We start from the raw sequence: 104,088 nt of genomic DNA, 5'->3' as shown, positions 1-104,088 counted from the left end.
TTTTTGTCTTTTTATTTTCTATTCCTTTCTTATTCCCAAATTATTGTTACCAATCAAACACTACAATAAGTCATAATAATTATTCCTGTTCTATTCCTTTTGTCATACCAAACTAAGTAATAACTATTCTATTCTATTCCCACCTCATTCTATTCTCACATAATAACTATTCTATTCCATTCCTGTCTATTCTGTCAACCAAACGTACCATAAGGGCGTTAGCCTAGGCTTTAATATGCACTGTTATAAGGAAAAGTTGGAGATTACTGAAATTGAAATGAATTGTCAAAGTGTAGTGGGTTGGGTTAAAAGTAAAACATTCTTTGGTGCACTCGGAAATATTGTGGAGGATTGTGTCCTTCTAATCAGTGTCGGCTCAAGGGTAAAACCATCAAAACGGTAGTTTTAGATCTTAAATTTTTAGTAAGCCTTCTAATTTTATAATAATAATATAATTAATTATATTAAAATATATAAAAATTAAGATAATTATTAAAATATTTACCTATCTCTGTGGACTAATAAATATTTATTTTCTCTCCTTTTTATATCTTTATTTATTTTCAACTATTTAGCCCATTTTTTATATAAAAGTCGAGATAATTAATAAAACAATATATTTTCTTACTTTTTTAATTATGTGTTTAATAAATCTAAATTTTTTATCACTTTCTAATTTTTACCATAATATAATTATCAATAATTTCTCTTATTTTCAATCAAGTAATGGTAATATATATTTAATGGTCTTTAATAGCTTTTTTTTCTCAACTATTTCTTCTATTTGCAATCAATTAATAATAATATGTATTTAATGATATGCAACATCTATTTTTTTCTTATATATAAAATTAATTATTTTTTATTCAATTTATAATATCCATTTGAATTCTTCTTCCTCATTTGCTCTATATTCTTTTACCTTCAATTTTCGTCCAAAAAATACGAAATCTGTTATATTATTATTTTTATAAAGTTGTGAGTCTCATTTACTATTTGCAATAATCATTAAACAATTAGGTATTATTATTTTAGTCTTTGCAAACTTTTTTACTTTAATTTAGAATTTATATTATATTATCTTTATTTTACGTTATAGTTGATTTATTAAATTATAAATTTAATTAAAATTTTAATATTTTTTTAATTTTAATAAAAAAAATTTCATTTGAATATTTAACTTTAAGCCTGCAAGACTATTGAGTCGCCCTTGCTTCTAATGGGGCATGCTAGCTGCAACTTTATTAGTTATTGTCCAAGAGCATGCAATAAGGTGGCTCATATGGTGGTAGGCCTAGCAATTCGTGTTAACGTGTCAGACACGTTTAGACACGAAACACGTTAAGACAAAACACGAACACGACACGTTTAATATTCGCGTCTTAAATTTAAAACACGTACACGTATACATTTAACACACATGTAACATGACACGACATGATTAACACGTTTATTAAATATGTCAATATACAACATGACACGATTAATAACACGTTTAGCACGATTAAATAAAAATATTTACAATTAAATATAATTTTATTATTTAAATTTAAATTAAACATAATAAAATACAAACTAATGAAGATGAAGAATAAACTGAAAACAAAAGCTTTATCAAAACAAGAAGCAAAAAGATTTACTTCAAATGCATCAAATGGGTACTCCAAAAGTGGCTAAAGCATCAATATTTTAACAAAATAGAATAAACCGTTGCATGCATAAGAACAAGCATTCCCTATACAGATCCCATAAACAAACTTGCCCATTCCAAAAGTAAATGTAATCTCAATATTTCAAATGGCCAAAACCATTCAACAACCAAAAGTCGCAGCTCCTGATAGAGAGTCGCAGCCGCACTTAGCATCACAGCCCGGTCCTCCTTCCAGAATGTCCACCTTACGTCTCACTCCAACCTCACCCTATGATATCCCTCCCCTGACTCTCCAAGAAAGCCCACCCAGAAAACCAACAAAATTCATATATAAGGGGCAACTACCCAGGAACTAATAAACTGCTAAATGACATTTTTCTAAAGACTCCCAATCTAAAGCTGTTGAAGAAACCCGCTCAACACTCCCAATTTAAAGCTGCTGAAGTGAAAGGGGAAAAAGAAATTGAAGAAGAGAAGAAAGATCTGGTGAAGACAAAAAGATCTTGTGACTGGTGTTTGGTGGTGGTGCCGTGGTGCGCCGTGCATTAGCCGTTGCCTCATCCAAAATAATAACCAAAGGTGAAAAATTAGGGTTGAGTTACTTGAATATGTATAATTACATTAATATTTTTTATAAAATTAAAAAAAATTAAAATAATTATTTAAAATTATTTATATAAGATTAAAATAGTCTTTAATTATTAATGTTTAACAGGTTAACAAACATGTTACGTGTACACGTTTAAACAAGATAACACGATTAAATAAACATATTTAAAAGTATTTATCGTGTCTGACACGTTAAGGTACAAAAATTTTCGTGTCTTAACGTGTCAGACACGTTTAGACACGAAACACGTTAAGAGTAAACTCATAACCTATTTAACTCGTGTCTTCTCGTATCGTGTTAATTTATTGTATTTAAAATTATCAAGTCTATATGGTGGTACAGACGACGAAAAGTATGAGTAAATATATTAATTTATGGAGAATCAATGCTGGTTTGCCTAGGCATATTCAATTAGTGATTGATTAAGAGCTTAAAGACTCTAGTTGATTATGTTAGGTAGTAGAATATGGATGTAAATGTCCCAATAATTATATGACAGTAAACGTATTCTATTTTCTTTATTTATGGTTTTTATCTCATTGGGTTTTCTATAAAAAGGGTTTTAATGAGGCTCTTACGGACTTAAGATGAGTTGATTACGATAAGTGGATATTGATCTATACATTATGGTCTCAAAAAGTAAAAAAATAAAAATTGATTAAATATAATAAAATAAAAAAAATTTATTTAAATTATTTAAAATAATTAAACAAAATTTTTAAAGTATTATGTCGTGTTTTTACCTCATCCTCTCCAAAAACGGTGAAAATAATGCGGAAGTTGTTGAAAGTACAATAAACTAAGCAGGAAGAAATTATAAAGTAAAGAGAGTGGGATAAAGAAATGGTAATTGTGATCTAATTGCTAATTAAGAAATAACAGATGGTTTCGATGGTAATTGTTGAGAATAAAGTTGGACCGAATGCATAGGCCAAACGACCTGCGAATAAAAAGGGGAAAGATATCAAAGGAAGCTCCAGTTGAATTTCTCCTGTGCTCAAATCAATAACTGAATTAGCACAGAAACAAAAAAAAGACCATGGCATACTCCGATGCTTAAGTCAGTAGCTGAATGATGAAAAAGAAAAGATGGCGAGGGAGGAAGTAGTTATCTTAGGCCGTTCGAGAACCTTTGCGTGCTAATGTCACTATCCTAGCGGTTGGTGTCAATCCTCCCATAAGTTATTGATTTGCCAATTTGTCGACTGATTTGGGCTCCAGAGTTCTCACCATTGGAGATTAAGCCTCTTGAACTCTATATATATATTGGGCCTCGAGGCCAATGCATAGCCACAATTCTCTCAGAAATCTTAGGCCATCACCATCACAAACAAAAACACATGTCATAAATTGTGGTCAAAGAATAGAACAAATTGTGATCCAACGGACGAGAACAATGAATGGTACCTATTTATGCCAAAAATAGGAGACTGACTATCCGTTGGGAGTTGGGACTACCAACCATTAAGATTGGAGTCATGCGTTTCGCCAAACAATGCCCTGACAAATGTATTATACTATCTACAGTACTAATAGAAAACTAAAAGGAGAAGTTCAGGCATTATTAGCATAAAAAGAAAAGGGGATTCACCGGTTCAGGCATCGTTTTCATTCCAAAATTTCATGATTGTAAAGATAAAGCAGCCGAGTCCTTGCTGACTCAACATGAGTGAAAGCTTGCGTGTCATTTTCTTGTAGGGTTACTTTCATAAGTTATGAAGTCTCCAATGCCATATATCTGTCCCGATTCCTTTTCTTTTCTTTTTCTGCAGGAGATTTGTTGTGGTTTGTTTGGACCATCCGTGATGAGAGAAGGTGAGTAAATGCTTTTTAATTCTTTGGTACGTAAGTAACATGAATAAATTGCTTTGGTCTAAAGAAAGTATACTTGAGAATTGACATATGACAAAAGCTTCTTTTCAATTGTAATCCATGAGAATTTTGAAAGAGAGATGGTAGCTGGATTTAGGTTGGCCTTCCTAAAGAAGCAAGTATATAAATTAAGGTTCCTTTGAGATTCTAGAAGAATCAAAGCATTCACAGTCAAAGTTTCCTTTTTTGTTGTTACTTTGGCCGAAGATTGAGTTGAGTTGGTTTCTATGTGATCCCCTTGGACTGTTCAATGTCTGCTTTTGTTTTGGTTATGACTTATGATCTCACAAGCTCTATCAATGTAATCACTATCCATTGGGATGTCTCTACGGGGACATGTTAGTTTCATATAACGCAATCATCCATGTAGCATTAAGAAAACTCGATTAAAAAAAATAAGAATACAATGATTATATACATGCATACGCAAAAGTAACATGAATTTTTTTAATAGTTTTCTTTTGTGTACGTGTTGAATTTTAATGAACATCACTTTTGAAATATTAAATAAATAAAGCCAAATGTAATAAAAGATTCCTAACTTTTTATTGGCATATACTTTTGTTTTTTTTTTTAATAAAATTTCTTTTCAACCGACACAGTCCCGTTAGTTGTTTGTTAAAGAAACCAAGTTTGGTCTATGAAGCAAATAAATGCGGTAACGCTCGAATGCTCTGGACCGTCAGAAGGCAACAACTTTTTAAACATCGCAAAGTCGCTAAAATATGAATCAATCTCGATAAAAGCCATAAAGCTAAGTATCAAAAGAACCTTTCCTTATTATCAATCAATCAATCTTTACTTAAATAAATTCTATCATCACTAGGTACTAATGTATCGTACAAATGTAAAGTCGAACCTATGGTAAAAATGCTAATCAATTAAATTGATCAATACTTTGAATTAAAACTTGTTACCACATTGTATATCACAATAGAGAACTTTGTATTTGGTGAAAGCAAATGTAGGCCGATTTTAATATAAATAAACGCATAACATTTTTGTTGTGGAAGTTGGACAAATTACTCCTCTTATCAATTTACGTCCCAGACACAGTTTAGCATGGTCTAGTACAAGACATATGGGTCCAAAAATCTAGAAAGAGTTTGGCCTTTTAATAAATAAATCAATTAATCATTAATCGCATTAAAAAACCTAACCATTTTTTTTTATCAATACATGGGTACGCAGGTAGGCTGTTCCACGTATCCGCCATGTAGCATTGCCCCACTCACTTAGATGCCACGAGCGTAACCACACCAGATGTCCGCGGCGCAGTTGGAACTATAACTGACCAAAGCTTTCAAAAAAAAAAAGAAGAAAAAGCCTAGCTTTGCCAAGCCTTAAGGCTCCCTAATGAATGCTCTCTCCCTTGTGACTGCCCTCCACTCCAGTCCGGAGAACCAGAGCCTGCCCCAATAAATTGTAAAGTTCGTACACTTTATAGTCGAAATGACAAACCTGTCCCCTTTGCGGGACAAGCCTTCAACACATGCTCTGAGGAAACCCGGTTGTGTCACCCACAAGCAGTTCAAAAGTACAAGAATGCCCGAACAAAAACGGAGGGTTTTAAGGTAATTTCAGTTACAACCAGTGTCGGTTACCTGTTTTATGTCCACAAACCGGGTTTTAAACAATTTCGCTGAAAATTTACCAAATTTCCTGGTGCGCTTTATCTGGCGGGTACGGAAAAAAAACCTTCAAATTATAAAAAAAGACAACAAAAATAGAAAAGCTAGAGAGAAAAAACCAAAAGGAAAAAGAAATAAAAAAAAAAGAACAAGAAAAATCAAACAACCAAAAAAGCCCCCTAACCCAGGTCGTACGGCATTAGAGAGAGAAAGAGAGAGAGAGAGAGAGAGAGAGAGGAGTAGAGAGAGAAAAAACAAAAGCTCAATTACAGTGAAAGAATCTCTATCTCTCTTCTTCTTCTTCTTCCTTCTTACTCTTCTTAGCAAAGTTCCACTATCGATCGAGCTCTCTGCGATCATTCTAGAACATTCCAAAATTCTCCGTAGAACCTTCCAATTTTTTTCTTCTCCCTTTTTTTTGATTTTTTTTTCTGTAGAGCCGGTAAGGCACTACTGTACAGAAAACCCCCCAGAAGAAGAACCCCGTTTTGATGGAGTTGTACGGTCGCAACCCGGGGCGGAATGGGTCGCAGTCGGGTCACCAGCCCGAGTGGAGCCCCGCCGGTCCTGAAACCGGCCTCGAAGGTATTTTCCATTCATTTCAATATTTTTCCGGTTTTCTACTCGCATTGTAACGATGTTGTTTGGTAAAGCTTATTTCTATTTGTGGTTTTAGGGTTTTTATAATGTGGGGAGTGAATTAGGGTTTTTATTAGTATTTCTTTGGTGTAATGCAGAATCGATGTGGCAATTGTCGTTGAGGGGCACCGAATCCTACCCGGAACGGCCTGGGGTACCCGACTGTGTTTACTACATGCGAACCGGGTTCTGTGGATACGGGAATAGGTGCCGTTACAATCACCCTCGCAACCGCGCTGCGGTAAATTTCTCGTTCATTTCTTAAATGAAGTTGGGTTTTTCTTTTGTTTATTTGGTTTTGTTTGCAATGTGTGGTTCTGCGTTGAAATGATATTGATTAATATGAAATGGAATGAAGAATATTTATTGATGTTGTCGAATTTGACTGTTACTGGTGACAGCGGTGTGTAACTAGATCAACAATGAAAGTAGAAAATGCACTAGGAACATTGAACTTATCACAGTACAATTTGATGCGTCGCTAAGTGTATAACCAAAGCAACCTTTCCTTGTTGTAATATATATATTTGTACTGCAACAATGAAAGAAAACTCTTATGTGGTAGTTATCAAATGCAGTCAGTAGTTTCTCCTGATAATTGCATTTATATATTTATTGCTTACAACTTGTAGGGGCTGCGATGGACACCACTTGTTTAATGTCATTTTTCCATCCAAATAGAAACGGAATACTGGAATTTGAAAGTTATGCTGACATCCTGTGTTCTGGATTTAGATGATTTAAATGACCTGCAACTTAAGTTTATGTAGTCATATTTCTTCAGCATCTTCCTAACACTGGTCATTGGCTTGGCCCTTGTCTTGCACGCTAATATTTTTTATCAAATTGTCAGATGTCTGGGCAAGTCGGTTTCTTTTTTGTTTAATATGTTTTATCCGTAATATTTTGTTAATCTGTGGTTCAGTGAAGCAAATAAAGAGGATAATATACTATTGAATTCTGCTTCCTGTTGACCCATCTCAACTTAAAGCTAAACCTCAGGTTTTCTTTTATTTGTTGCACAGGCATGAGAATTCCATGATTCAAATTATTGTTTTTATGGTTCATTTCTACTTGTTACAAATTAATGGAGGGATAGTTCTTGATAGAAAAGAACAATATTAGAGTAAATACTTACCTCCTCTCATTAGTCTGTGGTTTTAAACAGAGATAAATTTTTTCTTATACTCAGCTTTATGCCTTTTGTGAGAGTTCAGTCACTCATATTGATTTGGTTTTGATGCCATTTAGGTTGAGGCCGCTGTAAGAGCTACAGGGGAGTACCCTGAACGACCAGGGGAACCCGCATGTCAGGTAAAAGATAAATTTATTTATTAATTCATGTAAAATTGTTTTCAACAAGCCAACTCCATTGCTAATTAATGCTGCAGAGACCTTTTTTTTTTTTTTTCATATTTTTTAACTTGTGCCTTTTCTTCTTCTTTTTTTTTTTTGGGTGTATATATGCAGTTTTATTTGAAAACTGGGACCTGTAAATTTGGTGCATCCTGTAAGTTCCACCATCCAAAACATGGAGGCGGATCCTTCAGCCATGTTCCATTGAATATATATGGATACCCATTACGACCGGTTTGGATGATCTCTTTTCTTATTATTTTTTCCTCCTCAATTTGTATTTATCTATGTTGACGATTTCTGAAACATCCACACCCCTATTTTGTGTTCATTTATTAATAGGGTGAGAAAGAATGCTCCTACTATTTGAAAACGGGGCAATGCAAATTTGGTATTACTTGTAAATTCCATCATCCTCAACCAGCTGGCACATCAATGCCAGCATCTGCACCTCAGTTTTATCAGCCGGTGCAGTCTCCTTCAGTCCCTATGCCTGAACAGTATGGGGGGGCATCCACCAGTGTGAGAGTGGCAAGGCCTCCACTATTACCTGGTTCATATGTTCAAGGGGCTTATGGTCCTGTACTGTTTTCCCCAGGAGTGGTTCCTATTCCGGGTTGGAGTCACTACTCGGTAGGATGATGAGCATAATTGCATTAAGATAATGCCAAAAGTATATGGGATTCCTGAAGCTGTTTTTGGCTTGTCTTGGTGCAGGCGCCTGTAAGCCCAGTACTCTCTCCTGGTGCACAACCTGCTGTTGGAGCAACTTCTCTCTATGGACTAACGCAGCTATCTTCTTCAACACCTTCACTTGCAGGACCTTATTCCTCCGTGCCTTCTTCTACTGGCCCTGCAAGCAGTAACCAGAAGGAGCAAACATTTCCGGAGAGACCTGGTGAACCTGAATGCCAATACTATTTGAGGACTGGTGACTGTAAATTTGGATCATCTTGTAGGTATCATCATCCTAGAGACAGGGTTGTGCCACGAACAAATTGTGTCCTCAGCCCAATGGGACTTCCTTTACGTCCAGTATGTGATCATTCTCAGTCTCTGTTTATTTTATCCTTTATCTTGTGTTCTTCTGTTCAAGATGACATTCTGTTATGATAACTTTTGTAGAGATCTTGGTTTCAAAATCGTGCATTATAAAGTAATTTTGGTTAGGTTAATATGTTTTAATTTGACTTCAATTGCCCTATAAGTCTAAAATTCCTATTTTTTAATTTATCTGCTATGTGGTTAGAAGATTTTGTTCCTTAGAGGGGAAAAAGAGAAATAAAGTAACAGCCTTTTTGGCACTTTCTTTCCCTCTTAATTAATGTTTACTTTTTCATTTTGAGGAACTGTTTCTAAAATATAGACTAGGTAGGCTTCATTTGTAAGACTTTATTGCTCAACTGTAGGATTGGGAGGGCTTTGGTATTGGTCATCATTAATGGATTTGAGATTTCTTAATGCACATTTGACAGCTTTATAGCTTAGATCCTGCCAAGCCTATAATGTTGAAGGTTTTTTGCTCGCTTCAGAACTGGGGAATGAAATTGTTGCCTACTAATGGTTTAGGTTGGTCAGAGCTCCATACTGAATATTGGGATCAGAACTGAATAGTTTGAGGAAAATGTATTGGTTATGACTTTCCATTTGGTGTTAGTAAGTGCAATGATTGATGATATTAAATTTGGTATCTAGTGAAGTTGTGTGACAGAGCACTTTAGTCAAGGCTTCTCTAGGTTTGTGGTCAGAAGAGAGAATAATTAGAAAGATTTGGCAAATTTGCAGTGGAGAGGAGGATATTGTTTTGTATTTGATTGAGAGGTTTATTCAAAATGCAAACTAACTCCTCCAAAGTTTCCCTTCAAAAAAAAAAAAACTCCTCCAAAGTTTAATATGTCTTGAAGCACACATAGTGAAGGTTTTTGTTTCCTCTTATTTTTTTATTTTTAATATGTTTTTGTTTAGAACACTTGCTTCTGATCCAATAGCCATCTTTAACTTTACGTACTGGGGGCCTTAATTGCAGCCGTCTTAATCCAGTGCTGGCTTTGATCTGCCCTCCTCTCTTACTCTTGTCAACTTTACCTGATTGAGTAACATGCATGTATGCTCCTGTGTGTGTTTAATCTGGTTTGTATCTTTCTTCTTTACGTTGCTTGTAATGTGTTTTTGGTTAGGTAGGAATGATCAAGATATACTGCATGATCAGATGTGCATAGCAAATTCTCTGCAAATCTAGAATGGAGTGATCGTAATTCATCAACTTGTTTTATCTTTTATTAGTAAGAAATGCTTTGATCTTTTATTTTTGCAGGTAACAAATGTCATATCTAGTCAATTGAAAAGGTTTTATATTTTGGTGCAAACAAATGTGGCTCTTATTGAATTGCAATCAATTCTAGCATGATAATATACGTAACAGACTTCATTTCAAGTGGTTTTTTTTTTCCTGGATATAGAGCTATAAGAATGCTCTACATAATCAACGTTTGCAAGTTCTCCCTGTAGTTATTGCATCTCCGTAATTTGAGAAGGACCATGACCTTAGTGATTATATATCTTGTAAATTTTACTGTAGCAATTATGTACCATCTTATGCTTTAGTAACTCTACTTTGTAATGCAGGGAATGAGGTTTTTGGCATAGAATCATTTGCTTCTTAAATTGCCTTCATGTTGTAGTCCATTGCAGCTGTTCAAATTATCTTGTGGACTTTTGGATAGCCATAGTGAAGCTTTGTTAATTTTCGTTTTTGCTATTATCTCATTAACTGTTATAGCAGGGAAAGGTGATAGTTTCAAAGGTTGGTTAGATACACTTTTTTCATGACTTCACAATGCCTATTCTCTGTATGTCTCATGTGTGGGTCAGGAAAGGATATTTATCATCTGTGACTGCTTATTGTGGGAAATATTTTCAGTTCAGAGTTAGATATTTTCCAACTTTTATTTTTTCTTCCTTGTCTGTTCTTCTTTAGCATTGCTCTCTTGAACAGCTAGTGTATTACTTTGACAGTTCACTGATGTTGAGATGTATCGATGCTAACACTTTATACTTTCTTTCTTAAAATAGTTTTAATGTGTTTTTTATTTCCTCTAAACAGGGGGTGCAGCCTTGTTCTTTTTACTTGCAGAATGGGCACTGCAAGTTTGGGTCCACATGCAAATTTGATCATCCGATGGGAACGATGAGATATAGTCCTTCAGCATCATCTCTCATTGATATGCCGGTCGCTCCCTATCCAGTTGGGTCTTTGCTGGCTACATTGGCCCCTTCTTCCTCTTCTTCTGAATTGCGACCTGAGCTGATTTCAGGGTCTAAAAAGGATTCTTATTTGAGCAGAATTCCTTCTTCTGCAAGCACATCTAGTAGTTCAGTTGGTTTGATTTTTTCGCAGACAGGTTCTGTTCCCCTTTCAGATTTGCAGCTTTCAAGTCAGAGTTCTGTTCCTTTAAGCAGTAGCAGAAGCACAAGACAGGGTGGTGAGGTTCGTCGCTCGAATTGATGTAAAGTGCTAGAGCCATTCTTCATAATCTTGCAGATGTGGTTTCACCAACCATGATATGTTTTCTGTTAATAGATCTCAGTAAATTATAGTCAATTGTGAAAAGTTACATTTCTCAGCATCAAGGGTTCTCAACCAATCTGCCTTACCTCACAATAGGACTGATTGTAACTTATGCCTAGCTTGTCTTTTTATTACCGTCAATATTATCTGCAATAAGCTTTTGTAGCAAACAGAGTATGAAGTATGAACTACTACCTTCTCTTCCAAATAATCACAACAGAAAGCTATTGTATCAGGTTAACCTGTGACTGTCCATTCAACTTGATGTTTTGTATACTCATCAATTTGCAATGAAGACTTGAAGAGGATTGCCAGTTCCTTGTATACTAGTTAAATGTTCTCCATGCCTTTTATTACTTGATTTTACAGAGTACCTGCTATTTATTTTCCCTCCTTGCCCCCCTCTTTTTTTTTTCTCCTTCCTCCTCTTTAGGCCGCTCTCCTTGGTGAATTTGAGGGCAAAAGAGTTTACCAAAGCCGTCTCCGGACATCAAATGCAGCAAAGCCAAAAGCTTTTCGCGTTGGCGAAGGCACGTGGCAAAATTTCACACGCCGCTTTAACCTCTTTTTGCGTACACGTTAAAAGCCTAAAGAGCCCTTTCTCTATTCACGTCGACGTGACCCCAGAATCCGAATCTGCGCCATCCTCGTCAGAATGGAACCACTTTTCTAGGACTTTATTTTTTGTCTAATTTTCTTCATTTCTCTATTTTCATTCAGCAACAAGTTAACCAATTACCCCTTGAAGTCTGTCACGGACCCAAAATCCAAAAGATTTTCTTACTGTGCAGCTGAAGGGAGGGGGTGTTTGCAATAAGTCCACTGAGCCAATTCTTTATGGTTGCAGCAGCTTGCTCAAGCCACCTTCGATCATTTGCTGATATGTGAATTTACTTTGGGTCATTCTGGTTTATGTTGACATATACTGCGTATAACCAGTGTGGCTACCATGGAGATAATATTTTACTTACAATTCTTGGATGATACAACATTTTTACATCTTATGATTGTTAAGAAAAGTCATGTAGTCCTATTATATCATGTGATGAAATTTAAAATTTTTTCAACTAATAAGATTCATTTTTGGTTTTTTTAATATAAAAGATCCTAACTAGAGGAAGAAGATTGCTTTACTTTAGAATTTTTAACATCGAAAATCATAAAGACATCAAGCTTTAGAATTGAAATTCTCTTGTACACTATATTTGGGTTGTAGCAAATCATAAGTTACTCAATTGCATAGTTTTCCACACGAATGGCGATTCCAAATAACTCTATTGGAGAATTGGGCCACTTATACTTGTAAGGCTTAGGATGAAAGGCTTTCGGTTTTCTCCGCTCTGACGGGTGCCGAAACAGCCAACAAAAGGGGAAAGGAAGATGAATCGCGATATCAAGAGAAAGAGGACAATTTTCGATTTCCTGGGTTCAGGGGTGGCTAGCTGACATCCAAGCTGTTGGGCTTGGTCCACTTGTCTCTTCTCTTCTCTGGTTTACATTCAGGGGCTATTTGATGCGAGGGAAGTAACTAACATTTCTTTTAATATGAATAGTAAAATTACATTGTAATGTTTGATCGCATAAAAATTAACGAGATAGAAGAAAGAATCACATTTCCTTTGAAAACCAATGCAATGTTACTTTCCCACATTCGGGGAAGTAACTAAATTTTTTTAGACTAAAAACCTTCTTTCCTTCCTTCATTTTCTCTTACCTTTTTCTCTCACCAATTAACTGTTACTCAACCCCTATGTCTCTAAAACCCAGATTTAGGTGACCAATCGCCATCGATCATGACTAAGATTGTTAACTAATTTAATTACTATTCTAGATCAACTTAATTAATTAAAATAGCTAATATATTGCTTTAATTAATTAATTAATTATAAATGATTTTAAATTAACTAATTTAATTGTAATAAGTATGTAAGCATATCAAATTTGCATTTTCATACATAAGGGGTGATTTTGGAAATAAACATCACATTCCTACTAAAGTACTTAGGTGGCACTTGTTGTTTTATAATGTAATGTGATTATAAATAATATCATTACAAGTATGTGATTGCAAACAATATGATTGCAGGGAAGATAACATTGCAATATTTGGTATACAAGTAAAGTAATGATAAATAGAAAAAATAATATTATAACATTTGATTTACAAGTATTTTGTTGAGAATGTAATGTCAATTTTCAAAATTATCTCTATGTATTAAAATACAAGTTTAATATATTTGTTAATTTTTGCATAATATCATTTCTTAAATATATTCTTAATGTCATATATTTTATTTTTATTTTTATTATAATTTTATATACTTTATTTTCTTAATAAATTTTTTTATATTATATATTTTATTTTAATTTTTTTTCTTTTAAAAAAACAAAAGTCAAAGTTGAAAGATAAAAATTTCTTTAACAACATTACGGGGCAATCACATTACATCCATTGATTGTAAAGTGATTGCATTGCAATCTCACATTTTAGTGATTCGTTGGAAAACAAATACTTTAATATAATTTAATTGGATACATTGTAGGGAATATGCTTTTACTTTTCTCATACCAAACGCTACTTTATAAACTAAATACTGTAATGTTTTTCTCAACAATCACATTACATTGTAAGGCATCAAATGCTATCCAAGTGTTTATGAGTTGTATTGGAATGTCTCAAATGCAATATAAGAGGCAATCCTAACCTGGGTTAACACAACTTTTATTTTAATTATAAAACTACCTTTATTTGAATGAACTACTTTCAATTAAATATTTGAAGTTTTAAACTTTTTTGCAATTAAGTCCAACTTAATTTTCTCATTAGATTCTCAATTTGTCATTCTTAATATGTATGTTCCATTAGATTCTTAACATGTTGACAATAAATATAAATTATAATCCTAAGTTTACTAAGATTAGAAGAATCAAATTCTTTTGAATTTATCATCAATTCCAAATTGATTAATTCATATGTATAGGTCAAGATTGACATTTAGTAATGTATCATGACTACCAACATATTAATAAAATTCATAGTGATTTGGCTCAAACCTTCAACGCATAATCTAGTCATGTAATTAATATCATTTCATCAACTACTATCCCGACAAGACATAGTGTATAATTTAGTGCTTACTTTATATTGTTTTTACCATATTCGCTCTTAGGGCTAGTAAATAACTTTTAAATAAGATTTGTAAAACCCTTTATCTGAATCCTTATTTTGCCTTGACTAAGGATTCTCTTGAGTTATTAAATGTTAAGATGCAATACATATTCCGTTTAGTATCACTTAAGGTGACAAATCTTTTGTTGATCATTCATTTTCCTTTATATGCTTTATGGTATGCCCATTACCTATCCTATTAAGCATCTTTGTTTATGACCACTTAAGGACCGTATTATATATAAAACACTTCACATATAAGTAACTTAACAAGCTCAAATATGAGAATCACGTATATAATTGTCACATGAGAAAATTTATTTCCATAGACACGAAAGTGAATACTAAATAAAATTCTTATAGTGAGTCATATTAAGTGAACTTGTTTATATAACAAGTTTTCTCATATTAGTTCAAATATTCACATGCTTCAATCTATAAGATCATATCATAGACTATGCTATTATCTCTGGAGCTATACGTTTGCAATAATAAAAAAGTGAGATGGCATTTAAGTCATTTACGGTGTTCACCATTCATTTTGGGTCTATTGTAAAATTTCATATGTCGGTTGATCCACTGTTTATTTATTGTATTGAGATATGAGAAATTGAATTGAAATTGAAAGCAACATATTATTTTTTAACCAAAGTTTGTTTTTCAAAAAATAAAGCAAACTGAATAATACAAAATCAACTTGGTTAAGTTAGATTAATCATTCCACACAAACAAACAAAAAAAAAAAACACAAATAATTAATTACGTGTGGATGATTTTGATGTGGTTGGTTCATTATGAAACCATCGCTTTTAATAGTAAATAATAATATGGTTCCTGTCATGTATTAACCACACCTTGGTGGGATAGACTATAGAGGAAGCATATAGAATTTACTTGTACTCATAGGTTCATGTGGGTGAGAAATGAGAATCCTATATTGGACCAAACTTTCAGCAGTTTTTTGTACTTAAAAAAAGGAAGAAGATAGAATTAATTGAAAACCAATAAAATCGACTTGGATTACTCCAGATTCGATGAACAAATTTGGATGGGACACGCATTCTTTGTATAATTCAAGCTTATTTCATCTCTAATCAAATCACTTTTAGGCTCGAGCATGCGCAACAATCTTGGTCTCACAAGGACAAGTTAAAAGTGATGTGTTTTCCTGTTGTGATGAAAAAGCTTGTTTCCCTGTTTGCTTGACTTATGGCTAAAAGCCCATAAAGTCTTATGTTTCACTTTACTTTGCTCTAAGTTTCACTTGTGTTACCAAACAGAAAAAAAAGGGAAACACAGTTTCTCTTGTTGGCTGCAACTATCATTACTGGTTTTTGATAAAGGGATAGCTTTTACAACAAATTTGCAACTTCCAGTTGATGGACATCGTTTTACACTGTATGGGGGTCAATGCTTTGATTGGAAGAGTAACGTACATTCTCACATTCTTACTTTCTTGTTAGAGAATGGTTGCCAGTTTCTGTAAAAAGTCAAGAATGAGTTGTCAGGGTTTTGTTCATTAATCCCTCTCAGAAGCCTTGAATGTGAAGAAATGGGGCTGAGGGAGGTATTGGGATGAACCAGCCCACGTGTAAGCCAACTTAGCCAAACCATAGCTCAATGATTCGAAAGTAACCCTCCCAATGGCAAAGAACAATAAATGCAAATAGGCAATTAGTGGTTTAGGGAAAGAAAAATTTCAGGGTCATTCCTATATGTTTGTTTAGGCAAGGAGAATGAATGATTATGGTATGATCATAGTTAAGAACATGCACCCACACGAACAAGATCAGCCACCCTTAATTTAGCAGCAGCATTATCATATTTTTGGAGCAATGAACCCCCATGGAGACTGGAGAAGGAGTGGGCTCACATGTTTTTTGCAACTATAATTGTAGCCACCTCCTTTGCTTTGCTCACCTGCTCTAATGATTCAAAACTGCTTTCCCCTTCACCTGTGTTTACTACTAAGAAAAGAAGAGGGACAAAAGACATTCCCTTTTGGCTTTTGGTACCAATGTCTGGGCTATTCTCCCAATTGCCTGATGTCTAAGGGGGAGGGGGAACAGATTTTTAAATTTTGATTTCTAAAACGATTTTGAACCCCACTGTAGGATCATCTATCTGTCCAAAGCACAGAGATGTTGATATCTGCATTCTTACATTTATTTACTATAAATTTGAGAAGGAGACATCATTTAATAACAACAACAACATGAACTGCAAGTGAGATGATCTGATTTAAAACTCATCAACCCTTTTGATTTTCTTTTGGGATGCTTCCGCCCTTGGATTTTGCATATAAGTTTATTATATGCAAAGCCAAAAGTAGAGGAAGTGATAAGCTAAACTCTGAGTGGCTACACCAATATTTCATGTATTATGCCACCTTTGTTGAGGCAAGTCTCATGATTAATTCTTCAGGTGGCCGTCTAATAATTTGTTTTCCAAATATTATTCAAAATAATAATAATAAATAAATAAAACAATATTTTAAGCTTTCTGTTGTGGATGCTCATTGCCATAACACCTGGTTCAAACATATACAATCTAAAGCTTGTCTCAAAAGTGATGGTATAAAAAAAATGAAGATAACTTTTGTCATAAGAGACCTACAACCTCTTCATGATGTGCCTATCTAATAGATAATATAGACAATTTAACGAAAAACCATTTATAAATTTCAAGCTTTTTGCCCCCAATCCAAAAAAAATTGGCCTTCATGGGATCTGAGTAGAGTCAGTAGACTCATAACAGAGAGGAGGAAAGCATAAAAAAGTTTTTCAAGCCAGCCAAGGAGGAAAGAAAAAAAAAAGAAAAAGAGGCAAATGATCAAATCATCTTAGCATTTTTTATCAACAAACTTTGTGGCTAATTAAATGTAATGACTACAACCAACCACTGAGTCTAGCCACACACAAAAAAGCATAAATTGATGGGATCATTATTACCACTTGATCGATGCAATCTTAGGTCATAATTAATCCAACAGCCTGCCGCACCAAAGAGTACATATACTAACCAATAAATTTATGGTGTATGTTTGAGTGATTAGGTAAAGTGGAGCTTGACATAATAAACCGACAAATTCACATATCTAGATACTAGATGGAGATTTTTGTAACTTAAATGATTGCATCTGTACACTTTTTTCCCAACTAGTGTTTAAATTTGTCACATTTAACCTTGTAAAGAGTGGTATCCTCTATTTTTAAGGTGAAAAAATGTTTGCCCAAAAGCAAGGGTACAAAACTACAAATGTTTGCACTAAAGTTTGTGTAGGCAGAAGGAATGACATCAACTTCGGAGAAATTCAGAAAAGTGTAGCAACTGTTAAGGTACTGTCCTAGTGATTGTGGCACGGAAATGTCCACAATTGAAGGGCTAGGCTTCTGGCAAAATTTTAAAGTCGACTTGAGTGATGTCCTATACGGATAGTGGTACTAATTATAGCATATAATCCAACTCATCCTCTTAATTTCCTACTTTAGTGAGACTTTACACATAATATAGAGTTAAATTAAGCCAGTGTTTATGTGGGTAGCTTTCACTAGCCATGATTACATCCCCAAAAAGCACTGCAACCCTTCAGGAATCCTGCAATTTTCTTCATAAACAAAACCCATGTAAAAAAGGCCACTCTCACTACCTTTCACCGAAAAGTGCAAGCACACCAACACGTTCTTGACTTTAGAATAGGCACATTATGTTACATACACTCATTAAAGTATATTTCAAAGTCATCACTACCCTTTAATCCTGCATGAGTTCATGTGCCTTTTACCTCACTCCAAGCCTTTCTCTTTCCACATAGAGATCTTTAGGAGAAGAAAGAGAGATTGGTGTCCTTAAACAACCTGTCAGCAGCAGAACCTTGAACTGTTGAACTGACAAATAGATTCTCGGGCTGCTAAGAAAATACAAACAGTTCGGATTCTTGAAAGACTGAAACTTCTTGGAGGGGTTGCTGGTCCGGAAAGGGAGTACTCAGGCTGAAATCTGACGTTTGCCAGCTTTGTGAGGAGATGGGTGTTGTTACTGTTGCAGAATTGAAACCAAGTATATCTGGGAAGAGATCTTTTCGTCCAAGTTCCAGTATAAGGCATGCTACTGAGTGGTAATTTTCTTCTTCTTTGCCGTTGTCTATGAAAAAACTAGCTCTGTTGAACAGTGGTTTTAAGGTTACTTTCACACGTAAATATCATAGTTTGTTTCTATTTCTGGACAATGGATAAAACAAAACTTTGCTATTAGATTTTGATTAGGTAAATTTTTTTTTTAAATGTTTTGTAAACATTGCAACATTTATTTATTCTAAGCTTCTAAGACATGAAGCTTCGAAAATCTCTTTTTTTTTTTTGAAAGGCAGCTTCGAAAATCTTATCTTTCTTTTTCTTGTTTTAGGGATCAAAATTCAATAGTATTTTTGATTGAGATATTTGGAGCTTTGCTTTTACTTGCCAGACAGTTTCTGAAGCCTGAGTAATTGACTCGGAATTTGAAATTAATTTCGAGGGCGATGTTTTCCAACTTCATTCTTCATTCTGACAACAGTAATAACAACAACAGAATTAAGTGTTATGCACTATTTCCTGGGTTCATAAGTTATGCAATCTCCTTTTTACATAATTCTCCAATTGGCTGGAGAAGGAACTGTTATGAGAAAAGTAGGTGCATTTCCTAGGCTTTGAGCTTTCCTTTAAAGTTTGACATCAGGGCATTTTGGTAGATTCCCCACCCATTTCATAGGGCTCGGCTTCAGCCTGTTAGCAGTCTCATCTCATCTGAGGCCCCCTTTTGTAAAATAAAATTAGACAGCAGCACTTGCTGATACCCCTGGAATACAGTCAGCGTCGAGTGTGACAGATCAACCCCTTTGAGCTGTGATCTTGACCTTGGGAAGCCTTCCATCCAAAGTGACAGCACCACGAGGCTCGGCTGCCGGATGGGGATGTATTATTGTTATCCTACACAATCAACAAAATGAACTGCTAAATTCTCTCACGCTGCCAATCAATAATTCTTGTTAATTTACCCTCTAAAGGCCCTCAAACATTGTACGAGAAAGTCGTACAACAGTTGTTGTGCCTGACAAACCTTCTTGCTTCTCACACAATGCAACAAAAACACACACAGCTATCCAATAAATCTATGGGGCCCGTATGGGATCCCATGTATCTGTGCAAGTCAGTAAAATAGCTGAATTGTTTTCCATTTCCAAAACTAAAACCAGTTTCAGCAGTATATGCTTCAAATTTTTTACCTTTTTATAACAATTTGACCTTATTGCTTACGCTGATGTTTGAGCAACGACACCACTCATGCTATAATTATTAAGTTGTCAGTTTCTATCTGGGCCCTGCATGTCGAACCACGAAATCAAGATTGATTCTGTCCATAGATTTAGAGTGTTCAATGAATATAAAATGAACTTACAATTGACTGAACCATTGGGGAATTTATGGGTTCAAGCATGGGAATGCAGGTCCATGGCAGAAGGAACAATATGATATCTAAATTATTGGCACTAACGAACTTGTATGAGTGCATTCATCTCTCTCGTTTTGCTTCCAGGTTTTTAGTTTCTTTGCAGCATCATTTAATTGAACCTTAGTTATCTATCTTGCAGGCCTATTTCTGATGTTTCTAGTGATCTTACGATTGAGGTAGGAGCATCAAGCTTTGCACTTCACAAGGTAAGTTGAATCTGCTTTGGCATTTTTTAGCAGCAGACATGTAATTATTATAGTGCCTGCAGTTGCACTCACTACATTATTGCAGAGAGAAAAAATGTCCCTGTGTGAAAAACCTGTGCTTTTATGATTTCAAGTTTGCATTCAGAACATGTGTATAAAATATATGCTTCCCTTGAACCACAGAAAACCGGGGGAATCCTTTTTGAGATTGTTCAAATTTCAAAATTAATAATGTTATGCATCTACTTAAGCTATTGCTCTAACATATAGATCCAACACCTAAAATGAAACTGTGAATAGCATTTATTCTTTCATGTTTTCTAATGTATACATATGGTATCTGAAAAATCTTTACCTTGTAACCAAGAAACTGGGTGCACCAGTATCGTAGAAGCATTAGTCATGCGGTTGCAATTTTTCTTTTCAGTTCCCTCTAGTTTCTCGGAGTGGAAGAATCCGGAAGCTGTTGATTGATGCAAAAGATGCAAAAATTTCACGCGTAAATATCTCTTCTGTTCCGGGTGGACCAGAGGCATTTGAGCTAGCTGCAAAGTTCTGCTATGGAATAAATGTTGAGATTACTCTATCAAACGTTGCAATGTTAAGATGTGCATCACATTTCCTGGAAATGACAGAAGAGTTTGCAGAGAAGAATCTTGAAGCTCGTACAGAAGCTTATTTGAAGGACATGGTACTCCCAAATATCTCAAGCTCAATATCTGTTCTTCACCGTTGTGAAAGCCTCTTGCCTATATCTGAAGAGATCAACCTGGTTAACAGACTTATCAATGCAATTGCGAATAATGCATGCAAAGAGCAGCTCACTTCTGGCTTATTGAAACTTGATCACAACTATCCATCAAAAGCTATGCCAAACATGGAACCAGAAACACCGTCCGACTGGTGGGGAAAGTCTCTGGCAGTTCTTAATCTTGATTTCTTCCAACGAGTTTTATCGGCTGTAAAGTCAAAGGGTCTAAAACAGGACATGATCAGCAAAATTTTGATAAATTATACCCATAATTCTCTTCAAGGTCTGGTTGTCAGGGACCCTCACTTGGTAAAGGGAAGCCTATTGGATTTGGAGCTGCAAAAGAAACAAAGGGTAATTGTTGAAGCCATGGTTAGCTTACTGCCAACTCAATCAAGGAAGAGCTCAGTTCCCATGGCGTTTCTCTCCAGTTTATTGAAAGCTGCAATAGCCTCATCAGCATCCACTTCTTGCAGATCTGATTTGGAGAGGCGGATTGGTCTGCAACTAGACCAAGCAATTCTTGAAGACATCTTAATACCAGCCAATTCACATGGAAACAATCATACAACCATGTATGATACAGAGTCAATCCTGAGGATCTTCTCCATTTTTCTAAACTTGGATGAGGATGATGATGAGGATAATCCCTTGAGGGATGAAAGTGAAATGGCATATGATTTTGACAGCCCCGGATCTCCCAAACAAAGTTCAATCCTCAAAGTATCTAAGTTACTGGACACTTATCTTGCAGAAGTTGCACTAGACCCAAACTTGTTGCCATCAAAATTCATAGCACTAGCAGAACTGCTTCCAGACCATGCTCGCATTGTTAGCGATGGATTATACAGAGCTGTTGATATCTTCCTCAAAGTGAGGATCTCACACGAAAGCACTAAGTAGTTCCACAGCTAAGTTATCTTTAGGTATTTCATAATTCCCTTTCCAGGTTCTTAATTAGAAACATTTTCTGCTTCTGTTTACAGGTTCATCCGAACATAAAGGATTCTGAACGCTACAGACTATGCAAGACCATAGACTGTCAGAAACTATCTCAAGAAGCCTGTAGCCATGCAGCACAGAACGAAAGGTTACCAGTGCAGATGGCCGTCCAAGTGTTATATTTTGAGCAAATCAGGCTTCGGAATGCAATGAGTGGAGGCCACAATCAGTTCTTCTTTGGTGCAATCAACGGTCAGTTCCCTCAACGTTCAAGCAGCGGTGCAGGAAGTGGAGCCATCTCACCAAGAGACAACTATGCATCAGTGAGAAGAGAGAACCGAGAACTGAAGCTTGAAGTTGCAAGAATGAGAATGAGGCTAACCGACTTAGAGAAGGACCATGTTTCCATGAAACAAGAGTTGGTTAGGACTCATCCTGCTAACAAATTATTCAAATCATTCACCAAGAAATTAAGTAAGCTCAACTCCCTATTCAGGATCAACAATCTGAAGCCTATAGGAGGTAAAGCCAATTCAGAATCTCGATTCTTGTTCCAAAGGCGAAGGCGTCACTCGGTATCGTGACTATTGTAACAGGTGTGAATAACTGAAGAGTGTATAGTAATATGTGTAGTGTGAGAGTTGTGGTCTAATGGCAGAGTTGATAGCTACTAGCTTCTATTTTTCCTTTTGTTTTTTTGGAGTGTTGGATTCTGGGGTTGCTTTTTTTAGTGAGATGATTGCCTTCACATTTTGAAAGAGTCTTGAGGGAACGACATACTCACTCAAAACTTGTAGACTTAATGCTAGCTGTTTGCTACATGTGTGACTGAGAATCTGTAGATGAATGAGCAGACACACAAGCCTTTTAAGCTATCATACTTTTTCACTTGCACAAACAAACATTCTTGCCTCTTTTTCGTACATTTTCTCCGGATCTACAAACCTTTATCTAAATTCACCTTGGAAATGTTTGTTAAAAATTCAAAGATAAAATGATACTGTTTTTTTATTTCATGTGTAATGTTAATATGATATTTTTACATGTTTAATGATGACATGATATACTGATAATATGATTTTATGATATTTTTATTTTCCAGATCAATACCTTATGACATAAAAAATTATAAATGATATTTTGATTACTAATAATTTGATATCTATTAATCTTGATAATATATTTGATTTAAAATAAAAATATAAAAATTTGATTTAATTTAATAAAAACATATATATTTTTTGATTTATTTATTTACCATGCCGATAAATATAAAAATAAAGAAACAAAAACATTAAGACTTGTGAAAACGCTGCGTTTCGTAACTAAAACCCTTTCATCGAAGCGTCACCGTCATCGCTTCCTCTTAGAGGTTTGACCGCGCGAGTTCTGGACTCCACCTTTCCTCTTCCCCAAACGTTGTGTCTCTTCTCTCTTCAATCTTCGGATCCAAACGCCGGGCATTGAGAACAAAGATTGAGATGCGCGCATCATTTTCTCAGTTGGGCAACGTCTTGCCCATCCCTAAGCTTTTCCGGTACTTGTATTCGGCCTTTGCATTTCCTTTTTCTCCCCTTAGGGTTTCCGAGTCTTCAAATTTTAGATCTTTTAACATGCAATTACCTCTTCTAATTTCATATGCTCTACTCTTTTGATATTTGAAAGGAAATTGGAGCAAGAAATGGAAACTGTAATCAAAGTATTACAACCTGGACCTTTGGGAATCATCGAGCACAAATTCTCCGCCGACGAAATTTGCGAGGCAAACGCCACGGTTCGTAGAGCCGTCGAGAATTGGCGGAGGAATGCAATTGTAGAGCAAAGAAACAGCGTTTTGAAAGTTTATTTTCACAGGTGAACAATTATTATGCCGCCGTATTGTTTTCAATAGATGATTGATGGAAGGAATTTTTGTAAATCAGTGAAAGTAAAAACTTTTCTCGGCGCTTCATCAAAGTACTTGTAGATTAGCTCTTTCATTTCTTTCTTCTTAGAGCTGATTGGTGTTGTTTTGGTATGTAAACTTTGCTATCAGTTCTGAATAAAGTTTTGGACTTTCCTTTTAATGCCTTCCAGATGTGATACAAGACAAAATTCTCGGGAACATTGTAATTAAAATAGTAAAACAGAATGTACAAAACCAAGTGAATTGTTGTTAGTTCTAAATCATTCTTCAAAACCTATGATTATGAGTGATCATGGCAAGATGAATTTCTATCTCTATGTCTCCTATAGGTGTGGTGTCACTGGTGTGCTTTTCTTGACATGCATTAGATGTTTTCAGCTTTTTACCTCTTAACTTGGTTTACTAGTCCGTAATGTGGATGCTTTAATGGTCTTTCACTAACGAAGTCCCTAGTTTCTATTGAGACTGAACAATTAGTTACATGATAATTGATGTGGTTCAGGTTTTGCTTATTAATGACCTAAAACTCATTGCTATTAAGTGTTTGATTGTATGGCATCGGTATACTGTGAAAGAACTGATGAACCGAAAAGATAAGAGGTACCTTGCTTTGAAGGAAAATACAAATGACTTGATGGGCTTGCAGCTGGCTTCTATCCAAAGGATTTCAAACAATTTATGTCTTCTGACTGAAACGGGAAGAATGCTTATGCTATTGTGTAGTTATCTTCTTTGAATTGATTCCAGAAGGCATCCAGTGTCTGCTTAACTTCTGTTCTACCTTAATCCTCATAGAATTCTTGGCCTTACAAACATTGAGAAAACTGCCCTGACATGGATATCTGCCTAGAGGCCCTAGATTCTCTAAAGCTAGTTGCTGTTTGTAATAGCTGATCCTGTATTTTGTGTGCAAGTTCCCATGGTATCTATTGGGCTATCATGTTGATGTTCAAGCCATTAAATGGTGCAAGTAAATTCAAAGCATAGGCAAGGGATAGTACATGAGGAAGTTAAATACATATTGCTATATAAGCAACCCTGCCTTCCCTGTTCCCAAGAAAGTTTACAAGGTAAGGAGGCTCTTCAGTCTCTGGAGTATCTAAAACTGTTAATTGGTACTCATTTTAGTTCCAAAAAGAAAAATTAAGGTAGAGTTATCCTTTTTTTAAAAAAAAATTTGTTTTGCAACCTGGCATCGGAGCTGAGTTGAGAAACTACGTCTGTTTCGTATTCATATTGCTCCTGCCTTTGTGAGCAATGGATGTAGTTGATGATCCACATGGAGGTTCATAACCTGAGGAGCACCTCCAATGAGCTGTTGCACTATGAACACAGCAGGTACACTGGGCTGATACCCCAACTGCTCTTGTGCCTTGTCAATTTGCCGCATGTTCCGAATATGGTAGAGTTCATATTTAGTGCGATTTGCCCCAAGGTCAATTTTGAGTCTTTTGATGGTATCGTACATGCAACTACTGCTGTTTTTGAAGATCTCAAATGGTTTCAGAAAAGAGGTAAATCAGGAAATATGTGGTGCTATGAAGTTCCTAGGGAGACTTCAAATGCTTGGCTCTGATGAACCTAACCCTATCAGCCATGATGGCTAGCACTCCTTTATAAAGTGGGGAATAGAAGAATATTTACAAATCAAAATGAGTTGGCAAAACCAATTTCAACTTGTGCTTGAAGCTGAGATTAAATTGCTTTTGTGAATTAGAGCTCTGGTTGATCTCCACCAGAACGCAGGACATTATTGCTTCGTGGACGTGTGGTTGGCTTAATATTAATTAATGTTGTAAAGTTCAAAACTAAATAGTAAAAACAAATATACTAATGTCGAATTTGTGACTTGTAATATAGCTAGAAAGGCACTAGATAAAGCAAAGCTTTTGTTTTGAGGCCAGGGCTAGTGGCCTTTCCAATGTGGCAGACAAGGCAACGACATGGAAAAAAATGGGCTATATAAGCCGTAAGCTCAGAAGGTATCTTCATAGGTTCTGCTCTTTGTAAAATTCAGATGCTAAAGCTTTGCCCTTCAAAGCTAACAAGTAAAATCGATAGATCAAAACATATGACAAAGGGCTTATGTATCTTGGTGCTTTCCCAGATTTAAGATTGAGAAAAATTCTCCGCAACAAAGTAGCTAGTTAAAAGCATGAACAGAAGCTGCAACTCCGGCAGAACTCATCTTTTCGGATCTAAATTATCCTCCAAATATGTAACCAGACTGATTATGATCTGAAAAAGATGGATTTTGATTTCCAATGATTCCCCTTGATGCACACGTGGCTCCATTCGTTTTCAGACACCTCTCATGTTTGGATTATGTTTTCGTCTACTATCAGATCACATGGTTCGATTGCTATATTCCATACTGTCTTGTTCAATGCCTCATCTCAACTCTGAACTAACATAGGTGTCTGATGCAAAGAATGCCTTGCTTTGTCAATTGATGTCGCCGTGCAAACTCTGTCCAGGGAAATTTTTGATTGGAGGAAAATCTTGACGAACAGCTTTGCATTGAAAGATACGGCTTGATTTAGAAGCATTTGTTTGGATTCTCCAACACTTGTTTGTCAACTTTAAAGGACAAAAGTTGCATTAACATCAGCATCAAGTTGTAGATGACTGAGCTGTTTCCGAACCCGACATGACTTATTAAATTATTTTTCTAATCTATGCAGCCCCTTTAAGGTGGTCATTAGTTTACTAAGTAATACTATTTAGGTCTTTTTAATCATTATGACCAGTATATGGAATTAAAAGTAGGCAGTCAAGGACATGTACGTCCATGGAGGAATTTGGTGATGGTGCTTAGCCGAGGAAAGACTAAACTCTCCCTATTCACGACCGAGACTGGCCGGCTAGTCGGAATTCGGAAGTTAGCCTGGTCTGAATTCTGCTAATGACCAAGAGGCAAATCAATGTGGTTTGACTATTAAGTTCAGTGAAATTAGGAAATATTAGGGCTGCTGCTGGTTTATGAAAATGATACAGGAACGGACCGCCCTGCTTTGAGAGGAAAACAAAGTGACAGAGGGAAATGTTACTTTAGCAGTTTCAGCTAAAATGGGGAAGAACCCATCAGAATGAGCTGATATGGCCTGTTAAGATGACAAGAAGAACAAATTTTGGAGGGCATAATGGGCTTCAAGGTTAATCCAGCTGCCATTAAGCCTCCAATGTAGTAGTTTTTTCAGTCTAATTCCTTCCTCGAGTTAGTGGCGTTAAGAAACAAGGAAATTTACCATACACTAAGTGGCATTGGATGGTTTAACGAGCGCTCCCGTGTTGCCTTTTGTCGACTTCCCCAAAATCAGTATTATATTGCTGAATCATACTCGAGGGAGGCTTAGTAACCTTTTTTTCCCCTCTTTTCTGGATGACTTGACATGCTTTGATAATCAGTCATATTCCAACTACTTGGCGCTGCTTTTCAAGGTCATCAATGCATAAAATTGAAGAGCTTATTTGACACTCGGGAATATTGAGTTCAGGACAGCTCCAGCATGTAAGTGTTCAGCCTTGTTAATTATAAGTCATTTACCTTGCTAATTTTCAGTTCATGGCTGCTGTTCAATGGCCTGCTCACCCTGAAGCTTCTTGTGCTGTTTCTGCTCCTTTATTTTTATATGCTAGTGTTCCCAGGACAAGTGAAAATATAATGCCAAGTCAAGGTTCAAGCCACTACATGCAGCATATAATAGCAGATATACCTTTATTTAGCATAGACAAGGGATTTTACATGAGCAAGCTAAAATACAAGTTCCTTCTAAATTTAGCACAAGGAAAAGACTGTGACCCTGCTCAGCCCCAAAAGCGGTGTACAAGGATGCTCTGCAAAAATATCTAAAAGGTGACAGTACTCATTTTATATACCACGAAAACCAAAAGGAAACACAGATAAAGCCTTATCTCTTATTTTGGTTACTTTGTTTAGCAGCATGGTAGTGGACTTGAGTGTAGAAAGTCAATTCCTGTTTCAGATCCATATAGCTCCAGCCCTTATGAGCAATGGGACAAGCTGGTTCTTGACTTGGAGGGTCATGACTTGATTAGGACCTCCAATGAGCTGTTGCCCTATGAATACAGCCGGTACACTGGGCTTGCACCCCATCTGCTGCAGTGCCCTTTCAACTTGTTGCCCGTTCTGAATTTCGTCGAGCTCGTAAACTGTAGGATTTGCCCCAAAGCCACTGATGAGAGTCTTGATGGTATGGCTCATGCAACAACTGCTCCTGCTAAAGATCACCACCGGCCTGTCTGCAACCATCCTTGTAACCACTTCCATCGTTATGCAGCGGAGAAGACGAGTACCTGGAGTAATATGAAGGTGCTATGAAGCTTCTTGGGAGACTTTAAAGTTTAAACTGCTTTGCCGTGGTGAGGAACCTAGCCACCCTGGATACCTATTTATACTATCTATGAACGTATAATGTGACTGAATATAAACTACCGAAAAGATCTATCATTCCTATATTGCCCTTGATGATTATTTGATAAAGACATCTAGATCTCACTACACTTTGTAATTTGTGCTAACAAGTTGCATAACAGTATGTTAATACATAACATGTGACAATAAATACATTTTAAAATAGCTGCAGTATCCTGAACATACCCAACTTATAACAAGTTGCATAACAGTATGTACAGGATTTGCATGTTGTGGAATTTCTGGGATGGCTTAAGGGCATTGTGGGAGATTTCGTACTGGTATACCCCTATTAACTTTTGTAAGGGGCATAGCCTTGCAAAATTCATGTAAAAAGGTGAACGATGGTTCCCTATTATGATTAATGCATTATGAAATTTCAAAAAAAACTTATAAAAGAGAGCAAAGTCTTTCTCGAAGGAATAGGATTATGCAAGTCATGAGATATTTCTCCTTTCATACCCCCCCCCAAAATAGAAGAATTTGTAAACAAAACCAATCTAAAATGCCACACAAAAATTAAAATTGCTTTGTCAAGATTTAGTTTGAGTTTATTAAGGTAAAATGACAGAAACGAAGAAGAAATGTTGAGCAGGGTAGAACTCCCGTGTCCATTCAGGTAATTAGCTATTTCTGGTTTGATTTTTCCCATCCTAGAACTATCCGTTCTCTATCTATTTTGCAGCATCTCTGCTGAAGTGGAAAAAGAAGTTGGATTTATCCAATTGGGATAGCACTCTTTTTGTTTCCCATAACAAGATTCGCATAAGTTCAATTCAAGAAAACCGAAAGCCAACACAGAAAGAGAAGGAGAGGAGAAAATTGGAAAGAAAAAGATGCTTACTAAAGCTACCTTTCTCTTAATAGCATTGAAGGATTACAATAACAGACGTAATGGCCGTACAAGAAGGAGGAAGAAGATGCCTTGAGGACCCACAAACATTATCTACTTCTCCTTCTCAACACATTGCATGACCTACTGGCAAGAAAGTAATGAAGCTGATCATATTCTTCCACATGGAACACCATTGTTAGTGCACTAAACTATTGGAAATGCCTACAATTATTATAGTAATCACCATGGGGTTTGGGTTGAAAAATGGAAAAGTGTGGATTTAGTAGAGTATTAGGCATCCCATGGTTGTTTAGTACAATAATAAGAAATAGCTATCTGTGTCCCCAAAAGTCCATATACTATTGCATCAAAAGAAGAAAAAATAAATAAAGGACTCAAATGCGGCTAACATTTTACTTAATACTATTTGCAGTATTTTGAATTATCTTATATCACCAGAAAAGGGTTGGCTAATCGCCAGATTAGGATTCTTAACCATATCTTTGGCCTTTGGAACCTATCTGCAATTTGATTAATGCAAATAGGTGTGATCGGGAAAACTTGTTAGATAAGGAATGATAAGGGCTGGGAAGGATTCCTAGCAATTCTTTTTTTTTTTTTTTTTTTCAGCTTAATGTATTCAAATAGGAACTTCCAGTCTTCCACTGCCAAATGCAGTTCCAGTATACGACTAACTTTCGGTGATTTAGCTGCTGGTTTAGGTATATTAAAAGATCAAAAGATTGCACAACCTGACTTTGATTCAATTGTCAAAACCTCGTGGTAGCTATCTAGCCTGTAAGCATAAGGAGCAGCAGACAACAATATTAAAATCCAAAGCAATGCTATCCAATCCTTATTAAATAATGCTCATTGTTTGCTGATCTTTCTAGTTCAAAATCCAATTGAAACAAATCAATCGGTTGCGTGTGAAAATAATGCGTATTTAGAAGTTTAACTGTAGGATCGATGCAAATTTATGGAACTTTCTTAAAGTTAAATATTGTGTTGATACTCCCACAAGATTTATCACATGGTCTATTACTATTAATGAATTACTTTATTAAAGTCCCTTGACTTCCCTCAGGAGAGAGATCTTCAAGGAACAATATATTTCAGGAATGGGGTACATGGTTTCATCTCATCATCTATCTGATGTGAGCTTATAGTATCATCGATCGTCCCTGCATAGTTTTTAGCATCAATTTATGGGTCAGAATATATTCCCATTACAAAGGAGAATCGACACTGAGATTTTTATTTTAGAATTTGATCTCATCTCTCATGTTAGAACAACTCGATCCGTCCTCACTTTATCCCGGAACCTTCAATCCACCAATTTGAATCACAGGTCTGATGCATCTGCTTTTCTTCTCTGTCTGATAACAGCATAAAGAATTCTTCGTCTAAAAAGGAATTGTACGTATAATCGTTGAGTACCAGATATCACCACGTATATCTGCAGCCAGCGAAAAAAAGGTAAATAGAGCTTGGGTACCCTTGGCTCGAGACAAAGCGAAAGGCCAGGGTCACTTGACCAAACATATATCTTCACAAGACTTATATATGTCAGCAAGATGTATGTTTCAGAATTAATTATGAGACAGAGAACAGAGATTTGAACTTGAAACTTCTTTGTTATAAAACCGATATGGTTAGCTCTTCAATCTATGCGTCAACCCTATCAATGCATTTTAACACTAGCATGTGTATATAGCTGCATGAAGTCATGCCATTGAGCACCTTCATAAAATCCAATATACTGCTAATATTTATCAAAGAATATGTGAAGATATCGGCTTTTTCCTTTCCTTGTGGAAAGATTTTTTCTGATTTTCTTTCTGGTTTTTTTTTTGGTTCTGAGTCATTCATTTAAGCACACTAGGCAATGCTTCCATCACAAATATATTCTTGGATTTGCATGAAAGAGAGATAGCGAGTGACAAGGAGGATAAGAAGTACATATGGTAAAGAAACTGTTTAGTTGGGGAATGTCAACTTTGGTGGATTCATCTTTACACGTAGTAGTACTTGAAGAAAAGAAAAGAACAATGCGAAGTCGGCTCCTGGCATCACAGCAGCTTGGATTTTATGAAGGTACTTGAATCAGCCCTTGTACGAATTAATGGTTTTGTCACAACTCAACAATATATAATATTAAGAACATCGACTCTTAAAAAGAAAATATTGACCACAACTAGCATGCTTTGCCTTGAATGCCTTTTCTAGAAGCAAAGCTAAATCAGTAAATTTTGGAGAACAATTGCTAGCAAGATCTCCAAGTAGTAGTAGTATATAATAACAAGATGCAAAAACACATGACAGAACGACTGATCATGATCTTTTTACTGTTGGTGATGAAACCAAGTTATTCCCCAAATATAAATTATCATGATCTTGATCTGGAAGCTGAATCTTAGTTGTCATCAAAATTCCCGAAGGAGGCTGACAGCAGGGGAAGCATATCTCTGTACCCGATCGAGGGGCTGTTTTCTTCTTTTGCTTGGACCACGTGCTTCACTATTCCATGTTTCTTGACTTTATGCCTGATGTGAGAGTTGATGAGGTTGGGCCTGCGGCACGTGTTTCTTAGTTTCTTACTTTTGTAATTGTCAATCTGTTATCCACTTATCGTATCAACTCTGGTCTGGTGTGGTCTGGTCTGGTCTGCAGCTGTCCATTTTGGTCTTTCTCCTTTGATACCCTTCCGCGCAATTTGGCCATTCTTTTTTCTTATCATTTTGGGTGTGACACTTGACAAAACAAGCTAAATGTTCGTATTAAATTTGAGGAAATCAGACCTACATAAAAGGCTCAAAGCAAGCACTAGGGATGCTATATCTTGGTTTGATTTGATTTTCATACTTGAGAGATTGACCCCAATTGAAAGTATTCGTTTTCTTTTTTAATTTAAAACTTAAAATTATTTCCATAATTTCGAACGTTTAGGTGGAAAAAATATTTCTCAAGTAAAAATTTTTGCTGATCAACAAAAAATAAACTACTACCATGTAAATTATGTTACCATTTGCATTTTTTATTTTTAAAATAACATTCGCAATTCAGAATTCAGAGACAGAATCCATAACTGAATCAAACCAAATCATTTTCAGTATTATCCAACTAAAATCAAATTTATTGTAACAATAAAAAGAATAAATCAAACAGATCAATCATCACGGTTGAATCCAATTTATTATGAATAAATATGTTAATATCTATTATATTATGACTTAAGAAGTGCAGATTAAGTCAAACAGCCTAAAAGACAAGATATAAGAAATGTAATATGATTTGAACTCTTAGATAGAATTAGATTAAGAATATGATTCAAGGGATTGTTAGCCTATAAATAGACCGCGTCACTTCATTTGTAAATATATACTTCAATAAGATTTTTTTTTCTTCTCCTAAATACTTTCTTTCTTCTCTTTAATTATTCTTTCAAGTTATCTTTATATGTTTTTTTAAGATTATCTGATCTCTCAAGTTTTAGAATTATTATGTTTTCATTATCTTCAAACTTCAAAAGGATTTCAATGATTGAGTTTTGATTTCTGATTTTAGAAAATCAGGTAAGTGACTTGATATCTCTTTAATATTTTCATTTTCTTAAAATCAACCTTAATATGAATTTTACTATCATATTGTATATATTATATTTTATCTTTTGATTGGAAAGTGAATTTGCTATTATATAACTATTAATAAAAAATCATAATGTTTATTTCCTGAAGTAAATGTGACAAACAAGTTACTAATAAAAAAATTATAAATTTGTCCATTCCTTGAAGTGAATGTGACATCATTTAATAATTATGGTCATGGTCATGAATCTATCTATTCCTTAAAGTGAATGCTACATCATTTAATAATTATGATCATGAATATAAAAAAAGTCATTATAATAATTTACACTATTACTATTTTAATTTTAATTATAATTTTACCACCAGAAGTGGATGGATAATTTTACTATTAGAATCTAAGGATAATTTTGCCACTAGAAGTGAATAGATAATTTACCACCAAAAGTGGATGAATGCCGTAACCTACTAAAAAATGAATAATCCACGAAAAGTGGATAATCCATCATATGTGGATCACTCACCAAAAGTGGATAGATACCTTAACCCACGAACCCACTAAAAGTGGATAACCCATCAAGAAGTAGATGAATACTTGTAACCCACCAGAAGTGGATAAATAATAAAAAGATAAAAATGAAAAGAATAAAAGGAATATAGAAAACGTATTTTTGATAATGTGGCACAAAAACCATTGGTTACGTACATGTTGTAAGTGTTAAATTTTATCAAGCATCACTGAAAACTAAAATATCTTGTGATGATTTTAGCCATGGTCAAGTTAATATAGCACATCAAGATATTTGTCTACCTTGAAAGAGGAATTAATTATATGATTGGTACAAAAAATATCCATTGTTAATATTCTTGTCCTGAAAGAGGAATTGATTATTTAATTGATAATGGGAATATCCGAGAATGAACTTAATAGTAATTGATATATTTTAGTATAACTATATTATGATGATGTTTTAATATGTTCTTATTATATTTAAATGATATGTTCTTATTATGTGTTTTAATTATATATTTAATGTTATTTCATGTTAACTTGTAAATTTCTTTATTGTATATATTTTATTTTATTGAAGAAAATATAGATATTCATCTTGTTGGATCTAAAATCAATAATGTAAATATATATCTAGCAGACATTGCTACAACACACATTATATTTAAAGACAATAAATATTTTTCCTACTTGACAACGACAAAAAAATCAATATCAATTTAATATCTGATAGTACAAAATTAATAGAAGGCTTCAGAAGGGCTAATATTTTACTACCTTGAGGATGTATTATTTTCTATTAAGTCTCAAAGAAGTTTATTAAGTTTTAAAGATATTCGTCTGAATAGATATCATATTGAGACAATGAATAAAAGAGACATTTAATACCTCTATATTACATCTATTATCTCAAGTAGAAAGTGTGTGTTGAAAAAAAATTACTCGCTCTGTTCTTAGAATTAAACTATACAAATATTAGAATAATTGAAACTCATAGTAAACCAGAAGTTTATTAATGATTTTAATGTTTGGCATGACCGGTTGGACCATCCTGGATCAATAATGATCCAAAAAATGATTGAAAATTTATATGATCATTCATTGAAAAACTAGAAGATTTTTTAATCTAATGAATTTTATATACTACTTACTTTGAAGGCAAATAAATTATAAAGCTATCATTAGTTAAAGTTGGGACTAAATTTCCTACATTTTTAATAATATTCAAGGTTATATGTGGATTCATACATCTACCATGTGAACCATTTAGATATTTTACAGTTTTAATCGATGCATCAACTAGATGGTCACATGTGTGTTTATTATCAACTTGCAATTTGGCCTTTGCAACCATTCGTTTGCAAGCACATTGTCCTAGTTATATAATCAAGATTATTTGTCTTGACAATGCTGATGGATTTATATCTCAAGCATTTAATATTGCATATTAGTTGGAATAACTATTAAATAGCCTATTGCTTATACTTATACACAAAATGGTCTAACAGAATTATTTATTAGACACTTCGAATTGATTGCCAGGCCATTAATTATGAAATTCAAACTTTCAATGTTTGCTTGGGGGGTATGCCATTTTGGATACAGCAGCATTTGTATGCATCAAGCCAAACGAGTTATTATAAATTCTCCCTATATAATTGGTTTATGGTCAGGAACCAAATATTTTTCATCTAAGAATTTTTTGATGTGCGATATATGTTTCAATTGCTCCACTACAACACACAAAGATAGGTCCTCTAAGGAGGTTAGAAATATATGTTGGATACGAATCTCTATTTGTAATTAAATATTTAGAATTATCAGTAGGAGATTTATTCATGACAAAGTTTGTCAATTGTCATATTGATGAAACAATTTTTTCAACATTAGGAGGGAGAAAAATAAGCAGTTGCAAAAGAAAATTTCTTATAATAAATTATCATTATCTAGTTTTGATCATCGCACAAATCAATATGAACTTGAAGTTCAAAAGATAATTATTTTACAAAATATAGTAAATCAGTTCCCAGATATATTTACTGACCTAAAGGGAATAACTATATCTTATATACCAACTGCAAATGCTTCTATTAACATTAATGTCCTTGTAAGACAAGGCACTCCAAAAGCGTTGAGACCAATCAGTTCCAAAGATAAAATCCTCGAAAAAAAAATAGCAAATATTTAAGATTGTTAGAAAGAGGAAGTAGAAACTCTAGAAGAGACTCCTGACATAATTGATAAACATTCTAGAAGAAATTCAGGTACTTGAAATCAGTGAAAATAAAAAGATCTCAATAAATTATGTCATGATGGAAAAAGATAGAACTAGTAAATAAACGTCGACGATATTTTGTATATAATATAGAGCTCAATATTATGAAAGAAAAACAAGAATCTTGAACTTATATTCATTGAAGAATATAGACATATAAATGATTGGCCAATGTGGAAAGACGCAATCAAAGTGGAATTGAATTCAATTGCAAAACATGAAGTTTTTGGACCTGTAGTCCGTACACTAAATAGTGTTAAACCAATGGAATATAAATGGGTATTTGTGCGAGTATGAAATGAGAAAAATGAGATTATGAGATATAAAGCACAGCTTGTCGCACAAGGTTTTCTCTAAAGATCTAGTATTGAATATGAAAATATATATTCTCTATGGTAGATACAATTACAATTCTATATTAACTAGTCTAGCAATATATGAGAAAATTAACATGCGTCTAATGAATGTAGTTACAACCTATTTATATGACTCATTTGATATCGACATTTATATGACAACCATGAAGGATTTAAGTTGCCTGAAGTACAAAATTTGAATTCTCGAGAAATTTACTTAATTAAATTAAATAAATCTTTATATGGATTAAACAATTTAGATACATATGGTATATTCGCTTTAGTGCATATTTGTTTAGAGAAGGCTATAGAAATAATCCTATATGCCCATGTATTTTATAAAAGGGTTTAGATATGAATTTATTATAATTACTATTTATGTTGATGATTTGAATATTATCGAAACTCTTGAAGAGTTATTAAAAGCCGTGGATTACTTAAAGAGAGAATTTGAGATGAAAAACCTTAAAAAAAAAAGTTTTGTTTAGGTCTTTAGATTGAATACTTGGCAAATGAAATTTTTGTCCATCAATCTAATTATATAGCAAAAGTGTTAAAACGAATTTATATGAAGAAAGCATATTCATTGAGTTCACCAATGGTTGTAAGGTCACTAAATGTGAAAAAAAGACCATTTTCGATCTCGTGAAGATAATGAAGAACTTCTTGGTCTTGAAGTATTGTGTCTTATTGCAATTGGAGTACTAATATATCTTGCTAACAATACATGACTTAATATATCAATTGTTATGAATTTATTAGCAAAATATAGTTCTTCTCCAACTCGAAGATATTGAAATTGAATTAAATGTATACTTCGATATCTCCGAGGAACAATGGATATGGGCTTATATTATTCAAATATATCAAAATAAAATTTAATCAGTTATGCAGATGCATGATATTTATTAGATCCACACAAAGGTTAATCTTAGATATGTTACTTATTCATATATGCAGTTACGACTATTTCATGGTGTTCTATAAAGTAAACTATAATTGTTATTTCTTCTAACCATGCAAAAATTTTAATAACTCATGAGCAAATCGTGAATATGTCTAGTTAAGTTCTGTAACTCAACATATTCAAGAAACGTGTGGCTTGTCAATCAAGAAGAAAATTCTAACAACGTTATATAAGGATAATATTGCTTCCATAGCACAGTGAAAGAAAATATATATTAAAGGCGATTGAACATAACACACAGTTCGTCAAAATTCTTCTTCACTCATGATCTCCAAGAAAAGGGTGAAATTAGTATTTAATAAATTCAGTCAAGTGATAATCTAGCAAATTTGTTCACCAAAGGCCTTCTTATTGCAATATTTGAAAAGATTGGAATGCATCATTTTAAAGATCTCTTTAATGCAATCATCAGGAGAGTAAAATACGCACTGTACTATTTTCCTTCATCAAGGTTTTTTCAACTGAGTTTTTCTTGATAAAGTTTTTAATGAGGCAGTATTTCAAAAGTGTATTCTTGAAAAGAATTATGTACTATTTTTTCTCCACTCGGATTTTTTTTTCATGAGGTTTTTTTCCTAATAAGGTTTTAACGAGGCATATTTTTAATACAATGGACATTCAAGAGGGAGTATTATGAATAAATATGTAAATGTCCATTATATTATGACCTAAGAAGTGCAGACAAAGTCAAATTGCCTAAAAGGCAGGATATAAGAAATGTAATATGATTTGAACTCTTAGATAGAATTAGATTAAGATTATGATTCAAGATATTGTTAGCCTATAAATAAACCCTTTCACTTCATTTGAAAATATTTATTTCAATAAGATCTCTTTTTTCCTCCTAAATACTTTCTTTCTTCTCTTTAATTATTCTTTTAAGTTATTTTTATTTGTTCTTTTAAGATTTATTTCGTAACAGTTTTAGGTTTTTCCATTTTTGGGTTATTTTCCAATTTAGTTGAACAAGTAATTACATTCATTCCCTAATCGTAGTCCCTTTCTGAACTTGGTTCTGAACTTGGTTTAAGTACAGGGCTCTTCCTTCTTCAAGCTTGTATTCAGGGCCCGTCCTTATATCGAGTTAGTAGTACTTCATTTACCAACTCATGGTAAAATAAGGTAAGATAATAATGCATCAACCGGCTTCAATCAAAACTAAGTTTCAAAATTTAATTTAGTGCCCAACACTTTCTTGTTCCCTCTCAAGACATTATAGTGAAAACATGCACATAGAAAGGAACTTTTCACAAATCACGAAATTATAACTATCCGATTGAATTTGGGATGACAGAATTATAGTGCTCTCCAAGCCCAAAGGCATGCCTATGGTATGACAGCCTGATAGTCGCATTAGATGAAGTGGACCCTCCATCAGATTTGTATTCCCTTCCCATCTCCACATCAGGAAACGATCCTGAAAATATCATGATATGTTTTCTCAGGCAGTGAGTTAAAGCTCCAAGCTCTAACTGTCCTCCCCATGTAGCAGTTGACTCCACCTCTTTACAGTAGTTCTCGAATCTCTCTACTAGTGAATCATCAGAATCTCCATCTATGGTATTCTCTGACAGGAAAAAGGGGTGAAAATCAGATGCATGTTTCCTCATATAAGCAGCCGCCATTTCCCGTAGCTCTTGGTATGTATAAGGAGAAGAACCTCCAGACAGAAGCGCCAATTGATCTTCAACAGCTCGGTAGAGGCAGTGTCCATCTGGCTTTATTTCATTATATGTGAATCCCAGGGGTTCGAGTTTTTTCTCCAATTTCTCATCTTCAATCATTCTATCACTCATAATGTTGCTCTGCTCTTCTTGAATTCGTTGTTCTCTAGCCGCTTCTTGCACAGCTCTTTTCTCACGTCTCTTTGCACCCTTGCTGGTCTTTGGATGATCCTGCTGAGTGGTAACAGATACCCCGGCTATGGCCTTCACCAAGTTGTCAATATTGCTTTTATCATTTCCGATACTATTACTGTAGCCTAGGGAAGCAAGCTCTTCGGCATGCTTTTCCTTAAGCTTAGCAGAGAGCCGAGAGATCTCTTCCTCCACCTGCTTCTTTTTAGCCTTCTGTTCAGCCTTGCTACCCTTTGCTGCTGCCTTTTTCAGCTCAATTTCCTTGTTCTGCAGCTGCGATATCTCCTTCCTGCAGAATAGGATGAGAACAATAAGTATTGTTGCACCTCGAGCATTTGGCTCGGTGGTTGGTGCATGTATCCCTCTGCTCAAAGTACAAGGTTTGCATCCGTCTTCCCCAAATAAATAAATAAATAATAAATACTATAGATAAAAAAGATACTACTTAAGTAGGAAAAAAAAATCCAAGTAAACATCCAATGGACTAATTCCTGTCAAGCAAAATGCAGTTTTTGGTTCAAATTACTCTTCTCAAATCAGAGCATAGTATTATTTACAAATCAGCCTTATTTCATAATAGCAATTAAATTCGCCTTCTTATTAAAACATCTACATCGAGATAGGATGGATTAATTAACAAGATTAAATTTGAAAGAAAAGCATAAATTAAAGAACAACATATTACCTGTGCCTAGAAAGCATTTCAGCTCGAGTTTCCGGCTTTGGAGATGTACAGGAAAAATTTTCGTCACATGGTTTGCCATCTATGTATTGAGCATCTGCCATCTCAACAAACCTAAAAGCATGGTAGATGATAATGTAGAGGAAATCATAATCTCGAACTTGAAAATGTGATAAAAGGCAAGGACATTCCGATAGCTCAATAAGGAATCGAAAAACACATGTAAATAATATGCTACAAATAATCAAACAACAGCTATGCTTTGCCTAAGCCACAAACATCTTCAATTTCAGCTTTCCTAATGTGAAATGGTTAGTTAGAAACCAACAAAGATTATCAACCTATCTGTGAAGGCAACCAACATATTTTCCAACATAAACTTTCTAGATGCTTTATACTAAGCATATAACTTTTACTTTCATAAAACCGGGTTCAAAAATAATGCTTAGATACACAACTTCTCTCTGAAACTCTACATCCATGCATCTACAAAAACTCTTATAACAATTGTTTCTTATTGATGAATTTCCTCATGTGAGCAAAGTAACCAATTAAACAATATTATATATTCATCAATTCTCATCCAAAAAGCAAGTATAAAACAAAAAAAAAAAACCCCACAAATTATTCCTTTCAAACGTGAATTAAACTGAAATTAAACTGCAAGCGAAAGAAGAAACTAGCAACAGAAAATCCCACTTGTATAACCAAGCGGCCATTAACCGCAGCTCAGAACTCCAATCTGAAAGAAATCCTAGCAACTATGGATAACCAGAAAATCAAAATTTAAAAATTATTTTGATAATTGATCAAGTGCGTGCTAGAAATGAAGCTTACTTCAACAAAAGCAATGCAACTGAAACATAAAATTGGCATTCCGTTGATAATTTTCTTTTGTTTTCTTCAATTTCCTAGTGTAACCAAACCAATAGGTGAAATACAGTGAAAAAGCAAACCTTTGGAGAGAAGAGCTGAGAATCCGCTGGAGTAAGCTAGGGCTTGTTCGCGTACGCGTACAACCTAGAAATCTAAAATAATCCCATTTTTTTTATTCTACGCTGTCATGGAACTTTAGGGGGAAAAAATTTAGAAAGAAAAAAAAGAAAAAAGGGGAAGAAAAATGCTTATTGGGCCGAATGGGCACGTAAAATTTTGGGCTCACCGTCCAGTTTCTTCTGCTCAATGTCTTTACAGTTTGGCCCCATAACGGAAAAATTTAAAGATTGGCCCAAAGGCACTGCTAGGCTCTATTTTACTGGCTTCAATAAACAAAATGATAAATCAAAATTTAGGCAATGGCTTTTGAGTATCTCTCCCTGCTTGCTCAAGTTGGCATTAGCTCTATTCCATTGAAAAGCTTCACTTTGTTTTCAGACGATATAAAAGAATTAAGAATAAAAATTGCTTAAGAAATCTTTTGATGTATATAGGGAAGAAATACATACATGTATGTATGTATATATATGTTAGATTGAAGTTATGAACTTTTCCCCCCGATGCAAGAGATGATGTCATTGCTATGACAGACATATATAGGATGAAATTGATGTATGCATTTAAATGTTGATCATGCGCACAGATTCGTGCATGTGTGTACGTATATAATGAATATATGGTGGGGTGTGAAGTGTGTGGCGTGTCATGTTGTGAGGCTGAGAGTGAAAAACAAGGATTCTTGCATGCTAAAGTGATGACGCAGAACAAAGAAGAAGATGCACCTATGGCCTAGCCAATGGAGATTCGGTTGGTTATGGAAGGGCCAAGTAGGTAGTCTTGTTTTTTGTTCTCCTTAGCTTTTTCATGAATTGTTGCTAAAGTATATGCTGGCCTTTGCCATCTTTGCAAGGACAACTTATCCCTCCAATTTATAGGGGATCGACGGATAAGCCCCAATATATTCCTTCAGTGACAACACAAAGCTAATCTATATATCTAAATCACTAGACAAATGTGTTCTTCAAGCTAATTAAAGATTAGAAGAATGAACCCTGAGATAATTTTCTTCAAGTTTTAGCCATTTCAGAGTTATTTAAACTGCAGCAATATGTATAGCTATGAGCCATCAGTTCTGTGACTAAGTGAAGGAAGACTGGAAAGAGTCATTAAAAAAAAAAAAAATGAAGAAGCAGCAATTTTGATGTTGCAATTTCCTGCTGATGACTGATCTTTTTAATTTCTTCCTGCTGATGACTGATCTTTTTAATTGCCCTTGTGCATTACTTTCTTCATGTCATTTTGCTTTCCCAAATCCCTTGTCCTTTTTCTTGATGTTTCATATACCATGAATTTGAGGAGGGGGACCAATGCAACAAAGTGGGAATGAATTGGATAAACTCGTATCTTTCTCCACATCAGCCAGCCAATTCCACCTTGACAGGCTACCAAAAAATAACATGAAACCAAAAGAAAAAGGCAGCTTAGAAAAATGGCCATGCTGTTGCAACTTCATCAAGAATGTAATAATATAATCAGTTGAACTTAAATGCAAGTATACATGATCTTTTCTTGTCAATCCATGTCAAAAGGATTAGCCTCTATTTTTGCAGGAAGAATGGCATTTTGATGGTGGGTAAGGAACCTCTTTAGGTTATCATTAGCATTGTCATGCTACATAAAGAATTTGCAGATAAAATCAATGTCTCAAACTCAGAGAAAGTGATTCTATTGTAGGGCCATTGACATTCCGAATTGACTACAGTGAGAAAAAAGAATTCTATGTATTATTAGTAGTATTTTTTTTTTTTGAAAGATTATAATTAGTAGTATTTTATAATTTGATACCATTAAAGTGTCATTATTCCTGTCTCCCTTGTTGCGTTGAGATCATTTTGTAAGGTAATAATATTATATTACTCATTTGTGATGCTACCAGCCAGAGCCGAAAGTGTTTTTTTCTGTTTAAAGATTAACTTCTTGATTATATTCCGGCACATGTTACTCGTACGGACAACAATCCTGAAAGTCTGATTTACCAATATGATGGATACTAATTTCAACTTGTTTATAGCATACAGGGTCGTCACTATCAAGCAAATCATGGGTTTCTTATCCAAACAAATATCTGAAGGAACTTCCTTCTTTTTATCCTTTTACATTGTTTTCATTATGTTCTTTATTTTATGCATTAAACAATGCAATCCCCTCTTCTCCCAGGCAGTATAAATACCAGATGATGAAATCTCAAAGTCCACCAGAGCTAAGCCTTAGCACATACAAGCTTCCTACACCTACACTTTAGCCTGCTCACTTGCCTGCCTGCCTGCCAGTTCTTTTTACTGCAAAATTAATTCCTTTTTTTTCAAGCTTCTCCTACACCTTCTTTTGCTATTTGGCTGCATTGTTAGTCACTTTTACTTCTTCAAAAGCAGAGAAAGCTTGTCGTAATGGACAAGGTAAGAGATCTGGCGTCGAAGAAGGCTGCTGTGATATTCACTAAGAGCTCATGTTGCATGTGCTATAGCATCAAGACACTTTTTTATGAGCTTGGTGCTAGCCCTGCAATTCATGAGCTTGACCACGATCCTAGTGGGAGAGATATGGAATGGGCTCTACGAGGGCTGGGGTGTGATCCCTCGGTCCCAGCTGTGTTCATAGGTGGAAGATTTGTAGGCTCAGCAAAAGATGTCATATCCCTTCATGTAGATGGATCACTGAAACAAATGCTTATAGATGCAAAGGCCATCTGGTTCTAGCAATGATAAAATCAACTGACCTACTCAATTGGCAAATTAGTAGTACTGTGAAAATAAATTTATAATACCTTGTTGAAAGAGAAAATGTTGTATTAGGGGCTTTGCTTTTTCTTGAGTTCCTTGAGTACATTGTATGAAAACATGACACTTCTTGAGAATTATAGCCTAAATAGTTAATACTAGTACATAGTATCTTGGATATTTACGGGTGCCTGCTTCCATTTCCATGGATATGAAAACACACAAGGAAACAGACTTTCTGAAGGCTTTTCACTTTTTAGGATTCTTTTCTATCAGAATCTGACGTAATTCATGGCCTTAGGTCAAATTTAGGATCAGACGGTGTACAGGGAACTCCCACTAAAGAATATTTTAAAACTTTTACCTACATATGCAAGCTAAACAGTAATAGAATAAAGTTCCCACAACCAGGATGCATGACTGTTCTTTTGGTAATCCAATTGAAAATTTATCCACTTCCAAAAAGCAATCCCCTGTATCATGAATTGACTATAGCAAAATTGTTGATGAAATTCTTGATCAGGATATTGCAGATTTTCAGTCTTTTCTTTAATCACTTTTTAAAGTGACGTCAAATTGGTTGGTTCCTTACTTTCTCGCCCTGTCACCCCATTGACTAGACACTTGGCGTACCAGATATCAGTTATCAGTTAGCAAGTTTAGACTGTTCAGTTAATGACTTTGTACCATGATGAGTATATGGGCTTATTTTAGGGACAAAAAGCTGATGCTGCAAACCTTTTATGCCTCCATTCTATTCCTTCCCATCTAAATATTAATTAAAGGCCAAAAAGTTAAATATACATTGTGGATGGCAGTTCCTTGATGCACATGCATACTTTTATTGTAGTACATGGATACTCATCCACACATGCACAAACATTTATGTAGTTCTGGATATACATGAAACATCATTTGTTAAATTATTCATGATTTTGCCAACGTGTACCATTACTGTACCTAGCTACCTCATGGATACTCTTCTACAATGTGCGCTTCTTGTAAAGCCAATTACCTATATTCTTTGCCGTAAGATATGTAGCATGAGGATGGAGAATCCTGTCCCGTCTTGAGCAAGGAAGAGTTGTTGTCATGCACGTGTGAGCATTTGCCATTCTCAGGCTCACCCGCACATGTGATGGCACTATCTGAAAGAGAAGCAGAGCTATGCATGAAGTGAAGTGAGCCTATGTGTGCTCACATGTGGGAAGAATCGTACAAGTTGGTGGGCGCGACAGAAAGAATTACAGCCACCGAAAGCCATCACATTCGCAATCTCATTCGCAATCTTTCTGCATAACGATTCAAAGGAGGCGATTGTGAGAATCTGGTGTAAATTGACTAGCCTCAGAATTTTCTACTTTTGTTACATCTTGATAGAAATTAGAGAGTATTCATGTCCTTAAAATCTACAAAAAGATAAAAAGGTTGAATAAATGGTTTCCAGGCTAAACATGTTGGTCACAAAAACAATTTACATAAATCTTGCTACTTGATCAGTATTTTGAACCGTGTATTTTCAATAAGTGCTTATATCAGATGGCTAACAGGCTTATATATATATATATATATATAGTTAATCAGTCTGATGGTTTGAGTAAATATTTAGCAGAAAATTTTTGAGTGAGCCCATGGAAACACGGTAGTCACTATCCCATAAAGTAACTTTATTAGTTATGGCATCTAGGTAAAGCACATTTTCTTTTGAATATATGTTCTTGTTCAACAAAGGAGTCTACTCTATGCTGTCCCTATAAATACTCTAGCATGGGAGCTTAAGTTTCAGCAACCTTAAGCTTTGAACTATTTTCTCTCTTTCCCACTTCCCCTTCTCAAAGTCCAACCTCCCACTACCATTGGATCAAATGCAGTCTGAATTCGATCCGATGGTCTTTTAAGCTTTAAGTGAAATCGACAGGTAACCAAGGGACTTCTCCAACTTAAACATTTTCTTTGTCCCGTGTTACTTACTGTCTTCACTAGAGAACTTTGCACGTATTAAGCAAACATTGTCAATCAGGATTCAACATGGACAAGGTGATGAGATTGGCCTCAGAGAAAGGGGTAGTGCTATTCAGCAAGAGCTCATGTTGCCTGTGTTATGCAGTCAAAATTCTATTCCAAGAGCTTGGGGTAAGCCCAGTGGTTCATGAGATCGACCAAGACCCTGAAGGCAGGGATATGGAGAAAGCTCTCACGAGGTTGGGGTGTAACGCGCCTGTTCCAGCTGTCTTCATTGGAGGAAAGCTGGTGGGCTCCACCAATGAAGTCATGTCCCTCCATCTAAGTGGAGGGCTGATACCTTTGCTCAAGCCCTATCAGTTGTGTTAAATTAAGTATTTCAATATCACACCGAAAGAATAAAATTGGCTCGAATGAATCAGTAGTCTCTAGTGAGCTGTGTATTGTGTAGTCTGTGTAGCTTTCTATATGTCTCATGTGCTCTCTGTAGCTTTGAATTAGCTCTAGCATGTAATCTATTTCTATTTCTTATGAAGTTAACTTTATATACTTTCTGCTTTTGAGGTTCAACAGAATTTAATTACTGTATGTCATATGGATGCCTCTCTCCGTCAAGAAACCTCCTACAATTATTTCATTCAAGCATTCATTTGTGAAGCCATTTGTATAATGTGCAAATCTAAACATGAACATGAACAAACTCTCATTGTTGCACCACTTCTTGGAATTACATATCTACAGTTATTTCCATCCATATCACAATATATATCATTTGTGAGTGTGTGTTTCAAGTCTGAACCCCAAAATTGAATAAACTTTATGGTAGTTTCAGCAAAGCAATATGCTATCTTTTATTTAATGGTCCACACACCGAATTGTAAGATCTTAAAATGCCAGATACTGGTGACAAAGTGATTGGTTTTTATATTGAAGCATCCCGATGAAATTCCCCATGATCAATCTTTTGATATACGCATCCTAAGAACAACCGAAAAGGAGTCAGTTCGGATCAATGTATGAGAAATACTAATAGTAGTACAAAATAGAAAAAATCCCGAAACATCAAAAGCTTGTTATGTGGAGGGACCTAACCAGAGTTGAGTTCCTCAACTTTGGAAACCCCTATTGCATTCCTCCACATGCAAAAAAGTTTTCAAAAGGAAAATTCTAAACTTTTTCTGTTGTCTGCTACCATTGGTTCTTCCACTTTATCTTGGATAAAGAAAGGTATTACATTCCTTGCCTTTTATTCTTTGTTTTAATTTACTTTGTTCTTTTTCTTCTGCAATGGTAGACAAGTGGTTGTCAGTCAATATCAATGGTAGAAAACTTCCCCTCAGACTTTGCAACAAAAACTTGGTAAAATCTGATGATATATATCAGTAGGGAACTCGCTAGCATCTCGATGGCATTAATGATATTCCCCATGCCATATTCTTCTCTTTAGCACATCAAATAATAGTGCTCAGTAGGTGCTCTTGAATTAATTTGCAAATATTGGGATCCGATATTATATGCAGTAGTAATTACAGCTTTGCTTCAAATGTTTCAGCAATGTTTGCAGACCATTCTGAGGTGAACAGCCTTATTACAGAATGAAGAGATTCGACAATTCACCTTCAATGAGAATAACTCCATGTTAATGCTAATGAGAAAAAAGATAAACAGTAATATATATATATATATATTTTCTTTTGGTCAACACTTCAATAGATGTAGAAAGAATGAAGCTAGAAATCAACACACCCATACCTCTTAGTTAATTTAAATGCACCTGTGCTTATATGTGCTCTTGGCATGTTGGAAATTATCACTACAACCAAATAAATTAACTGGAATGTGCATGACAGCTGAATATAGTAGTCTAAAACAAGCCGATAACAATCATGATGGCTGTAAGATTAGGATATCTCAAGTCCCACAGGCGCTGAAATTCGGCTATGATCGGTCCCCCCCCCCCCCCCCCCACTTTACATGATATATGGAATAGGTATCTTCCTGACTGAGCTGATCATTAATTTACATGGCCATAAATGTTTTAGTTATTGCATTATTCTATTGATCAAGGGGACAGTGAAATAAAAAAAAAAAGGTATACTGTAAATAATGTCTTCAGAAGATTCCTCCATTGTATATGGAGACAAGCATATGAATGCTGTCAATGAAGTCAAAAGCAGGATCAATCGAGCTAGGTGGAGTCCTACAAAGGGAATCACACAATATTGGAACTCCTCAGCTTTCTGACAGTCAATCTCGCCAGTCTTGATCATGCTGTGTGGGGACTATGACCTTTGCAACTGGTTTGGATCTTTTGATCATCAAGAAAAGAGGTTGGACCGCTTGACCACTCTGTACTATCATCAGACATTACCTACCAACCTGTGCTGTGATACTGCAAACCATACTAGCTTGTACTGTCATATGTTCTTCATGAAAAATTAATACTGACTTTCATTTCTATTTAGCAACTAAAACAAAATTCTATAATGACATTTGTTCTACAATTATTCACTAAACCTCATGTAAGCTACTTTTCGTAGTTTTATCCAGACAGGTTCGGTTCCATCTAGTTTTTTCTGCAAAGACCTGTCTGCATGGATAAAACAAAGCCAGGAAGCTTTGATAGCTGATTAGTCAGATGCTTATAGAGTGAAGTAATGTTAGTGGATGAATAAACTGCAGCAAGACGGTATAAGAAATCCCATCATCTGTACTTAAATTGTAAAGCTTCCAATCAAGCGATGGATTGGCTGTGTATCAATGCAAAGAAGTTACATTACGTTCCATATTCTTGTTAACTACTGTGTGCTTACCACCATGCTACTGAACTTTGTAAGTAAGTCTTTCCAAAATAAATGTGTTTCCATCTAATCTCAACTTATTTTTCTTGACACCTTTGAAACAAGCTTCATTGTTTGTTTGTCTGCCATAGCAAGCTGAGCTATTCCACAGGCTGAACAGGTTCATTAACTGGTAGGGATTTAATGACCCTGAAAGAACAATGAGACTCACTCGACTATTGGGTGCTAAGACCACCAAAATCAGTTTGAGAAAGTGTATCTGGTTCATTTGACCAAGGGGGTTTAGTTTGTTTCTCTGCTTCATCTGCTTAGTTTCCCCTAATTAAGCATTCTTTTCTCTCTAGGGGAGTTGAAGAATCTCAGTTAAACTATACCAATACGTAGATACGCCTATGTACATATATTACACACATATCAGTTATCAACAACTAAAGTAAGACAGCACCAGGCAAAAAAAAGATCTGGATATTTGGAGATAAAGCTGTCTGAAGGAAGCACTTTGCAGCCTCCCCTCACTCCGCCCACCCACTTTCACTTGCCTTGGGTGGGTTGCAACTACCAATCGCATCATGGTTGTCATAGTCACCATCTTCAGGATTATATTCTCTCTTTGCTTTACAGGAATGGTCAAGCTGTACCAAGGGACTAAACATTTCAATTACTAGTAGTATATAATACACGAAAAAGCTTGATAGTTGACAGCAGAGGCCATTAATTTGCTAGAAATATTGGCATGGGAACACCATACTTCCTTCTTTTGGCCCAAAAGGGCTTGCATAAATATCTAGGTTGCAACTCTCGGGTCTTGACTGATATTGTGGTCCATTTTTTACTCTTTTTTTTTGCTTAATTAGCTTAAAGATTATTCTCTTTTAATTAATTATCTTTGATTATCCTACAATCCAAGTGTTATTTCAGTAAATCATGTCTTTAACCAAAGATTTTTGGTCCAATGATCGTCACATGCCCAACATTTAGAAGGTCCAATAACTCTTCTATTTATAAATAATCTTTTTTATAAAGTTTTCAAACATGAAGTAACTAAATTTCTACTAGTATAAATTGCCACTCAAATTTTCTTATATTCCTCAGGCCATAAAAGAAAAAGGGAGAAAATGAATGAGTTGCTCCAGGGGAAAGTAACTAACAGTAACGGCCACCTCCGTTTTCTCTATTTGTTGGTGACCGCCTTAATTATACGAGAATCCAATTCCAAAATGCCACGTGTAGGTATAGGTTAATTTAGTCATTCCAGCAAGTCATTGATTCGACGTGGCAAACAAAGAATGCATGCTTGAGGAGTTCCATTCTACTGTCTTCACAGGATAATCGAGCCTGTAAAAAATAGTAGTTGTACTAGTGTAAATTTGGCTCTGGATTAGATCGACCGTTTTATCTACTTCGATTTTTTACATCTTTATCACAGAGATTTTTGAAAAAGAATTCTTTTTTTTTAAGGAAAAAAAAAAAAGAAGAGGGAAAGAAAAACTGTTTTTAAACTATCAAGGAAAGAACGAAAACTTCTCTCTTTTTTTGGTTCAAACACCGACACAGTGGCTAGAAAAAGCCTTTTGCTTAATTCGACTCTCTCTTTCTGATCTTCCGTCAATGGCTTCTTGATCAGGTCTTTTCCTTATTTCCTCTCTCGATCTTTTTCTTTTTTTGTCTGATCTTTTATCATTTTCGATGATTTTCCTTGATTCTCTAGACGAAAAAGAAAACTAAAAGAAAGAGAAAACGGCGGTTTTTGTTGTGATATCGGTTTTATGAATTGATAAAACAAAAAAAAAAACAAAGAAGAGAAAAAGAAAAAGAGGAATGGATAATCGGAAATCTCACCTGAATTCATCTCCATTAGGTTCCAATTGCATTTCTTTTCAGATTCTTTTTCCCTATTTGTCAATTCGATAATATTTAATAGGAATTTTGCTGTTTCATGTTAATTTTCTTTTTCAATCAGAATATAGCAGAATATCTGAGATCCTTTTTTTTAATTTTATTTTGGTCATAAGTTCGGTTCTTGAGGTTGAGTTCTGCATTTTGTTAAAGGAACATTGGTTGAGAGCTGTTGACCGGAACCTTATCAGTTATCAGATCATATGAAGTGCTCACTCGGTTGGCGAGGTTCTTAGGCAGTTGATTTACGTGCACTCTTACCAAATAATTTTTTGGAAGGATTAGTCGAGGTTAGTTTAATATAATGCAATTGAATTAGATTATGCATTTCTTTCATGAGTGTGAAAACAATCTTATAAAAAGTAACAAGAAGTTCTCCATTTTTTGCTTTCTTGGTGATATGATTGAAAATATATAGTAATCCTTTGTGCTTCTGCCTGGTTTAACTGGAATAGGCCATTGTGTTGATTATGCAAGAAAAATTTTTAAGAATGTGAAGATTTAGGGGTTGAGTTTTAGATATGGGGAATTCTTGTGCAGGTGAGTGAGGGAAGACTGAATTCTGGGACTAAAACTGTTCATTTGCTATCACATTCGACCTGCAAGCTGGGAAACAGTGAACTAAGACTACCATGGCTGAGGGGGAGAAGCTTATAGAGCTTAAATTCCGCATTTATGATGGAACGGATATAGCACACAGTACTTACGCATCCTCTATGACTGTTTCAACTCTTAAGCAAAAGATTGTTGCTGAGTGGCCCCAAGGTTATTTGTCTACCTTCTGTTTACATGTTTTCCTCCTCGTAACTTACTCCTTGCTGAATTATGAAATTGAATAAACATCATTGGTGCTCAGTTTGATTGTGGTTGTTTATGTTTTTCATATCTTTTATTTAATCACTTTTGAGCTAAGCATTGCTTGAGGGGCATGTGCTCAATTCTTTTGTCTTTTGGTCTTTGCTTTGAGTTTCTTTTCTACAATGTTTGTTAACCCTGTCATTGATAAGCATCATTTTAGTAATGAGCATTGCCTATATAGTATGCTAAAACAATTTTTCGTGTTGGCTTATACTCATTTGAATGACATTGGTATATACACACTTTGAATGTGCGTAAGCAGAACAGGCTTCAATTTTCATTTTGATGATCTCGTTCAGCTTGGAGAAAAGGGCTGTTGTCAGCCACTGTATATGAACTCATGCATATACTGCATGTTTATGAATGTTCAATACGAAGGAATTTGAATTTAAATATTCTTGGATGATGCTTCTTTCCTACAACAAGTGTCTGAGTTAATGGAGTCTTTATGTATTTTCAGACAAAACAGTCACACCAAAGTCAATAAATGATTTGAAACTTATACATGCTGGTAAAGTTCTGGAAAACAACAAAACGCTTGCTGATTCCAAGATAACATTTGGTGACCTTCCCGTTGGTGTTATTACCATGCACGTAGTAGTGCAGCCTGCTATAGCAAAAAATAAGACAGGTTTGTCAAGTTCTCTTTCTTGAAAAACCTTCTTTGGAAGAATGTACTGTATGAAATCGTCTTGGGATTTAATTTTTCTGAGAATTAACAGGTCTTTATTTTCTTCATCGCATTCACAATTTGCATGTAGATCCTTTCTGAATTCATGGTACATAAATCTGTCTACGAAACCCTCCCACCCTTTTCCTGCTACATATTTCTCAGGAAAAGGAAATTAAAATGGAGAAATAAAATGAAATTATTCTGTGGTTGTCATATACTTAAGTAAGGCAGGCATACGAAGCAGTCCTTTTAATAAACCTTATAAAGTAATTGTGAGGCTAGCAGAAAAGCAAGATATTTAAGTAGTCCAAGTTTTGTTATGTTGCCTATTTCAGTAACAAGCCCCCAAGGCCTATTTGCCTTTTTCTGTTTTCCTCGTGTATATGTTGTCAATTTTTTCCCAAAGAGGGGGGGGGGGGGGGGGGGGGGTTAAGGGATGCTTGCTTTGAAGTATTTTTCAGAAATAAACAGATGATGTTGCATTAATGATCTTAATCTTTGAGTTGCTTTGCACATAATTATTAGTACATGCTTCTGAAAAGGAAAAACATGCAAACAATTCCTGGTTATGTCTCACTTTGTCATCCCCAGAAGAACACTAGATTTGTCATCAATGGACTTTCATATAACCATGTTGGAGACTATTCATTTTAATTATTTTTTTGTGCCATTAGCAAAAGATAATAGTTAGAAACATCTTTGTGTCTCTATGTTATATTCTTCACTTAATATTTCGATACTGATCTGACTACGTAAGTTTCTTATGCAGAGCAAGTTATTTGACAATTGGAACTCATAGTTGATTTTTTCTTTTCTTTTTCACCACTAGCATTATTATGAAAAAGTAGAGTTGATTTAGCGTAGGGTTTCAAGAGTTTATACCTATTTAAAAATTGTTCACATATGATCAAACCTCAAGATGCCTTATTTATTAAGGTGTTGTCCCAAAATGTTAGTATGTAGTCTGTAAAGAACACACTCAATGGAGTTTCTTTTACTAAATAAAGATATGAATGAGTTCTTTCCTATGTCTCCCTTATTCTTGGAGTACAGTGCAGTATTTCAAGGTTTTATTTCAGTTTGGATTCTGGCAACTGCATAAATTATACCAACACTTTCATCTGTAGCTAGGGTCTGATGGTTTAAGCTTGTCCAGTGTCTCATTTTCCCATCTGTCTTGGTGCACTGCAGAAAAGAGCCAGGAGGAGATGCAAAAGCTGAATTCATGCGGGTGTGTTATTCTTTGATCAATAAACATTCACTGTAGTTATACTTTGTATTAGTCCGATTTTGCTTTTGAAATGGTGTTCATCTGTATACTGGCTGCGTTCTGACTCTGACTACTCAAGTATCATCGTTCTTTTTGTAACCATCCTCTCTTACCGGTAAAATTAGGATACCTGGAAACACATTTTGTATAAGCTATGATTGTACAGATGAATCAATGCAATTGAGAGAGAGAGATGATAACAATGCAGGTTGCAGCAAAATACCTTTTGACATTGATACATCCAATTCTAATTGTTCCTGTGTTGAGTGTCATGTTAATATTTGTAATGGATTCCATCTCACTTTTGCAACAAATAGTCATAAGCATAAAGAGAAGGAAAGCACTTCATGTGCTGAAATGAATACCATGTCTTGAGAGGATTACATGCACATGTTGACACAATCTGCGCTCAACCCAACTCCATAACAAAAAAAAAAAAAAATAGAAAGAAAGAAATGGAAGTTTAGATCCCTTTTGGTTGTTAGGCCATAACCAAGAAAGTAAATATCACATTCCAGTTCTTTGGTTACTGCAAATAGCTTATTGGACATTTTATTTTCAATTGATGCAACATATTTTGCAGGATTTTGGTGTCATACATCTCCACTAGATTACATAAAAAATGTGTCTGAATTGCAAAATTTTTATTTTTTCGCCAAGGAAGGAGACAGAGCAAATGATGAATTCACTGCTTTATGTTAATCAATGCCTGAAAAAGAAACTTTTACTACTTTTGCAGATTAACTTCTTCTGATACGAAAGGATGGAAAACTAAAGAATTAAATGCTGTGTTAGATGGAAAAGAATAGGTAAGTGGCAGAGTAAGACGGAGAAATTTGGACGGAAAATGTGTAAAGAATAGGTATGTGGCAGAGTGAAGCGGAGAATAAGGTGAAGAAAGTATGGAGGATAAGTAAGTAGCAAAATAAAGTTGAGAATAGGATGAAGAAAATACAAGGAAGAAAAGAATTTGAGAGAGCGTGAAAGTGTACTTGGCACTGTTCAAGAAATTTTATCATGTCAAAATGAATTATCAAAATTTCTTATACAGGGTAAGAAGAATTAGATACTCCAGAATAATTCTTAATACATATAATAAGTAAAAATATTCAAAAGAGTTTTAACGTATAAAATGAATAACAATTATTAAAAAAGTTTTAATTTACACAAGTTACAGTTAAAAATATCATATATTGTGGCTATGGATTTTTTAAAGAATAATACTTTAGGATTTTTTAACACATTGACTTTTTCTTATTCAAAGCTTAGGTAATCCATACTTCTTAGGATTTAGAAAAAATAAAAAATAAAATGTTAAATACTCAAATAAGTTCTTGAACTATATTAAAAAAATCAATTCAACTTCTGTTCTTTTATTACTTTTAAATAAGTTCTTAAATTTTTATTTCAAGTTAAATAAACCTCCTCTTCCGAATCATTGTCTAACTTCTGTTAGTTAACCTTACATGTGGCATTTGCATCTTATTGATATCACTATTATTTGGCAAATGACGTGTTATTAAATGTTGTTGATTAGAATTTGTGTGTTAAGAATTTAAAAAAAAAACTTAATTACCTTTTTCTTAATCTGTTGGACAAACGGGTTTAATTAAAAATAAGAACAAATTGAATCCAAAATAATTTAAGGTTTTCAATATTCGACTTCTTAAATTTACATGTTTTTCAATTATTATTAGGCGCTGCCTAGCAACTAATGAGTATATAAAATATGAAGATGAAGATAAAAAGCCATGTCAAAGGAAAGGACTGGATTGCTATTGGAAATCAAGGTCTGATGCTTTGAGAGATTGCATTTGCCAACGGCTAAGTATTGTTAACCCTACAAAGAAAAGAGAACCGTCCAAAGCCAGTGTTAACAATGTTTTTGTTTCCGATGCTTAGTTTTTTTATTGTAAGCATATCCAAAACCAAGTGTCTTAGTGATTTTGTTTGTTGAGGGAACGATAAAAGAAGTTTTAATTTTGATTTCTTTTGTCTGTTGAGTGTTACAAAATGTAGCCATGACCGTCATGATGATAATAAGACATACAAAAGTTTTAAAAAAGTGTTTTGATTTTGTTGATATTTTTTAATGAATCATAATAAAAATTCTCTTACTAGTTAGTTTTGTCATGTAATTTGGATTTAAATCTTTAAAATTAATTGATTAGTTCATATTGGGATCAAACTAACTCATCTCTTTTTTTCTTTTTCAAATTTTATAATTTATTTTGTTTTTTGAGATCAAACCGAAATAAGATGATTTATTTTGTTAAACACAAAAAATTTGTCTTTTGTGATTATGAAACAAAAAGAATTAGTTTTTTTTAGTAAAATACCTAAACTCTTTAAGTTTTAATTATAATTATACATGAATTTATTAATTTTTAAAATGAATAATCCACTTTAAAAAATATTTTTCGTTAAATATATAAGTCCAATGGTTAGTCAATTGTTAATATTTTTATTAATTTGATAACATAATAATATTTAAAAAATAATTTTATTTTTTATTAATTTTAAAAATTATTATTATATAAATTATATTTTTAATTTTGAATTTTTTTGATAAAAAAAATTCTTTTGGACCATAAAGTTGCTCCGAAGGGTGCTCCCATCCTCTTAGGAAGCACCTACCTGGTAGGATGCTTGGTCGACAAATGAGAGTACACTGGTTGGTCACATTGTTTGAAAAAAAAAAATTTTAATTTTTTTATATTTTTTGTTAACGGTTTCATCATATGTGAAATTTTAATTAAAATTTAAAAAAATTTAAGTGTTTTATTTTTTTTATTTTAAATTTTTGATCAATATTTTTAGACATGTGTCTAAATAAAACGATAAATACACAAATTATAATTAACAAAATTTAACATGACATCATCTATCATGTAATAGTGATGTCATCCAAATACAACGTCAACCTACTCCGCATTAAATGATGCGATATAAAATTGCCATGTGTATTGTTGATTAGCAAAAATTAATCAACGATTAGAAAAAAAATTATTTAATTTAAAATAAAAGTTTAAGAACTTGAATGTCATAAAAAGATAACTTCTGAATTGACTTTTACTGGAACTTAGTTGAGAATTAAACAGAATAAAATAAAGGAAGAAAATCCCGTTATTTTCGTGTTATTCTTTTTGTTGTTTCTTTCTTCCCCTAACCAATGGCGGGAGGCTCTGTATCTGCACCTCAGAGAAGCAAAGATTTCGGAAATCTCGAACATGGGTATCTTCTGATTTCTTTCTTTCTTTTGTGTTCTCTGTCGGTTTCCGGTCATTAAATGCTTTTGATTTTGTTTTCTTTAGATGCGAGCACTATAAGCGACGATGCAAAATCCGTGCTCCTTGCTGTAATAAGATCTTCCCATGCCGCCATTGCCACAACGAGGCCGCAGTACTTCTTCCTTTCTCTCGTCCATGTCTTTTTTTATTTTTTTGCTTGTTAATTTCTTTATTATCCCTGTAAATGTACGTATTTGAATGCCTGTCGTGATTATCAAAATTTTCTAATCTGATGTTTTATTTTCCCTTCAATTTTATTTATTTTATAAATTTAGAACTCAGTTAGCAACCCAAAAGATCATCACGACCTTGTCAGGCAGGATGTCAAGCAAGTATGTTTTACTTGACACTTAGTTTTCTGTTAGAGTAACTTTTTTTTTCTTCTGATAAAAATTTGTTTATAACGGGATAGAATTGATGCGTCAGGTTATTTGTTCAATTTGCAATACCGAACAGGAGGTATGCCCTGCTGGTTTTTATTCTGTAATAACTCTAAGTGTCTCAAGTCTCAACTCTCAAGGCACATCTGTTTCATTGTTTCAGGTTGCTCAAGTTTGTTGTAATTGTGGGGTAAATATGGGAGAATATTTCTGCAACATTTGCAAATTCTACGATGATGATGTAAGATTTTGTACTATTTCTATTTAATTTTATGGTATGGTATTTATAAGCATGCTGATTTTAAGTTATGTTTGTTGCAGACCACGAAGGAACAGTTCCATTGCAATGATTGTGGAATTTGTAGGTCAGTTAGCATGTTGTGGGTTAAGTTATTTGCGCCCAATTTATTTAGTTTCGGTTGTTTTTATAGCTTGCTTGTGTCTTTTTCTGTCAACTATTTTTCTGATCTAATCTGTGGTTTCCAGGGTGGGTGGTCGTGACAATTACTTTCACTGTCTGAAATGCGGTATGCAGTCTTATTACTATGCTTGGTTCTTGATTTATTCATTTTGAGAGGTGGTTTCTGCCATTTCAATTGTATGAGTTTGGAGTTATAGCATGTTTTTATGGGGCGCAAATGCTTTTCCTGATATGCATTTTAAAGCAAAAGAGAAAAAAGATCAAGGAAAAATATTGCTGAATTACATATTAAAGTTTTGACATTCATGATGGATAAAACACACAATTTTATATCTATTTGCAACAAATATGTTTTCGTTATTTGCTCATTTTAACCAAATATGGCTTCTCACTAATTTCTTTTATTTCATAGAAAACAATATCTAAGAAAGCAAAAAGAAAATATCAAAAATGCAAATAGCAAAGCTGGTAAGAAAATGTAGCCTTAGAATCCTCCTGTTGGTACTGTTCATGCCACTTTTGTGGTAATTTTCCAGAGTGCAGCACAGTAGGTGGTGAATAAGATCCTATTTTGATCCCTTCTGTATTTCTTTTGTTTATCTTTTTACTCTGTTGTTTAACTGGCTGTGTTTATCCAGGGTGTTTATTGAAGCTTGTTGCAATTCCATAATGTCTCCTAGGCCTGTCCATTATCACTATAAACATAGAGCTCAAAGAGACAACTTCTAAGACATCTGGTTTCTTCCAATAAGTTTTTGACTCCATTAGGTAGCTTGTCTTTGCAAGTTTGTAGTGTCCCATGCTGGGTTACTTCAGACTCCTGAAGTTCACTGAGTTTTAAATTTGAACTGGATTGTCATGTAAAGCTCAATGAAAAATGCTTAATAGGGCCCCCATCTGTTTACTTGTTACCCCTAATCTTTTTGCCCATCTTTGATAGAAATTAATGTTAAAAGATGGTGAGCACCTCTAAGCATGGATTAGGGAGGGGGAGGGTGGAGGTGATGATATTAATTTGTTCGTGTTTGAATGGTAAGAGTAGCAAATATGCATTGCAAATGCTTTATTGACCTGGTAGGATGTATTCAAAGGGAATTTTGGTAATTCGTAATTCCCTATCAATTCTGTTTTCTTGAATTCATTTGACTATCTAGGAAATTTCCCAATTCCTCAAAAATCAAGTCCCTTGTTTAAAGCAAGTCAACTGTCAGAGTTAGGTATGTAAAATACAAAGTTGCCGATGTGTGTCTTACCATTCTTCATTAAAGTGCCCTTATTAGCGCTAGTGCTGTCTTAAAAATTATCTAATTCCATTTAGTTGTTTTTCATTTATTCCATTTTCCTTTATGATGCTATTGTTGGCACAGGTTCTTGCTATATGGTGAATCTGCACGACAATCACTTATGTGTGGAGAACTCCATGAAGACTGACTGCCCCATCTGTTATGAGGTTTGAGCTTCAAGAGTTGACTATTTTCTTCAGTATTCTTTGAAATTTCATAAGAACTTGTTGTTTTAAGACATTCTTGCAATGCTTGCAGTATCTTTTTGATTCAGTTAAAAGCACGAGGATTTTGAATTGTGGACATACAATGCATATGGACTGCTTTTCTCAGATGACTATGCAAAATCAGTAAATTCAGATTAATTTGCTAATTGTTAGGTTTTTTTTTTTGGAACGGTTTAACATTTAAGTATTGGTTTTGTTCATGAAACAGGTATCGATGTCCCATCTGCTGCAAGGCAGTGCTTGATATGACTGCTTTCTGGGAAGTTCTGGATCTGGATGTATAAACCTACTTCTTTTAATCATAGTATTGTATATTAAATTTCTACTGACCTGAGTGATTTGTGTGTTAGTTACACTTGTTCATCTGTTGGAATTTTACATGCCTTTTCCATGGGTTCAGTTTTGATTTCAGGGACATTCAATCTTTCTCAGAAGCCTATATTTTAAAAAAAAATTTGGTGTAGAAGTTGTTATGTACTACTTTCATAGTGTTCATAGTGTGCATTATAAGTTTGGTATGAGCAGTGGGCATAAGGTGGCCCAGTCATTTTGACAGGATAAATTTGACTGATCTGAATTGGCTGGAGCTGGAGCTTGAAAAACAGCACTTTAAGTCTCTCGTGTGTGTGTGTGTGTGCACCTGCACGCATGTCCTGAAGTTTGAACTTGCTATAAATTCTTCAATTGAGCTTAAGTAGCCTTCTTTGGGGCCTGGACAGTGATGGTATAGCAATCAGAATTTTTTGCCTGCTTGTATCTGACTCTAGAAATTGAGACTATTAATCTTCTCTGGAATATTAACAAAATAGCTTCTGTTTTCTAATTTGATTTTGATTCAAAAAACAATTGCTTTTGTGATTAAGTAATTATTTTCACTGTTTCTATGATTTTTATATGCCATTAATTGGTGATCTTGATCTTTGTTGACAGATTGATGCTACTTCAATGCCTGCGGAGTATCAGTTTGAGGTAGGAACTCATATCTTTACTTCTTCTTTTTTTTTTTTACTGAGCAAAAAAAGAATTCTAATTGTTGCATCAATTTAAATTGCATGTACTAACTTTCGTAAATTTTGGTCTCATTCACAAGTTACATCTTGTAAGAGTGACTTCTATTGGCACTGGGAAGTATCCATCTGTTCCCTGGGGTTTGGGTGGAACAGAGATATATTGCTATGTAGAACTTCCTTATTTGAAATAGCATGCATTCAGTCTTTCTATTTCATGGATTCTCATCACCAAATCAATGACAAAATGTCAATAAATGAACAGATTAGGCAAATTCTTCATATTCACTTAAAAATTTAAACGATAATTGATGGGACAATTTCAGCTGGCAAGTTTTTGTTAGTGCTCATATTGCTGTTCCTATGCAGCTGCTTTCAGGGTTTCATGTGTTTAGAGTGAATTGGCTAGTGCACTGCAATTATTTTCCCATCAAGTGACTTGGATATTAAGCCTCCATTGTTTCATATAATCTCTGAAAGGAATTTCTCTGGCATATATACGTAATGTTCTGCATTGTTGACCCTTTTCTTCATCATTTTTGTACTTTTTAACATAATTGTTGATCCAAGGATATAGGTTGTAGTCAAAACAATAGATGCATGTATGTTTGCGCACTTAGTTGATGAGGTTGTTTTTTTACAGGTTTCAATCCTCTGCAATGATTGCAACAGTAAAAGCATAGTCCAATTCCATATTTTGGGTCTCAAGTGCAGAAGATGCAATTCTTATAACACCCGCAGGATTGCAAACCAAGCAATCATTCGTGATACACACTGAAAGTTTAATCGGTTGGCAATGCACATTTGACACTCTTGTATGGAAAATCTCAAACAAAACATGTCTGTTTTAGTTCTTACATCTGTTTTCATTGTTCATTTGGACTTCTATTGAGATTTTCACAAGCTGTTTATGGTTGATGTGAAACATGTGCTTCATGTGGACGGTAGTAATGGTTGCACATGCACTTGAATTTTGGAACAAAACACAAGGTAGGCTTCTTGCATCATTTCCCTCAGAAAAGTCATGTTTTTATACCAATAGTATATTGTTGATTCGGATATTGTTATGAAGAGCCTTGGGGAAGTTGTACCTTTTTTCCCTCCGTGTCACTCTCTCCTCGAGGTCTTGTCCCTTTTGACAGTGACAAAGAAGAGTCGACAGTGTTGTTATCCTCGGCAGCTAATGCTTGTCATCTGGAACCTTGTGTTGTTTCCACGCTGGGAAAAGATTATACTCGTTGGTTGTTGCCACGAGTGTCATGTCTACTATTAGTTTTGACGTTGGGCCCACCATTGAGTATGAGTCACGCGTTGTGAAGTTCAATATTGATATTTTATCAAACTTTCTAGCTTGCATTGTGTCGGTAATACGGCTGATCAACCAAGTTTAGCGATATGTATGTGAAAATGATATGGCGACGAACTTTCTAGGCTGAGCCCACTTTCAAGCCAAGTTCCTGAACCAGGGCCCGGAAGGACTGAATATGAGAGATGTCCCTTGCCTTGTACACGTCTCTTGCACCTTTCTGTACGGACCAGGTGTTCATGAAATTTCCGCTCTTGTCTGCCTTGCCTCGTGATCAATCGTGAATTTCGTTTTGTCTCAAAGTTATCATGAACCATTCAATTCAATTTTCGCAAATGGTCAGCATCCTCGTACATTCTACAGTTGTTTCCTTTTCGCTTCTATTACTATTCATATTCCCTTGCCTCACCATTCAACCTGGATTTTCCAAAGACAAGAGGGTAGTCAGTCATCGACCCACTTACCAGGGCAGCAACTAGGACACAAAAGGACAAGCTTTGTTGAGAGATTATTGAATATTGGTTTTAAAAAACGGGGAAAGACCATTTTAGATTTCATCTAAAAATGTCTAAAATTTAATTCCATGTGGTTTTATTTATTTCGCTAGAGATAAAAGTCATAATCTTAGCATGAATGACAAAACATGGCCAAAGTGGTTCACAAGGAGGACCAGTTGACTAACCCATGCTCGTGCTTACGGGTCTAATCTTTCCAGTGCCCGACCCATACTTGTTTGTGTCTTGTCTTGTCAAGTCTTTTGTCTTTCGGATATCTTTAATTAAGAAAAATGAAAAGGCCATCTTCCCAACCAAAAGTACACAGCGATCATAAAGGTTAAAACGATCACTTTCTCCAATTGAAGGGGAGCAGGAAAAAAAATCAGCCAACTCATTGAAGGCTTGGATAGCAAGAAAGAAACGATAAGATTTCTCTCTCAATCATTTCTTAAGCAAAGCAGCCAAAACTTAGCGCCAATTCAATGCTATATTACTCTCTGACTTCTTAACATATTCCTCCATTACCTAAATCCCAATCAAACAAACACCAAACCCGGCAGAAGAAACCAAACCCAAGCCAACAACCACACATGACTGATCAGAAAAATAATAACCAAAAACAGTGGAGACTCTGTGATTATTGTAACCAATCCAAAGCTTTTTTATATTGCAGAGCTGACTCGGCCAAGCTATGTTTTTCATGCGACAGGGAAGTTCATTCAGCCAACCAACTATTCACCAGGCACCCTCGGTCGCAGCTCTGTGACGCCTGTGACAAATCCCCTGCTTCCATCTTTTGCGAAACAGAGCAATCTGTTTTTTGCTCAAATTGTGACTGGGAAAGCCACAAGTGTTCCTCATCTTCGTTGCATAATAGGAGGCCCATAGAAGGGTTTTCTGGGTGTCCTTCTGTTAGTGAATTGGTTAATAGTTTTGGGATTGAGGATTTGGGTAGCAAAACTCTGTTTTTGAGTGAAGAGAAAGTTGGCTGTGGAGATGGTGGTGAAGATGATGGGTTGTTGGATTTGTTAAGTTGGGAAACTCCTGAGTTTTCTAGCCTTGATGATTTGATTGTTTCGAGTGATTTTGGACATGGGTTTAAGCCCACTGATGTTCCTCCTCTGCGTAAGGTAAGTACCAAGTTGATTCTTTCAGTCTTCTGCATTTCTTTTTCTTCTTTGTATGGTACTTTTCTTAAGTAGTGCATATGTGTTGTTTGGTTGGGGAAAAAAAAAAAGTAAAGCTCGTTAAAAGGTTGGCATTTTTATGAGTTCTATGCTGTTAAGAACTCAAATAGTTACTTGAAGATTCGCTGAAGGTTGGAATTTTGGGGGTTCAAACTCTTCTCTATTCGAATTAAAGAGGCAAATCTAAATCTTTTTTTCTTTTTTCATTCCGAAAATGATGTCAGTGAGAGGGTTGTGATAGTTTCTGTTACTTTTAAGGTTGAATTTTTTTTTTGTGCTGCTGATTTATTAGGGTGATTAAACCTTGCATGTCCAAGTTTAATTTAGGTTCCTGGATTTTTTTGATTTGGCTATTCTACCTTTATTTTGGTTATGGTTGTTTAGAAATTATAATAAAAAAAAATTCGAATGATTGTTTACCATTAACTGCAAATTTCTTAGCTTTCGCTATACTTGTTTTACGGTTGAATGTGGCTGCTTGGTGTTATATACTTGCTGATATTGTCTATTAAGTATTGTGACTATATGACATGGTTCAGTGTACTGTTTTTGACTCAGAACCGTAATGCTTCTTGTGGACGACATAAGGAGGAGATGCTTCTTCAGCTTCGTGAACTGGCAAAGTCAGAACCCAACCTCAGCACTGATTTTGAAAATGTTACTGGGTTCCTGCCACTTTTACCTAATACTTATAATTCGCAGCCAGGAAGTGTGCATACAAGTTGCAAAAATGATAAAGATCCAATTCCATTTCCTGCTTATGAGGTATATATGTTTTCTTTTCTTCTCACATCGCTAAGATATTTTTTTGTGCTTCCTTGATTGTAATTTTTTTCTTGATATGTAAGTTTCCTATGTCTACATGTTGATGTATGGACTTGCAAGTAGAACATTGAGTTTTTCTTTTGTCAAAGAATGTGCCACAGTTTTGCTTCTAGATTTTAGAAACAATGGATCTGATGCTTGACAATGCAAATAAGCTATGGAGAAAGTGATTTTTTTTTTTAATTGTGAGAGCAATACTGTGAACAAATTGCATTTTAAACTGTCTTCATCCTTAAGGATGCAAGGCTGCTATTTTATCATGACTGAGATATCATTAATGATGGGTTGTCTTCCCTTGAAAGTGGGAAAAAGGGGAAGAAGAAAATAAGGCTGCTAGAAACTATTGATGTAATTAGACAGTTTTAGACATCCAGCAAGTTATTTCTTTCACTGGTCAGGAAAGAAAGTGGCAAAACTTGTTTAGAAAAGAAGGAAAATTTAAGCAGAAGCCTTCATAACATGATAAGTGTAGGCTACTTGACATTAACTGTGTTTAGGGATATGTCTGATGTGCAGCATACTTAGAGTCTTGTCCTTTGGCCTGTGTTGTCACTTAGGAGAGATTAAGTTGACAATTAGGTCAGCAAAGAGGAATCTTGTTGTTTGTTCTGTCTTTTGTGGCCCAAAAAGCGAACTCATGGTTGCTTGAGTTAATGGAATTTTCTGCGAAAATCAATCATATATTCAGGTATCATAAGTCTGATGCAGCTTACATGTGGATGACATTAACAAGTGATGAATTACACCATTCAATCTGCTTTGAGTATGTCTTCCATAGACTTGTCCAATAGTTAGAGAGCATCTTTAAATATGAACTCTTGCTTTCTTGATTAACTCCTTTGTCAAAAATGGAGCAGTAATCTCTTTTGTCCTGTCCCCCGGAGAAGGTGATAGTTAGGTTGCAGGTGTTTTTTGTCTTTGTTTTGGCGGTGTACAGCGGTTTTTATATTGGCAATTGTATAGGCCATTAAGGCTTTTTTTGAAGGATTTTGTGTCGGTGTACCCCTTTCCTTTTGTATGGGGCATAGCCCTACAAAATCAGTGTAAAGAGGTGAACAATTGTTCCCTTTTGATGAATGCAAATGAAATTTAAAAAAAAAATCTCTTTTCCCTTCATGCAGTTAAGTGCACCGCAGTGCTTCAGTGATAATGTCGAGATGGCCAATCAAGTATTTCTACCTTTTTCACAATTAAGAGGCTACACTGAGGAAAGTGCTGTTGTTCCTAATGAACATCTAGATACTAGTAGGACCGCACATGTGAATGATAGTCTTGAAGACCAACTACAACATCAAATTGCTGCTGGAACCACATCAGCGCTTCCAAAGATTGTTGTCCATGAGTTAAATAGCCAAGAGAGACACTCTGCAATTTCACGCTACAAGGAGAAAAGGAAAACAAGAAGGTATTGCTCCACTCTTTGTTCCATACTACGACCTCATTAATCTGTTCAATGGTTTCTTGAAGGAAATGAAAGTTAAAATGTAAAACAATGATAAATAATTGATTCTTTTACTTTTGGTTGCAATGGTTGGCTGGAACCCAAGCATGTAGAAACTACATTGGTGAATTGTCAACCAACCTTAACACATTAATTTGGATTTTTGAGAATTTGACATCAAAATGATTTAAAATTAATAATTGGACTTATTTGATATTTCCATTTTTTCTGTTGGGGGGACAGAATTTGGTAAAAGAAGTTGTGTGTTGTATTTTGTGTGTTTGGACACTGCTTTTGATTCAGCCCTAGCTTGCAAATTCCTAACTATTAAGCTCAAGCTTTTCTTTGACATGGTTTTAGAGCTTGTGTAATCTAGTTGTCCTAAGTTCAATAAGCTTAGCCTTTTAGGTCAAGTGGTTCTTTGACAGTCTGGATGGTTAACACATCATCAATTTTGTGAAAACTGTGAGGGCTTGTATGTAAGCCTCCAATATAGCTTCTTTAATATGGCATGTTAAATCACCCCATGCCCGTAAGGCATCTACTTGCAGTCAGTCATAACATTTTGTCAATCTTTCCTCTCAAATCTTCATCTATAGTTTTCTGTCTCTTCTGCATTTCTTAAGCAAACGCTGCATGTGGAATGTGACAGATATGATAAGCACATCAGGTATGAATCAAGAAAGGTACGAGCTGAAAGCAGGACAAGAATTAAGGGGCGTTTTGCAAAGGTGGAGCATTGAGATACTGGTAAAGAACTGTGAGACTGGAATCGCTAGAACTTGGGTCATTTTTGAAACTAGAAAATATTTTCCTTCTGTTTAGTCCTTTCTCCTAGAAGCTAAAGCTTTAGATATACTAGGTTCCTTACTTGTAAAATATGAATTTTGTAAATAGCCTTTAGCTTTTATACCCATTATAATGAATTGTAAGACCTATATATGATGCCTGAAGCATTAGATATCATAGCTGCACATCATGTAGGTTATTAGTTATCCTCACTTTTTTATTAGAAAATCTCCTTTCTTGCTGTGTAGAATGGGGTGAGATCCACATCCTGTCACCATTTTTGGACTTGTAAGTTGATAGTTAGTGCAGAAAATAAAAGAAAAGCATATGAACTATGCAATTTTTGGAAGTTTTGGACAGAAATCAGGGCAATAATTAGGATTTTGGGCTAGGATTGATCACTGAAATGCTGGTTTCTGGCCACAGCTGGTGAAGTTATGTTTTCCTTATTTCCTTCTAACCCTTCTTTCTGCATTAATTACAGGGTGTCAACTACTACTTGCAATCTTGCATCTTTTGTTGTAGAATCATTTGATGCAATGGTTGGGGAAATTGTGCGTCCTGTGTTCAGAATATTCAATGTTTACTGAAATGAGACGCACCAACCAGTGTGGCTTGAAATTTAACGCCATCCAAAGCTAATTAAATACCCATGTACTACATCAAAGAAACTTTTCTCCTACTTCAGCCACTTGTAAATACTAGTGTTAGTAACCCCAGTGACTCCCCATCGACCTTCTTAACTCCATCTACCCTGATTTCTTGTGAAGGTTGAGAATGGCCAGTGCCACCAGCCAAAAGAAAACTAACGATCCTACCAAAGATAAGATTATAGCAGCAGTCATTTCGTGACAGAATCCACCGAACAATTCGCAGACCTTGTTCCATCGCGCATGTGAGTTACCATATTGGCCTAAGACCCCAACAGCAATTGCTGCTCCATTAGAAGAGAACAGCAACCCCATTATGGTCATGTCCAGAATGACGAGAGCCATTGCTGCCTTTTCTTTGGAGGTCCGGACTGCCATAGATGCTACCAGTGATGCTGCTGCGTACAAAGATGCTACGGTATTTGATATAAGGAAGTACCTAACAGCAAGGATATGACCGAATCAGGCATATGATTCATCTCGGAATGAAATTATTATGATGTAGAGTGGACTACTTAAAATTAGATTCAGGGTGAGGCCTTTGTTTGCCTTCAATTAAAGTATAAAAATGGGATATTTTGAAGAAACTTTAACTATGAGTACTGGTGTTATTTTAGAATATAGTCATAGTGATGCTGGTCTCTTGAGAGCTGCAAGAGCATAGCATGATATCCAAAATGAGAAATGGTAGATAATCTACGTTGGAATAGGAATTCATTAGTCATTGTTTACTTAGTTTAATGATTAGAGACATACCAATCCAAGGTTTATGGCTTATTAGGTCTTAATGGCTAGGTCGTGGGCCTTGTGGCAACAAATATAGAAGAGTTGGACTGTGGGAGCAAGGGCAGACCACGCCAACAGGGACAGATAGAGGCAAAATAGGGAGGGAGGCAGTCAAGAAGACGAAGTGGGAGGAAATTTGAAAAAGATTATTTAACTAAGTTGAAGGACAAGAAGGATAATAGTGCAAGGAATACTATTATAAGCAAATTTCTGGGGACAAAACAAAAGTGAAGATAAATAATGTGCAGAATATAGAGTTTCAAACCTCCTTTTCAACTTGAGTAAAAAATTTTGTCAAGTCGTTTCACTAGAAAAAGAATTGCAAGGTCCTAGAACGTACATCGATTATGCATGTTCTACGTAGATATGGAAGCATGGTACGAGAGTTCATTTGTATAGCAAAATCCAAATGCAAAAAGAAGCTAAATTGTAGTTGAACATAACCTTGACGGAACTGAAAGCATAAGAAAACAGCTTACACAAAGGCAGACATGTAATGCCACTTAGCAGTAACAGGAACGTGCAAGGTGGGCAAGGTTTTGGTGATACTGACAGAAATAGTCTTTGTCTCCTTGTCAACACCCGTCACAATTGCAGCTACCAAAGTAAGGATCAGACCCAGAATCCTTAGTATCAGGTCACAGTGTGTAACTCTCCTTGAACTCTCTACCACCTTCACATTGCTCCCAACTCCATCCATGTTTCGAAGCTCTATTTCTCTCTCGATCTGTTTCAAAACAAGCAGAAAGTTGAGCATATAAAAGAAGGTTTTGAGGTAGAAAAAGATTATAGCTGAAGGGTTAATACTTAAGAAAGGTCTGGTTTTAGGACATGTACGTACAAGAGGGGAGTAAATGGAGGTGGATGTTGGAATAAAGAAGGAAGTTGGGGGGTGCATTGAAGGCAGCTGGTCATTTTGGCTGTGTATTAAAGAAGGGGATTGACGAATAGCATGCTTGGCTTGAATTTGGTGTGTACGGGTAGAGCTTGTGGCATACACCAGCGAAGCAGTGTCGGATTATTACGTACTTCATTGCGCCATGTTGGAGCTGGGCCTGGTCACCGATGCTGCAGGGGCTGCCCTGTCAATATACATATTACTATAAACATTAACCATTAAGCCGAAAGGTCACGTAACATTCGTACCAAATGCACACTAGTATCCGATGACACTGACTTGCTTGGTTGGGACCCAACTAATGAAAGCTACTTTGCTTCGTCGAGTCAAAGAGATTCTCACTAAGTTAATTCATTTGATATTGGGTAAACTTACTGTTGAAATTAAAGAGGCTCTTAAATCATTTAGAGCTACAGTATTTCATACCCATTGTATATGGTCTGTTCTTTCTTCTATTTATTTCTTTTTTATTTTATTTTTAAAATTTTTACTTATTTGAGGTACCAAAAAGAAAGACAACTCCAAAAAACAATGCAATGGAGTCGCGTTCTCTTACCTGTCCTATTACCGTGTCGACAGATTTAAAAAAAAAATCTATATTAGAAAAGTAGAATAAGAAGATATTCAATGTATTTTAATCAAATTTGAGTTAAATTGGTCAAATGCTAAAAGGTATAATGGTGGACTGATCTCATATATAGTCGCATCTCTCATTTCATGTCCAGAACAGATAGGAGTAGTTCAAATTGACAAGAATGTCAGAAAAACAAAAATGAGGAAGGCAATTTGGCACGATTGGTATAGTCACCGAGAAAGAAAGGGATTGGAAAGGTATGTAGCACCGCTTACAGTTCCGATTGCAAGGCTAAGTCACATAGTGTTGTACGTTGACAACCTTGGTGTGAGGGTGCCATGGGAAGCTCTACGAGATGTTTTCAGCTTGTACTATGAGAAAGTAATAAATGTATAGGTCCAAACTCAGCCAAGGAAAAGAAGAGTGAAAGATTATACTTTTACTTTTATTAGGTACAGAGATGTGCATGGTTGAAATGAATGGGGAGATTGTGAATATTGGCAAAAAAAAAAAAATTTATTGAGGTTAGAAGGATTACCCTTAAAAGAGCTACTTCTTTGACTTGTGAATTTTATAGATTATGTTTGGGTTTTAGTAATATTTATGTCTCTTGTGGAAAGATCCTACATAAAGGAGACATTTTCTATTTTATAACATAAAAGACTTGACTGCATATCCGAGGAATGTCTATTCTTATTTCTTATAACTTAAAAACATGTGTTGACTCATGTAGAGGTAAAATGACCAAGATAAAGGGAAGGAGATGAGATAGAAATTTCGATTTTTTAGAACTCACATAAGTGGATCATATACCCCTGCTATTCGGTAATTGTAGCTTTTTTTTACACTTATTCATGATTTTTATCATTGTGGATTTTTTTTTCTTGAAAATTATGAAATATTTCTTCATTCAGCAGTGTGCAATAAGAATATTCCAACACCAGAGCAACACAAAAGGACAAGACCTCAAACAATATATCCAGACTATATTTTTCTTGTCGTGTTAAATGTTCTTAATTAAAGAAAAGCTGGAAGCTCTTGATAAATTTAAGATTTTAAAACTAAAGTTGAGAAAAGCCATTAAGATTTTCAAGCCTAGTAAAGGTGGTGAATATTATAGTAGATATGAAATAATAAGATAGTAAAAGGGTCCGTATGCCAAATATTTAGAAAATTGTGTTTGGTAATCCTAAACAAAATGACATAGTTGAAAGGCAGATTCATACCCTAAAGGATATAATGAGAAGTATGATGAGTAGGGTTCATTTATTATAATTTTTGTAAGGAGAAACAATCATAAAAGATTTGTTTATCTTAAATGGAATCCCTACTAAATCTATACCTGAAATCTCCTATGAGTTTTATACCTATTGGAAACCTAATCTTAATCAATTACATGTTCATAGATGTCCTTTAGATGTGCGCCTTTATGATCCACAAAAACTAAGGTACAATATTGTTCCACTCATTGCTATTTTATTAGGAATCCAAATCATTACGTGGGCTATAATTAAATTTTATTGTTTAAGTAGAGAAGAGATAAAATTTTTAAGTCAAAAACAACTAAGTTTTTGGATTTACATATGGTTAATATTAATTGCTCTCATGATAGAGATGAAGAAAAGCATATTGAGACTTAAATATTCATAAACCTACAAAAAATTATATTATGACATATACACTAGTTAGGGAACAAAAACAAATTCAATTAGTTGCTGGTGAGATCACTCAATATTAGAATATTGTAGAAAATGTGCCACAAAGAAAATCCATAAGGGTAAGGAAGATTGGTCTTTTCTTAAACATCTATGAATTCTATCTTAAAGAGTGTAATTATGATATTGGCCATGTAGTTGATCTAGTAACTTTTTTAGAAGTTATTTCTAGTTCTAACTTAGATTTGTGTTGGGGTACAATGAGGGATATATAAGATGTAATCTATGTCACACAATGGTCAGTGAAAGTTTATTGAGCTAACTAAGTATTGTAAACAAATTAGTTGTAAATATGTGTATCAGATCAAGAAAGGTTCCAACAGAAAAATTGAGAAGTTTAAAGCTAGACTGTTTACCAAAGGTTTTACTAAGAGAGAAGGTATTGATTTTTTTTTTTTTTTTTGCTCGATCAAAATGAGAATTTCATTAGATAAAGGGGGAATTTACAAAGTAAAAGAATCCCCAATGAGAGGACAAAGGATCAAAATGATAGCCAACAGAATTGGTCGAGACAAAGGAAAGGGAAAAGAACTAATAGCTAGAAAAATGCATAGAATAGGACAGAGAAAATAAGCCAACAAAGCAAAGGAAATGCTAAAGCAAAATGAAGAATATAAGCCATCTGTGATAAACCCCGTGGGAAAGAGTTCCCCAGTAAACTACCACCAAGCAACAAAAAAATCACTTCAATCAACCCTTGCTTTCACTAAAGCATTAGCGAAAGCTTTACCTTCTCGCAGCACATGGGAAAAGTTGACGCCACCAATGGACTGAATCAAAGAGTCGATCTCGTTAAAGACTAACCAGCACTCCCCATGTCTAGTAAAAATATTGTTCACCCAAGCGAGAGCAGTAGATGAATTAGATTCAATAGTTAAACGGGCACCTTGGTAAGATGAAGTAGAGATCAAACCCATAAGTTCCAGAAAATTAGAATCCTGACATCCAAGAAGTCTAAAGAAAATTCCAACAACAACACTATCAGAATTCTTTAGGACTCCCCCACAACTGGCTAGTCCTGGTTTACTTCTAGTAGAGCCATCAACGTTGAATTTAAGTTCTCCCACGTTTGGTGAATGCCATGATATGCCTATACGAGAGAAAGACAAAGACTGAGATTAGAAAGCAAGACAAGGTTCATTCCACTAGCCATATTCATCAATACTAATATATTCCTCACAGGTACAAATCCAAAGGAAAGATCTTGAACGAATCAGAAAAAGAATGTCATGCGACTCCCACACTTTACTACAAATTCGCTTCATTCCATGCAAGCCACAAAAACCAAAAGGACGCAACGCAAACCATCATCCAACGCTTAAGAACATTACTTGAAAACTCATAATCAGCCCACGATTGTATACAAGAGAAAATCGTGCAAGGAAAGGTCCATGAGATTCCCCATCAATTAAAAACAAGGCACCAAACTTTCCAAGTAAAAGGATAAGAAAGAAAAATGTGATAGCAAGATTAAAACTCCAAGCCACACCAAACACAAGAAATTTGGTCATCAATTAATAAAACCCCACATGAGACAAGAAAAAGCATAGTAGGAATAGCATCATGAACTGCAAGCCACAAAAAACATTGGACTTTGGGTGGTACTGATAATCTCCAAATGGAATGAAACCACACCTTGTTATCAATAGCGTATGTGTCAAAGATAAAGCAAAAAACTTGGACTGAAAATTGACCTTTAAGGTCATGTTTCCATATAAGCTAATCCACTTTATTAGAATAAAGGACAATCTTAGTAACAGAGGCAAGAATTTCACCATAATCCGTACCTTCCCAAGAATAAAGAGGTCATCAAAAAGAAACAAGCCAATTACCATTATTCCATACATCACGAACCCAAGCTTCCTTATCAACAGCAATGGAGAAAAGTCGAGGGTACTTCGAACACAAAATATCATCCTCAAGGATCCATTTATCAAGCTAGAAAAAAAATGAACGCCACATCACCCACAATCCATTTACAAGCATGGAATCAAGGTACTTAAAGAATCATTCCGATGCAAGGAGAAGATAGTCAATACGACTGCGTTAGAATCAGACCCAAACCAAGTACATTTCTTACCAATTAATGGAAAGTCCAAGAGCTCACATGAATCAATGAAATAATTGAAATCTTTAGCTTGATCTAATGCTTAAGCGTGCATGAGGCTTGACATTACTTATGCAATGGGTTTTTGGGGAAGGTATTTATCTAATCTCAATAGTGATAACAAAGCTTCAAAAAAAGTGATGAGATACTTGAATAAAACTAAAGATATGCTAGTTTATCAAAAGGTTGAAAATCTTAAGCCGGAGAGTTATACAGATTCTAACTTTACTAGCTATTCAAATGGGAGGAAATTCACATTGAGATACATTTTTTTATGTTGATTGGTGATGTATCTTGGAAAAATATAAAGCAAAACTTGTGACTTCATCTACTATGCAAGAAGAATTTAAAGCATGTCGTAGAGCAGTTATGTAAGTTGTCTAGTTGAGAAATCTTATTAAATAATTATTTTTGGTTGGCTTTATTGCTAGACCTATATAATTGTATTGTGATAATACTATAATAATTTTATTCATTGACAAAAATAAAGGTACCATAAGGGTTATGCATATAAAGATAAAATATTTTAAAATTAATAATTTTTTGAAAGAGGGCTACATTTTAGTACAGGATATTATAACTAATGACATGATAGTTGATCCTTTGATCAAGGAACCACTCCTCATCAATTTCAAGAAACATATTTTGACATGAGTGCTGTGGAATCTTTTAATGTACTTGGTAAGTGAGAGTATTAATTTGACATTATTTTATGCTTTATGCATAATTTGTTTGGAACCATGTCATCGATGATGTATTTGGATTTATTATAAATAATGATTATTCAATGATATTTAATTAGTCATAAATTGGTTATATATATATATATATACATTTTTGTATATGTGAAAACTTAAAACATATGTAAATTTTAAGTATAGGTTGGGACATAAATTGATAGCCTTAATGACATGTCTTTGACACATAAAGTATCTCTCAAGATATGTAAGGTAGACGCACAGATTTAATATATAAATCATAAAGTGTTTCTCTTTCAAGCTTAGACTATATAAAGTAGAGAATAAAGTGATTAACAAATGAAAACAACACATGAAATATGGATTCTTAATAGACCTGTCAATATGGGCCGGGTCGACCCTGGCCCTTGTGAGCTAAAAAAATATGGGCTGAGGCGGGTCAGCTCATATTTTATATGGGTTGCCAAATTCCCAACCCAGCCCACTCCTTGGTAGCCCATGGGTCGGGCTGGGCCAGCCCATATTTTCAAAAAAAAAATTGAAGGGGGAAGGGCCGAAGGGGGAACAACAAAAGGGGGAAAGGGCGTCGAACCGAATTGCTGAATCCTGAAAGCTGATCGGCGATGGGATGGTTGGATGGCTTGAGAAAGCAAAAGTCAACTGCTTTGTAGGCTGAAAGAACGGCAGAATCGTAGAATGGGGAAGGACCGAACCGAACTGCTGAAGCTTGACAGTCGATCGGCGATGGGATGGCCGGATGGGTATGGGTTGAGGAAGCAAAACTTGACTGCTCAGTCTACTCTGTGGGCTGAAAGAAAGGCAGAAGGGGGAAGGGCTGAACCGAACTGCTGAAGCCTGAAAGAGTGAAAGCCGATCGGCGATGGGGATGGCCGGATGGGGATGGGTTGAGAAAGTGAAACTTGACTGCTCCTCTGTAGGCTGAAAGAACGACAAAAGGGGGAAGGGCACACTGAATCGAATTGCTGAACGGGTTGCTGCTTGCTGAACTGTTTGGCCTGTTGGGTTCGGTAACTTATTTTCTTTTTCATTAAAAAAAATTTATGAAAATTGAAACGGGCCTTTTTTTTTTTTTTGAATTTAATTTTTTGGCCCTCCGAGCTGGCTCGCCCGAACTTTCTTCTGATTCGGAGCTCTCATCAGGTGGAGATTCATAGATATCTGAATTTTCATAAGCATAGGAATCCTCAAAAACTTCTGATTTTTCATAAACAAGAGCCTCATGATTTTCGTTTTTTTCCATTTGAACAAATTGAAGCAAGTAATGTACTCCATTAACCACATCATAAACCATCAAACCAATCCTACCTCCAACCCAACTCCCCAAATGACTTCCCACAAGATAACCAACCCTCCCGAGCCTTTGCTCACCGAGAAAACTCCCACCATAGGCACCAAATAACGTTCCAGTATATCTTAAATTAATATAAATTAATTATATATAAAGTTCAATATAAAGCACTCTAATTTAATTTGATCTGTTCGATAAAAGGAAAAATCTTGCAATCAAAAAGCATTCAAAACCGCAGTTAATAAATCCATGCATGTATTAGTTGGTATCACTAGGCATATTTTTAACCAGCTAAGGAGTACCGTCTCTTATCCTTGTGATGAGCCCCCAAAACATATTCATCTATATATAGCTCATAATTTTTGCAAGCTATATTCATGTAAAATCCTTTCAATATATTAATAAAAAAAAATCCTTTCAATATAGATTTAGTTCCAAGTAGATTTGACGTGTTCGTTACCCCTTCTTAGCTTCACAACAATTCAATGAAAACAAAATAAATAAAGGAACGAACAAAAAGAATGACAAAATTTCTTTTTTTGTTTTTTTCCACTATTTTGCGGTCATCAACTGATTATAGACCATAAAAGATGTGGGCTGAAGCCTGAAGTACGAATGAAGGCTAGGTTGGGTTTTCATCACCGACGACACCACGAAGTTTATCATCAGGCCCAGCCCCATGAGGAGTTGGAGCTCCAGCCTCCAGGGTTCATTATTTCATTTCTTTTTCATGTTATGTTCTGGGTAGGTATAGAGGCAAGGACTCGGTGAGTAATCAGTATATATAGTTGGCAACTGAGGCAGGGTTTTAGCTAATTGGCAAGCCATTCCATATCCCAAGATCCAGAACATTCCCCATAAAAGAGAAACCAGACTCCAGGAATATCAACATCATAGCTCTGAGGTGATCAGTAGCCAAAATATATGGTAATCAAGGTTTGCTCTTCTCCTTGATTGAGTAAAAACCAGAAAGGAGAAGAATATATTTATAGAAGGCAGGCTAAATAACACTTCCAAATCTTAAACCAAAAAGCAATATATATAAAGTTTATTCATATCGTGTTTAACTTCCCCGATAGGAAGACTTTTGCCAAATACTTGTCATTGTCCATTTGTATTGCATAATCTCCCTAGCTAGGAAATTCTTCTTCGGGTTGGATGATGCCAAAGCCAGCTGCCAGCAATTGATGCCGACTCTTAAAAGTCATTCATGGACCCTTTTTTAAGGTAAGTACGTGAGAGTGACAAAATGGACAAAAAGGCATATGGATGTCGAAACTGTATTTGTCTATATATATCTCTCTGGCCCTTTCGCTTTACCATTGATAAAGGACTTCTCGTTGAGCCATTGCAACACAACTCTTCAACCTTAGTTCATTCCCCCCTCAACCTTTTTTAGAATGAGCAAAGCCACAGCTCCAAGCCTAGTTAAAACCCAACATTTTACATTGACTTTGGACTTTGTTTTCGCGAACTTGGTGATGATACACGTCCTTTATTAGTTCCATTCATTATGACAAACGAAGGTTTTACTGGTTGCTCATATAATATTTATGTCATTTCTCTTGTTTATTTCCATTGTGGTATAATTAGTAAACTCAAAGAATGTTTGGCTTGTCTCTCATTATATCTAGTGCAAATCTAGTGTTGCATTTATATCCTTTAATTTGAGTCAATCAACAACACCATCAAGAGTCTCCAGCGTACCCATATCTGCCCTTTCGCAACAAGGAGTTCCCGTGGGGGTCCAAATGGTCTGTTCGAAAAGAAGCATTGCTAGGACAACGGATGGCCTGTTGGACACACATCGTTCTGAGTTTAGCACGTTTTCTTCATTTGTCAGACAGATCAATCACATAACTGTGGATCTTTTCTTGGATGTTAATTTTAGCACTTTCATTTTGCTTTTTGGATTTCAAGACTTGCATTGCAAGTTGATCGGGCTGTCTGTATGGTTGTGTCTACTATACATTGTTTCCAAATAAGATTAATGAATGGTTTGGATCGTTTTCTTTCAAAAAAAAAAAGGGTTTATATAAAATCAAGGATAATATCTCGTTTAACCTTTATAGTCAATAATTGCCTAATTTAGTATTTGTATTAAAAATATATTCAATAGGATAACAATATGTACTTTCATTCCATCCATCAATACGTTTCAAAATAATGAGTCAAGTCAATTCAGCGTCATGCTCAAGCTTATAAAACTAAAGGCTCAAATTTGACTAAAGAACTCGAGAATCGAGTTTAGTCAAGCTTTTACTTTTTTTTTCTCCTGCTCAGCTCGAAAAATAATCGAGCTATTAGAGTTGGACTTGACTTAGACTCAATTATAATTATAATTATAATTTATATAAAAAACTCAAAACTAGATTTAGCTCAAGTTTGAGTTCAATATAAAAACTCAAATAAAATTTTAAAATATATAAATAAATATTATATTATTTTTATATATGTATATCATATTAAAAAATTTAAAAGCTCGATAAGATTTGTAGGTCACTTAAATTGAATATTACAAAACTCAAACTCGACTTGACTCCTTGCTCAAGTAACTCGAGCTCAAGCTTGAACTCATCTAGACAATGAACGATTTGAATTTGAGTATTTATCAAGTCAATATGAGTAGCTTACTAAGTTACTTGACTCATTTACATCCCTACCCCAATGTTTTTGCCTTTCTTTCCTTCTCTCTCTTCTCCTTCCCTTTTCTATCTCCCGATCTTCCTTTTTTGAGTTGAATGCGACTATCAAACAACTAGATACAACATTTATTTACTCAGGACTCACGTGATGTATTTTAATTAGTCTATTGACATATTACCAAATTCTTTTAACAAAGTTACACGTTAAGAGTCATCGAAAGTTAAATAAAATTTTAGATATCATATTAAATATTATTCTAATACAGTTACTATATTAGATTTTTTTTTTTTGAACTATAGGAATCAAATATGGCATTATATATCTCTAAAATCAATATTACTCATTTCATACAATAAGGTATGCATACAATGCGTTCTGATCCTTGAAAGACAAGATCTATTGGACATGCTTTATAGGCATTTATAACTATCTAAATCGAGTTAGGATTTCTTGAAAGAAGTTAGAAATTACGAAAATAATTGAGCCTGCTAATCGATGTGTGTACTACGATCGATCAATTACTTGGACGCAAGTGTATTGATCGAATTTGTTAATGTGCAGCTAACAAATCTGATATGACGGGGACTTTAGATTATTTTGATATGATGATTAATTAATCTTCACATGCAGATCTTTGTTGAAGTTTGGGAAATGACCAAAAGCGTGCTTGAAACAAAAGGAATTAAAATACAAAATGGGGCAAAAGCTACGGTGCGTACAAGTGGAGACCGTTTAAACGTAACGGCTAGTGGGGTATGCCATCTCACGTGCAAAGAGCAACCTTAGCTTTTACATCCTGAGCTTTATTTAGCTTACTTTTAGGCAAACGTAAAACAACTTCCCATTGCCCATTTAATTATTACACTTCTTGTCTTTTCTCTTCTCAATCATTTGCTTCACGTCATCAAACGGCTCAAGCCGCTTCCATACATATGCCCATCCCATCTAATCAAGCTATGCTGCTCGCTCTAGCTTACACTTGCAAATCTGCTTACGATGAGAAATTATTCAATCTCTCTTAAATGCTAATTTATATAAACACATACCCATTAATGAGGGAAGAACGAATGCTGATGTAAGTTGTACGTTGTTCAAGAAATGTTTCATATATGATTTCTTTTTTCATTTCAAGATTTAAAAAAAAAAGTCAAATGTTGATAGTGAAATTACGTGTAAAATTTTGTCTTTATTGATAATAATATGAATAACGTGAATAATATGACACAAAAGACGTTTTCATTTAATTAACGAACACTTTATTTTTCAAATAATTTGTAATAATTAGTGGGCGGAAATTTTACAAGGACAGTTCCAAACTATTGGGAAAGAAATATTTTAGCTGAGTGGAAATTTTTTCATCTCTATTTTGAAAATTTTCCTGTAACTTAAAGAATTTAACTTAAAAAAAATATTACTTTTCCATTTGAGAAAGAATCTGTAAATAACTAATGTGAAACTCCAATATTGGCATAAAATTAAGATTAAAAGAGTAATGAACTTTAATTAGTTGCAATTTTTATTACTTATAAGAAGTAAGTTAGATATGGAAACAAAACATTTTCAAAACATTAAAACTAAAAATCTCACTTTAATTAAAAACAGTTAAAATAAAAGATTTGGTACTATCGATATTAATCTACCATGCAGGTTACATTTGAACTAATAATATACATTCATGTTTAATGATACATGCAATTGTACTTGTAACAATTCCTTTTGGCAAAAGTACCAACTTGAAAACCTTATATAATGATAGTCAAGATACAAATGATATTTTTTTTTTTCATTTCCCACATTCTTTTATATCATTATATGCTTACAAGAATTGCTTTGCTTTGCTTTGCATAAAAAAAAAACAAGAGAAAAAAAAAAAGCTAGTTCCACTATGTCTCATTAATTTATGTGGCTTTAGCTAAGGTAGTGCATTGGACTTGGCATTGGCGAACTACAGCCGCGCAAACAAAAGAAAATGCATGGGGCTCACTTTTGGGAATGCAGGGGCTTCACACTTGAAACAGCCGAAGTATTCGCGGCTACAAGGCTGAAGCTTGAAACCTTTGGAGTGATGAGATATATATAATAGCAATCAATATAGCAAAAGCGAAAGCCCTGTACATGTGAAATTAAAACGGCCGGAGAAAGTTTCCAGCTCAACAAATTCTTTACCCACACAAAATATCCGGGGCAGTTTGTTCATCAAAGCCAAATGAAGAAAGCAAGTTATGTGTGCCATCGTCTACTTAAAACCTTCAAAGCTCTCGTGTATATATATGGGAGCTGAATGCAAGAAATAAATATAAGCTCTTTCTTCTGCTCTAAGCTGCCCCATATCCAAGCTAAGAGAAAGAGCTTCACACCAAGAATAATGGCAAACATCCACGATCATGGCTTCTCTGTTGTTTTTGGCCTTCTAGGTACACACTCAACCTGTTTTAATTCCTTTCCAAAACAAGTATGGTACTAGGCTAGTTGCATATGTGTTTCACCTGGTTTGTTTTACTCTCCTTTTATGCAGGCAATATTTTGTCGTTCCTCGTTTATCTTGCTCCATTGTAGGTTTTCTGCTTTCTCAGGTACTATTGATGGAGTGTTTTTTAGTATTTGTTTGTATTTAACAATGTTTCCTTTCTTTTGCGTTCTCCAAGGCCAACTTTCTACAGGATTTTCAAGAAGAAATCAACAGAAGGTTTTCAATCCATACCATATTCAGTAGCACTTTTCAGTGCCATGTTGTTGCTCTACTACGCCTTCCTCAAGAAACATGATGCATTCATGCTCATCACCATCAATTCAATTGGCTGCTGCATTGAATCCATATATCTCTTATTGTACATGGTTTATGCAACCAAAAGCGCCAGGGTAGCTCCTTTTTCCTCTCCATTAAACCCTCTCTTTCATTCATCTTCATTACCATAGATCATGTTTTAAACCAACTGGCATTACAAAGAAGTCTGTTCACTCCTTTGCAGGTATACACGACAAAGCTGCTCATATTTTTCAACCTTGGGGCATTAGGATCAATCATACTACTCACATTCATATTTTCGGAGGGCTCTAGTCGAATTTCCGTTGTGGGGTGGATTTGTGCCGTCTTCTCTGTCTGTGTCTTTGCTGCTCCACTTAGCATCATTGTAAGCGTTACACTAATTAACATCTAACCAAATTAAAAATTAAAAAAAAAAATCATCTGCTTTTCAAATAAAGGTGATTACTCCAAAATAATAAGCTCCATATATAATCAAGCAATAACATTTTATTTTTTTTGGTATTTTACTTTATAAACTCCAGAGGTTAGTCATCAAAACGAAGACCGTTGAATACATGCCGTTCCCATTGTCATTCTTCTTGACTCTCTGTGCTGTAACGTGGTTCCTCTACGGCTTTTCATTGAGAGATTACTACATAGCAGTAAGAATCAAACTTCTTTCCAACCCCATTAAACTTTGGCCATACTTGTTTAGATATCATCTATCCTTTTTAGCTTATCTATTTTTCATCTCTTAATTTTGTTTCAGACACCAAACATTCTGGGATTCATCTTTGGGATAACTCAGATGATATTATACCTCCTGTATCGCGGCGGACGAAAAGAACAAATCTTGCCAGAGATCAAGGCACAAGAAACCTTGCCAGAGAGCAAGGCTAAAGAGCAAGCTAATGGTGTCCAACTTAGCACATTAAACCAGCATCAAGAAGCAGCTGCCATGAATAATGGAGTTGGAGGGATGATTAGCAACTCACAGATTGTGCCAAGTGAAACCAACGTGTGAAAATCGAACTAATTAGATGCATATATCGGTCAGAAATTGAAAATTTCTAGTAGCCACTTGGGCCGGACAGAAATTGATATAGACAAGAGAACTAGAACGGCAGCCTCTTTTTCTTAAAAATATTATGCACAAGTATAAATTCCAAGGCTTGTAGTCTCATAATGACAATGGCACAATGATGCTCAACAGTACTGTTGGATTGAAATTTGCTTTGATACTTTAGTTTTAAATTGAGAATTCTACATCTGTTTGACATGTCAAACTCAATCATTACTTAATCAATGAGCCAACTGAGTATAATGCTTGACAATATAGAAATTAAATAATGGGGGGGAAACCGTTTCAATGAGATTATGGATTTTAATTAATAGTTAATCTTTTCCAACTCAAAAAGTTATACTCCTTTGTCATGCTTACAGAATTTTTTGGCTGTAAAGTAGAGATGGGTTAACGCTATAATTATGCAATAATAACCGAAAAAAAGGAGAAGTGAAGTGGAAGGCGGGGATGTATGATCTTCGTATAACCGAAATCTCTGTCCTTTTGTTTCAACTAGTTAAATGGGGTTTGCTCACATACTTTGATGATACATTTAAATGTGCAAGATTTGTTCCATTCTTCAGATTCTGATTTAACTTGTACAACATTCTTTACTTGTTTTCTTGTAGAAAGAATTCTCATTCTTTGACAAAGAAAAAGACAGCTAAGTATCTTGCAATGTTGAAGTCAAAATGACACTGGATTTAGCTATGCTAATAATTTTTTTTGTCATTTGTGAAGGTGGAAGCTAGAGGATAGTAAAGCATCAGATGCAAATTAATGAATTCATATAAAAAAATAATAAAGAAAACTAAACTAATTATTTTTAATTTAATTGTAAGTTATCCCATATCTGTGTCTTTTCTTCATTTCTTTCTTCTATCTTCCATTAATCTATTTCTTAATTTATACCAACAGTCACTTAGTTCCTTTATTGCCATGTGAACTTTTATGAATGAATAGGCCATTAGACTAGCTTCCTTAGTCTGATTTATTAGTACATTCTTTATTATTTTGTCTTAGGGTGATTAAGTTAAGTAAGAAACACAATTAGGATGTTTAAATTCCAACCAGCTTTATTTTATTTTTCTCATGCATCATCAGCTACTAAGGTACTCCTTATCATGCATCAAACATTATTTATGGTTGACAAAGGATGAAGCAAATGATGTGTTTTCCTTTACATCTTTCCCCTTCTCTTCCATTATACCAAGTATTTTTTATTTATGATGTTGTTACCTTGTAAGTTATTTTGTTAGTAATTTATTTTATTTTTTAATCCATATAGAAAATTAGTAGGAGAAATGTTGAGGAAATATCCCAAGCTATTAACTTCTTCACAAATGGTATTATCTATTGCAACTATTTTTTATTTCCTTTTGATTCCCAAGTTTCTTGACTTATAATATGTTTAAGCTTAATTAGTCATCATTGACCGGTTGCCAAAAAATGGAGCAAATAATCAACTACCAAATATTTGATAATATATCTCTACATGAGATTTGTAAGATTAGTAACTTGAAAGCACTTCAAAAAATTTTACAATATTGAGGTTATAATTTGTAATATGATTTAATATTTATGATTTGAGAAGTCATTTTTACTTTTTTTAGATGGTGGAAGTCAATGTTCCTCAACTATTCTTTAAAGAATAAAAGCACAACTTCGAAAAACCTTAAATATCTAACAATTAAGGTATAAATTCAAGTGTAATAAGTTCTTATGTTTATTTTTGCTAATTGCTTAAGAATTAAAATCCTGTGATGTGGGGAATTGATTTGATGGCAGTGTCTTCAGTAATATTTATGACCAAATTATCTATGATACATCTTTATTGAGTTCTCATCATATGGAACAACATATGGTTCACTTATCATATCATCTTCTACTATCAATCATGTTCTACATTTAACTAAGCTGAATTTTTTTGGAGTTTTTAGTAGTTCATGTGTCAATTTTTCATTCTTGATTAATCCAAATTGCCTAGAACATGGTAGTATCATGAAATTTATTCGAGTTTCTTTCTTATGGTCCTCACTGTCATCTCTATCAAGATTTCTAAGAACTAAGGTTGCTACAGAAGAGGCTGATTTAAAAGAACTTTCAAAGGTAATTACTCTTTGTTTTCTGTAACTTGAGATTCTAATGCTAGCTATATTATTAATTTATTATAATATAAATAGTGTGAATTTGTAAATTAATAGCTGTGAAATAGTGTTATATAATAAAGCACGCACTTCACATTGAGCACAAATGGGGTTTTTTTTTCTGTTTTTTGGTTTATTTTCTTATTTGAGTTGTAATTACATATAAACAAAATTAAGTTGGAAGAAGATAGAAATGGTTTGTTTTATTTAGCTTTCTAAGCAAGGATAGGCATTCTTAGGATCACACCATCACCAAACCCTTATGCTCCTTCTCAAATCATGGTATCTAAGCAAAGGTTAGCATCTAAAAGATAAATCTAGATTTCAATATCACTTTATATCTTTGAATTTGGGATTCAAATGTATAGAAAAATAAAGTTTGGATTGCATTTGTGATTAAAGAAGCTAGCTTGATAGTGATGACTGCCACTAGTCTCTTCTTAATTGTTAACTTATACTTGTCAATTATGATATTGGATTTTTTAAATGTCTTATGATCAATATACTTACTTTCCTTTAAACGTCCAACTAGACTAAGAAGGCTAAAGTAATAATTAATATTGTAACTTACAGGGTACTACGTAATGCCTCTTCTGCAATATATTCTTATCCACATGGCAGCAAACTATTTTGGGATTCTGACTGGTGATGTTTGTCTGATCTCCTCTCCTACTCCCTTCAGCTTCCTACTTTGTGTTTGTTCAGGATTTGATTTCTGCGTCCTTTTGATGGTTGTTGTATTTTGTTTTTCTATTTGTTTTTGGTTTTATTTGAGCCCTGTTCATGTCTCTTGGAACTGAGCCTTGTACCATCTGGATATTGTCTTTGTTTCTAGGTTTTGCTGTCTTTATTTCTTTATCAGTTACTTTGGCTCTATTTTCTATTCACTATATATATGTTCTATAAGAATGCCATTTAAAAATATATATATTTGCTATAAATTTTTGTAAGATTTACATGGTTTATACTCTCTAGATTGCTGTAAAATTTACACCTTTTTATTGCATATTAAAAAGTTATGTGTTACTATCATATATGTTTTAGCTGCATATTTTAAATGTTATCATATAATTTAAGATTGGAGTTACATAGTATATGACTGCATATTAATTTTACATTGAAACTTTATTAAAAATGCAATTAAACTTTTTCATATATTGATTAAAGTTGCATTTTTTCTGAGTGTAGCTTTTAACTTAACGTAGCATATTTTTCACTTATAGTTGTAATTTTTTCTACAGTAAAAGGTAAAAAATGTTCTAGTGTCTGACATGACAAGCATTGAGAATTATGGAGTTCAAAGCTTTCTTGTTGTCCACACCAAGCTTAAATTGGAAAAAGCAAACGTTTCAAAACAAAAAAAAAAATCAATTAAATTTCCATATGTATACTTGTTAATTTAAAACATGAAAATACTTGGTTATAGACTTCAATTTATTAACTAAATTACAATGTATGGAAATAATAAATCTAATTAATTATTGTTATACACAAGTTAGTAACACAAATAATAACACTAGGAATCAGGTTCAGCGTATCTGACAAAGAAAAAAATGAAACGTCTATCCTACTTGCTATAAACTTTAGAAGAAACATCCTAGCTAGAAGAAAATATATGATCAACTGATCTTAAAGATTTTTTTTTTTTTTTTGTAGTTTTTGTTGTAAGTAGTCCTTTCATTTTTCTTTTCTTTTTACTTGAATTATCGTAATCCCAAACTCATGAATCAATCGTATATATTGTCCCTTGATTAACATGTTAGGTTCTCTAATTTTAAGAGAAGAAGCACTATATTTTACCAAATTCTAAATTAAAAATTAAAAAAAGGGTAAAGAAAAAAAGCATAAGATCCAATCAAATCTCCACACCAAATTTAAAACAATTTCAAAACCACAAAATGTATCACACATAAAACAAACTTTTACAAAAAATCATATTCCGACACAAAATAATCAAACATTAATCAAAAATCAAATTGCAGCACCAAAATTTTGTAAAAAAAACTTATTTCTGATATAAACCATAAATCCACTAAAAACCCGATCAAAAAACAAAAGCAAAATCACAATAAAAAAATAGAGTCACCATTTTAAACCAAAGCAAAATAAAAAAATAAAGCCATTATTTTAATATATGCTAATAAAACTAGAAATCACAAAAATAAAGCCAGAAAAAATTTAAAAATAAATTGTTTGCTTGAAAATGGAGTTTCGGTTTGTGGCAAGACAGAGGCAGGGAGGGATTTCTCAGCCAGAGAGGAAAGAAAGGGACCGTCGCATCAAAGCGCGGGTGACATTTTTCAAGTGCCATTAAAAAGAATTAATGAAAAATATACTCAACCAATCAAACACGTGGCATATATGTTGGTTGTTGGGGCAAGGAGACGGGGCTCGATTCGGGTCGGACGATCTTATTGGTTCCCAAAACACTTCCCCTCTGTGAAAAGAATTAGGGTTTTCATTGAATAATCTCAGACAATTTAACTTTCAGCTATTTTTAGTTTTTCACTCTTGTTTTTCCGACAATGAAGAATCGGAAGCCGAACGAAAAAGGAAACGGCGACCGTATTGATATGGAGGGCCCGAAACCGATAACTATGAAGAAGCAGAAGAACATGAAGCGATTGGGAGGAACTGGTCTTTCGCTTCAAGCATTCGTTAATGCCAAATCCACCACCAATCACTACAATCCGGCCTTAATTAGTATAAATTTCCTTCTTGTCTTTGTTTGGGGTTTTGATTGTTGATATATTGATAATTTCTTTTTTGGCCTGATTTATGATTTCTGTTTATTTGTTTCTATTTTAATCTTGTTTACTGGGAATTGTTTTTTCTCAGAGAAGAAAAGGGAGTTCTATAAGAATGCGAAATTTGTTAACAAGTATAGAAAGTCACTAAAGCAACAAAGTCAGGGGAATGATCTTCCTTCAGCAGTAAAACCCCCAGAGGTTTGTTACCGTCTAACTCGTTTTAGATTATAATTAGCATGCTTTATGTTTTTTCTTTTTCTGTTTAAATTATAGGAGGAACAGTCTAGCTCTTAATTGGGTTGAGACCTAATTTGTTAAAAATTACCTGCATTAAGCTCTAACCTTTAATAGTGTTCATTAGATGAATGACCAAGCTTTTAACTTTCACGTTGAAATATTGTTGGATGGCAAGCATATAGGATTTGTGAATTTGGAGCTATCTGGTACATGATATTGAGTACCAAAATTGAAATTACTCTTTGAATGAGTCTTTCAAAAATTATTCATTTTCTATGAAATGCTTGATGATTCGTTCAGCTGAAAGGACAGATGATTCTGTTGGAAACATTTAACCCCAATTTTTTATCAAAACCTAGCTCGCATCTAGACACAATCTTTGATGCATATCTGCTTTTAGAACATACTGAGTCTAATAATGCAAGGGTTGTTACAGGATGAGAATGAAGACATAGATGATAGTAATAGGACCAACAAAAGGAACAAGAAGAAGAATAGTTCGCACAGTTTGAGAGAATTGTATGAGAAGGAGCGGGAGGAGAAAGAGAAGGCGAGGATGGAGAGGGAGGCAATTGTTCAAGCAAAGAAGGAGCAAAAAGAGAAGGCTGAAGCTCAGAGGAAGGCAGGAAAGAAGCAGATGTTCAAAAAGACACGACATGGTCAACCGGTAATGAAATACAGAATACAGCACCTTTTGCAGTCCATACAAAGTTCATCTAGCGCGTCAGTTAATAAAAATTAGTAATCTAGAATCTGTTGTTTCTTGGTTTTGTACTTTATTAGTGCAAACAGTAGCTGATTTAGAGAACATAGTGGTGAAACAGGGGGATTTCAGCAATGTGGTATTAATTGCCCATAAAAGGGGTTTTTCTTCATGCTGCTGTAGAATTTTTGGATGGCTTTTTTTTGTTTTTGAAAATTAAGGAAGATCATTTCATTATAAGGAACTATTACTTACAAAATAAGACAGTGATCAACTGGTGATCCTTCAGTCAATTACTGTCCTAGGATGGCTTACAAAAAAACAGCCAGGCTACAACCTGTTAAACTACTCAGAGCACATAAATCCACATCCTTGCTATCAGACTCATAACATCAAGAAAAATCTCAACAGGGTAAACAGCAGTCTCAGTAAACCAAAGACACCACCATAATAGAACAAGTACGAGTAAGAAACATGACCTGTGGCCTGTTTCCTCTTCTTACTTCTCCTGGAAACGTTCAAGGGTGGAGCTCCTGTTGACCTCCCATTTTCATGTCGCCGTGGCGTTATGAAGTTAAGGATAAATGCACAGTAAATCATTGGTTCTATCCACACCTAACTTGGCCAGATTATCAGCTTTATCGTTTCCTGACCGTGGGATATATCTAAGCTGCCAGCCAAGCGCTCTTTCTCGAAGGGCTTTAATTTGCAAGATCAATTGCCTCAAATTTCAGGGTGATGAATCCGGTTTGTCCATCCAAGTAACAGCATTTTTGGACTCACATTCGATGTTAGCGCAGCCTGAAGACACCCATGCAGAAGCTACAAAGATCACTAATGCCTCTCGTAAAGCCAAAACTTCAGCTAAGTTCGCGTCCCCCCACCCCGCCCTTTTGGAAAGGATTGCTTTTTCTGCCCCCTTGTCATCTCTCAATATCCCCCAATTCCAAAATATCTCGGGCATCCTCTAGCAGCCCATCCGTGTTAAACTGAACCACCCTGTTGGCGGACATTCCCATCTCACCAAAATGGGTTTTCACAGCAAATCTAAAACCATCATGTTGGTTTTTTGATATAAAGTATGAAACAGGAGCAGTTTGTCTGCATACTTATCGCTGATGTTGATTTACCATTCCCTATAATGCAGTTCCAGTTTTATTTGTAATATTGCTAGGAAATTTACTTAATTTTCAAAGTCAGAACTGGTAATCTTTCTATTCACATTCAAGAAACTTTACCATTATGCAACTGTGTTGCATGAATTGTAGAATTTTTGTAAGCAAAAATTTGGAATTAAGATTGCAGAGTCCATTTTCATGGTCTTCATCCACAAGAAACCTCCCTGGTTTATCTTTATCACTGCAAGAATCTAAACGGAAAGGATGGCAAAACCTATATCACTATCATAATCTGAACATACCACAAGATTAAGGTGAACATAACTCATCTAAAGGTATACCAGGCTAGAGTTCTGGTAACATTTATGAAGACAACTCCCCCCAAATAAACTAGAAAATAAAACTTCCTGATACAACTAACTTGGAAGAGAAGTGAGTGACCAGGAGCCTTCCTGTCCAGTCCAATATCATCAAGAACCTTCTCAGGCTATACGCCTTGCCACAAGTACAGCTCGCCGAGGAGGTGGTGGGATGCAGATGAGCATGAGGGTGATAACAATAACCAGCGCCATTAGAAATCGCATAAGATCCAAACCGTTGCCTTCGTTTAATTCGGAGCAGATAACTTTCCCCATTTTCGATAGGATGAGCAACGATTACCCGTTTTCTGTCCCAAAAGAAGGGCTTGGAATTGAGACTTGGGAGAAAGGAATGCACATTCCATACATGTTTATGGTTCTTATATTGCTTGGACTTGAAGTCAACTAGGAAATGGAAAATTTTATTCTAACTGCGTTTCCATTGGTTTGATGTAAACTCCTGGGAAAGCTTCAAAAAAAGGTTAGCTGCGAAATGTGGACTTTCCATGACTACACGATAATGAACAGAAAGAAACCAATGGCTTCGTCGTAGGTTCAAAGGACTGCAGTGGAAAAGTAAGACAGTGAAAGCGTCAAACCGACGCACATCGCCAGATGAAGACCACCCTTGGCATTAAATCAGAGTCATAATCAGTGGATTTTGACTTCAAGCTTAGTCTTCTTTAATGATAATTTGTGTTAATTAAATTCCTAACTAGCATAATGTACTAGCATCTTTCAAGTTGTCAGTTTATTTGGCGCTAACATCTCAACATCAAGAAAAACTTGTGGCTTCAAGTAACCTTGGCTCCTTTCATCCTATTTAGTGAATGGTGGGAGGCTAAGAGAGAGGAGGAAGACGGAATCTAAATCCTACACTTGTTATGAGTTATGAAAAAGCCTTTGGTTTCTGTTTCTCCACAAATATTGAGCATTCTTCTGTATCTTTAGTAATCATATTCATGTATTAGTACTGTTTGATTTTTCTCAATCCGTAAACTAGATGAAACTTTCGGCAATATTTTAGTTGATTGTCTTCCATTCGGACTCCAGGTTTTTAAGTGTGTTGAAATTAAGTGGTCGAAAGCCACGTACGTGGCTCGATAATTTTAAAGGGTAAAGTGTTTAAATATTCAAATAAGATCTTTTTTATGAAAATTAAAACAATATCGTTAGTTCGATATCATTACAAACATATTAGGTTTAATGAAAATAAAAAAATAATTAAAAATTTTGAGAATTGAAAAATGATAAAAAAAAATAGAGATTTATTAGATATATAATTGAGAAAGTAAAAGAATATGTAATTTTATTAATTATTTTGATTTTTACATAATTTGAAAAGTGAGATAAATATTTGAAAATTAATAAAAAAAATTAAAAGTGAAAGAAAATAAATATTTAAAAAATATTTTATTAATTATTTTAATTTTTATATATTTATAACATAATTAATTATATTATATAAAATTATGAAACGTATAAAATTATGGGACCTAAAGCATTGGTGGCTTTATGCTAAAGTCGGGCCCGGCTGCTTTCATCTGTAACAGTGCGTGGTAATCCCCTTTATTCTTTACAAGTAGTAACAGTTAATCTCTTCGTCCACATCAAACAAACTTTATTACAATTTAGTTTTATTGTATTACCTCTTACAGCTGTTTTACATCAACAAATTCACCTTAACATGCAAATTTTGGGACATGAGTTTGTACTATCCATCACTCAAGGCCCTTAAATTTCACCAAATCATAGAACATAGAATTCCGTGATGGACGAGATAAATTCAGTCTTCCGATGTCCTATAATAAGAGGACAAGTAGAAGCTCTGTTACAAATTTAGATTCGTATCAGACATTACAAGATAAATAAGCCAATATAATCAGCCGCACCATCCAGAATTCTCAACATATGACAAGCCTACAAACTTGAACAAAAAAACTAAAGTCCAAAAGAAACAGCGACGTATATTCAGGGAAAGTTTGCGATGGAAAAAAGGAAAAAACCTTTCACAACCTCGTCAACCGATACGATGTGTGACAACCATAGCTGGCCCTCGCCGGGGAGGTTGACTGACACAGGTGAGCATGAGGGCGATAGCGATAACTAGTGCTAGCAAAAGTCCCATGAGATCCACGTTCAAATCTATGCAGAACTGCCCCATCTCCGACGGTATGAGAACCAGCTAATTCCTCTCTTTTTCTTCTTGCCCCAGTGGAGAATTTAGGAGAAGAGAATGGATTCACCTTTAATTCATGTCGAGGCGGCTCTTGCAATTTTTATTAAGTCAAGTCAGATATGGAAAATTTGATCGTAGTATTCGGTTTCATTGGCTATATGACGCCTTCCGGGAAAATTCCAAAGGTTGTTAGCTGCAAATTCTTGACTTTCCCTGACTATTTACACGACAATGACTAGATGAGAATATAAGCCAATAAGCAAATTCAATGACACTGCTATGCAAAATGAAAGTATAGGCATATAGATGGGAGGCCTAGGATTTTTTATTGCAAAGTTAGAGGTGTGAGTTGTGACTAGTTTATTTGAAATGATAAAATAATTTAACTGATATAGTTTGAATTGCATTCTTCACCTTTTAGGTGTTATATATCATCTATATTAAAAAAAATAAGATGAATCTTATATTTATAAATAATTTTTTTAAAATTAATAATATTTTAAATTAAAAAGATAAATTCGTGACATTAAAATTTAACCTTAACTATAAAAGAAAATACGATTTGGATTCAATTGAACTTTGATGAAACACGATCTGGGTTTACACAATTGAAGTCTACCCTCTATGTTTCAACATCAATGTCAACGTCCTGGTCTAGTCTCTGAATGTAAAATTTGGAGGTGCATTGTATTGACATGGGTACACTACATCATGCATTTTCTTTATACCTCATTTAGTATCTGATCGGTTACAGCAACAGTATGTTTGAATGAAAATAAACAAGCCAAATGTTGGGCAGGGCCCAGTGAGTTCCATGGCAACCCACGAACACCAAGTTCACCAGTCATAACTGGCAAGTCGCAACCATCTGCTACACGTGATTACGTATTGACGTGGCACAAATTTATTGTCCCTGAGACGTAAAAAGGCCAAAAATAAATAGGAGAGTAAATAAACAAATAAATGGAATGCTATGCAAAAGGCAACAAAAATGATGCAGAGCATATATAGTTATTATCATTAGTAATAATTATTTTGGCAGCCTGGGAGGCCACCTTGTACCATCATGATTCTCTAATTACAGCAACTTGGGGCGCCTCTGTTTCAATACTTAAATAGATTTGGGTCCTCTTTCTTTATTATATACCGGATCACTTTTTACTGAACTGAACCCATCATAAGTGTTGATGTCCTGCACACACTAGCATCAAGAATTTGACCGTGTGATATCATGATGGGGGTGAGAAACAGTAAAAAAAATCGGAGAGATGAAATCAGCAACAATCATAAGTAACACAGAACATCATAAATACACCCAACGTGTGCCCACCATCCTCATTCTTCATTTTTTCCCCACTTTACTTTCACACGCACAAATGATAAAATCCCATCCCTTTTACTTGTACCTACTTACTTTGTAATGCTCCTATTTCCTATATATGTTATAAGATATTCTAGGTCGGCTATTGGTTGGGGGTTGGGGAAGGTGTTTGTGATATGTTGTTTTCTGTCTCTAATTAATGTCGTATAAATTAATTCATGAATAGTATTTGGCCTTTTTGATAAATCACCGTGGCATCTTCATCTTCATCATATGCTTAGAGTTATACATATGTGGGGATGAAATGAAAGAGCCCAAGGAGGCGGGAGGAGGGTAAGTGGTCATCAGAGAGCAGGTGGTGGTGTAGAAAAGAGAGCGTGAATGAAGCAAAAAGTTGTGGACGCTAACCAATGTCACCGAATCTATCACGTGGCGCAACAGTCGAGGCTCATAAATTTGAAGGAAGGAAAATAAAGTGACAGTTACCATACCTGATCTCAGAAGCTGAGCTGAGACCACCTTTGCCTCCTTTTTCTGATTCTGCTGTCTCCGTAAAAACTTTTTATGTGGAGGAGGTAAATCATTAATGTCTCGACTGTTGCCTTTTGTTTGATTATCATAAGACTAACAGGTTAGATTATGTTCTATTGGTTGTTTTTTAAAAACAAAAACTCCGTACAAACATATCCTCTAAAAGTCCTTCTGGTTTTCCTAATGCAAAGCCGTTTTTTCCCCTGAAACGAGGGGGGACTCGGAGGAAGAAAAAACCCAAGTCATTTGGTTTTCTGGCAGAGAAAGACAGCTTTATTTTGTTGATTTCAAACTCCATGGAAACTTTGAGCCTTTGACAATTAGCTTCGCATGCATTCCGACAAACTCTAGTCCTGGTGGAAGTGTCTTCAATCATGTTCCAAGTGCGAGGTAACGATGGCAAAGTTGGTGAATATTGAAATAGCTCAAGGAATGGAGCTTTTGCAACAACCTTTGAATATTAGCGTCGGGTTCTCCAAATTGACTAAATACATGACAAGAGGATTTGAAGACCAGCGGCAATGAACTATTAACATGACTTTAGCCACCCTCTTTGTTTTTCTCTCTGCTTCTAGGAAATAACATGATAACCTAGGGCAGACACTGGCTCCTCCTAGATGCCTCCGTGGTTCAAAGGAGAATATAAAAAACAAGGGGGAGAAATACAGCGCATACAACAATAAATGGCAGATGGTGGTATTTGGGGCCTCTTTCAGCTGAGGCTGACAGATATCTAAATGCCATACCAGGTGTGTACTCAAATTAGTTACTTGCTGGCCGCACAAGTATGGATTCAGAACCAATTCTTTACATTAAAACTTTGAAAAGACTACTCGTAAACAATTAAATCACTAGCTATCATCACAAATTCTAGATTAACACAAGCAATCTGCCATAACGTGGACTTATCTGATAGTGATGAAGCCAAAAAGTAAATGCTAGGTTTCAAAGAAGCAAGAGCCGGAAAAACCTAAGAGCAACTGAAGCGCAATTCTAACATCATAAGCATGATAATAAAAAGTATGCATGGAACACTTTGAACTTTTATTACTCCGAAAGGCTAACAATGACACAATTACGTCCACAAGATAATTACTACCCCGAAAAAGGTGACACAAATGCATAAACATACAGAAGTCTGCAAATAGTATACATGGTAACTATGGGGAAACAAATAAAACTCTGATTAATACACAATAGCTGGAGTTTTCATCTCTTTATTAATCATTACTTGGTATCCGTTAGCTCAGCCAAGAGTAAAATGAATGGCAATCGAGCTCTCAAGCCTTGTATACCCTCCAAATTATGTTCCCACTCCAATCAGTTCTGCAATTATATTACGCTACATAAAATTAAATCGGGAACCATGAGTAGCATAAGGAGCATGTACCTGATATATCCTTCTTGAGATCAAATGAGCTTTAATATGTTACCTAAATTCACAGGGGATCTCTCAAGAAAGCCTCAATGCAGAATCTTCATCATCCATCGTCCAAACAAATGGAGGCATGTCAAATCTTGGCCCAGCAACAGACCTATATATGTAGAGCTTCTCAACTGGGCAGCTTTCTGGTCTTGAATCTGGAGGTCCCCTCTCATCTATAACTTCCACATTCAACCTGGGCATCTTCTGACCTAGCAGCTTACATGCTCCGAAACTCACAGAGCAAGAAGACATCCAAAGGGATCGCATTGTCTCCAGCTTTGCAGCATTGGCCAAAAGAGCCTTGTCCCCAAAGGAACAGTCCCTAATCTCCAGTTTCCGGAGGCTTTCACACCCAGAAAGCACATGATGGAGTCCCAAATCACTATCTCCTGCAAAAGCCACAGACAGCATCTCTAGCTTTTTAGCATATGTCCCAATATATTCAAACACACGATCAGTGAGAAGACCAGAAAGGGAAAGGCGCCTGAGATCCTTGCAATGCTGTACAATGGCTCCAAAACCAACATCAAGTGGCTCAAGGGTCACATAATCAGGTTTTCTTGGCGCAATTATACAAAGTCGAAAACGGGTCAAGTTTGGACGGTTCTGGGCAATATTGACCAAGGCAGAATTAGTCATTTGGTGGCAGAAGTACAAAACTGACTGCAGCTTAGGACAACCCAAAGAAACGGCGACAAGGCCCTGTTCTGTCAAGGATACATTTGGTTCTGCACCAAATGGATCAGATGGAAACACCCGTAATTCCTGTAGGTCCTTGCAACTAGATGCAAGTGCTTCAAGGCCACTATCTTCAATGTAATCAAGTACCTGTAAGCATAAACTTCCTTAGCTATAGTAAAGATAATAAACAGAGACAAGTATTCAGAAATAGGCAGAGAAGCAAGATGCAATCAGCTACCCGAACATGTTATGGGACCAGTTAAAATGGGATCCTTGGACCACTTAAAGTTCACAATATATTTAGGGTTGGAATTAACTCCTGCTAGTGTCCAATCTTTTAATTATAGATAGCAAGTCAAGTGCAAAGGAGCAGCACAAACAAAAAGATAAAAAAAATGATACCATAACAAGCTTACCAATAGGCGCTGCAAACTTGGACAGTGGCATACAAGCTTTATAAGATCATGACTTTGTATAGTAGCGTAGCTCAAGTTTAATGACGATATTCTAGAACAGACAGAGTAAATAGCTGGAAGGTAAGCTGGGACCACATCCCAAAACCCAGACAAGCTCCTCAGTTCTTTGCAACTAGAAAAAGCTCCAGCCAAATTTGAGAAGACATCTGGTCGAAGCTCAGCTGCATAGGTACCAGTGCCAAATTCAACAAGCTGTGGTGCACGACGTAATATAGTGGCAATTTTATCAAGAGGCACTGCACGGTTGAGCTGAAGCGTCCTCAGGTTGGGACATCTACCTACCAAACGCTCTAAGGCTGAGAAGCTAACTTCATCAGATCCTAAGCAAGAAATATTAAGAGACACCAGGGATGTGTACGTCTCAGGAAAATGGCTGAGCCAATGCCCACTCAAATCATCCACTTCACTCTCTCGCAAGTCCAGCTCTTTCAGATTCCTACATCAGCAAGCAGAGTGCATAAAAATAACATACATGACACAAAAAAGGAATAAAAACAACAATTTGTATGTAGAAAAACCACCAAATCAAATACTACAATAGTTTTACTAAATTAAATCCAAGAATGAAACATAGGAAATCAAGAACATTAAGGTTGTTGAACAAAATTGAATGTTCAACAATGTCATTTTCATTGAAAACGACCAGACTACCACGCTAAAGTTACTTTCTTTTTTACAATTTAACTTGCAAGAAAAGAAAGTTAAATATTCTTTACGTGTCTGATTGCTCGGTCAACCATAACTATCACTAAACCAGAAAATATAGTTTCTCCAATATAAAGAATCCAGAAATTCCAAGACGGGATTGACATAACATAATTATTTACTGCTCTCTAACAAACAAAATGGACCAAATAAAAGAGAAAAACTAGGGGAAAAAAAAGACCATCAGAATCTTCAGTACCAGCTTGGAAAATTATTCCCTCCAACCCCAAATCAACAAAAGTTTTCGAAAGATATTCATCATTTATAACTATACCAAGAGAGAAGGAATCTAGTTAAAGAGCAAGAAGAAATTCACATTCCCAGGAAGTAACCATCGAAAATCTGAAAAAAAAAAAAAACTCCCAAAACGAATCCGTTGATTACGAACAAAACAAGGTATCATAGAGGTGAAAAGAAGAACAAGTGGTTTTGGCTAGATTTCCCACATTAGATATTCTTAAAAAGAATACAAAAACTAGCCTATCTCAGATCTGAGAAAAGCAAAAGCAGAAAAACAAAGAGAAGACAACTAAGTCAAGAAACAATGCTTCAAATCTACAAGTAAAGCTTTCGAACAGTTTTTCCCATCAATTTGCATTATAAGACATTTAAACCAAACAAAAATCTACCTTTTCTTAAGACATCTGAAAACAGAATGAAAACTACTCCATTAAGAAAAATGTAGCTAAAACCAAACAAATTGGAGTTAAGCTCAACTCCCAAAAAGATTCAAACTTAAAACTTTTATTTTTCACCACAAAAGCTAAAAAAATTCCAAATATAGGAGAAATGAGTTAAGCAAACTCACTTGCAACTAGCAGCAATGGCAGCGAGTCCATCAGTTGAGAACCCTTCGCAAAAAGAAAGCACCAACACTTTGAAATTCTTAAACGACTTAGCAATAAGCTCCAAACTTTCATCCGTGACGACCATCCGTTTAAGCCGAATCTCTTCGAGCCATGGATAGGCGCCGGCCATCTCCACGATCCACGGAAGGATGTAACCACCCCAACCTTCCGGTACCAGATTGAAATCCGCAAAGTGCGGTTTCCCTTTCAGTTCGACGGATCTAATTTCCGGGAACCGTCTGATCACAATCCTAGGGCTCACAGCGTAACAGTTCCCGATGAATATCTTCCTCCGACACCACCGTTCGATCTCGTACCACGATTTGCACACCATCGATACCGCGTTTCGGTCTTTATCTGATTGTATGAACGAGAAGACATGCTCCAGCACCTCATCTGGGAACGAATACGCCATTTTCTTCTGCATTAATGAAAAATCGAAAAGGAAAACAAAACACACACAAAAATGAAACCTTTTGATTGAAAAGATGAAAAAAATTCTCTTTTTTTGCTGTTTGGTTTCGCTGAAATTTGCGTTTTGTTAAGCTTTTGAGTTCGTTTTTAGATCTGAAACGCCATTAACGAAGCTTATAGGGAGCAGAGAGGTTGGAGCTGAAGAGAGAGAAAGTGAAGTGAAAGACATATACAAGAGAGGATAAGGATTTTTATTTTTGTGTTGGGAAGAAGGGTTAGATTTTAACCATGGTTAAATAAGTCATGTAAAAGATTGAGGAAGAAGAGAGGGGGTTTCAATTTTTTTGTGTGGGGATACTGATGGACGTTTAGGATAGAGACACGTGGTGGGGAAGAGATGTGGGCCGTAGGATGGGCGGTGGGAGGGGGAGATCTTATCCGTTGGCGACGAAGCGGAGCCGCAGAAAACGGGTGTATGTAAGAGAGTGTGGGGGCGGAGGTGGGCGAGATTTTGGGGAAATATATCGTAAGGGAGAGGGACGAGATATTGGGGTAGCTAGCGAAGGTCGAAGACGGGAAAGGAGCTGATAAAGTGTTATTATGTACAGGGGAGAGTGGTGGTGCAAGGAATCTCATGATTCGCGTAGCACGGCTGGATCTGAGGGATCGGATATTGCGGGGACCACAAGAAAGGGGTTAAAAATAAATAATGAGGAATGATCTGATGTGAAATCTGGTTATCATGACATCATGGCCGTCCAATCATATTCAACTGTTGCATTCAAAATATCACGCTATCATGCACCCCTCGAACTGCACCCCCATTTATTCATCTCCAACGGCCTTGATTCATTTTATTTCATTATTATTGATGATGATGATGATTTTTGTCTAAACCAAAAACAAAAAACGAAAATCCCTTAGCAGTAAAAATATATTTCAAAATCGAAAATAGCAGTTTTTCATCTGTAATTTTTTTTCTCATATTCAAAAAAAGGGGTGAGTCCAGAAAAATGAATAAAGTACAAATAGTGCACGATGCATCTTAATCAAGACCGTCAGATCAGGCGCCTTTTTCACAGTGTACGGACGAATTACAGAACCCAGAAAAAAGTTCACCAAGAAATAAATATTTTTCCTGCAAATGGTAAAAAAACTTAATATTTTTTGTAAAGGAAATTAAAAGAAAAGGTTAAAACGTCCCCACAATTACCTCAGGTTGCACGTACATGGCATCAGAGAAAATAATTGATTCTTTACTGCCCTCCGAGATGACGAAAATATCCCTAATCGGACCACAGAATTTGGCCTTGGCATTTCATGAATAGGAAGGGTAGTGTTGTCAGTTCGTGAAAAGGACATGGTATTATGGGGTTGCACTGTCTCGGCATGGAGTCCATAGAGCTGTCCTTTTTATGTCGATAAAGCTGAGAGAAGTTAAAAACGTCAACGGTCCCGATTTCAAGTTGGTAAAATGAAAGATCTGAATCGTTGGATGGCGTCTTCGGGTAGGCGTCCTTATCGATAGCAACCGTAAAGCTTGTCTCTACCTGTACTACACTGAAGAGGGCAAACAAAGAAACCCTCTCTAGTTTTTTGCTAATGATATTTTTTGTAAAACTAATTTCTGAATAGTTTGCTCAGAAATTTAGGTAATAACTTGTTTAATACAATTGAATCCCATAAATAATTAGGGAGCTGAGTTGTCCTGCACGTAAAGCTGATTGTTTAATAGGAAGAAATCGCGATTAAGATTAAACAAATGATGATTAATTAATAGTAATTGATTATTAAGCCCACGCACGGTTCTCCGGGAATCTCTCGTCCCCCTCGAGTGGGGATGGCTTGGACTTTGCTGTACGCTTGGTAGCGATACCGCCCACCCGTTTATTTTCAAAATGTTTTTGGAAATCGAATGAGATTAACAAGTAACAGAGGAGGAGTGATTTGTTCGTTGAGAAGTAACTGAGTTGTTTAATGCGATGATTATATTAAAGACTTTGTTATAATGTTTTTGGTCCTATCATTAAACAGTCTATAACCCTATATAATCTTTTTTTTTTCATATTTTATACCAACTTAATAATATAGTTAATCCTTCGCACGTGAAGCGCTTTATCCAACGTTGAGGGTCGGAGAAAAAACATAAAATAAATGCATAACGAGGTTTGTTAGCATTGACGGAGGAGCGAAATCCATGCGGGCACACATATCGCATTCGCAAGTTACGGAGATTAATGAGATTTAGCTTTTGATTCTGACGTATGATTTTATATGTATAATTTCTATTTCCAAAAGAGAGAGAAATCTATACGAATGCCTTTCAAAGGATGTAAATGACGTGGGGGAGAGGAGAGGAGAGGGGGAGTGAAAAGCTCAACTCTCACCAACGACGGTTGCTGGAGACCGGTAGCGGTGACAATGAAGTTAAGCATTAATGGTGTTTCCAACTATGGAGTCCTTGATGACAAAGTTCAACAATATGCATTTACTGATGGATTCTGAGTACCTCCCCACCCCCATCTGTCAATATATGTATCAACTTGAAAATGACATTCAAGCAACGAAATATTATTTGACACTGCCCCATAAATTCAATGCGCTCTCTCTCTTTCCTATATTGCCAATTTATTTTGATACCAATACTTCCTGCTTATACTCATACCAATTATTAATCATGCCCCCAACAACGCCAGACTTAACTTGTCACTTTACTATGCATTTATCATGCTTTGATCAATAAATACTTGTTAATGCTCTCCCATGGATAACCAACATTTTTATATTTTACTTTTTGTTTTTTAATTTTACTTTATAATAATAATTTCAAAAGCAAACAACAAACAATAATAATTGTACATTTATGTAGTAGGGACAGTGTGATTTAATTATTTACATTACTCGCATAGCCCTTATATGCAACTAACTTAGATTTAATGTTAACAATCTTAGAATTCGGCGAAGAGAAGCATAGGGGAAAAAAAAAGGTATCATTATTGAAAAAATTGTTGAATTATTTAATTAAATTTAAATAAATTTTTATTTCATCAAATTTTATATTTTTATTTTACATTAAATAAATTTTTAAAATTATTAATTGATCAATTATCATTAATTAAAATACCACTTGTCATTTTATTTTAATCGAACATTGACGTGGATAGTGAAAAACATTATATAATTAAGTCATCATGCCACATCAATATCAAATATAACATATCAAAATCACATAACATATAATGGTAAGTTACATTTTAATTAATAACAATTAATCAATTATTAATTATAAAAACTTATCATGTTCAAAATAATAACATAAAAATTTGGTTGAGCTAAATAAAAAAATAAGAACTTATTTAAATTTTTTTACAAATTTAAAGTTTTTTAAGTGTTATTTTAAAAAAATGACAAGGACTGATCATGAATTTTTTATAAGGAAAAGGAGCTTGTCTTAAATTAAAAATAAATAAAATAAAAGTAAGTAAGTAAGCCAATAGGCACCACTTCAGAGATACGAAGAAGTTTAAGAATTATTTTTCACAAAAAGGGAATAATAATAAATTGTCACTTTATTGTAAACCATGAGTCCACGACTCTTTGGCGCATCAAATGATTTAAATGATAATATAAAATATATGTGCTACACCTGATGGAAAGCTAAGTTCGATTATGTTAATGTTATTATTGTTAATGGCCCTAATTAGTGGAAGAGTCTTCACCATGCTTTCTTATCTCATAAATAATTATATTAAATTGTTAAGAGAAAAAACAACTTTAACCAAATTTCATTTTCAATCATAAAAAGAAAATACTCATCTAGTGCTAGTAGTGAGAATTGAACAACTTTTTACATTTTGATATTATAAGTTTAATTGAATTCCAACTAACTAAACAGTCAGTAATCAAGTTTTAGACTGAATTAAAAATTAAACTAAAATCGGAATTGGAAATTGGAAGGGATTAATACTTTATACACATGCAATTAAATTTTTAAACTCCACAGGTGAGATTAAAAATGTTGTCACATATTTATTTAATTTTAAAATTTTCAAAAAAGAACAATATATAAAATAATAATCCAATTAAAATATGTTAAAATTAATTCAATTTTATCCAAGTTAATTTTAGCTTATTTGCCAAGTGGGTAATTGGTGGGGCCAATTTGTATAAACTGGGATGCGATGTGGTAAAGCTTTTGTTGACCACAAATGGAAAAGAAAACAAACGAAAGAGAGGGGAGGGGGCACGCACTTGAACCTACTGTATTTTGATGGCTCCCACTTGGGGGAATCTTTACAAAAGCTAATGTTATCATTGACTGATTATATAACCATCGAAAAATTTCAAAGGTTATAATCATCAAAGTAGAAACGTTTCAAGGTTAACAACAAACATAAATATCAATAAGGAAAAAGGCTGAGATGATTAGATTATTCTATCCAACTAATCTTGATTTTACTCCCATATATATCATTGCCTAAAATGTAAAGCTATGTTTTAAGTAGAAGTCTCTTCCCAAGGTGTGTGGTTTTTGGAGGGTAGGTGCTTTGGCTTTACGCAATGTCCAAAAGGTAGATGGGAGTTGGTAACCACAAGCGTTTACCCAATTATTGGGAGATCCCATTTTGATGGGTATTGGTTTGAATTGGAAGCTTGGAACTTAGAATAGTTTGTACCCCCACCAGTATGAATGCTGCTCCTAAAAGCCATGTGATTCTACCCAATTCTCTTTTCTACTTAATTTTTAAAATATTACTATGTTTTCAAGTAACACCACAATGATTACGACTTAATATATTTAATTTTAAATGTTTTAATCTTGAATTTTGTAAATGAAATTTATATATATATATATAATGTTAAGAACAACTCTCTCTTTTAATAATTTAAATTACATTGGATTTTCACATGGCGATTGTTTTTGTTTGATAGGTGGGGCGGGGTAGTTATGGTATATAGTTTACCTCGTCCCTCTCCATTCCCGCTTATACTATTATTCTATTTATACCCTTATGACTAGGATCTATGTATTTAGAGATTTTTAACTAGTTAAATTTAAATATTTATGTTGATTTTAAAAAGTTGAAACTTACTATGATTAGAATATTTATTTTATTCTATTAATTCTTTAAAATTATATCAAGTTTGGTATATTAAAATTTGTATCAGACATTTTTGTTTATTTAAAATTATGATAGTTTTATATATTATCATGTAAATTGACATGTAGGATTTACCAAAAAAATAATTATTATTAATAATAAGATGAAAGTATATTTATCACCTGAAAGAAATGGCGTAATAATACATGTTGCAAATGCCACATCCCTTTATACGTATTTTGCTTTCACCAATAATCGGGTGCAATGGATTTAATCGAATAGTTTTATGATACAATGATATATTTATTAGACCGAACGTTGTAATAGTGAAATCAAACGACTAAACACTTCTTGATGAAAGATAGAATAATCTTCTTACAAGGTTTCTTGCAATAAAAGATGTATAAAAGATTTGATCTATTTAGAAAAAAAAAAAAAAAGGATTGATATCAAAACTAGTTGTCTTTTGTTGTATATTGAAATGGTCTCAATCTTGGATATTTATAACAAATTTTCTCAAGAGACACATATTTAATTGGTGGTTGTTGGACCAATTTTCTTTTTCAATTATAAATATGGAGAATATACCTTTTGAACGCCAATAAGTTCCATATATTAGCAACTCTTTATGATATAAAGATAACTTTTTGAAAAGGTTTAAACACTTATAACTCTAAAATAATCATGCAAATTTAAAATTCAGATTTTTTTAATGCTAATCGACTAACCCTTTGAAAGTTTTTAAATTTTTAACTAATATTCGATTTATTTAGTCTAATTAGTTGACTAACATGCTTTAGAACCAAATTTTTACTTTTGAGTATTACCGTTAATCGACTATTTGAAGGTTTTAACCAAGTAATTTAGTCTTGAAATCTTCCAATTCGCCTCTGCATCATGGTAGTTAACTAACAACAAGATTTAGTCAATTAACAGTTCATAATTTTTCACTTAATCGACTACTTTATCAAATCAATTGAACTTTTTAAACGGATCAAATTTTGTGTATATTTAGGAGGTGTTGAACTTGCATGAAGAAGATGAGTCAGGCTTTGTGCAAGGCCGGCTATATTTAGTTTCTCTTGAGGCTTCCTCAGTACCAAAAAACAAAGGAATTTTGGGGTCCTTTTGCTTGCAGTGACCTCGTTTTCTTTTTCTTTTTTCTTTTCATGTGTGTTTTGCGTAAATCTTATATTCTTACCTAGGGGCTGAGCCTCCTCATGGACATAGCCCCCCAAAATTTTAAAATTTTTTTACATACTTAATAAATTTTTAATTTTTTTTTATAAATTTTCTTAATGACCCTCCCTAAAATAAATTTTATTTAATAATTAATACAAATAAAGAATAACAAAATAATTTCATATGCTTCACTCAATTTTATTTTTTTATTTTTTTAAATTTATATTATTATTATTATTATTATTTATTTTTTTATTAATTTTTATTCTATTTACTCATATATTCTAAATCTCTATAAATTTTCTTTCACAAATTTATACAAACCATCAATCATATTTTTTTTCTTTCTTGTTTATTATGTCATATGCGGATTCTATCTTTTACTTATCATGTTTTTCTTTTTTCTATTATGTGAATTTTTTTCTATTATTTTAATTTTTAAAAATAAATAAATTATTATATAATTTTCAAATATAAGTTGCATTGTTGCGCTGTTACTTAGAATTTCATCAATATATCATTCTTTATTCAGAAAAATCAATGCATTGTAATATGTATGTTGCAAACTTTAAGTAACAAAGATATAAATATAAATTGATAAAATAAAATAATTGTATTTCTTTCAATACAATTTTATTTCTTATATTTATTTTTAATGGCTCTCAAAATAATTTTTTATTTAATAATTAATTTTATTCTTCAAACTGGTTGATAAATTTAGAGTAATTATTCTTAGCATATTGCTAGTTAAGCCTAATAAATAAATTCTAAACTAATATGTTAAGCCTATCAAATTTACAAAAAAATAAAAGTGAGTCTACTAATCTGAACCCATTAAGTTTTAATATAAATCTAAACCTATTATAACATATTATATCTTAACAGTTAAACCTAATAGTCTATCATAACATATTATATCTCAATAATATAATCTAATAACCTAATATGTTAATTAGCAATTTAAGAGGCAAATAGAAAATAAGAGGAGAGCTAGGACACATAAAGTGAAAGGGCAATTCATTTAAATTTGAAAAATTATTTTCTCTTCCATTCTTGCACGTAAAGTGTAAGAGAGATTCATTTTATAATTCCATTCAGTCATATATATATATATATATATATATATATATATATATATATGAATGACACGATCATTACTATTAATGTGTATTTTTTGTATGTTCAATATCTTTCGAATTTTATTTAATATTTTACATGAGTGATAATTAAATTATATATAAAATTCTCTTTAAATATTTAATATCTTTTTCTGTTTAACCCCATTTTGCAAATGCTTTAAGTCCACCGCTGTTCTTACCCCATCCTTATGGTGGATTTTCATGTCTAAGGTGCGAGGAAGAGAAAAAGAAGGACATGTGACTTGATAAATCTTTTTGCTTTATTAAATGTTAAAAATTAAGTATTTATTTAAAAAAATTATAAAATTATTTATTAATTGAAATTGGACAGCATATGATTCATTTCAAGCGTATAGGACTTATGTAGTCTTAATAAGGATATATAGACAGGTATGTAATTCTTGTAAGGTAATGAAATATAATAAAAGTAAGAAGAAAGTAGTATTAACAATAAGAT

At 34.6% G+C, this 104,088-nt stretch overlaps 14 protein-coding genes across 23 annotated transcripts; 10 read left to right on the top strand and 4 right to left on the bottom strand.

Annotated features, from left to right (window-relative positions):
• On the top strand, positions 5,914-11,656 carry LOC18613492 (zinc finger CCCH domain-containing protein 32). Its single transcript, XM_007050752.2, has 7 exons — positions 5,914-6,349; positions 6,502-6,644; positions 7,655-7,717; positions 7,874-7,993; positions 8,102-8,392; positions 8,477-8,794; positions 10,863-11,656. The coding sequence occupies exons 1-7, from the start codon at positions 6,256-6,258 to the stop codon at positions 11,262-11,264; spliced, it is 1,431 nt and encodes a 476-aa protein (XP_007050814.1). The 5' UTR covers positions 5,914-6,255; the 3' UTR covers positions 11,265-11,656.
• On the top strand, positions 18,236-22,805 carry LOC18613491 (BTB/POZ domain-containing protein At1g03010). Of its 2 annotated transcripts, none has more exons than XM_007050750.2 (4): positions 18,236-18,613; positions 20,126-20,192; positions 20,620-21,816; positions 21,930-22,805. In XM_007050750.2, the coding sequence occupies exons 1-4, from the start codon at positions 18,522-18,524 to the stop codon at positions 22,467-22,469; spliced, it is 1,896 nt and encodes a 631-aa protein (XP_007050812.1). In that variant the 5' UTR covers positions 18,236-18,521; the 3' UTR covers positions 22,470-22,805. The 2 variants fall into 2 exon arrangements, with proteins under 2 accessions (XP_007050812.1, XP_007050813.1); XM_007050751.2 differs by lacking the exon at positions 18,236-18,613 and adding an exon at positions 19,930-20,034.
• On the top strand, positions 23,231-23,951 carry LOC18613490. The gene is made up of 2 exons (XM_007050749.2): positions 23,231-23,422; positions 23,551-23,951. The coding sequence occupies exons 1-2, from the start codon at positions 23,367-23,369 to the stop codon at positions 23,741-23,743; spliced, it is 249 nt and encodes an 82-aa protein (XP_007050811.2). The 5' UTR covers positions 23,231-23,366; the 3' UTR covers positions 23,744-23,951.
• On the bottom strand, positions 27,485-28,181 carry LOC18613488 (monothiol glutaredoxin-S6). The gene has a single exon (XM_007050747.2). It carries the CDS (start codon positions 28,080-28,082, stop codon positions 27,774-27,776), a length of 309 nt encoding a protein of 102 aa, XP_007050809.1. The 5' UTR covers positions 28,083-28,181; the 3' UTR covers positions 27,485-27,773.
• On the bottom strand, positions 37,881-40,354 carry LOC18613487 (OTU domain-containing protein 6B). Its single transcript, XM_018115203.1, has 3 exons — positions 40,252-40,354; positions 39,299-39,409; positions 37,881-38,902 (listed from the first exon to the last, which is right to left on the bottom strand). Exons 2-3 carry the CDS (start codon positions 39,397-39,399, stop codon positions 38,026-38,028), a joined length of 978 nt encoding a protein of 325 aa, XP_017970692.1. The 5' UTR covers positions 39,400-39,409; positions 40,252-40,354; the 3' UTR covers positions 37,881-38,025.
• Positions 42,386-43,212, top strand: LOC18613486 (glutaredoxin-C11). Its single transcript, XM_007050745.2, has one exon. The coding sequence runs from the start codon at positions 42,679-42,681 to the stop codon at positions 42,985-42,987; it is 309 nt and encodes a 102-aa protein (XP_007050807.1). The 5' UTR covers positions 42,386-42,678; the 3' UTR covers positions 42,988-43,212.
• Positions 44,777-45,528, top strand: LOC18613485 (monothiol glutaredoxin-S11). Its single transcript, XM_007050744.2, has one exon. It carries the CDS (start codon positions 45,037-45,039, stop codon positions 45,337-45,339), a length of 303 nt encoding a protein of 100 aa, XP_007050806.1. The 5' UTR covers positions 44,777-45,036; the 3' UTR covers positions 45,340-45,528.
• Positions 49,229-53,443, top strand: LOC18613484 (membrane-anchored ubiquitin-fold protein 3). Of its 7 annotated transcripts, none has more exons than XM_018128458.1 (6): positions 49,233-49,395; positions 49,821-49,957; positions 50,208-50,432; positions 50,986-51,156; positions 52,355-52,429; positions 53,208-53,443. In XM_018128458.1, the coding sequence occupies exons 3-5, from the start codon at positions 50,300-50,302 to the stop codon at positions 52,417-52,419; spliced, it is 369 nt and encodes a 122-aa protein (XP_017983947.1). In that variant the 5' UTR covers positions 49,233-49,395; positions 49,821-49,957; positions 50,208-50,299; the 3' UTR covers positions 52,420-52,429; positions 53,208-53,443. The 7 variants fall into 7 exon arrangements, 6 of the variants coding, with proteins under 6 accessions (XP_017983980.1, XP_017983947.1, XP_017983912.1 ...); XM_007050741.2 differs by having other exon boundaries at positions 49,234-49,395; positions 52,390-52,429; XM_007050742.2 differs by having other exon boundaries at positions 49,234-49,395; positions 49,784-49,957; positions 52,390-52,429.
• On the top strand, positions 55,524-60,097 carry LOC18613483 (E3 ubiquitin-protein ligase MIEL1). The gene is made up of 12 exons (XM_007050737.2): positions 55,524-55,702; positions 55,783-55,870; positions 56,034-56,090; positions 56,185-56,217; positions 56,302-56,379; positions 56,460-56,503; positions 56,625-56,665; positions 57,927-58,009; positions 58,101-58,192; positions 58,278-58,347; positions 59,000-59,038; positions 59,720-60,097. Exons 1-12 carry the CDS (start codon positions 55,641-55,643, stop codon positions 59,852-59,854), a joined length of 822 nt encoding a protein of 273 aa, XP_007050799.2. The 5' UTR covers positions 55,524-55,640; the 3' UTR covers positions 59,855-60,097.
• On the top strand, positions 61,313-65,470 carry LOC18613482 (zinc finger protein CONSTANS-LIKE 13). Its single transcript, XM_018113999.1, has 4 exons — positions 61,313-62,009; positions 62,625-62,831; positions 64,013-64,296; positions 64,985-65,470. The coding sequence occupies exons 1-4, from the start codon at positions 61,470-61,472 to the stop codon at positions 65,073-65,075; spliced, it is 1,122 nt and encodes a 373-aa protein (XP_017969488.1). The 5' UTR covers positions 61,313-61,469; the 3' UTR covers positions 65,076-65,470.
• Positions 65,688-67,639, bottom strand: LOC18613481 (CASP-like protein 1E1). Of its 2 annotated transcripts, none has more exons than XM_018114001.1 (3): positions 67,587-67,639; positions 67,037-67,284; positions 65,688-66,210 (listed from the first exon to the last, which is right to left on the bottom strand). In XM_018114001.1, exons 2-3 carry the CDS (start codon positions 67,255-67,257, stop codon positions 65,871-65,873), a joined length of 561 nt encoding a protein of 186 aa, XP_017969490.1. In that variant the 5' UTR covers positions 67,258-67,284; positions 67,587-67,639; the 3' UTR covers positions 65,688-65,870. The 2 variants fall into 2 exon arrangements, with proteins under 2 accessions (XP_017969490.1, XP_017969489.1); XM_018114000.1 differs by lacking the exon at positions 67,587-67,639 and adding an exon at positions 67,399-67,569.
• On the top strand, positions 78,773-80,580 carry LOC18613479 (bidirectional sugar transporter NEC1). Its single transcript, XM_007050733.2, has 6 exons — positions 78,773-78,918; positions 79,020-79,056; positions 79,150-79,363; positions 79,474-79,635; positions 79,793-79,912; positions 80,020-80,580. The coding sequence occupies exons 1-6, from the start codon at positions 78,786-78,788 to the stop codon at positions 80,272-80,274; spliced, it is 921 nt and encodes a 306-aa protein (XP_007050795.2). The 5' UTR covers positions 78,773-78,785; the 3' UTR covers positions 80,275-80,580.
• LOC18613478 (rRNA-processing protein FYV7) lies at positions 84,699-86,322 on the top strand. Its single transcript, XM_018114443.1, has 3 exons — positions 84,699-85,163; positions 85,299-85,408; positions 85,884-86,322. Exons 1-3 carry the CDS (start codon positions 84,986-84,988, stop codon positions 86,187-86,189), a joined length of 594 nt encoding a protein of 197 aa, XP_017969932.1. The 5' UTR covers positions 84,699-84,985; the 3' UTR covers positions 86,190-86,322.
• LOC18613475 (protein TRANSPORT INHIBITOR RESPONSE 1) lies at positions 92,681-96,496 on the bottom strand. Of its 2 annotated transcripts, XM_007050728.2 has the most exons (4): positions 95,755-96,495; positions 94,182-94,677; positions 93,092-93,912; positions 92,681-92,984 (listed from the first exon to the last, which is right to left on the bottom strand). In XM_007050728.2, exons 1-3 carry the CDS (start codon positions 96,219-96,221, stop codon positions 93,112-93,114), a joined length of 1,764 nt encoding a protein of 587 aa, XP_007050790.2. In that variant the 5' UTR covers positions 96,222-96,495; the 3' UTR covers positions 92,681-92,984; positions 93,092-93,111. The 2 variants fall into 2 exon arrangements, with proteins under 2 accessions (XP_007050790.2, XP_007050791.2); XM_007050729.2 differs by having other exon boundaries at positions 92,681-93,912; positions 95,755-96,496.

This window comes from Theobroma cacao, chromosome 1 (genome assembly GCF_000208745.1).
Source record: "Theobroma cacao cultivar B97-61/B2 chromosome 1, Criollo_cocoa_genome_V2, whole genome shotgun sequence".
In the NCBI taxonomy this organism is placed as follows: Eukaryota; Viridiplantae; Streptophyta; class Magnoliopsida; order Malvales; family Malvaceae; genus Theobroma; species Theobroma cacao.
This window is presented reverse-complemented; position numbering and strand designations above follow the sequence as displayed.

What these genes read in the sequence shown, in the direction of transcription:
- LOC18613492 (XM_007050752.2), top strand. Translation starts at nt 6,256, where the DNA reads ATGGAGTTGTACGGTCGCAACCCGGGGCGGAATGGGTCGCAGTCGGGT. An exon ending in TCCTGAAACCGGCCTCGAAG is followed by an intron (nt 6,350 to 6,501) that starts GTATTTTCCATT and finishes GGTGTAATGCAG; the next exon opens with AATCGATGTGGCAATTGTCG. An exon ending in CAGGGGAACCCGCATGTCAG is followed by an intron (nt 7,718 to 7,873) that starts GTAAAAGATAAA and finishes GTATATATGCAG; the next exon opens with TTTTATTTGAAAACTGGGAC.
- LOC18613491 (XM_007050750.2), top strand. Translation starts at nt 18,522, where the DNA reads ATGGGTGTTGTTACTGTTGCAGAATTGAAACCAAGTATATCTGGGAAG. An exon ending in CAAGCTTTGCACTTCACAAG is followed by an intron (nt 20,193 to 20,619) that starts GTAAGTTGAATC and finishes TTTTCTTTTCAG; the next exon opens with TTCCCTCTAGTTTCTCGGAG. An exon ending in CTGTTGATATCTTCCTCAAA is followed by an intron (nt 21,817 to 21,929) that starts GTGAGGATCTCA and finishes TTCTGTTTACAG; the next exon opens with GTTCATCCGAACATAAAGGA.
- LOC18613490 (XM_007050749.2), top strand. Translation starts at nt 23,367, where the DNA reads ATGCGCGCATCATTTTCTCAGTTGGGCAACGTCTTGCCCATCCCTAAG. An exon ending in CCCATCCCTAAGCTTTTCCG is followed by an intron (nt 23,423 to 23,550) that starts GTACTTGTATTC and finishes GATATTTGAAAG; the next exon opens with GAAATTGGAGCAAGAAATGG.
- LOC18613488 (XM_007050747.2), bottom strand. Translation starts at nt 28,082, where the DNA reads ATGGAAGTGGTTACAAGGATGGTTGCAGACAGGCCGGTGGTGATCTTT.
- LOC18613487 (XM_018115203.1), bottom strand. Translation starts at nt 39,399, where the DNA reads ATGGCAGATGCTCAATACATAGATGGCAAACCATGTGACGAAAATTTT. An exon ending in GAAATGCTTTCTAGGCACAG is followed by an intron (nt 38,903 to 39,298) that starts GTAATATGTTGT and finishes CCTATTCTGCAG; the next exon opens with GAAGGAGATATCGCAGCTGC.
- LOC18613486 (XM_007050745.2), top strand. Translation starts at nt 42,679, where the DNA reads ATGGACAAGGTAAGAGATCTGGCGTCGAAGAAGGCTGCTGTGATATTC.
- LOC18613485 (XM_007050744.2), top strand. Translation starts at nt 45,037, where the DNA reads ATGGACAAGGTGATGAGATTGGCCTCAGAGAAAGGGGTAGTGCTATTC.
- LOC18613484 (XM_007050741.2), top strand. Translation starts at nt 50,300, where the DNA reads ATGGCTGAGGGGGAGAAGCTTATAGAGCTTAAATTCCGCATTTATGAT. An exon ending in TATAGCAAAAAATAAGACAG is followed by an intron (nt 51,157 to 52,389) that starts GTTTGTCAAGTT and finishes GGTGCACTGCAG; the next exon opens with AAAAGAGCCAGGAGGAGATG. An exon ending in CAAAAGCTGAATTCATGCGG is followed by an intron (nt 52,430 to 53,207) that starts GTGTGTTATTCT and finishes CTACTTTTGCAG; the next exon opens with ATTAACTTCTTCTGATACGA.
- LOC18613483 (XM_007050737.2), top strand. Translation starts at nt 55,641, where the DNA reads ATGGCGGGAGGCTCTGTATCTGCACCTCAGAGAAGCAAAGATTTCGGA. An exon ending in TTCGGAAATCTCGAACATGG is followed by an intron (nt 55,703 to 55,782) that starts GTATCTTCTGAT and finishes TGTTTTCTTTAG; the next exon opens with ATGCGAGCACTATAAGCGAC. An exon ending in TTTGCAATACCGAACAGGAG is followed by an intron (nt 56,218 to 56,301) that starts GTATGCCCTGCT and finishes TCATTGTTTCAG; the next exon opens with GTTGCTCAAGTTTGTTGTAA.
- LOC18613482 (XM_018113999.1), top strand. Translation starts at nt 61,470, where the DNA reads ATGACTGATCAGAAAAATAATAACCAAAAACAGTGGAGACTCTGTGAT. An exon ending in ATGTTCCTCCTCTGCGTAAG is followed by an intron (nt 62,010 to 62,624) that starts GTAAGTACCAAG and finishes TTTTTGACTCAG; the next exon opens with AACCGTAATGCTTCTTGTGG. An exon ending in GAGAAAAGGAAAACAAGAAG is followed by an intron (nt 64,297 to 64,984) that starts GTATTGCTCCAC and finishes GGAATGTGACAG; the next exon opens with ATATGATAAGCACATCAGGT.
- LOC18613481 (XM_018114000.1), bottom strand. Translation starts at nt 67,455, where the DNA reads ATGCACCCCCCAACTTCCTTCTTTATTCCAACATCCACCTCCATTTAC. An exon ending in CCTCCATTTACTCCCCTCTT is followed by an intron (nt 67,285 to 67,398) that starts GTACGTACATGT and finishes GTTTTGAAACAG; the next exon opens with ATCGAGAGAGAAATAGAGCT. An exon ending in CATTACATGTCTGCCTTTGT is followed by an intron (nt 66,211 to 67,036) that starts GTAAGCTGTTTT and finishes CCTTGCTGTTAG; the next exon opens with GTACTTCCTTATATCAAATA.
- LOC18613479 (XM_007050733.2), top strand. Translation starts at nt 78,786, where the DNA reads ATGCAAGAAATAAATATAAGCTCTTTCTTCTGCTCTAAGCTGCCCCAT. An exon ending in ATGCAACCAAAAGCGCCAGG is followed by an intron (nt 79,364 to 79,473) that starts GTAGCTCCTTTT and finishes ACTCCTTTGCAG; the next exon opens with GTATACACGACAAAGCTGCT. An exon ending in TGAGAGATTACTACATAGCA is followed by an intron (nt 79,913 to 80,019) that starts GTAAGAATCAAA and finishes ATTTTGTTTCAG; the next exon opens with ACACCAAACATTCTGGGATT.
- LOC18613478 (XM_018114443.1), top strand. Translation starts at nt 84,986, where the DNA reads ATGAAGAATCGGAAGCCGAACGAAAAAGGAAACGGCGACCGTATTGAT. An exon ending in CTACAATCCGGCCTTAATTA is followed by an intron (nt 85,164 to 85,298) that starts GTATAAATTTCC and finishes GTTTTTTCTCAG; the next exon opens with AGAAGAAAAGGGAGTTCTAT. An exon ending in CAGCAGTAAAACCCCCAGAG is followed by an intron (nt 85,409 to 85,883) that starts GTTTGTTACCGT and finishes GGGTTGTTACAG; the next exon opens with GATGAGAATGAAGACATAGA.
- LOC18613475 (XM_007050729.2), bottom strand. Translation starts at nt 96,221, where the DNA reads ATGCAGAAGAAAATGGCGTATTCGTTCCCAGATGAGGTGCTGGAGCAT. An exon ending in GCCATTGCTGCTAGTTGCAA is followed by an intron (nt 94,678 to 95,754) that starts GTGAGTTTGCTT and finishes TTGCTGATGTAG; the next exon opens with GAATCTGAAAGAGCTGGACT. An exon ending in CAAGTTTGCAGCGCCTATTG is followed by an intron (nt 93,913 to 94,181) that starts GTAAGCTTGTTA and finishes TTATGCTTACAG; the next exon opens with GTACTTGATTACATTGAAGA.